The sequence below is a fragment of the Odocoileus virginianus genome, chromosome 6 (assembly GCF_023699985.2).
Source record: "Odocoileus virginianus isolate 20LAN1187 ecotype Illinois chromosome 6, Ovbor_1.2, whole genome shotgun sequence".
NCBI classification, from domain to species: Eukaryota; Metazoa; Chordata; class Mammalia; order Artiodactyla; family Cervidae; genus Odocoileus; species Odocoileus virginianus.
The window spans coordinates 23615532-23738200 of NC_069679.1; the positions used below are offsets into that span (position 1 = coordinate 23615532).

General features: G+C 37.0%; 1 protein-coding gene and 1 non-coding gene across 2 annotated transcripts; one reads left to right on the forward strand and one right to left on the reverse strand.

Moving 5' to 3' along the window:
• Nucleotides 1–8333: 8333 nt before the first annotated feature.
• On the forward strand, nt 8334–121191 carry SPRED1 (sprouty related EVH1 domain containing 1). The gene is made up of 7 exons (XM_070468982.1): nt 8334–8417; nt 68000–68174; nt 89903–90071; nt 92370–92419; nt 109557–109709; nt 115576–115677; nt 118169–121191. Exons 1-7 carry the CDS (start codon nt 8386–8388, stop codon nt 118817–118819), a joined length of 1332 nt encoding a protein of 443 aa, XP_070325083.1. The 5' UTR covers nt 8334–8385; the 3' UTR covers nt 118820–121191.
• LOC139035782 (small nucleolar RNA SNORA70) lies at nt 28387–28519 on the reverse strand. Its single transcript, XR_011488495.1, has one exon. It is a non-coding gene; the product is annotated as a small nucleolar RNA SNORA70 (small nucleolar RNA).
• Nucleotides 121192–122669: the final 1478 nt, after the last annotated feature.

The window sequence follows — 122669 nt, forward strand, 5'->3', positions numbered from 1 at the left end:
ATAACATTTTGTATTTTCTAGATGCTTCCTTTTGATTTTCCATGTCTCCCTAGTTAGAATGCAAGTTTATGGTGGGGGGGAGGGAAGATTCACTCCCAGAACCTAAAGTAGTCCTGAATATTCTGTTACTTACAGGTATCGGGTTGGGCTAAAATATTCATTAGGGTTTTTGAATGCCATTATGGGAAAACCCCAATGAACTTTTTGGCCAACCCAATATTTGTATCCATTCTCTTCTCTCTAGCCCCTGACCAGTACCCTAATTTTTCTTATGTAGACCATTGCAATGACCTTTTTATTGCTCTCCAAAATCCTCAGATATATCTAGGAAGACATGGAAAACCAAAAGGAAGTATTTAGATAACAGAAGATATTATACAAAGCAGATAATAAAAATACTATCTTTTCCCTCTAATACTGACATGTCATCTATAGCTTTCCTTCTGTCACTATCACCTAACCTTCTATAGTCTATGAATCATAACTAGTAAACTATCTATTATACACACACACACACACACACACACACACGGAGGCACATTGCCAACACAGGTTGGGGGCTGGAAGGGCCAATGTTATATGTAAACATAGGATCTTAAGTTTGTTCTTACATTATAGTAGAGCAAGCAAAAGTTAGGACAAATTACAAAGTTTGAAGACTCCCTGAGTGGGTTGTGTAAAACTACCAGGGTTCACACATGCCTAGTAAAGTGTGACAAATTCCAATTAAAGTGCAATGTTGCAGAGTGAGAAGAGAAGGGAAACTTCAGCTTAGAGTTGAAAAAAAAGAATTTTTTTAGGAAAATAGGAAGATTTGAGAGAAGAGGGAAACAAGGATGCAGAAGGAAAAGAGTAGCTCTCAAGGGCATAATCCTCTATCACAGAGTCCCAGCACTGCAAGGAGCTCAGAGTTCATGGTAGGCTTAATCCAGAGAGAAACAGAGATAAGGTGCTGAGTGGTCTAAATCCTAGACCAGAAGGAAGAGGCTAAAAGGAATCAAGAACAAAAATCCTCTTTGGGGGACCAGGTAAATGGGTTGGAAATAATGGGGGGAATATTTGACTTTTATATAAAAGTCTGAAAAACAACAGATCTATTCAAGGTTAGGAAGGACCATTTTTAGCAAGAAATCTATAGCAGGACTTAAGCTTCAGTGTGCAGGTGAATACTGGGGGATCTTGTTAAAATGCAGATTAGAATTCAGCAGGGCTGGGGTGGAGCCCAAGAGTCTACATTTCTAATGAGTTCCCAAGTGGATCTATGCAGCTTTGAGTGGCAAGGATTTATCTGGTATTAAATAAGGGCATTTAAAACATTTTTTAAAAAAGAAACAAATCAATGAATTAGTGCTTCCCAATATAGAGAGCTTCAGTGGGTTTATCAAAGACTTTAATTATGAATTATCCTCCCTTTAACCCTTAGTTGAGGGCAATGAAAACATATTTAAGATCAAAAGAGGGAATACAGTGCCCCAGTTCAAACCAAAGATAACATTTGAGAACGTAATTATTGTTAAATGTCTACCTTATTAAGAAGATAACTGTGTTGTTTACAGCTACACATCTTCATGTTCAAGTGCCCCCAAAGAACTTCCTGTGATGAAAGAAATGTTCTATATCTGAACTGTCCAATATGGTAGCCACTAACCATCTGTGGCTACTGAGCACTTGAAATAAAGCTAGTATAACTGAGAAGTAAATTTTTAATCTTACTGAATTTCATTAATTTAAACTGAAACAGCCACAGGTGGCTAGAAGCTGTTGTTCACTCAGTCATATCTGATTCTTTGCGATTCCACGGACTGCAGCATGCCACGCTTCCCTGTCCTTCACTGTATCCCAGAGTTTGCCCAAACCTGTGTCCCTTGAGTGAGAAGGGGATGACAGGGGATGAGATGGTTGGATGGCATCACTGACTCAAAGTATCTAGTAGCTTCCATAATCATTAAAGCTGCTGGCATCACCAAAAGACAATCAGATTTTGCCTTCAGATGGAAGTAGTTTTCCTATCAAGGCTCTAGAATTAGCTACCAATCTGCAAAAGAGACCCCAGAAGTGTTCAGATCACATTCAGAGCACTGATAGTATAAAGGAATACATGTGCCTGACACCCACAGAACACAGCTGAGAACAGCTAGGGAATTCAATCCTCCTTTTATCAAAAGCAGAGTTCTCCTACCAAGTCATCATCTATAGTAATGCTAACTTGAAATAGAAAGAATATTCCACCAAGGACCCTTTCTTTGATAATAATATAACATTGATCTAATATATTATGTTTTATAATAACATAATACACAGACACAAAGACACACACACACACACAGGCTTTCAAAGGAGAAAATTTGAGTTTCACCTCTAGCTACATTCTCACCAGTGTATGGCCTTTGGCAAGCCACCTAACCTTGCTAATCTTCAGTACTAATTCTCTCTGTAAATTGGAGTTGGTAAAATGCCTAGTGGATAAGAGTGTTAGGAAAGTAACTTCCTGAAGGGCCTTGTAAGTTTTAAAATTCTATGCAATGGCTAATTATTTATTACTCACTAAAAGGGAAGTGATATGCCATATTTAAAACAGAATTCAAGGAACTGCCCAGATTTCTTTTGTTGTATTGAACTTGTATAGCATGCACGTGGCCTTGGAAATGTTATGTAACGGATATTTCAATCTTTCATTTTTGTTGAAATGGGATATAACCTTCAAGGAATGAGCATTCCAAAGCCATTTGGGAGAATGATGGTTTAAGGGAGGAGTGCTTTATTTAGTAGCATGGGGCCTGGTAAGCATCCTCCCTGCTAAGATTATACTGAAAAGAAAGGAAATCACAGACTGCTCATTTCCCTTGTACTGCTTGTAATCTCGTGGAAACTTCCTGTAAAAGGCAGTTATAGCATTACATGTAAACTGATTTCACACTTACCGGATACTACCAGACCAACAATTGCAGTCCTTTGGGAGAAAAATAAAATAGCATACTTATTCTTTATACTTTGTATTAGTTTGGAAGAACATGGAAACCCTAGTGATGGAGAAACAGACTCATGCCAGAGGCAAGGAAACTATTTAGAAACATGGTTACCATTTAGTAATTCCACTGAGAGGCCAAGCTCATTAGCCAAGAGACTGGTTACACTTAAAGAAAAAATTATTCATTAAACAAAGTACAGCATGAAGAAAGAGTTCCCTTTGATCTAGGTACATATTAACTACAGTTTTAAAATACAAAAGTTTAATAACATCTGCTAGGAAGTAATGTTAAGAGTAATTTTAGAAATGGAAATGTGTACATATATTTTATGTACTGTTAGAACTTCAAATGTTGGCATGGCTGTCTCCTTTTGGCTTTCCAAGAATACAAGTACCTGCTGAGAGCTTATTAGTGCAAGGGACAGTGTGTGAAATGCTGAAGTGCAGAAGTGTTGAAGTCACAGTAGGAAGCCAGAAGGGGCTCCTGATTTCCATTGCAGTGTCAGTCAATACAGCTTCATTTTTATACATGCATAAGGCCCTTGCATGATATCTGACAAGCCTCCATTACTGAAAGTCAGTGCTAAAGAGAATGCCCCAAAACATGAAATGCAGCCTCTGCCTTCAAGCCTTTAAAATAAACATGAAGTCACAAAAGTTGATTAGGAAAGGGGCGGTGGTTATCAATACAAGTATAAAACAGCAAAGGAAAAAAAAAGAGAATTTGTGAAAACAAAATCTGAGTACATGAGAAAGATAATCACTATGGATCAAGTGGTCTGGAAAGACGGAGAAAGCATTGGAGTGCTACCTGCCATCTATCAGTGCCTCCATGCCTCCACAGACCCTTTTCCTGAGCTTGTGAACCCTGGTCTGACACCGGCATGGAATCCAGAACCCACTTGTACTTTGATGATGCTCTATACTGGCAACTAGGTGGCAACTGTGCTGTTGGTTCATGGATGCTCTCAACAATTAATCATCTCTGGTCACAAAGAGTCGAGCACAACTGAGGGCCTTAGCACACATACACACAACAGGGTAAGTGGCTGTGGCTAATAGTCCTGAGAGCCACCTGTGAGCACCAGCTATTGTTACTGGCCTCTTTCCAAAGATCCACCGGAGGAAACACAGCCGAGCAAACATGTGTCCCCTGCCCTGCTGACCCCTGACTTGGCCATAGAATCCTTCTTGGCTAGTGTTCTCTGGAAGCTATACCATCTGAATGGAGTTGGGACTTAGGTGAAACTGTGGTCTACATCTATCTTCTCATGTGGCTTGTCAAGTCTTATTGGATCCACCTTCCCTGCTGCACCAGCCCTCCAGCCTTGATCAATATATGCTTCAGCCTGTGATATACCTTGGACTACCCTTTTTTTGTGTTCTGCTGCAATGAAGTCTCAGCAAGCGATGTGTTCAGAGATGGGGTGACACAAGGACTTGCAAGGAAAGCGGGAGAAGACAGTGAAGAGCTAAGAAGGACCAGGCACCTGGTATGCTTCTGAAAAAGCAGATTTCTCTGTCCCACTGCTGATCACAATCACTGAAGTGGGGCCTAGGAATCTGCATTAAAGCAGTGCTTGCAGTGTACTTAAAAAACGTTTTATTATGGAAACTTTCAAATATACAAAATAATACCGAGTAACCAATCTTGTTTCATTTAAACCCCTGAATATGGCTCTCCACTCCTGACCCCACTGGCTTATCCTGAAGCCAATCTCAGATATCACGTCATTTCATCTGTACATATTTCTGAAATATAAGGATGTAAAAAGCATGACCACAACACCAATTCTTTATAATCATCAGTCTCCACTGAAGTGTCCTGAGAAAGACCTGGGAAACTCTAAAAGCAGTGACCAGATTGGTGACTGTGTCTTAGTTATGTGATTGAGAACAATTTGGAAAGCATTAATTCAAGCTGTTGATCATATCTTGCCCCTTAGGTAAGGAGCATGTGTATAAGTGGCCAGCACAGTGCCTTGCACATGACAGCCAACATGGTTTACATATCTTTTCTCAAAACCTGTAATTGATACATTGCCTGATGCACTTGAACCTCAAACAGATACAAATCTTCTTCAAAAGAAAAGGAGGCCTTTGCAAGTGACCCAACTTTTCTTGTACTCACCCATAATAACCCCAAGAGCTATGATTTATTGATGGTTTATTAGGGACCAGGTCATGTGTTGAGCAAGCGTGGTACATGGAAGAAAACCGATGGTTTTTTGTTAAAGGAATCAACTGGTTACTGAACACTTTACATTGAACTTTCAGAGCAACTGCTACCACCTTGTCATGGAGTTTATTATCTTTGTTTTACAAACTCATGGTAAGAGTGAAACTTACTGAGTTCTAGGTCTGTTCTAAGTGCTTTCTGTATATTATCGCCTCATTAATCGGTACAGCTACTCTAAGAGTTAGATACTATTAGCCGGATTGACAGAGGCACAGAGTTTAAGGAACTTGCCTGGGACACAAACTGTTTAGAACACAAATTAAAACTGATGGGACTTGATTCAAATCAGAGCTGCCAAAGTGGTGAGCAGTAGCGCTGGAAGGAGAGCGGGGTAGTACCAATACCCGCAGTTACAAGTTCCCTGCAGAAACAAGACCAAAAACGCAGGTTCAGCGGTAAAGGAGGTAACCTCTGACTATGCAGGATCTCCTTATCTCTCCCTGTAATCAACACAGCCCCTTCCCCGCTCTGAGAAAGGGCAATTCTGCTTTGAGGCTGGAAGCAAGAGTTACATAAAGAAACCGTAGAAATCAGTAGGGTAGTTTTCTGGGCAGACTGACTAAACTCCTTTATTCCCCAAACGTTTACTAAACACCTACTATGTCCAAACAGGCTTCGCTGGTGGCTCGCAGTAAAGCGCCCGCCTGCCACGACAGGAGATTGGGATTCCACCCCTGAGTCACGAAGATCCCCTGGAGAAGGAAACGGCAACCCACTCCAGTATTCTTGCCTGGGAAATCCCATGGACAGAGGAGTCTGGTGGATTCCAGCCCATGGGGTCGCAGAGTCGGACACGACTTTGTCACTAAAATAACAACGTCCAAAACACTGTTAGTATGCTAGTGTGGGGCTCCTGAGAACAGCGACCGCTGACACTTTCTGGAGATAGCACAAGCAGCACTGGTTTGTTGAGGAGTTCTCCCACTTTCTTCTTCCTCAGGAACTGTCCTACCCTGCAAGGTGGCAAGAGCAGCGACCTCCGTTCTCAGGTTGCACAAACCTCAGAATGACAGACAAGCACTGCGTACACAGCTGGACTAATACCTAGGGAGATGCGTCAGAAACTTGGGACTCAGTCCCCCAGGCCGGATCATGTATAGGCTGGCTTTCTAGGTAGAGGAGGGATAATAGAATTTGCAGAGACAGGAACTCGGCGTCCTCCGGTCCCGCAGACCTCGACTCCAGCCCGCAACCCCAGCAGGTTTCTGTGCAAAAACCTTTTGAACTGAATGCACACACTGTCCTCTAACAATGCAAACGTGACAGCTGCCTATTGAATAATCGTTCCGCCTCCGTTTAAGCAGTTCGTGCGTGCCACAGAGGCATCTTCTGCGCTATAGTTATGCAACCTCACTCGCAGCGGGAGTTATTTCCTGTGCTTCTGGCTGCGCCAGATTCTTGTAACACGCCTACCCAGGGCTTCAATGGGAGTCGTTCTCCATTAACAACCAGTCTAGCTTTCAGAGATGAATGCCCCGCGCAGCATACCCCTTGCGCAGTAAGAATCCAAGATATTAAAACTCTTTCTCTTCTCGCTGTTTCTCTCTTATGCACACACACTCCGGGCATGCAGCTCGGAGACCGCAGCAGTGCAACCAGAGGGACAGCAGGCGGAGCTCTCTTTGTACAGTCCCTCTCTCCAACCCCCACCAACTAAAGATGAACTCCTGCCAGTTCCATTCTTTGCAAGGAAAACACACACACACACACACACACACACACACACAAACATAGAGCAGAACAGAGCGGCCTCCAGTCTCCTCCCGGAGCACACTGTCACTCTAGCTTTTCTGTTCAAACCACCAGGCTATTCGAAAGCAAGTAACGGGGAGCAGCGCGCCGCAACAATGCAACCTCCGGAGCGGCTCCCCGTGCAGCTCCCACCCCCGCCCCCTTTCGCGGCGTGCCAAGAGTTTGGAGCGCGCGCACGCACACGAGCACGGTGCCTGCGTATCCCTCCGCCTCCCTCCTCCTCTCCCCGCTCGGAGGCTCGACAACGATTTGGGAAATGAAGGGAGGAGGGAACTACTTTCCTGAAACTTGCTATGCTGCACACGACTTCCAGTTGCAGTGATTCGTCCGGAGGTCGCAGCCTTTAGTCCTCCTACCTACACGCCCTCTCAGTCCGGGCACTCCGCGCGGCAACCCCGCCCCGTGCCCGCTCTGGCCCTCCGGGAAGCCGGCGGCCTGCAGAAATCGCCAGGGACTACTTCGCCTCCTTCTCCCGCGGGCGCCCCCGGTTCGGGCAGCGGCGGCGGCGGAAGGAGCGGGCGGCGTGAGCGCTTCCGCCGCCCCCCTCGCGGCTCCCCTCTGGCGAGCGTGAGGAGCTGGCCCGCGGAGCTGCTGGTGGGCACCGTCTGGTGGGGGACCCGCGGCCGGTCTCCTCACTCTCCCGCCTCTTCTCGGGACCCTGCCCCTCGAGCGTGCTGCTCTTCTCCGACCCGGGTGAGGACGATACGTTCGCCCGCCCCTGCCTCACACGCGCCCCGCCGCCCCCTCCTCCCCCTTCTGGAGTCGTCCTGGCCGGAGCGTGTCTGGAGGAATCCGCCGCCGTGAGGCCCCTCGCCCGCTTCTGCTCGTTCGGAAGGACCGGCCCGGTCGCCGCCCGGGGCTGAGCGGGCAGCCGGCGGCGAGGCGGGAGATGGTGGGGTGGGCTCCGGCAGGACCGCGTCGCCGCCGCCCGGAGCTTGGGCTCGGCACCCCCCCGCCGGCCCCCACCAAGCGGATCCTTGCTTCCTCCTCGCCGCATCCCTGAGGGAAGCGCCGCCTTTGCTCCTGGGTTCTCAGCCCGCCTGCCTGCTCCTTGCTGGCCGGACCCCGCCGCGCTCCACCAGTGGCCCGAGGAACCGGTCTCCAGTCAACCTTCGCAGCCCCCCTTCCTTTTTTGCTTGGCTCCCACCCTCCCCGGCCTCCTCGGATCCTTTGGCTGGACGCTGAGGCGGGGGAAGAGGCTGGGGTCGCCACGGTGGAGGTTGTCGCCGCCACCCCCCTGCGGGGGTGGCCGGGGTTCCCGGCTGGGGGGGCACCGTTCCGGGTGAGGCATCCACCATGGTGAGGCCCCTGAGCCGCTGCCCCCGCGCCCCCCCGGCCGCCGCTGCCTCCTGCCCCTCAGTGCTGCTGCTGCTCCTCTGCCTGCTGTTGCTCCTCCATCTCCAGATCGGATCGCGGTGAGGGAAAGATGAGCGAGGAGACGGCGACTTCTGACAACGAGTAAGCACCTCACTGATCTTGATTACTAAGCCCCCCCCCCCCCCCCCCATTTTTCCTCGACACCTCCCCAGACCTCCTCGGGGAGTTGGGTGCTTGCAACCGTGGAGAGTTTGAGTGCATCTTGTTCTGGAGAAAACATTTGATTTCTTTAACCATTTTATTTAATGGCAGGACCCCCGGACCCCCACCCCCAGCATGTAGTTGCTTTCTTCTGGGAGAAGGTATTGAATTTGGGCTGGGATGGCAATTGTTTGTCCATGAGATGGAATAATATGGATGGATGGAGGAGGGGTAGCAATTATCCCACCCAGTGCCTGGAAGACCTCTGGCCTGTCCTTTTTCACTTTAGCACACCAATCAACACACCTTAAATATCCATTTTGCCTCCTTTATAGCTGTTTCACTTGGAAACTAATGTGTGGGAGCACCTCCTGCATCAAACTGCACTTGAATCTTAATTCGATGAGTCAGTGTTTCTTAAATACCGATTAAGCCTCCCCCCGCCCCTCACCCTTTTTAAACTTATGACCTGTAAAATTTTTGTAAAAAATGGAGCTAGGGAAGCATTTTTATAATTTCTGTAGCTTTGGGGACACCTGGAGTGTGGGCGATGTTGAACTATTCTATTTTGCTTTGCGAACGCTGGACTTATCTTTATGAGGAGCATAAGAAAATTTTGAAAGCTAAATTTTATCTTTCAGCTACATTGAAACACACCGTTCACGTCGATTTAACAGTGTTTACATTGTTGAACATGTTGATGACTTCATTCATTAACTTGCAGAGCATCTCAGCTTAAGTTTTTGTTTATTTGGGCTGTCGTTATGTTTTCCAAGCAAAATACTTTGCCTTTTAAATATTTTGCTGTAACATAATAGCTGCCTGGAGGAATAATGAGGCTGCAACAGTTTTCTGTTGAGACGGAACTTAATTCCATGCGAATATTAGTGTCCGTTTTCTTGTTATTAAATTCCAAGTTTTGTTTATCTTCGGAGGGTTGGAAAGAGTTAAAGTGAGTTAGGACTAGTCCTAGGACGCATTCCTTTAAGTAAAGAGCATTCCTCGAGTCAGACCTTTCTGAGAGCTTTCAAGTCCGAAGCCTAGGCTTGTTTAACATAAAATAGCTTGAGAAATGCCGAGCAGCGTCCACCCTCCACCCCCACCCCCCGCCCCACCACAGGCTCCTCTGACGAGCGGGGTGTGGGAGAAGGTGGATTGCTGCAGTGTCAGTGCAGTCTAGAAGCAGAAGTGGCCGCCATGTTCTCTCTCTTTTTGTGAATCGCCCTCATTTGCATAGCACACTTTTCATTCATAAAAAAATAATTAAACATCCATCACCTTGGACATCTTGAAAGGATTTCCCAGGAAGAAATTGGAAGCTCAACTGCCAGTCTTCATGTAAAGTTTTGAGGTCAGAAAGTAAGGAGCAATCGAAGTTATAGGTTAAATTCAAAAATATACGCCCACACAAACAACTACCCCTGTTCTCAGAATGTTGACACAGTTATGTGGGAAATATCAGTTCGGGGAGGTGCTGGGATCACGTGATCGCCTCCATTCATAAAATACCTGGCTGGCCATTCACAGTGCTGTACACTGTCTCACAGCCTTCCGCAGATTAGACCTACTTTGAGAGAGATCAAGACGTATCTCAGATAACGCTTAGTTAGGAGAAAAGCTGCTAAAACCCGTGAACAGAATGACGGTACTTTTTGCTGATAACCTTCTTTTAAGAAAGTAGCCTGGATCAAAATGCTAGGTTCTATTTGGGGGATGGGGGAAGACTAATTACCATATTTAAAGTAAAATATTGAATACCTCCTTTTATGGATGCAGCTAATAGAAACGCTAATATGGAAATGTGAATTGACACACGTGTAAAATACAGTTTTTAAGTGGACTCTTCTAATACTTACCATGGACAAATTGAGAGTACAAGTTTTTTGTTGTGATTATCAGTGAATGATAACTTTTTACACTAAAAATGAATAAATATTCCCGGTGGTTTAATCTCAAAGATTTTGATATTTGAAGCACCTAATGACAATATTTATTAATGGTAAAATTGCCTTTAAAATAATTAATGGACTTAGTATGGGACAATTTGGATATTATCTCACTCAGACTTAAGAATTCTGTTTTCACTAATTTATCCTGGTTTGTTGTTAAATTTTTTCCTGCTAGGGGCTTTGTTAATGTTAATTTTGATAGGTCGAGAATAATATGTTTTAACATACAATTTTTGCCATGAGATGTTAACTCTTCGTGGGGACAACCTCTTGTGGATTTTACTTTTATTTTTTTGTTTTAGAAAGTGATGTGTTCATCTGATAATCAGTTTTATTAGAGCCTGCATTGTTTGTGCAATAGGTAAACCAGAAAGAGTGAACTTTTTTGGAATGTAGACATTATCCTGATAATTTAGATATCTGCTCTTTAATATATAATGTTTTCAAATGGAAATTCCTTATTTATAATTACATGTATTAGGAAGAAACAAATGTTATGGTAGATGTCCTTAAAGCCTTAGCATAGTTTAAAACTGCCCTAATATATGGTTTTTATTGGAGCCTTATGTGTATTTTTTCCTTTTTCTTTTCTCTCTTTTTTTAAAATCCATAATTAATAGGTAATTAGAGACTATTCTTAACATTTGTATGTTTTTCACGTGATTTTGACTTTTAAAAAGAGTGCAAATTACCAGTGTCTTAGAAAACCATTAACCTTTTCTAGATAGCCATTGTGGTAAAATCAAGTAAGGCTTTTAGAGGCCTCATTTTGAAACCCTCTAGTACATGCTTATTTGAAATTAGAGTTATGTGTAGAGAGAGAAATAGTTCTCAGAGGTTGATTGTGGGTATATATTTAATTAAGTAATATATTTAAACTAAGTAAGTAATTCTGTAAGTCTGTAACACTTCCTCTTATACAATGCCAGACTTGGGGAGGGTTGGTGAAAGTCTGCTTTTCTTCTCCAGCCTTCAGTAGGAACTGTAAGTGCATTAAAAGTGTTATTAAAAACAAAAAAAAAAAAGCAAAACCCTCCATGCAAGAGTGATAGTTTATTTCAAATGATGCACAAACTGGTCTTTAAAGTGAATAAGTAATGTATTTGCATTTCTACCATTCACATAACAGTATTTAAACATTTGATACGTAGTCAAACTCTCCCTTTCCTGTGATGTTGATAATGAATCATATTCATTTATCTGATTTTTACTATGTGCCAAGAGTAAAAATCTGTGATAAATGCTTTACACATGTATTATATAATTTATATATACACATGTAGTTTCAGCAAAGTAGAGTTGCATAGTAGGGTACTGTCATACCTTAATATATGTGAATATTTTCTGGTATCATTAAATATTTCCTAAAACATAATTCTTAACACCTGTATTATGTTCAGTGTATAACATATTTTAATTGATCTACTATTTTTCTGTTATTTCTGAACAGTGATGCCTTTGATCCTAAGTTGTGTCTTCATCCAAATCTTTTTCTCCTTGAAATAGTCTAGAGATTGAATAAAATACACAAATTTTAAGTTGTCTTACTCTTTCTGCTAAATTGCTCTCTAGAAAAGAAGACTCATGTATGAGAGTGCTTACGCCTTTTTCTCTTTGAAAAAAAATTTTTGCCCACTTTGAAGGTGGAAATGAGATTGTATTCCTATTTTTTAAATGTCTGGATAATAAAATAAAATTGATTTTTTAGAAAATAGAAAACTTGTTAGTTGGTTGTGGGGCAACTGCACTGTTTTTAAACATAAGGAGAATTAAGATGATCAGGTAAAAGGCATTTACTAATAATTTATGTAACTCTCACCAACTTTTATGTGGGGCTTCCCTAGTGGCTCAGATGGTAAAGAATCTGCCTGCAATGTGGGAGACCCAGGTGCAATCCCTGGGTTGGAAAGATCCTCTAGAGAAAGGCATGGCAACCCACTTCATTATTCTTGCCTGGAGAATTCCATGAATGGAGGAGCCTGGTGGGCTGCTCTCTTTGGGATCACAGAGTCAGACGCCACTAAAATGTAAAGAATGTTGGACTTGGACTTGGGAGTTGAGTTTCTGTCCTAACTGTACCTAATTTATTCTCTGATTCTGGGCAAGTGACAGCCTTTGGGGTACTCAGTTTGCTAACTTGTAAAATCAAGGAATTTGAACTAATCATCATTATGAGCTCTTCCTGTTCTAAATTATCCTAAAGTAATACTGATATACACGCTGTAAGTCTAATGCATTAGACTCCATAGTCTGATACACAGTAACATATGTGTTTGTTAATTGGTCAGTTTGATTAGATTGTTGATTTTGATATGTTTAAGCAAATGAAAAACTTCTAGTAGATCTCATAGGATGATGAAGTAGAAGCATGAATTTTGAAGAACCAAGATACATTTGGAAACAGTTGGTGCATTACTAATCTCTAAAGGCTTCCTCATTTTGAGCTTAAATTAATAGCCATGTGTCTTTGATAATATTTATAATATTCATTACCGATAGAAAACTTTTGTTTTTCCAATAAATATGGTCTTTAGATGAATAAGTGAACAAAAGGCTTTGGGGATAGGTCTTAAGAGGAATATATTAAGATACCAGCTCTCATGCTTTACTTCCTGGCCTAGACGTGTCAAAAGTCAGTCTTTTCATTTGGTTATTCACACAAATGTTAATCTAACACTAGAGAATAATTTCACATTTATTCAGTTTAAGAAATTAACTCAGATAATGAATTGTTTTGTTCTTTTAAGTTTAATTTGCTGTTTATTTCAAGTTTCGTGTGATAGTGTTATTTCATTTTAGAGTCTAGAACCAAAGTCTTAACAGACCCATAAGGTGGTGTTTTTGTGGCACGCAGAATGGTTTGTAATGGGAAGGAAAGAAAAATTGTTGGTATATTTTTGTTTAAACATAGTTCATTATTTTTGCTAAAACATAGTTAATGAGTACTGGATCTCAGACTGAGGTGGTAATTGATTTAGACATAAGGGCTTAGAACTCAGAGTGCTTTTACTAATCTGTAGCTGAAATGTGTCTGCATTCATAATTGAAGAAAATACCAGCAACCATAGCAGAGTTAGAGGTACTTGTGACAGCAACTATGTTAGCTTCACAGGGCTGGTCTAACAAAGTACTGCATGTGTCTTATGGCCATCTTCTCATAAGGACACTAGTCATAATGGATTAGGAGCCCACTCGACTCCACTACGACCGTCTCTTAATTAATTACATCTGTGGTGACCTTCTTTCCAAATAAGGTCGCTTTCTGTGGTGCTGGTGTTAGGACCTAACATCTTTTTGGAGAGATTCAGTTCAATGCATAACACCAATAGACTCATATTTTTTCCCCATACAGTACATTTCCTGTTTAGTTGTTTCAGATATCTTGAAATAGCACTTACTACCATCACTAGTTTGCAATTATTATAGTTATTAAGCCATTGGTAGAGCTTGTATTTTAATATGTTAATACAGGAACATTACTACTCTACCAAAATTAAAAATATTTTAGTATACGTGCTGCCGAAGCAAGCACCAAAATTTAAAATATTTTGATAATTATTTCAATATAATTGATTTATTTTGTAATCTTATGTATTTTGTTTAAAGTCTTTAATATTCTGAGAAAGGGGGCCATTGACTTCACTAGAACTGCCAAAGAGATCCATGGCACAAAAGGTTAAAATCTTCCTGCTATGACTAAGGTCCTAAAGACTGAACCCAAAGGTAGAGATACAAAATAGGAAGGTTAAGAAATGTGAATGATAAGATGAACCAGTCCAAGATGCAGCTAACAGTTCCAAAAGAAGAAATAATGGGGGAGAGGAAATACTGAGAGATACTGGCAGAGAATTTTCAAAAAGTAGCAAATTAAACACAATTCAGTGAACTAAAAACAACAAAGCCTCACAGTCAAACTGGATTTATTGTGAGATTGCAATAATGTCAACATGAGAAAATCAATATAGTTTGTCACATTTGAAGAATAAGGAAAAGAAATGATACAATCTTAAAAAAAAAAAAAAAAGAAAAAAAGAAGAAATGATACAATCTTAAATGCCAGATTGTCATTTGGTCTCTGCTTGTAGTATGGAAGTGAATGTCCATACTTTATAGATTTATGATATAAATGTTCATAAATATGGATTTATATTATTTTTCTGCTTCCTAGAATTTTACTTTTTCTGATTAAAATGAGTATTGTATTTGATCACCTTTTTAGGATTGCTTCTAGTTCAAGAATCCTGAGTGACTGTCTTTGTACTTTGGAAATCCACATTTAATAGATCATCCATGTTGCTTGTAAATGTAGGATTGAACAGTAGAAATTACCTAGCAAATGAAATTTTAAAATTACTTTGGAAGGCATCTTCTTTCTATATTTAGAGTGTGAAGAATAAGCATTTCTAAATTTAAGAGTAATTGGAAATTAGATTTTAATATCAGTTTTATCATTTTATTTCTAAATGTTATCTGTGAAACAGGTATTATAGTTTCGATAAAGGCCATTATGACTTGGAATGCAGAATTTGTCTGTTGGTAGTATATAATGATACTATACTTATGATTAGACACATTTTGTTTGTCTCTTCACTTGGTTAGAGATTACTTTCACAAATATGCAGTATTTGTTAATGTTTTAGTATCCAGTAGTTGGATTACCAAACTTTAGAAGGAATTTGGTGAACTTTGACTTTTTTGATGCTACTTTTTCAAAGTTATAACTTTTACCACGTCAGAATGTTAATGATTAACTTTGGCATAAAATCACCAAACTACTTTCACTGTTCTGTTGTGAATTACACTGATATTTTGAGATTGGAATTTGGGATCAGTTCTGGGTTTGTCCCTTTAATAATATGTAAAAGCATTTCAGAATTTTAGTTGCTGAGTTATATATATGGATACAAAGATAAGTAAAACCTGATAACTGCTTTCAGTATCCAGCAAGGAAACTAGATCTCTCTGAAATGTGCTGAGTGTTCTGGTTATGAAGTCTTCAAGGCTTAAGAAGAAAGTAATTTTACCTTTCGTGAACTGCAGAGTGGAAGTTGTGTGTGAAGGAGGCCTTCAAAAAAGAGATGGTGTTTAGAAGTCAGCCAGAGATGAGGGCAATGGGAAGAGGGGGGGTGTTCCAAGAAGAGAGGCTTGGTGGGAGGTGAGGGGTGACTGAAAAACAAGCATAGAAGATATTTCAGTTATCTGAAACTGAACTACAATATCTGCAAAGTATACCTGTAGTTGATGCCAGTGAAAAATTGCCCAAGGATAATGTTAAATAGTAATAGAAAATGAATAGTGAGAATCAGGAGTGTTTTTAAGGGAGAGGGAGAAGGGACAATAAAAGACAGAAAAGTCTTGAGAGGTAGGAGAGAAATTAGGCAAAATGGGAAGTGATGAAGTGGAGACAGCAAAAAGTAAGATTACATAAATTTAGGGGGAAGTTTAGAGTTGAGATTATTTATTGAATGAGGTGATGTTGATAATGGAGAAGAGGAAAACAAAAAATAAGGAAAGGTGGTTAATTGGGAGAGCACGGCCCAGGAAAGAGGAGTCTCGCAAACTGTTTTATTGCTTGGATCAGATACTGTGCTAGATTTAATCCTTCTAATGACCACGTGAACTAAGTATCCATAGTTTACAATTGAGATAACCAAGACTTAAAAGAGGTTTAGTAACTTGCTTGTAGCCACGCAAGGGAGTGAGTGGTAGAACTGAGATTCAGATTGCACTATATTTATACCACACTGTACTATCATATCGGAGAAGGCAATGGCACCCCACTCCAGTACTCTTGCCTGGAAAATCCCATGGACGGAAGAGCCTGGTGGGCTACAGTCCATGGGGTCGCTATGAGTTGAACGCGGCTGAGCGACTTTACTTTCATGCATTGGAGAAGGAAATGGCAACCCTCTCCAGTATTCTTGCCTGGAGAATCCCAGAGACAGGGGAGCCTGGTGGGCTGCTGTCTATGGGGTCGCACAGAGTCAGACACGACTGAAGCGACTTAGCAGCAGCAGTACCTCATATATTTCATGGCCAGACTAGATTTTGAAGAAAAAAAATAAGCTTGAAGTGATAGGTAGACAAGTAGAAGTGATAACTGTTTTGAGAGACTGTAAGTTTTGATAAAGTTAAAGAACCGGTAGAGCACAAGTGGGGAAATCAAAAGATAGATTTTGATCAAAGAACACAGACTCCAGAGTGGTAGATGGTATGATGGAAGATTAAAGTAGAAACAGATTGTTGGAGTAGAGGAACCAGGATTTGTTGGGATATTTTAAAAGTTCACCAGTATGGCTGTTCAGTTTCCTAGGTTGGTATCAGAAGTTGAGGAATCCTGAGCCAGGGCCATTGTATTTGGGATGAGCTGCTTAAAATGGGAGTATGAATATTGACATCTGCCACTGAAATTTTAAGAAACAGGAGTAAGGGTTTTGGAATTGGAAATTGAAAAGGAGGGTGTCATAGAGGATAAGAAAAGGGAAGGGCTTATCCTGGAGGAGTTGGGAGTATTAGAAATGATAGGATCTTATGTAATAATGGTGTTGGGAATTAGGAAATAGAAAGGAAGCTTAGACATGTGAGTAAATTACCCAGGGTTGGAACTTACCATGAACTTAAAGATTTTTCTGAGAGACTGACCAAAATGTTGACTGGTACTGTAGGACTTTATCCAAATAAATTATATTGTCTTTGACAGAACATTTTGTATTTTGGGGATACTTTAATCCTAATGTGGTTAGAAAGATTTTTTTGAAACAAAATTCACTAAATTTCTATAATTGACTTGGTATTCATAATTAACACAATCCTGTGCTTACTACTGACTGTCCCATTAACACTTTGGCAAATCATGTAACCTGCCTTTGTGCTTGATTTTCCATCTGTAAAACCAGGATAACATGTCCCTACTTCAGAGGGATGTTAAAAGATAAAACATAACCTTCTCTCCTCCCCCCATAACATTTTTTGACTAGAGATAAGAGAATATTAAAAAGAACTTTCAGTTCTTGAGAAGAAAGGTACTATGTTCATGAAATAATCAGTACACATTTTCATTTAGCCTGAAGGTATGGTTACTTTTGAAAAAGATTATGGACCTGATGGAAAAATTGTATTTGAGTTTAAATGTTAAAAAGCTGCTTTTCAGAAAAACTTAAAATTTAAACATTCCAACATGCAAAAAATAATATAAATCTCTATTGTGTATATTTTTTAAAGCAGTTTTAGTATCTGAGCACATTTTGGAAATACATATAAGTAGATTTGATATCTCTCCGTCACAATTGGCTTCCCTGATAGCTTAGTTGGTAAAGAATCTGCCTGCAGTGTAGGAGACCTGGGTTTGATTCCTGGGTCGGGAAGATCCACTGGAGAAGGGATAGGCTACCCACTCCAGTATCCTTGGGCCCTTGTGGCTCAGCTGGTTAAGAACATGCCTGAAATGTGGGAGACCTGGGTTCGATCCCTGGGTTGGGAAGATCCCCTGGAAAAGAGAAAGGCTACCCGCTCCAGTATTCTGAACCGGAGAATTTCATGGACTATAGTCCCGTGTGGTCATGAAGAGTTGGATATGACTGAACAGCTTTCACATTCATCAAAATTAGCTAATTTCAGTGGGAAAAAGCCATTTTTTGCGGAGTTGAATGAAGGAACTTTCAAACTATATGGTGGGGGAAAGAAACTACTTTCATGGGAGATGGGAGGAGGAGTATTTTTTTCAGGTTATTAAAGATTTAGATTTTTAATTTTTTGCCTGTATAATCAACTAGGAACTCATAATAGGTGACATGAGCTAGATCTAGGTAGAAGTTTATTGCTGTGGTTTACTGCTGACTTTGATTTGGACAGCTAAAGGTCTGTAAGCTTATGTTTAGTTCATTTTATAATCATCAACAACTAAAGCAAAAATTTGTATATATTTTGATTTAACCTGATGTTTAACATTATTATTCTAATACTGTGTCATTTGTTATTTCAAAAATAGTAGCCTTAGATATGTAATTACTAAAACTTGGTTTAGGAATGTGTTTGAAGTTAGCTGTGAATCAAAGTCCTAAATGAACATAAATTAGGAGCTTAAAAATATGATGAAAAATGTGTATGCTTTTTCTCTTGAGAGTTATTTTATTGGATCCAAAAAACTTAATCAACTCAGTAAGAGTTAAAAAAATACAACAAGTAACTTTAGTAAGTAGTCTATCAAATTAAGATATTTTTCAACTCTGTATTATAATTTTTTCAAAAAGGATGGGGAGAGAAGTAGATGAATGAGTGGACAAGCTGGCCTCTCTTTAATCATCTGAGTTTTCCTTTGCAGTTTTTCCTCATCTTGATACTTCTGGAGAGAGCAAACTTAGCTTCTAAGTTTTATCAGTTCAGCTCAGTCATGTCCAACTCTTCGTGACCCCATGGACTGCAGCACACCAGGCTTCCCTGCCCATCACCAGCTTCTGGAGCTTGCTCAAATTCTTGTCTGTCGAGTCAATGATGACATCCAACCATCTCATCCTCTGTCATCCCCTTCTCCTCCTGCCTTCAATCTTTCCCAATATCAGGGTCTTTTCTAATGAGTCAGTTCTTTGCATCAGGTGGCCATAGTATTGGAGTTTCAGCTTCAGTATCAGTCCTTCCAAAGAATATTCAGGACTGATTTCCTTCAGGATTGACTGGTTTGATCTCCTTGCAGTCCAAAGGATTCTGAGGAGTTTTCTCCAACATCACAGTTCAAAAGCATCAATTCTTCAGCGCTCAGCTTTCTTTATGGTCCAATCATATCCATACACGACCTCTGGAAAAACCATAGCTTTGACTCGATGGACCTTTGTTGGCAAAGTATGTCTCTGCTTTTTTTTTTTTTTTTTTTGTAGTGATTTATAACCTTTTATTAGTGAGGGTGTCTTTAAGTACAGTCAGTGCATATAAAACAGTGTGAATTTCCTGCTCTTAGCCTTTGCGCAGCGTCTCCTTTGTAACTCACGTGACTACAGAAGGCACTTCGTCTCAGTGAACTGTGTGCGTCTGACGTGTGGGAACCGGAGGGAAGAGGAATTCTCAAACCGGCCCCCGCCCCCAGCCGAGGACGATGGAAGGGTCCACAGGGCAGGAAAGTTGGGGAGTAGGGGCAGGGGCACCCACCTTGGTGGTGACTTTCTCCCCGTTTCATGTAAATTAAGTTGCCAGTGATTAGTTACTGTGGATATATTTTTCTAAAAATTCAAAAAATCTCTGCACAGTTCTTGGCAGAGAGGATGGGTGTGTCTGTGTCACCTGTTGGATTTTTCGCCTTTGATACCTCGTTCCAAACTTAAGATGATGCCCTGAATGCAGGGCGGTGTTTATATTCATCGTGAGGGGTGTCTGTGATGTTTGGAAGTATGTCTCTGCTTTTTAATATGCTGCCTAGGTTGGTCATAGCTTTTATTTCAAGGAGCAGTTGTCTTTTAATTTCATGATTGTAGTCACCATCTGCAATGATTTTGGAGCCCAAGAAAATAAAGCCTGTCCCTGTTTTTTGACCCCCCCCCCCATCTCTTCGCCATGATCTTAGTTTTTTGAATGTTGAGTTTTAAGTTATATAGGTCCTGTTGAGTCTGAATCTGTACTGTGTACTCGGTCCCAGCATACATCATACAAAAATAGTTTGACTTAAATAATTACTGGCTAATGTCTAGTCATTTTTGCATTTTACACTATTTCAACTAGGTTCTTAGTAGGAAGAAAACTGAGTTGAATCCTTTTAACTGACTTCTGATGTCTGAATGTCCCCACCAAACTTGTATGTTGATTTCCTAACCCCCAAAGACAATGGTATAATGGTGTGGGGCCTTTAGAGGGTGCCTAAATCATGAGGATGGAGGTCCCACAGCGTCCCTTGCACCATGTGGAAAGTCCCTAGCTGTGAACCAGGAAGAAGGCCTTTATCCAACCATACTGGCATCTCTATCTTGAACTTCTCAGCCTCCAGAGTTGTGAAGAATAAATTTCTGTTAGCTACCTGCCTCCATTCTGTTGTATTTTGTTATTGCAAGCTGATGGACTAAGACACTGACTTTGTTTTGAGGAGGACAAAAAAAATACCAAAATCAAAACTCAGCATAGTTTTCAGTTGCTTCTAGTCCCATACAAATATGTTTTTATTTGTTTTAATAGTGTATATATGAATATTATTTATTTTCATCAAATATACTTAATTTCTATACTTATACATAGCTTTTTTAGTAGTCATTATTTTAGCATCTATAATAGTTCATCAAGTTGTACCATAAGTTTACATAGGTATTTTCTTGTTAGTGAACATTTTGGTGTCCAGCTCTTGGCTTATCAATAAAATTGAAATGAGCATCTTTTCTGCATACATTTGTTTTTTTTCTGTTCAACTAATTTCTTAGGATGCATTTACGGGAGTGAAATACTTAATGTCCAAGAACATAAGTGGCCTTTAAAAAAATTCTAATTATGAAGTGTTGCTTCCAAACAATTGTATTTTTTGCCTGTTGTGGATTATTTATAAATGTGTTCTCATATTTCTTAGATTTCATTTTTATTCTTTAGTACCTTGTGGGTTTTTTACATAGCTCCCAATATGTAATTAAGTGACAGCTAGTGTTTGAATGACTACCAGTATTGTCTTAAAATCATTTGATAGATTTAGTCTTGATAACAGCTACTTGAAATGTTATTACTATTATTACCTGCAGTTACAAAGGTGAGAAAACTGGGACTTAGGAAAGTTGAATAGCTGGTGAAGACTCCAAGGCCCATGCCCTAAAACAATAGCTTTTAAACTCTTGACTGTAACAGTAACAAATACTTTATACTTTTTAACAAAGTATGCATACATACATGCATGCATTCATACACACACACACACACAAAACCTTCTGTAAAACAACTTGGACTTACTTATGATACAAGCCGATTTCTGTATTCTATGGATTAGAATTATAGAATATTTTATTCTGTGTAAAAATAATGCTGCTTAAGACACTTGTAGTTAAAAGTTCCAGGTTCTGAACTACAGTGCAATTTATGGAATATTGTCCTTTAAGGATGTGTTTTCTTATTGGTACTAAAGATTTACATTTGTGTTCAGCTTATTATTTCATGAAAATAGATAATATGAAAAGGTATAGGATTCTCAGGGCAGTACATTTCAGGGTTGAGTTGTGAGGCATTGTAGGGGAATTGAGGTTTGAATCACTAAAGCTAGGTTATAGATAATAAGCATTACATCATTGCGTCTCAGATTTCTTTAACTGAAGTGCCCCGAATTTATCATTCCTGAATTTGGAAATGTATCCCAAAGCAGCTTGTAAAAAGTATATAATTATTTTGAAATCTGATAAACAATTTCAAAGATACTAAGAATATTGCATTTTAGTCAATAATTGAGTTGTGTTTTCAATATGAAATGTTTTAAATCATTTATATTAGGAAAAAAGGAAAACTTTTAACTGTTTGTGAAGTCTTTGTGTATTTATATCCTATGGCATTATATGCCTCTAACTTGTGTGGCACATTTCTGGGAGGAAGTGTACTCTGGTTAGAGGCAGCATTTAGGGTATATTAGGGTGTTCCTCAAGGTCAAGTCATGATTGTGCACTGTAATTACAGCAGCTGCCATTTTCAAACTAAAAGTAAGAACGGAAAAATCCAGCAAAGATTAATAGAAACTTTTTGAAGTACAAAAAGAATGCAATCACATTGTAGGAAACTTGGAACGTAGCAGGAAATTACCCATAGAAGAAGTTTTCTTCTTTGCGCTCATGTTAAATGGCTCAGAGGTTAAAGCGTCTGCCTCCAATGCGGGAGACCCAGGTTTGATCCCTGGGTTGGGAAGATCCCTGGAGAAGGAAATGGCACCCCACTCCAGTACTCTTGCCTGGAGAATCCCGTGGACGGAGGAGCCTGGTAGGCTACAGTCCACGGGGTCGCAAAGAGTCGGACACGACTGAGAGACTTCACTTTCACCGTCTTTCACTTTAAAAGTTTTATAAAGGCAAAAAATATATAGAAAGGATTTTAAGATTTGTTCCTCTAAAAATGTCACATAGGTCATATGATTTATATAGATAGTGAGTTACCTGTATCAGAAAGAACAGAATTATGCCAATTAGCACATTATAAAGTCTGGAAATCTATATAGAAAAGAAAAGAAACTCAGATTCTCGTCTCAGTTTTGCCATTTAGAGCAAGTCTTTTAGTGTCTGAGCATCTGTGCTTATGATGTCAGTATTCTTTTCTTACCCACAAATTATTTTTTGCATGAAAATTATATAAAAATGGATTTATGTATGTATGAGTTTTGATTTACCAATGGGGAAAAGAAGTGTTTTTTAGACGATCGAGGAAAAAAAAGAGGTAAGCAGAGAAGGCAGAAAAAGGGAAGGTTTTAGAAGAATTTAGGAAGAAGAGGAAAGCCTAGGAATTAGAATCGAAATATCCCGGCCTGTTTGGGGAACTAAATGGTATCGGTACATATAAAGAGTATAGTAAGTTAAAGATTATTTGTTGTTGTTCAGCTGCTAAGTTGTGTCCAACTCTTTGTGACCCCTGTGGACTGTAGCACGCCTGCTTCTGTCTTTTTTAGACTGGGTTTCCACTTTAGGAAACGGGAAAGAGGTTAGTTTAGTGTGAGAAGAGATTTTAAATCTTGAAATGTGTTTTATTCTATAAATCATAGGATTTTATTCTGCGATTTATTCTATGCATCATATGAATTTTATCCTGATACATTGTTCCATTTTGGATAATATTAATAGTTGAAGTGTATTAAGTATTTTGCTGTATGTCAAACATGAATTATCTCATTTACCTTTCATTCCAAAGCAGATTATGATTAACTCTCAATTCTTTTTTTAAAAACCTTTGGTGCACAGAATTAGACTAATTATTATCTTGGTTCATACTGTCATCATTGGCCTATGTATGGACCTCTGTAGTCTATTATTTTTACTTTTTTATTTACTTGACAAGTATTCACTCAGTATAATCCAAGAATCAGGACATTGATGATAACTAAAATCTACCTAACATACTGCTGTTATATTCCTTTGACCTCTTCCTAGAGGTTACTTTATCCCGTGTTGTGTATCTTATCATTTTGTTGCTGTTGTTCAGTCACGAAGTTGTCCATGGGGTCAACTTTGCCATCCCACAGACTGTAGCATGCCAGGCTTCTCTGTATCCACTATATCCAGGAGTTTGCCCACATTCATGTCCATTGAGTCAGCAATGCTGTCTGTCTTATCTTCTGCCACCTGCTTCTCCTTTTGCCTTCAATCCTTCCCAGAATCAGGGTCTTTTCCAGTGAGTCAGCTCTTCACATCAAGTATTGGCCAAAATATTGGAGTTTGAGTGTTAGCAACAGTCCTTCCAATGAACATTCAGGGTTGATTTCCTTTACTTCCTGTTAAAAAAACCTTTATCATATATATGTACACCTAACAGTGTCTCATTATTTTTGAAATCTGTAAAGGGAATATGGGCTTCCCTGGTGGCTCAGTGGTAAAGAATCTGCCTGCCAATGCAGGAGACAGGTTCGGTCCCTGGATTCAGAAGATCTCCTGGAAGGAAATGGCAATGCACTCCAGTTTTCTTGCCTGGAAAATCCCATGGACAGAGGAGCCTGACAGCTACAATCCATACGACTAAACAACAACAACAACAACAGAAATATACTTATGTATATATCAACTCCTGAACTGATTTTTTTATGCTCAGTAATGTATTAAGATGTCTCCATTCTTTTTGTTATAGTTTTTAATTCATTTGCCCTGCCATATAATATTCCATTGTGTTATATTACCACAATATAGACAGTCTGTTGTCTAAGAATATTTGAGTTATTTTTAGGTATTTGCTATCATGAGTGTTACCACTGTGAACATTTTTGCAATATTCTAATGCGTGTATGCTAAAGGTTCTCTTTAATGTATTTAGGGTTAAAATAGTTGGATTTAAGTTATGTTGTAAGTTTTTTAAGTTTACAAGGTAATACAAAACTGTCCCCATGTAGTTCCAATTTGTACTCCCACTGGCAGTGTAAGAGAATGGGTATAAAAACTGAATTTTTGTAACAGATGATATTTGCTAACATGTTTTTTGCTTACTATGTGGCAGACATTGTTCTAAGTGCTTAAATGATTAATAAATTTTTAAATTCCCACATCCATCCTATTGGGTACTGTTACATCTGTTTTATAGATGAGGAAACTGAGGCATGAGAGGACTAACCTATTAGTAAGTGATAGGATTCAAAGTTCGTTAGGTCAGGCTTCAGCGGCCAGCCTCCGAACTGTTGTGATATCTTAGCTTTCCAAATGGCTGTTTATGGGTTCACCTTCTCTTTTCCTTTTCCTCTGTCCCCGTTGGTTTCTTGGCCTTTATTTGCTTTCGATAGTGAGTTTTGGTTATTGTTTCCTTATATTATTTTGTGTTAGCATAGTCCATTGTGTAGTCTTCCTTTAAAAAGCAATTTCTTAAAGAAACAAAGTTTTCTTATTTATAGAATGAGTAAGATGGTTCAGATGGTACCTAGCATTTTTGTCTCTGGGATTTTGTAACTTGACATAATCTATATAGTTCATAATTAATTTCAGAATAGTTACTCACATTTTCTCTTTCTTAAATACTAAGATGTGGAACAGCTGAGTATGCTTTATTTCATTGTAAAATTTGATCTGAAGTTAATGATTTATTTTTAGCAGAATATTGTCAGCTTCCCTGGTGGCTCAGACAGTAAAGAGCCTGCAGGCAGCACAGGAGACCTGGGTCGGGAAGATCCTCTGGAGAAGGGAAAGGCTATCTCCTCCAATATTCTGGCCTGGAGAGTTCCATGGGCAGAGGAGCCTGGGGGGCTACCGTCCACGCCCCGCAGAGTCACACACGACTGAGCGACTGTCTGTACATCAGGAAGCTGTTAAGTAGCTAATGAAATTCTGGCATGGACGTGAATGTATACTGATTTCAACAGAGGCTTTTGTGTATACATCTGTTGAGCTGAATGAAATTTTTTCCTTTAGCGTTTGCAGGTATTGTTCTTGAGGTTTGTTTTGTTTTGTTTTTTTAAGCCAGTCATCTTTGTAATCTGCTGCCAGTTGCTCGGTAAATGTTTTGTTTTTTGTTTTACCCTTTAGGTACTGAATTAAGATAAAATATTATTTTAAAATTCTGATTCTAGTGATAGATGACAGTTTATTTGGTTAATATTGAATGACAAAGTTCTAGACCCAGTTATATATACTTAATTATCCGTATATCTTGCCAAAGTAGGATATTATCTCAGCCTCAGATCTTGAAGTGTTTAGGTACTGTAAAAATAGTACATAGAGCTGTTTCAGTAAAGGAAAGTCTTAATTCAAATTCATCATGTGTGTGCTGCACATTTAGTAGTAGTTAAATGTCTCAGTGCAGTGCGCCCTATAAGGATCAGTCATACATGTGTGTTGAAGTGGTAGGCTGATAGAAACAGCCAAACAGATGGAGATCAGGATGTTGCAGCATTTCTTACTAGTCAAATTTAGTCCTTCTTCTGGTTTTTACATTGCTGTTAGCTTTGGCACAATCATTAATATTGATTCTGAGTGAAATAGATTAAAACAAATATTAGTTGAGCATTTATTATAGGCTGGAGAAAGGAACTAAAAGTTTTTGTTTTCTGGTGTTAAGCCAATAAGCTTTGGGGATACAGATGAGTAAAATCTGAGTCTTTGCCTTCACAGAGTTCTCAGTCTGCTACTGGATATACATGATTGGTTCTTCGGTAATGAAGGACTTGATTCCCTGCTATTGGAAAAGAGAAGTCCCAGGCGAGTGAGGAAATACATTGGAAGTAAAAATTACTTCATTTGGAAAGACATGTTTACATGTTATACATATAACTTTGTGTGTAGTTCAGTAATCTGGTGATTAAAGTAGCTACAGTCTTGTCTTTCAATTCACTTTGAAATTTTTACGGTAGGGTAGATTGTGTGTAAATGTGGCACTGTTAGTCACTTAGTCGTGTCTGACTCTTTGCGACCCAGTGGACTGTCGCTTCTCAGGCTCCTCTGTCCATGGGATTCTCCAGGCAAGAATACTGGAGTGGGTTGCCAGTCCCTTCTCCAGGAGATGTTCCCCACCCAGGGATTGAACCCAGATCTCCTGTATTGCAGGCAAATGCTTTACCATCTGAGCCCGCAGGGAAGCTGTGAATTTCTCCAGGCAAGAATACTGGAGTGGGTAGCCATACCCTTCTCCAGGGGATCTTTTCAACCCAGGAATGGAACTCAGGTCTCTGGCACTGCAGGCAGATTCTTCACTGTGTAAGAAAGGTAAAAGATTTAAGGACTTCCCTGGTGGTCCAGTGACTAAGACTCCAAGCTCCCAACACAAGAGCCCTGAGTTCGATTCCTGGTGAGGGAACTAGATCCCAGATGATGCAACTAAGTTCATGTGCTGGAACTAAAGATATAACATCTGCAATTTAAAAAGATCCCGTATGCCATGGTGAAGGTAGAAATCCTACATGCTGCAACTAAGACCTGGAGGAGCCAAATAAATAAAAATAAATTTTTATAACAAAGGTAAAAGATTTAATGTCTTATCAACATAGAGCTGAGAGTAGATGATTGTTGTGAACTTAGTCTTTTTATGACTTTAGACTATGTATTATAAATAGTTATATTTATTGATGTTAACTTAAAAGATGTGAAATCTTTTATATATAAATCTAATATGTATATCTGATATATATAAATCTAGTATATATAAATAAAATTATATTAATGTTTACTTAAAAAGACTTTAATCCTTTCTTTTTTAAAAATCATTTCTTTGATTATCTAGAGCTTTGAAATGAGTAATTTGTAATATTTTAGTCCACCTGGGTCAAGTTTTAGTGTAAGAACATGATCTGTGTTATTCAAAGATAGATAAATGGTGCAAATAGCCTAAATTTGATAGGGAGATAAAGGGGGCATTTTACGTGAAGTACGTTGTTCTGGTTCCAAACTCCTCAAGTAACTTGCCATGAACTTAATGAACCTACTGTAATTTTTCTGTTTCTTAATTATTGTATTAAAAACTATAGATTTTATGGGCAGAGAGGTCAAGGGAGAAGCACTGGAGGGTTTACATACACATGTTGTTTTGTTGTTGTCTCCCATCAGCCTACATAATCTTGAGAATTTTTCTCTGTTGTATACTGAAGAGCTTTCAAAAGTTTGTGGCAGATACTGGTAAAGCAAGCATAAGGTAGTTCTCATATTGCTGTGTTTCCTCAGAAATTTCGTGTGTGTATACAGTCTTACTTGGAAATAATTTTAGACCTACAAAAAGATAAGAAAAAAAATGTACCAAGACTATTCATGTATTCTTTGACTGGCTTTCTAAAATGTTGGTATCTTAAATAGCCAAACAGGAAATTAACATTGATAATAATATTATCTACAGACCTTATTTCAAGTTTTATCAGTTGTTCTACTAATGTCCTTTGTTCTAGTTCAGGATCCAATCCAGCATTGCGTGTCGTATCAGGTATTCACGTTTCTTTGTTTCCTGTAATCTGGAATAGTTCTTCAGTCTTTCTTTCATAATTGTGAAACTATTTTGAAGAATCCTGATCAAGTATTTTGTAGAATGTTCTTCAGTTTGCATTTATCTGATGCCCAGTCTTGATTATTGAAGTCAAACACTTTGGGCGATGATACTATAGAGCGAAGGCGTGGTCTTGCTTCAGGAGGTCGATGATGGTGACACATCCTGTGCTGATGGTATGAGCTTTGACCATTTGGGTCACATGATGGCTGCCAGGTTCTCAGTCCGGGCGTCAGTCAGTAGCTTGGCACACATGGACATCTTGACTTAAGCAGTGTGGATCCTTGCCGGTGTGCCCTTAGGCTCTCCAAAGGCATTGGCATACCTGTCTGGGGCCTGGACTGGGGACACTGTGCCAGTCCTGAGTGTCCGCTGGAAGGGGCTGTCTCCAGGGTCCCTTAGAGCAGCCCAGACAGGCAGCATGCTGCATGCATGCCAAGAGGCTGTTGTTTGCAGCCGTGGTACACCAGGCCCCCTCAGGGAAAAGAGCACAGTCAGCTTAACTGACTGCAAACGAGCACTTCCATTTTGTCTTCACAATATGTTCTGCGTTCATTTGGTATTTTCCCTGCCACAGCTTTAGAGTCATTGTGTTTATCCAAGAAACTCTAGTTTCTTTTGCTGGAGAATTATATTGAGAAACTGTTACCTGAATAGTAGGTGTGCTTGTGGGCTTGCCACATGGCGCAGGGGTGAAGAATCCGCCTGCCAGTGCAGCAGATGCAAGAGACGCAGGCTTGATCCCTGGGCCAGGAAAGGTCCCCTGGAGTAGGAAATAGCAACCCACTCCAGTATTCTTGCTTGGAAAATTCCATGCAACAAAGAGCCTGGTGGGCTGCAGTCCAGGGAGTTGCAAAGAGTTGGACACGACTGAACACATGCGTACACACAGATGTGCTTATTGGCATTGGGGTGAAGCTGGTGGTACAGACCCGATTTTACAGATGAGGAAAGCTAAGCTGAAGGTTAAAAGTCTTGTTCATAATGGTCAGATAAAAGTGATTGAGTTGGGACATAAACTCAGGCCTTTTCAGTCCAGAGTCTAGATTCTTTCCACTTGCTCTCCTGTATCACTGTAGTTCCTTCCTTAAATGCTTGTCATTTCCATTAACTCTACTATTTGCCTTTTCTGGCACAAATAGGTACACTCTAGTTGTTAATATTCAAGAAAATTATTAAATAGTATAATATTTCAAAACAGAAAGCTTTTCAAAACAAAATAGTCTTTACAGTTCGAAAAATATTATATGCTTACTGTGGTTAAGGCAGTATGGTGGACGTTGGTAGTATTTGAGTATGTGCTTATATGTTTTGAGAGGACATCATGCTGAGAATTTTTTGTTTGTTTACAATGGTATTTTTTTCCCCTCAATAGATAGCTGAGGGGTTGAGGTAGATGAGGTGTTGGGGCTGTTGTGAACTGATTCATTGTCCAAGAATCTAAATGACTTAGAGATTTATATATTATATAGAAATCATGCTAAATAAATATATAGTATTTAGGTTAATATATATTTATATGTGCCTCTTTTTAATATACTACCACTTAATAATTTTAGTAATATTATGCAACCATTAAACAATATCTGTTGGCTGAGCACACTTAAATAAACACTTTGTTGTTGCTTCTAATTCTTGCATTAACTTCTTGAGTTGATACTATTTTTCCCATATTCCATGTGAGCAAAGAGAAGTGACTTGCCTAAGATCATAAAATTTAATAAATATCATAAAGTGGTTTTAATCCAAGTTTTATGCTGCCTACTGTGTAAAGCACCATTTATGTTATATATGTATTCACACTTTCAGAGTGTCCCTTGGTTCTCATGTTGAGGGTGTGATGAAAAAGTTTATTCTGTATACCTACTTATGGGATTTTGAGTTCATTCTGCCAAGGTTGGAAGCCCAGTTCTGTCACCTATCAGTTTTGTGATCTTGGAGTTTTTTTAAATCATGTCTGTAAAATGAGGGTAATAATTATATCTGCTTTGGAGGGTTATCTTGAGGATTAAATATAACACATGGAAAGCATTGAACTGTGCAAATAGCAAGTACTGAAGTGTTAGCTGCCTGTTAATAATAGTAGGGGTAATAGTAGAAGTAACTAATAGATTGCAAAGAAACATCAAAAGTTCAACAGTAGAATAAACACTAGTAATTGACAGATATCATGATGGACTACTTGGGATAATTTTGTGACTATTGGATATTCATAGAATCAAAGAAATTGGGAATGAGAAAGGGATTTGATTAAATATCATCTTTATCTCTGATTTTTTTGAAAGAGGGTACTAAGGCCATAATGATAAAGTAACTTGCCCAAACTGTTGAAGTTGCATTGTATCACTCAGTGGAAACTTTGACTTTATGGCTGTTAATTCAGTGTTCTTTCCACTACAGATTTTTTCCCCTAATCTCTGTTAAGGGAAATAATTTATGTGGGATATCATTCTCTTCTTTATTTTTAGGAGTCCTTGATACTGACTGGTATCAAACAGTAATTCCTAAAATATAGCCAATTAAGTTGGAAGATAATATATGATTTGCCTCTTTAGAGGGGTTTGATAGCATAGTAATACTTTTACTCAGAATCCCTTCATTGATAGGAACAATGGTAAGTAAAAAAGCATCTCTGAAAGCATGGTTTAGTTCCTCTTGCTGGGCAGCAGAATGTTGGCATGAAATAGTTTATTTTTAGCTTTAGGGTGAGTTCTTTATTAATTTTTAGAAAAGTAAAAAGCAGATGCAAAGAAGATAATGATCATCTATATTCTTATCCAGAATTAATTGCTAACTTGGTGTATTAAAAGCAGAGACATCACTTTGCCAACAAAGGTCCATACAGTCAAGGCTATGGTTTTTCTAGTAGTCATGTTCTATTGGATGTGAGAGTTGAGTGATAAAGAAGGCCAACCGCCTCAGAATTGATGCTTTCAAACTATGGTCCTGAAGAAGACTCTTAAGAGTCCCTTGGACTGGAAGCAGATCAAACCAGTCAATCCTAAAGGAAATCAGCCCTGAATATTCATTGGAAAGACTGATGATGCTGAAGCTGAAACTCCAGTACTTTGGCCACCTGATGTGAAGAACTGACTCATTGGAAAAGACTCTGATGTTGGGGAAAGATTAGAGGCAGGAGAAGAAGGGGACGACAGGATGAGATGGTTGGATGGCATCACCAACTTGACGGGCATGAGTTTGAGCAAGCTCCGGGAGTTGGTGATGGACAGAGAAGCCTGGTGTGCTGCAGTCCATGGGGTCTCGAAGAGTCGGACATGACTGAACTGAACTGTACTGAACTGATGCCTGTTTCCTAATATCAATGAGAAATGTATTCTTTACAAACCTTAGCTGTAATCTTTTAAAATAAAAGCTTGTAGATTATAATTTGTCTGATGATTAAAACTTGTTTGGTGATGGCTGTTTTCATTTTAACATTACCTGTTTTTAATTTCACTGAGGACCATGCTTAATAGCACGCTCTTTTGGTTTTCAAAACATTGTATGAGAACCATGATGCTGATTCAAATCCAGTATTGCTCATAATTTAAAAATGTCTCCTCTTAAGTTTTAGTGTGTTTCCATGAGGTATGAACATTTTGCTGAACATCTTAGGGGGGAGGGGCATGGAATGGTATTAGGCTTTGTATAAACGTGTTGTCAAGGTGGATATGTTTACTTTGTGAAATTACGATTACAGATTTGAAACTTGTTTCTTTTTCTGCAGAAGGGGAAGTCAAGATCATGAAATCTTTTTTTTTTTTAAATCATTTTTTTAAGTAGCTGCTATACGCCTACATTTCGACTGATAAAACTGTAGAAAAATGAAAAATATAATTGATAAAGAATATTCCAAATACTATTCTTTCTTTTACATAAATTAAGCTGGGGATAAAGAGTGGCTTTTTTCTTTACTTTCTAGTCACAGCTTTTTAAATTGCAGAGAAGAACTACAACAGCATGAATTTTAAATTCTTGCTCAGTCACTTATAAATAAGTCATTTATGCTTACTTAACCTCTTGAATAGCATATTAAAAAGCAGAGACATTACTTTGCCAACAGAGGTCTGTCTAGTCAAGGCTATGGTTTTTCCAGTGGTCATGTATGGATGTGAGAGTTGGACTGTGAAGAAAGCTGAGCTCAAAAGAATTGATGCTTTTGAAATGTGTTGGAGAAGACTCTTGAGAGGCCCTTGGACTGCAAGGAGATCCAACCAGTCCATCCTAAAGGAGATCCGTCCTGGGTGTTCATTGGAAGGACTGATGGTGAAGCTGAAACTCCAACACTTTGGCCACCTCGTGCAAAGAGTTGACTCATGGAAAAGACCCTAATGCTGGGAGGGATTGGGGGCAGGAGGAGAAGGGGACGACAGAGAATGAGATGGCTGGATGGCATTGGCTGGATGGCATCACCGACTTGATAGACATGAGTTTGGGTAAACTCTGGGAGTTGGTGATAGACGGGGAGACCTGGTGTGCTGCAATTCATGGGGTTGCAAAGAGTTGGACACGACTGAGGGACTGAACTGAACTGAACCTCTTGAAACTTCAGTTTCCATATCTGTTATATAGGACTAACACCATTTTGCAGGGTTATTGTTGGAATTAAAAATAATAACTTTACCCCCAATAGATTGGGTATATAGTAAAAGCTACATAAATTTTGCTGTTAAGTGTTGTTAGACCTTGGATTGCTTTGTTTCATTTTGGTACTTTGTTTTTGTGATTATAAAAGAAGAGAATAAAGGTAACCTCTAACTCTGCTACTAAAGAATAGCCATGATGACATCCAGCATGTTGTGAATTTTTCTAGAATTTTTTTAAGGTATATTATGCACATTTTATCTTACTATTTCTTTAAAACTGGGTCTTCAGGATTTGGCCTCTTACCATGAGTGAAATATATAGCTCTTGCAGAGTTTTCAGCAAGAGTCATATGACCTGACTTGTTTTTGTTTTTATTTTTTTGACCACACCGCACATCATGTATGAGATCTTAGTTCTCCAACCCGGGATCAAACCTGCACCCCTTGCCTTAGAGGTGTGGAGTCTTAACCACTGGGAAGTCCCTTAAGTTTTTTAAAGATCACTCAAATGTTATTGGCTTCTAAATATACTAAAGACACTTTTTTAAGTTACCTTCTTCCTCAAAAAAGTCCATTGATATTTTAAACTGAATTTCCAGTAGATAAACAGAATTTAGACAGAATTGTCATCTTTGTAATATTGAGTTTTGCTTTTAGAAAACATAAAATGTGCATTTATCTGTTCACGTCATTTATGCTCTTCCATGAACATGAATTTTAAAGATTTCTTTATATTGATCCTGCACATTTCATTTTCGTACTTTTATGTCTGATTGTTGTGAATTGGCTCTTTTTATAATCTTAACTCACTGGTAAAGAAGAAAGCCAGTTAATTTTGATGTATTTTTTATATCCAACTGCTACACTATGCTTTCTGTTTTTTTTTTTTTTTAATAGACCTTATTTTTTAGAGAAGTTTGAGGTTCACAGCAAAACTGAGGGGGAGGTACAGATTTGCCACACACTCCCTGCCCAAACAGGTACCTAACTGCTGAGTTGTCAACATTCCCCACTAGAATGGAACATTTGTTACAATTTATGAACCTACACGTCAATCATCATTATCACCCAGAGTCCATAGTTAACATTTAGGGTTTATTCTTGGTGTTGTAGCATAGTAATCACAGTTGTTTTAAATTCTTGGTTTGGTAATTCCAACATCTCTACCATGTCTGAGTCTGGTTCTGATCTTTTGTTTCTTTAGATTGTGTTTGTTAGCTTTTATTGTGATATGCCTTATAATTTTTTCTTGATAGCCAGACATGATGTGTTGGCTGAAAAGAGCTGCTATAAATAGGCCTTTAGTAATGTGGTAATGTGTGTGTGTGTGTGTAGGGGATGGGTAGGAAAGTGTTTTATAGCTCTGTTACTCTGTGTGTGTGTGTGTGTGTGTGTGTGTGTGTGTGTGTAGGGGATGGGTAGGAAAGTGTTTTATAGCTCTGTTACTCTGTGTGTGCGTGTGTGTGTAGGGGATGGGTAGGAAAGTATTTTATAGCTCTGTTACTCTGTCTGTGTGTGTGTGTGTGTGTGTAGGGGATGGGTAGGAAAGTGTTTTATAGCTCTGTTACTCTGTGTGTGTGTGTGTGTGCGTGCGTGCGCATGCATGTGCACCCATGCACTCAGTTGTGTCTGACTCTTTGTGACCACATGGACTGTAGCCTGCCAGGCTCCTCTGCCCATAGGATTTTCCAGGCAAGAATACAGGAGCAGGTTGCCATTTCCTTCTCCAGGGGATCTTCCCCACCCAGGGATTGAACCCACGTCTTCTGCATCTCTTGCATTGGCAGGCAGGTTCTTTACCTGTTGAGCCACAGGGGAAGCCCCCCAGTTCTGTTATTAAGTTTCAGTCTTTTTTTGCTCCAGCTTTATTGAATTATAACTGACAAATTCTTTATACTTAAGATGTACATCTTAGTGTTTTGACATCTGTATACAGTATAAAATAATCACAGCAGTCAGTGTAATTTACATATCTATCACAGCATATAGGTACCTTTTTTCTTTTTTCTGTTAAGAACATTTAAGATGTACAGTTAGCAAACTTCAAGTATATAATTAAGTATTGTTAATTATAATCACATTGCTGAATATTTGGTCCCCAGAACTTAGCTTTTTGTGATCCTGTGTGAACTTCTTAAATGTGTGAACTTCTTAAATGCTGTTTGTCCCTCACCCCTCTTAAGGAGGACAAGATGGCTGAATTGGGCTGAGGTTGGATATTTATTTACCTTCCCTTAGGTCATTTAGGTTCTGATACAACTTTAGGTGGTTATTGTTGTTTTAGTCAACAAGTTGTGTCTGACTCTTTTGTGACCTGATGGACTGTAACCCACCAGGCTCCTCTGTCTCATGGGATTTCCCAGGCAAGAATACTGGAGTCGGTTGCCATTTCCTTCTCCAGGGGATCCTCCTGACCCAGGGATTGAACCTTTGTCTCCTGTATTGGCAGGTGGATTCTTTACTTCTGAGCCACCAGGAAAACCCATTTAGGAGGTTAAACTCTGGTTAAATAATTTCTCCTGAAGTCAAGCTTTGTTAAGAAGAGCAGTGTGCTCCAGTGTATTTCAAAATGCTTTCTTTCCCTCTTCTGGAAATATGAGGGAATTTTCCCTGATATTCACTGTGAGGACTTGTTAGAGTGCCAAGAGGGAAAACTAACAAAAGTGGGTGGAGGGGCATTTTGATGACTGAATTTTTAATCTCAGAACTGTTCGCTCTCAGTCTCCAGCAGCTCATCAGTACCCCTGGTTCCCTACCCCAGCACTGTTTCCCAAAGAGCTCTCTGCTCTCAGGTTTCTGATCTATAAGCTGTCATTATCCATAATCTCTGCCTCTTCAAGTTTGGGGGAGGTAGTTTGCCCTGTGACCTCACTATTATTACTCATCCCAAGAAGTGTTGATTTTTCAGTTTGTTAAGCTTTTTACTTGTTGTTAGCATAGATTGGTGGCTTCCAAGCTTACTATGGGTTGGATTGGAAACAGAATGTCCTTATTTTTCTAATAAAAATTTTGTTTTAGAAGCGATCATATAGTTTTAAATAAGGATAATGTTAAAATCTGTACTTCATTTCTTTTCTTCCCTCACTCCTCTTTAATCATATTACTGTAATATTAGTTTTTTAACTTCCTCAGAAATATTGTCCTATAGCTGGCTGTAATAGAAGTGCCTTAGATATTTTCACTTGGAGGTGTGTAGTAATTATGGGGCTTTTAATAGCCTTTACATGTTAGGTAAATATTTTTCTGTATTACTTTGTCGACAAAAGTCCATCTAGTCAAAGCTTTGGTTTTTCTAGTAGTCATGTAAGAGTTGAACTATAAAGAAAGCTGAGTGCTGAAGAATTGATGCTTTTGAACTGTGGTGTTGGAGAAGACTCTTGAGGGTCCCTGGGACTGCAAAGGGATCCAACCAGGCCATCCTAAAGGAGATCAGTCCTCAGTGTTCATTGGAAGGACTGATGCTGAGGCTGAAACTCCCAATACTTTGGCCACCTGATGGGAAGAACTGACTCACTGGATGCTAGGAAAGACCCTGATGCTGGGAAAGGTTGAAGGCAGGAGGAGAAGGGGACAACAGAGGATGAGATGGCTGGATGGCATCACTGACTCAATGGACATGAGTTTGGGCAAGCTCCAGGAGTTGGTGATGAACAGGGAGGCCTGGCGTGCTGCAGTCCATGGGGTCACAAAGAGTCAGACAAGACTGAGGAACTGAACTGATTTCTGTATTTCTTTAGCAATATATATTCTTGCAAGAATATTTTCAAGAGTTACTGTTGAATTTTTTTTTAGCATCATTTAAGGTAGTAAAGTCTTTCTGAAACAGTGTGTCTTCATTCCCAGGTTAGTTCCTTTTTCAGCATTTGAATCTGGGGCTACAAGCTATGTAAAATAGTGTTTCCCTACTTTATTGCATTTATATTTTAAACTCTGCTCACGTTTCTATGTGTTTTTATTTATAGTACACATTATTATGTTGCTATCTGTATTGTCTATTGTGCTCTTTAATAATGCATTTTAGATGGTGAACTCCTTGAAGAAAGTGGTGTCTTTTACAGAAAGTAGTCTTCAATAAGAAAAAGCACTATCCCTTCCTTCATGTTTCCTCTTCTTTCTAATTTACCTCCATTCATCCTTAAGCTCTTATAAGGTCCAGACTGCACTTATTTCCTAGGAAGACAAATCACTCTGAGATCCTCGGTAATCTTCCCTGAATGACACGTAGTTGAAACAAGTTTTAATTTATATCTTTTGGGTTTTGCTTGGATTGTAAGAATGTACTCTGCTTGCAACTCTCAATGTTGTTAGAGTTGGTTTTGGAGGCTCTTATGCTTACCTGTCCCAGGTTAAAATTACTTGACCACAAGGGTGCAGGGGAATGACTGCTTCTGGAGGAAGGGGCTCGAGGAGAAAGGTAGAGGAAGCTAGAGAACGAAATTTTCCCGTTTTAATCTTGCTTAGTACTAAGAGTTGTATAAAACAAATATTGTCTTCACAGAGGCTTATCAGCGTGGCAAATTTAGAAGTAAGATGGCATTGTATGTTTTTCTGTTCCTTGACTCAACAATTACATACGTATTGATCACTAATTGTATCTCTAATTACATTCTACTCAGTACAGTAGTAAATGAGGAAAACAACATCCCTGCTCACATGGAACATAAGTTCTATTAATAGGAGACAGACAATAAATACCTAAAGAAATAAGTAAATAAGATAATTTCAGATAGTCATAAGCATTATGAGGAAAATAATACCAAGAAAAGAAATAGAGTGGAGGGAAGCTGGATGTTGGAACTAGTTTAGATTGGGTGAGTCTAATTTGAGGAGGATTCATGTTATCTAACACTTAAGGAGGAAACCAATAGAATATCTCAGAGGAGTCTCCGAGTAAGTGCAGGGGATCTGGGGTAGAGGGAAACCATTTAAAGAGTGGAAAGGATGCTGTTGTGGCTGGAGCTAGTAAGTGAGCTAGGAGAGGCAGTCAGAGAAGTGCCGTTTTGTGTCTTTTATAAGTCATGGTAATGAGCTGTTAAAAGATTTTAGATTGCCAAGCTATTTTAAATCAGTCGTTTAGTTATGTATATTGAATTCTTGAGTTAGTGCTTTCTTTTGGAACTTAATTTTTAAGGTTATCTAAAGCCAAATACAAGAGTGACCTGACTATGTTGCCTGAAATGATAGGCAATAAAGTATTCTGAATAGAATTTATGTGACAGATTTTAGTCAGTGTATTCAAATTGAAGATTAGTTTTATAGTTTATTAATATTCTGAGTAAGTAATTATTCCCCAATACAGCTACAAATCAGAACTCCTTCAGAAAAGTTTAAAATACAGCATTCCTAAGCCTCATTTCGGAATCAAGGCTGTAGACCAGTAGGCTTTGGGAGTCTGTTTTTTGAAAAGTTCTCCATGTAATACTTAGAGAATGAACATGAGTTTTGGAACCTCTGAACCAGTGGATTTTTTTTAATAGCAACTTTATGGATGTATCATCCATATAGCATACAATTCACTGATTTAAAGTGTAAAATTTAGTGGGTTTTGGTATATTTGCAGAGCTGTACAGTCGTCATTGCAATTAATTGTAGAGCATTCCCAGCACACCAAAGGAAATCCCATCCCTATCTGCCATCTCACCCTTTCCCCTCAACTCTCTCCCCAGCTCTAGACAACCACCATTCATACTTTGTGCATTTGCCTGTTTGGATATTTCATATAAATGGAATCATATAATACATGGTACTTCTATGACTAGCTTCTTCATTAGCATAATGGATTTTTTTGTTTGATTCTTTTTAGATGAAAATTTTTATTATACAATGATTTTTTCAAGAGATAAATATGATTATCAGAAAAAAGCAACTGAAAAAACTGCTAAAATTAGTATTTAATATCTCAAGATTTCTAAAATTAGTTAAGTAAATTATAGCAAAATACCATGTAACAACAGTTGCTAAGTCCTGTTCGACTTCTTTAACCTCATGGACTGAATGAAGCATGCCAGGCTTCCCTGTCCTTCACTGTCTTCCAGAGTTTGCTCAAACTCATATCCATTGACTCCGTGAAGTTATCCAACCATCTCATCCTCTGTCGCCCCCTTTTCCTCCTGCCCTCAGTCTTTCCTAGCATCAGGATCTTTTCCAGTGAGTCGGCTTTTTGCATCAGGTCGCCAAAGTATTGGAGCTTCATTTTAGCATCAGTCCTTCCAGTATATAATCGGTATTGATTGCCTTTAGGATTGACTGGTTTGATTTTCTTGCTGTCCAAGGGATGCTCAAGAGTTTTCTCCAGCACCGAACCAGTGAAATTTTCGTTTGGAGCAGGTTTGCCCATTAATTCATGGTCACTCATGTGGTCATTATTAAAGAATTTGTTGGATTTTGCACTTCTTGTGTTTCATGTTTAAGACCAAAGTGTATTCAGCGCTTTGAAATGAAAATATATTAAAGTGACATTTAGTTTAGGGAATTAAAGTACTAATTGGTTACTTGATCTTTCTTATTTCTTGCAGTGTGTTGGAGATCCCAAATGCTGTGTTTATTTGCCTAGTTATTCAGTTAAAAAGAAGTACAGCTTTTCATTCACAGTAAAGCTTTTCATTTCTGTTCAACTAAAGATTCACTATTTAAGACAGAAGATGAAAACTGCAGGTGAAACCAGTCCGCATAGAAATGAACCAGTATTTAAGAAATCAAGGGACTTGATAGAGGCAGGATTTCCAGCTTCTCTGAAAAGATCAAAACATTCTCATAATACTGAATTGCATTCCTGCAAGGCAGCTACTAGAATGGAGTGTTATATATTCCTTTTAGATGGCCATAGTTCCCACCACTACAAGTATTATAAGCACTTAAAGTAGTAGTCTTCATTCATTTGTTTTTGACCTTTACTTTAAGACCTAAGATACTATTAGAGGTGTCTTTATAGGCTGAATCTTGGGTCTTAAGTGAAATGAGAAGAGAGAAAATTCAAACATTTATAGTTAGTAATTCCTTTCTAACAGTCTTGAAATGATTTAACAAAAAGATATTAACAGAATCTGAATCATTGCTTTAATTCTCTATTCCTAGAGAAATGAGTATTCTACATTTAGTGTGGCAGTCCATTAGTACTTTTGCATTCAGATCATGTTTCCAGTAAACTAGGCTTCTCTTTGGCATTTTAAGACAAAACCATTGTCTTGGTTTTCATTACAGTGTATTCCTCAAATTTTCCTACCTATCTTGGTACTCTGACCCATATCACTGACTCCTTTCTTCTTCCTTAAAAGGAGTATTTCTCCCAGAGTTTAGTCTCAGTATAGTCTGCTTTTCTTTTTTACAGGCTTTTAATTCACTTTTGAAGCTTCCATTACCAGAATTAGTGGTAATTAAAAAGTTATTGCTCTTATTACTTATTCAAGTTAGTTGTATTGTGATTTCTTTGAGAACAGGGACCGTGTCATACTCATTTTTTGGATACTTTTTGTTTAATATATTTGCTTGTAAAAGACATCCAGTCATTCTTCCTTATTTCTGATTTTTAATCAGACATCTATTATATGCTTGGAACTGTTGAATAACTTATGTTCTCCATGGCCTTTTAGTTATTTCCTTTGAGTGTTCTCACTATGGTTGATGACAACTCTTATTCTAGGTTGATGGCAGATTCTTTTCTGCATCCTTTACACTCTGTACCACCATTGGACTGAATCTTTACAAGCTTACAGTCTTGGAGGTTATTTTTGACTCCTGTATCTTCTGTATCCTTTCCTTATTTTCATGAAATTTGTTCTGTTTAAAAGAATAAATTGAAGATTCTACCTTGAACTTCTATCTGTAAAGACACTGTTGTGTTCCCAGGTTTCATTATTGAAATAGCATTTGGATTCAAATAACATCTTCCTAGCTGCCTTTCTCTCTCTGCTTTCTGAATCTTCCAAAGTTTCCTGGTCTATTTTTCCATATAATTACTCTTAGATATCAATTTAATTGGCTTCTCAGGTGATGCTAGTGGTAAAGAATCTGCCTGAAATGCAGGAGAGGCAAAAATCACAGGTTTGATCCCTGGGTCAGGCAGATCACCTGGAGGAGGAAATGGAAACCCACTCCAATATTCTTGTCTGGAAAATTCCATGGAGCAAGGAGCCTGTTGGGCTACAGCCCATGAGGTCCCAAAGTGTTGTACATCTGAACATGTACATACACACACCAATTTAATTATATCCTCCCTGCACAGAAGCCTAGAATAGCTCCCTTTTGAATATGCAAGGCCTTCAGTAGGATTACTGTTTAATCTAATTCATTTTTGTTGTCTTCAGTAATCTTCCAACTCAAGCAAGAAGAAGTTATATTGCATACTCTTATGGCCTGTTTTATGACATGCAGCCCATTTTGAATAATATTTTATCTTATCTTGAGTCTAAGACCATGTTACCTTCTTCAATATTGTAGTGGTCATCAGTTGTTTTATTATGTCAAGTATACCTCAGTTCCTGTTCTGTTAAGAGCTCTCTATTTTTGGCAGGCGGAAATCATCCCTTCAAGTTTATTTTAGGCCTTTAGGTTTGAGTGGGCTCGTGGATGTGATTGGTTTAAGGCAGACAAATGAGTGACAGTGAGACTCCATTCTAGGGCTTTTGGACGCTGAGAAGAGGCATTCTCTGCTGCAGCTATAAAAATTTTGCATTTCTAGAACTAATTGGGTTGGTGGAGATACATAAGGAAACTTAACCAGAGCCAGCTTTACAATGAAGTCAGTTTTATTTAAAATTAAAACCCTTCTGGTTTGAAGCATTATCAGCATACTTCAGACAGCTCAATAGCAGGGATCCTGTTAAATTCCCATATTAACATTTGCATATTATGTCCACATGCAGCTAGTTGTGTGTGTGTGCGCACATGTGCACATATGTACACATGCAAGAGAAATTACTTAATCTACGGGAATCCAACAGCTTTTTGGAACTGTGAAAAATGAGATTAAAAAATTATTTTTGAGTAAATGAATATGTATAAATGTGAATATCATTTTTTATCAGTGAGCTATATCAACTGTGCATTTTCTTGGTTGTAACAGTGATAAAAAGCATAGGATTTCTATTCAGACCTTCAAATCCTTGCTCTATCACTATCTATGTAATTGGATTTGGAAAAATTGAGGAGCGAAAAAACTTCACTACAAGGTAAGAAAAAGTAGTTTGGAAATTGAATCTTAGTTATTTTAGTCTAACTAGAGAAATATTATTGAGAATGTCTTTGTTTTCATCCCCAAGGGGATCCCTGTTTCTTTCGCTAATTGGCAGGTGCCAGACTTTCTCCTCAGAAGGCTTGATTCGGAGGAGTATATGTCCTGTCTTCCCACTTTTAAATTCTACTCTGCCAACACAAGTTATCTGGCACTTATAAACTTTCTCACCTGTTCTCTGTCCCCACAACTCCAGATACATATCAGATGGTTATTTCTAAATGTTTCCTCACAGTCCACTTTCTGAATAAGGTTTTGCTAGAGTTTTTTTGCCCCATCAGTGACATTTCAGTTGAGATGTTGTTGGAAGATAGTTTGCTTGTTGAAAATGGCAGTGTTCTCACATTCAGAACTTATACTATTAAAAATACATGTGTAAGAAACTTTAGTCTTAAACAGTTAGAATATTATTATAATTTAAGTTACATATAATTAGGTAATACCCATTTTCTAATCAGTGATACCAGTAAAGTGAATTACATTGAGCAGGCACTTCCTTCTGTAAGTGTGTGCCCATCTACTTATCAGTTTCTCTTGTTTTGCATAATAAAGACCTCACCAAATCTTTTCTCCTTTATTAAAACTGACTCTGGGGTAGGCTCTGGTCCTCAGGAACTCCGGTGAAGCGAGAATGTCAGTGTGTTAGTGGGTGACGTTGCATGTTGTATGTGCATGTGTGCTCAGTTGTATCCCGCTCTTCTCTGTGCGTGGAATTCACCAGGCAAGAACACTGGAGTAGGTTGCCGTTCCCTGCTTCCTCCAGGGGATCTTCCCAACGCAGGGACTGAACCCATGTCCCTGTGTCTGCTCCATTGGCAAGTGGATTCTTTACCACTGGTGCCAGCTGGGAAGCTCACAAGGCAACATTGCTGATTGGTAAATGGCATTTGCCTTGGGAGGATTGTGAATGAACTAAATGCATACACCTGGTGGGAAGTCAGAACTTTGATTTGTCTTGAGTGTGGCATATTTGTTTACCTTGCCAGGACTTCAGGAAGCTATGTACATGGAGTGTAATGACCTATTTTGGTTCTTGTTTAGGATGTGGGGCTTATGAGCTAAGAGTGTTTCCATACATTCATGATTGTATACCCATGGAATTTCATTCCGTTGTAACTGAACTGAGGATGTTGCAGTTGTCCTTTTGGTATCATCATTACCTGCATGTGAAATACTGTTTATTAGTCGTAGTAGGGGAGAGAGTAATCATAAAATAGGAAAATGTTGACTGTTAAGTGCTTGCTGTATACAAGGCCTGTTGGTGGTACAGGGAAGTTTAAGATGTGATAAATGGGAGGAATAGAAGATAATCTTAGAGGAGTCATAAAATTAATAAGTGCCTGGGGAATGATATGTAAAGAATACATTGAGTTCATCAGAAGGAGCTTTTATAGTCTCTAAAAGACAATAGGAGAGCTAAGTGATGATCTTTTACCAAGCTATAAAGACAATTTCAGGGAGATAACCCTATATGCAAAACAGAAAAAGAGACACAGATGTACAGAACAGACTTTTGGACTCTGTGGGAGAAGGTGAGGGTGGAATGTTCTGAGAGAATAGCATTGAAACAAGTATACTATCAAGGGTGAAACAGATCACCAGCCCAGGTTGGATGCATGAGACAAGTGCTCAGGGCTGGTGCACTGGGAAGACCCAAAGGGATGGGATGGGGAGCGAGGCGGGAGGGGGTGTCGGGATGGGGAACACATGTAAATCCATGGCTGATTCATGTCAATGTATGGCAAAAACCACTACAATATTGTAATTAGCCTCCAACTAATAAAAATAAATGAAAAAAAAGAAAATATGATTGAAGGTAGGATTATACATAAATTTGTTTCATGGCTACTTATATTTGTAAAAAAGAAAGTACTAGAGATTACCCACAACTGTTGTAAGATAGAAAGTGAGTATTCCTAATTTTAAGAATGTCTTCTTTCAATAGATGCTCACCTGAAACCTTACTTTTGTAATCTTTTTAATAAGATTCTCTGGCCAGTAAGGTAGCTGTTGGCTGCATATGACTATTGAGCACTAGTCAGAATTGACATATGCTATATGTGTTTGTAAAATGTGCACCAAATTTCAAAGACTTGGTATGAAAAAAAATGTAAAATACCTCATTGATTATTTTGTATTACCTATTTTAATGATATGTTGGGATATAATGGATTAAAGTATACTATTAACATTAAGGAGAAGGAAATGGCAATCCACCCTTGGACAGAGGAGCCTGGTGGGATACAGTTCACGGGGTCAGAGAGTTAGACACGACTGAGCGACTGACACATTAACATTACTTCTACCTGCTTTTACTTTTTTTGAACAGAGCTGAAATTCACATACAACATAAATTTAACCATTTAAAATGTACAGTTTAGTGGCATTTAGTACATTCATGTTGTGTGCAACCACCATCTCTGTGTAGTTCCAACCCATTCATCACCTTTAAAAAAAACACAGATTCCCTGGGAATTCCCTGACGGTCCAGGGGTTAAGATTTCACTTTCACTGCTGAGGGCCCAGGTTCAGTCCCTGGTTGGGATGGGAAACTAAGATCTTGCAAGCTGCAAGGCCAGAAACAAAACAAAACAGCTACCAAGCCCATTTCCATTTAGCAGTTATTCTCCTTTACCCCCTCTTGTAATCCCCTGGCAACCATCGGTCTGTTTGCTGTCTGTAGATTTGCCTCTTCTGGATGTTTCATATAAATGAAATCATACAATATGTGATCTTTTTTCGTTTACAATATTTGTGAGATACCATTTTGCAGCATATCAATACTTTATTCTTTTTTATTAGATGATGTTATGTTCATTATTAAAAGTATGGTAAACATTAAGGTCTCCAGCTATTATTGTAGGTCTGTTTCTCCCTTCAATTTTGTTGGTGTTTTCTTCATATAGTTTGAGATGCAGTTGTTTGATGCACATATGTTTATAAGTGTTACATCTTCTTAATGAATTTACTTTTTTATCACTATATGATGACTTCTTTGTCTCATAATAATATAGCCACCTCAGCTCCCTTGGTTCATGAAATATCTGTTTTCATATTTCCATTTTTAACCTATTTGTAGTTTTGGATGTAAATTCAGTGTCTTATAAACAGTATACAGGCAGTATACATGTTAATATAGTTTAAATTGATACTAACTTAGCTTTAATAGCCTGTAACAGCTTTGCTCCTGTTCATCTCCACTACCTTTTATGTTGTTATTGTCACAATTTACATCTTTGTACATTAATGGGCCCCTTATGTTATATAGATTAATAATTATTGGAGCAAAAAGAGAAGTTACAGTCCAAAAAGTGATAGTTTTATGTATACCTATGTAATAACCCTTACCAGAGTTCTTTATTTTTTCATATGGCTTTGAGTTACTACCTGGTATCTTTTCTTTTTTTTTTTTTCCATTTATTTTTATTAGTTGGAGGCTAATTACTTTACATCATTGCAGTGGTTTTTGTTATACATTGAAATGAATTAGCCATGGATTTACATGTATTCCCCATCCCGGTCCCCCCTCCCACCTCCCTCTCCACCCAATCCCTCTGGGTCTTCCCAGTGCACCAGGTCTGTGCACTTGTCTCATGCACCCAACCTGGGCTGGTGATCTGTTTCACTACCTGGTATCTTTTCATTAAGGATAGTTGCAAACTCCCTCAACCCTTGAGTTATCTGAGAATGCCCTAATTTACCCTTCATTTTTGAAGGATAGTTTTGCTGTATATAGATTGGTTGACATTGTTTTTTCTTTCAACACTTTAGATATGTCATCCCACTGCCTCTGGCCTCCATTGTTTGCAGTGAGAAGGCAGCTGTTAATCTTATTGAGATTCCCTTGTATATGATTAGTAGCTTGTCTGTCACAGCTTTTAAGATTCTTTGACTTTCAGCAACTCGTTTCTCTCCTTGTATCCATTTTTGAGTTTAATTTCTTGGATGTGTAGATTTGTGTCCTTATCTAATGTGGAAAGTTTTTGGAGACTTCAGATATTCTTTTTAAGATTTTTAATTAGAAGATAATTACTTACCAGTGTTGTGTTGGTTTCTGCTGTACAGCAGTGCAAGTCAGCTGTAACTTCCCTTCCCTTCTTTTCTGCTGGCCTCCCCGTTACAATGATACACATACAGCATCCCACAGACTTCTTAGCCTCCCCATTACATACACATACAGCATCCTATAGACGTCTTAGGCTCTTTTCATTTTTCTTTCTGCACCTCAGACTGGGTCATTTCAGTTGGCCTATCTTTAAGCTCACTGATTCTTTAGCTTGCACGGATCTGCTATGAAACTTTCTAATGAAGTTTTCATTTCAGTTACTGTACTTATCAGCTCCCAAATTTCTTTTTGGCTGTTTTTCATAATTCCTGTTTCTTTAATAATGTTTTCTACTTGCTACTATGTTGTTTTCCTGGTTTCCTTTGCCTCTTTGAGTATAGTGAAGACAGTTGACTTAAAGTGTTTGTGTAGTAAGTCCAATATCTGTGTGTCCTTATGGACAGTTTTTGTTAATTTCATTTTTGAATGGCCATACTCTCATTATTCCTTTTCATAGACTTCATAAATTTTTGTTAAAAATTGAACAGTTTGAATATTATAATGTGACAACTCTGGAACTTGTATTCTTCCCATTTCAGTGTTTATTTTATTGCTGGCTATAGGCTGTGGGTTTTTTGTTTCATTGTTTTTCTAAACTGTTTTTGTTAAGTTTTTATCCTTTGCTATATGATTCCTGAAGTCTCTGTTCCTTTTGTGTTTTGATGAAGATTTTCTTAAACACCAGGAGTTTAAAAAGAGAGACAGGGAGTGAAGGAACTCTGCTATTCTCTGCAGATTATCTCTGTATCTTGGCACTCCTTTAATGCTTAGCCAAGCGATTTACAACTCTGCCTTCCCCATTGCTTCCTGCTGTGCTGAGCCTGGATGAAAACTTTGGTTTTTCACACATCTTTTCTGAACATGTGTTCTTCCCTGGGTATGCACATGGTTTTCTTAATTTCCTAAAAACAAAAAAAAGAAAGACTGTCTCTCCACGCTTTCTCCCCTAGGCTCTTGGTGTCTCAGTTGCTGGCCCCCTCTGTGACATTGCCCCAGCAGAGGCTGGCCGTCTGCTGCCTTGCCGTGTGTTTGAGGAACACAAGTGCCTTAGGTCCTCTCTTCACGCGTCTGCAGATGGGGTTCTCTCAGACTAAGGCCTGCTGTGCTCTTTGGAACCAGGGAGCAGGATTCCATGCTGAGAATGCAGACTGACGTCTTTAAGAGCACTGCTGAGGCACAGGTGGGAAGTGGGGTTAGGCCACTGGCAAGTAAAAGGGCCACAAAGCCTTCCTACCATTTTAAACTTGCCTTTTGATTTACCATTTGCTTCATCACTGTTAACCTTTGATTATTTTCTAGAGTTCTGACAAAGTTGCCTGACAATTTTTTTTGTTTGTTTTAGTATTTGTGTTGTGGGATATGCTCTTTGAACTACTTTTTCTGCCATTTCACTGCCATCCTCCTCTTTACTTTGTATTCTCAACTACCATAAGGTTGAAGACTACATATATGGCTTCAGTTGTATTTTGATTGGACTACGCTGCTGTAGGATGCCAAATTTTCAGTAAAAATTGAATCTATTCATGTTGAATTTGGAAGGAAGAAAATGTTCAAAGGCCCCACAATTGCACAATTAGGATTAGCTATTCCTAGATTAGTGTGACATTTTCAGAGGAACTCCCCTCTGTAGGATAGTGTTATTAACATTCTGTATCTGTGTACCTCCTTCACTGAAGGCTCCTAAATTTTTACTCAGTTAGCATTTGATTAAGTGTTTAAGCTACCTTGTGCTGTCTGCTTCTCTCCAAATGCACTGTTGATCGGAAGAGCTGAGAATTCTTCATGCTTCTTCATTGGATTTTGTTTTTTTATTTTTGGATTCAATTATACACACATTTGCTAAATGTCTATTTTATGCAGGTACTCATTCGACTTACTTTCACGTGTTAGCCATATCCCACACTCTGAGATGTTGGTGGTTTTTAATACTGAATGTGGAGATACTTATTTTCTTCAGGATATTATTCTAGTGGTTAATTTGGGTCCGTGCCACTGATTCCATATCTTTGGTGTCCTCAGCTTGTTGCTTGACCCCTGAAGAATTGACATTCTAGATTTACGGGGTTGGTGGCTAACCCTTGTTACTCCTCTATTCCTTGCTGTTAAATGCCAAAGTGCTGTGTGCATTCTTAGTATGTGCAAAGGTGCTACCTAAATACTTGCCTCTAGGTGCATTTGAAAAGTGAGTGCTCTTCCCCGCTAATAAAAGTAAGGTAAGATGAACAGAACCATATCTCTGGCACCATATTCAGAAGTTGTGGATACTAAATGTAAGGGAATCTTGTGGCTTCCTTAGGGAAGGCTATCTTTTGTTGACAGTGAAAGAATTCCCTCTTCAGAAGTGTCAGTTGAATTTCCCTGAGTCTATTACCCGACCAGAGAGAGCAGTGATCTCTCACTGAATGTTCTTGCTATTGCCCCAATGCAGTCAAAAGATTGTTACTTCATCTCAGGCATAAACAAACAAGGTTTTTGTTAGTATCTTTGGTAGCACAGTTGAGATCAGACAGGAGGAATTTACTGGAAACCCTAAGAAACTACAGTAATAAATTACTTTGCCTTCTTCCTACTTGGTAAAAAGGAGCTTCTCATGTAACTACATCAGTTAGTCAGTTCAGTTGCTCAGTCGTGTCCGACTCTTTGCGACCCCGTGAACTGCAGCACGCCAGGCTCCCCTGTCCATCACCAACTCCCAGAGATTGTTCAATCTCACATCCATTGAGTCAGTGATGCCATCGAACCATCTCATCCTCTCTCTTCCCCTTTTCCTCTTGCCTCCAATCTTTCCCAGCACCAGGGTCTTTTCCAGTGAGTCAGCTCTTCACATCAGGTGGCCATAGTATTGGAGCTTCAGCTTCAGCATCATTCCTTCCAATGAATATTCAGGACTGATTTCCTTTAGTATTAACTGGTTTGGCCTCCTTGCAGTCCAAGGGACTCTGAAGAGTCTTCTCCAACACCACAATTCAAAAGCATCAATTCTTTGGCATTCAGCTTTCTTTATAGTCCAACTCTCACGTCCATACGTGACTACTGGAAAAACCATATCTTTGAAAACTAGATGGACCTTTGTCAGGAAAGTAATGTCTCTGCTTTTTAGTATGCTCTTTAGGGTTGGTCATAACTTTTCTTCCAAGGAGCAAGTGTCTTGTAATTTCATGGCTGCAGTCACCATCCAGGGTGATTTTGGAGCCTCCCAAAATGAAGTCTGTCACTGTTTTCATTGTTTCCCCATCTATTTGCCATGAAGTGATGGGACCAGATGCCATGATCTTAGTTTTCTGAATGTTGACCTTTACGCCAACTCTTTCACTTTCATCATGAGGCTCTTTAGTTCTTCGCCTCCTGCTTCTGTGTATCTGAAGTTATTGATATTTCTCCTGGCAGTCTGGATTCCACCTTGTGCTTCATCCAGCCAGACATTTCACATGATGTACTCTGCATGTAAGTTAAATAAACAGGGTGGCAATGTACAGCCTTGACATACTCTTTTCCCAATTTGGAACCAGTCCTTTGTTCCATGTCTGGTTCTAACTGTTCTTGACCTGCTTCTTGACCTGCATACAGATTTCTCAGGATGCAGATAAGGTGGTCTGATGCTCCCATCTCTTTAAGAATTTTTCATTTTGTTGTGATCCACACAGTCAAAGGCTTTGGCATAGTCAGTGAAGCAGAAGTAGATGTTTTCCTGGAACTCTCTTGCTTTTTCGATGATCCAGTGGATCTTGGCAATTTGATCTCTGGTTCCTCTGTCTTTTCTAAATCCAAGTTGAACATCTGGAAGTTCGCATTCACGTACTGTTGAAGCCCAGCTTGGAGAATTTTGAGCATTACTTTGCAGCATGTGCGATGAATGCAGTTGTGCAGTAGTTTGAATGTTTTTTGGCATTCCCTTTCTTTGGGATTGGAATTGAAAAGTGACCTTTTCCAGTCCTGTGGCTACTGCTGAGTTTTCCAAATTTGCTGGCATATTGAATGCAGCACTTTCACAGCATCATATTTTAGGTTTTGAAATGGCTCACCTGAAATTCCATCACCTCCACTAGCTTTGTTCGTAGTGATGCTTCCTAAGGCCTACTTGACTTTGCATTCTATGATGTTTGGCTCTAGGTGAGTGATCACACCATCATGGATATCTGAGTCATGAAGATCTTTTTTGTATAGTTCTTCTGTGTATTCTTGCCTCCTCTTCTTAATATCTTCTGCTTCTGTTAGTTGTCAGTTGAATTTCCAAACTGACCTATATAGACCTAACATGCAACTACATAGTATACACATAAGCATATACTGTACCTAATCTAAATCAGAAAAGTGGAACAGCATTTCCTTTTTGCTTTAAGTAAGAATTATCAACCACAACTGACTCTCAAATATCAATTGAGTCCCTATTCACACTTTATCTGGGGGAAACATTTACAAAAGAGATTTAGTCCAAATGGTAGATATCAGGAAAGACTTTCTGGAGAGTAATAAATAGAGCTTTATAATTTAGTGATTGTCCATGTTCACCTGGGCATCCGTATTACCATGTTCAGCAGGGCATACTGCTCTGCTAAACCTATGTCTGCTTTCAGAGGGTAGAAATAATTTTTCTCTTACCACCAAGGGACCCCCTCTTAAGCATATCTTTCCTTCGCAAAACCTTGTTCTAAGGTGGAAGAGTAGTCTGAAGTCTTTTCTCCTGTCTCTCCACCTTCTGAGTTTGTTTCTCCTCTCTTAGGACATGTCCAATATGAGAATATCCAGTTTTCTTCAGGCAAGACCTTATTTGCTATTTACCCTTCTACAACTTCTTTAAGTTTAGTAAAATGAGCCCAGCATCTTTAGAAAGAAATACATGCATATGAGATGATTTGTGGGATATTCAGCAGAAATATGTGAAGAGAGCTGGGATTACAGTCCTTATGTTTGAACAGGTGTCTGTGACTGAAGAGAACTGTAAATTGTAAATAAGTGGGAACAGAGCAGAGTCATTTCTTCTGTCAGGTGGATGGGAGGAGTATAGCGTACAGCAGGTTTTGACAGGGAGGGGGACAAGGCAATTCAGATTAATCTGTGTTCCGTGAAAAAGCTTTCATTTTACTCTTAATGGCAAGTTCTAACTCCTGTTAGAGAGACAAATACTGTTTTGAGATCATAGCCCTTCAAGGTGGGGTGGGGGGAGAATATGTGTTGTGTGTGTGTGGGTGTGTGTGTGTGTGCGTGTACATGCGTAAGAGTTTGGTAAGTGTGTTTTTGAATGGGTTATATGTATACATGGTACAAAATTCAAAAAATATAAAAGGCTTTAATGGAAAGAAAATTACCCTTGTACTTCTCTTATTTCCCCTCACTAGAGAGATAGTTGCTGGTTTTATTATGTAAAGTGAAAGTGAAGTCTCTTTGTGACCCCATGGACTATAGCCTACCAGGCTCCTCCATCCATGGGATTTTCCAGGCAAGAGGTGGAATAGGTTGCCATTTCCTTCTCCAGGTGATCTTCCCAACCCAGGGATCAAACTTGGGTCTCCTACATTGCAGGCAGACACTTCACCATCTGAGCCACCAAGGAAGATTCTATTCATATACAAGTGTATGTGTGAATTTGTTTTCTCCCACAAATGGTGGTGTATTAAATATACATATGTGCCTTTTAAAAAGTTTAATAGAACTTAGAGAGATGAGCCCACTTTAGTAATATAAAGAGCTTGCTTATTTTTGTCATGGCTGCATAATATTGCATTGAATAGGTTTTCCATAATTTAATTTCCTGTTGCATCTTATTTAGATTGCTTTCATATTTTTTATGCCAAAACAGTATTTTTCTTTAAACTTTGCTTATAAAGGTATAATTTCATACATATAAAAAAGTGGGTAGAAGTAGTGTTTGCTAAGTCATAAAATATATACATTTTAAGTTTTGATAGGTATTTCCAAATAACCTTACAAACAGATCATACTTCTGTACTACTCACTAACTTTTGTGTTAACTTATTTCTTGGTATCTGCCAATCCGATAAGTGAAAAATGGCCTTTAATTTGCCCTCTTATTTCGAACAAAGTTAGGGGTTTTTAATATATGTATTTCATGGCACCTATATTTTTCTTCCCTAAATTTTATTCATGAACTTTGCCTATTTTATTCTGGATTGTTGGTTTTTCTCTTACTGATTTTGAAGTTATTTTTAAGGAAATAAATACTGTGCTTTATTATCTGTTGTTTGTGTTAGACAGAATAATGTGCTGATCCTCCCCTCACACCCCTAGCCCCCATACTTCAAAGATGTCCTCACCCTAATCCTTAGAACCTGTAAATGTGTTAGGACTTTGCAGATGTGATTAAGGTTATGAACTTTGATATGGGGTGATTATCCTGGATTATCTGGACGGGTTCAGTCTAATCACACAAATCCTTAAAAGTAGAGAACCTTTCCTGTCTGTGGGACTGCAGTCAGAGAAAGATGTGATTTTAGAAGAAGATTCAAAGAGAAAAATGTTCCTGGCATTAAGGATTGAAGAAGGCCACAAATCGGGAAATGTGGATGACTTGTAGGATTTGGAAATGACGAGGAAACCCATTCTCTTCCATGGCTTCCTAAAAGGAGTGCAACAGTGCCAGCACCTTGATTTTAGCCTTGTGAAGTCCTTTCGACTTCAGCTTATAGAAGTGCATACATTTGTGTTGTTTTAAGTCTCTGAGTTTTCGGTAATTTGTTACAGCAGCAATAGAAGACTAATAACATATTGTTGTACATTTTCCCCCGCAATTTGTTACCCTTTTTTCAAAAATAAATTTTATGGTATTTTTACTGTGCAGGAATGTTTGTATAGTTGAATTTATCTTTTTAATGGCCTCTGAATCTTAAGTCTTTTCTACTACAAGATTATTTTATTCTAATGCTTTTATCTCTTTATGAACTCTGGTATTAATGTTGTTCCCTGCCTTCTACATTCTGATTTCTGACAGTGAATACTTTTATTTATAGTTCAACTCTTCTGACATAGACAACTTCCAAAGATGAAATTATAGCATCAGTGCTAGTAATCAAGGAGTCAGAGGAATGAATAGTAGTCTTGCCAGAACAGAAGGCAGGGACATACTAAGTGTTGGAGTTTTAAACTGCTTTGGCAGGTTGATGATAACTGTTTAGGAGAACCTAGAATGGTTGATTTTAAGAGTATTGTGTGAATACCTCTATGTATATCCTTCAGATTTTAGTTTTATTTTTCATTCTTGTGGAAGGCTTCCCAGATTCCTATGACTTAGTTAGATGTAAATGCTTCCATTATGTAAGCAGTACGTGGAAGATTTAGATATCTGATACTTAGGTGTTTTTACTAAAAGAAAAAAGTTCTGATGGGGGCTGTCTCCTGGGTTTGTTATATAACACTACAGAATGAAACAAAATGGAGACCATTTCAGAACACAGATATTGGAACATCATGAAGTCAGTTTTAATATGCCAAGTCGTTATAAAAGTGACATTGACTGAGCATCTAACTGTGGACTTCCCTGGGGTCTCAGACAGTAAAGCCTCTGCCTACAATGTGGGAGACCCGGGTTCGATCCCTGGGTTGGGAAGATCCCCTGGAGAAGGAAATGGCAACCTACTCCAGTAATCTTGCCTGGAGAATCCCATGGACTGAGGAGCCTGGTAGGCTACAGTCCACGGGGTCACAAAGAGTCGGACACGACTGAGCGACTTCACTTCACTTCAACTATGAGCCAGGCACAGCGCGAACTAAGCACTTTGCACACATTTCCTCATTTAGTTCTCAAACCCTGCCATAGATGCAGTTTACAGACCAGGAAAAAGAAGGTACAGAAAGTTAAGTGATTTGTTCAAGATTATGACTTTTAAATGGCACAACTGTCTTAGGAATTTAGGAAATCTGACTTGCTATTAAAGCACAGTGTTATTAACTGCCGTGTGGTCCTTTTAGATTGATGATTACTATGTGGGAAATTATAACTTAAGATTTTTTAAAGTTGCCGATACAAAAGGAGTGTTTTAAGGCCTTGTCTTTTTAATGTGATTCCTTAATTTCCATATCTGTAAAATGAAGAAATAACCCATCTCATTAAAGTTGATGCAATAAAAGTTCTGCTAAAAACACAAATCAGAGTATTCTACTCCATTGCTATTTTCACCCTGTGGTCTCTTCATTGTGTACTAACTTTGTGCATGATGTGCAAGGCTTGATACAGTAAGGTGCGGTAAGTTAGTTCAGTTCAGTTCAGTCGCTCAGTCGTGTCAGCTTTTTGCGACCCCATGAACTGCAGCACACCAGGCCTCCCTGTCCGTCACCAACTCCCAGAGTCCACCCAAACCCATGTCCATTGAGTCGGTGATGCCATCCAACCATCTCATCCTCTGTCGTCCCCTTCTCCTCCTGCCTTCAGTCTTTCCCAGCATCAGGGTCTTTTCCAGTGAGTCAGCTCTTCGCATCAGGTAGCCAAAGTATTGGAGTTTCAGCTTCAACATCAGTCCTTCTAATGGACACCCAGGACTGATCTCCTTTAGGATGGACTGGTTGGATCTCCTTGCAGTCCAAGGGACTCTCAAGAGTCTTCTCCAACACCACATTTCAAAAGCATCAATTCTTCGGCGCTCAGTTTTCTTTATAGTCCAACTGTCACATCCACATGTGACTACTGGAAAAACCATAGCCTTGACTAGACGGACCTTTCTTGGCAAAGTAATGTCTCTGCTTTTTAATATACTGTATAGGTTGGTCATAACTTTTCTTCCAAGGAGTAAGCGTCTTTTAATTTCATGGCTGCAATCACTATCCGCAGTGATTTTGGAGCCCAGAAAAATAAAGTCTGACACTGTTTCCGCTGTTTCCCCATCTATTTGCCATGAAGTGATGGGACTGGATGCCATGATCTTAGTTTTCTGAATGTTGAGCTTTATGCCAACTTTTCCACTCTCCTCTTTCACTTTCATCAAGAGGCTCTTTAGTTCTTCACTTTCTGCCATAAGGGTGGTGTCATCTGCATATCTGAGGTTATTGATATTTCTCCCAGCAATCTTGACTCCAGCTTGTGCTTCCTCCAGCCCAGGGTTTCTCATGATGTACTCTGCATATAAGTTAAATAAGCAGGGTGACAATATACAGCCTTGATGTACTCCTTTTCCTATTTGGAACCACTCTGTTGTTCCATGTCCAGTTCTAACTGTTGCTTCCTGACCTGCATACAGATTTCTCAAGAGGCAGGTCAAGTGGTCTGGTATTCCCATCTCTTTCAGAATTTTCCACAGTTTATTGTGATCCACACAGTCAAAGGCTTTGATATAGTCAATAAAGCAGAAATAGATGTTTTTCTGGAACTCTCTTGCTTTTTTGATGATCCAGTGGATGTTGGCATTTTGATCTCTGGTTCCTCTGCCTTTTCTAAAACCAGCTTGAACATCTGGAAGTTCATGGTTCATATATTGCTGAAGCCTGGCTTGAAAAATTTTGAGCATTACTTTACTAGCGTGTGAGATGAGTGCAATTGTGCAGTAGTTTGAGCATTCTTTGGCATTGCCTGTCTTTGGGATTGCATTTATTTTATTTCTTACCTTTCTTTTGTTCATGCCTGCCATCCTCTTTTGAACTTAATATTGGTCCTTAAATATGACGTTACTCAGGTCATGCTCTCCATGCCTTCCATGGTGTGTACTTTGCTTTTTCTACCTGCTGATACTGCTATTCAAAATCCACATTGGATATGAAAAGTAATCATTTCTTAACCATGTACTCACATCTTTGCTAACATATCTTTGTCTGATAACTTAGGAGTTTCTATAAGGAAAGAAGCATAACTTTAAATTGTGTTTATGTGTGAAACATATAAATAAATGCTCGCTGGATAAGTGAATAGATGAATGAGTACTAATGTGGTTAACTTCTGAATATCATCTGTTTTATATTTAGCTAAGAAAGGAAGTTATTGACTACCCTGTGAAGTGCTGTATGATAAAATACTTTTATTAAATGCTTCTTTTTTCTCTTGTACCCAGCTATGTAATAATATTTAATATTTGGATGATAATGTTTACTTAAAATATACAGTGGGGAACATAGGATATTGATATTTGTCACTGCAAATATCCCTCTAAACTCTTACTGTGCTGAACAAATCTTAAGGAATCCTAAGTATCTTCTCTATTTTGTTGTTGTTCTTTGTGGAGTTTCTTGGCCATTTTGTTTTGGTACAGTTATAGTTAGAGATGGAAAAGAATTATCTTTGCCTCCTGCGTATGGATTGCTTTATCCTCAAGATTTTTCCCTCACCTTTCTATTGTTTCTTATTGGTTCTGTAACAAATCAGCACAAACTTAGTGACTTAAAATAACACAAGTTTATTATGTTGTAGTCTGAAGGTCAGAAATCCAACTGGATCTCACTGGGCTAAAATCAAGATATTGACAGGGCTGCATTCATTTTGGAAAATCCAGGGAAGAATTAAGCTTCAGAAAAATCTAGGGCAGAATTCATTTCCTTGCCATTTCCAGCTTTTCGAGGCCTGTATTCTTGTCTCATGACCCCTCTTCCATCTTCAAAGCCAAGCAGTGTAGCATTTTCAAATCTGTGATTCTGACTTTCTCTCCTGCCTCTCTTTTTTACTTCAGTCACTTTTACGTTTGTTTCATTTTCATTTTCTGAATACTGCTTAACATGTTTTGTTCCCTTGGAAGTATAATTTTGTGGTTTACTTAAGAGAATGAGATATAACCCTACATAACCAGCATTCAGATAACACATTTGAAAGGAAATATCATCTTCATAAATCTGCAAATTACAGGATCTTAAAAACCTATTGCAGAGCAACTTTGTCCTAGAGATTAAGTATTCTTAATCTCAGGTTTGTAAATCTCCTGGAAGGAACTGTGAATCACCAAAATTGTGTGCAAATGTGAGTGTTTAGCCATTTGTGTATTTTCTTCATGGGAATTATTATGTAGCTTTAATCACAATTTCAGTAGCATCATTAATTACTCTGGTCTCCTAATTTAAGAACCGTTACTATGCAGAACAAAAAGACATAGAGCTCTGGCTTTTTCTCAGACCTTGTTACTAAATTTGTATACATTTCTAATTGCCTATTGTTCATTTATAATGTTATAGCTGACTGTTCTGAAGCTTAAAACATTTCTGCAGTACCTTTCTTTCCTTTTCCTCTTTCCTTTCTTCCTCTCTCCTGTCCCATCCAACCACCTCTGGACTATGTTGAGAGCAGTTTGATTCTAAGATTTTCAGTCTTTATTTGTTTTTGTTTCTTTTATTTTCTGCCAGAGATTGCTAAGTATGCCTTTATATATTTAGTAATATTGTCCCCAGTTTTTAGATGGGTCCATTCAGTTCAGTTCAGTCACTAGTCGTGTCCAACTCTTTGTGACCCCATGGACTGCAGCATACCAGACTTTCCCGTCTTTCACCAGCTCCCGGAGCTTGCTCAAGCTCATGTCCATCGGTGATGCCATCCAGCCATCTCATCCTCTGTCGTCCCCTTCTCCTGCCTTCAGTCTTTCCCAGCATCAGGGTCTTTTTCAGTGACTCAGTTCTTCACATCAGGTGGCCAGAGTATTGGAGTTTCAGCTTCAACATCAGTCCTTCTAATGAACTTTCAGGACTGATTTCCTTTAGGATGGACTGGTTGGATCTCCTTGCAGTCCAAGGGACTCTCAAAAGTCTTCTCCAACACCACATTTCAAAAGCATCAATTCTTTGGTGCTCAGCTTTCTTTATAGTCAAACTCTCACATCCATACATGACTACTGGAAAAACCATAGGTTTGACTAGAAAGACCTTTGTTGGCAATGGAATGTCTCTACCTTTTAATATTCTGTCTAGGTTGGTCATAACTTTTCTTCCAAGGAGCAAGCATCTTTTACTTTCATGGCCGCAGTCACCATCTGCAGTGATTTTTGAAGCCGCCAAAAAGTAAAGTCTGTCACTTTGCATTGTTTCCCCATGTATTTGCCATGAAGTGTTGGGACTGGATGGATGCCATGATCTTCGTGGGGTTTTGAATGTTGAGTTTTAAGCCAGGTTTTCCACTCTCCTTTTTCACGTTTATCAGAAGGCTCTTTAGTTCCTCTTCGCTTTCTCACATAATGGTGCTATCATCTGAGTGTCTGAGGTTACTGATGTTTCTCCCAGCAATTTGAATTCCATCTTGTGCTTCAGCCAGCCAGGTATTTCACATGATGTACTCTGCATATAAAAGCAGGGTGGCAACATACAGCCTTGGCATAACTCCTTTCCCAGTTTGGAACCAGTCTGTTGTTTCATGTCCGGTTCTAATTATTGCTTCTTGATCTGCATACAGATTTCTCAGGAGGCAGGTAAGGTGGTCTGGTATTCCCATCTCTTTAAGAATTTTCCAGTTTGTTGTGACCCACACAGTCAAAGGCTTTGGCATAGTCAGTGAAGCAGAAGTAGATGTTTTTCTGATATTCTCTTGCTTTTTCGATGATCCAGTGGATGTTGGCAATTTGATCTCTGATTCCTCTGCCTTTTCCAGCTTGAACATCTGTAATCTCACAGTTCACATACTGTTGAAGCCTAGCTTGGAGAATTTTGAGCATTACTTTGCTAGTGTGTGAGATGAGTGCAATTGTGTGGTAGCTTGAACATTCGTTGGCTTTCCCTTTCTTTGGGATCGGAATGAAAAGTGACCTTTTCCAGTCCTGTGGCCACTGCTGAGTTTTCCAAATTTGCTGGCATACTGAGTACAGCACTTTCACAGCATCATCTTTTAGATGATAGGTCCATAGTGGACTGGAATGCTACCTTTCTTAGCTTCCCTTACAGGTGGGTGTGCGTTGTGACTGTAATATAAACAGATAATGTCATATAAATATTTATATTTATTAAGATACTTTATTATATAAAGTTCATTATAATAACTTCCTAGGTATTTTCTCTACCCATAGTCTCTCTTTGCTATATTTTTTTCCTGCATTTTGAAGCTGTGTAAATGTTTATTGAACACCCTCCTTCCTCCTTTGGTAGGAAGCTTCTTAGGTCAGGGTGTAAATGATGTGTATTGGCAACATTGTTGTAATAAGTGGTCAGTTTTTTTGGTGAAGGTATAATTGAAAACTGTTTAAAGTAATGTTAAATATATCAGTGAAATTTTTTTAAAAATGTGCACTTAGAAGTTTTAAAGCATGAAAAGGTAGGAAGTTGAGTTAAGCTTATGGAAATTTGGGATGGAGAAATTATCTGGAACAAATCCACACTAAACCAGGATGGCCCCTATATACAAAAAGAAACTAATGAAAATAGATTGCAATTCACCAACCCTGTACAGCAGCTATGAAGACCTGGTAGCTGTTCCTAGTGGAAACAAGGTCATATGTAGCTGAGAAACAAAAACCAATTTGGATTTAACTTCTGGATAGTGGAAAAGAATGTGTGCTCTAATTTAGTAAATAACAGAAATACTTGCTCTTCCAGACATGGGTGATTTTAGGGACTTTCTTACTTTCACAGAAAATAGAATATTCTGTTTGTTAAAATTACTTTAAAAAGAAAACAAAGTTTTATCTCTTCATTGGATGTAAAAAGCTTTAAAATAGGTATGTATGAGATCTTGGAAAAAGTTGACAGCACAAATCATAAAGGAAAGAAATGTTTGACCATGGTAAGATAAAAGTTTCATTCTTCAAAGGACATTAAAAAATAAAAGAAGCCATAGTTTGGAAGAAGATATATGTAATTCACATAACTGGCAAATGATTAGTATGTATAATATGAAGCATTTATGCAAATCAACAGAAAAGGACAACCGAGTTGACAGTTGGGATAATATAGAAGGAATGAAGAGAGCGAGAGGGGGTAGTTGAGTGAATATATCACATAATCAGCTTGGTAAACAGAAAGCTAGAGGATTCTCTGAGGGGGAAAAGAAACTGAAAAGGTCATCTTGTGTATTAGACTGTTGTTTAGTCACCAAGTCGTGTCTGACTCTTTGCCACCCCATGGACAGTTGCCCGCCAGGGTCCTCTGTCCATGGGATTTTCCAGGCAAGAATACTGGAGTGGGTTGCCATTTCCTTCTCCAGGGCATCTTCCTGAACCGTGGCTAGAACCTGGGTCTCTTGCACTGGCAGGTGCGTTCCCGGGTGGGAGCCATGAGGGAAGCTGTTTCAGACTTAATTTCCTATAGCTGTACTCTTAATTTGATTTAAAAAATTGCCAATTTGCATTTGAAAATTCAGTCATAATATGTATTTATTCACAAAATTTAATAAAGTATAACAGGAGTTATTCTGGATCGTATATAATATGGTACTGCTATTTCAAAAGAAACTACATGGATCAATACAACTGAAGCAAAGTTTATCTTTGTGTTTGATCATCTTTCGCTCTATTGAAATAATAAATTCTAGATAAGCTGGTGACTGTTAAGAATTATAGATAGTTATCTAATTAGAGATAGTTTAGAATAGTTGCTTTGTAGTTATAACCACATCAACAGATCTCCTTGGCTTTTCTTCCAAAGTAGAGCCCCCCCCTCCCCACATCAGTCCATTTCTCTTGTGTCTGTTATCCTCTTAGTTCAGTTCAACATTACCTCTCACCTAGACTTCTGCATCAATTGTCCAATTCCCCTCCTGTGAGTGAAGGATATATTTGATGTAGTTATTCAAATAAGATAAGAAATTAATGGTTGAGATACAGTTTAGATTTTGCAGAAAATAAGGGAAACCAAGCTATTTATTACAAGAGCATCTTCATTTCATTAGAATGAAAACTTGACTTGAAAAGTGGTTATTATGTAGTCCAGTACCAAAGGAACAAATAGAGCTTTAGTTTTTAGCCATTTTGGAAAATAATATTAAATAGTTGTCATATTTGACTTTTTATTTATTTGTTTTTGAAACAGAAAGCTTTTTTAAAATTGACATGTTTTTGTTTTGGGATTTTTTGTTTGTTTATATTTGTATTTTCTGCTAAGCCACGTGGCATGTGGGATCTTAGTTCCCCAACCAGGGATCAGACCCATGCCCCTTTTGGTGCAAGTGTGGCATCTTAATTACTGGACCACTAGGGAAGTTCCTAATTGACGTGTAGTTGAGTTATAATGCTGTCTTAGTTTCAGATATACAGTGTAGTGATTCAGTGTTTTTGTAGATTATATTTCATATAAGTTATTGCATGATAATGTGTATAAGTCCCTGCACTATTCAGGATATCCTTGTTGCTTATCTGTTTTACATATAGTAGTTTGTATCTGTTAATCCCATACCCTAATTTTTCCTTACCTCTCCCCTTTGATGACCTCAAGTTTGCTTTCTGTGTCTGTGAGTCTGTTTCTGTTTTGCTGCAGAAGGCATTATTTTACTATTTTATGACTGAGTTATATTCTTTTTTATTTATAATGTGTGTGTGCATGAACACTCAATTGCTCAGTGGTGTCCTATTCCCATGGACCCCATGGACTGCCATCAGGCTTCTCTGCCCATGGAATTTTCTAGGCAAGAATACTGGAGTGAGTTGCATTTCCTACTCCAGGAACTCTTTCTGACCTTGGGATCAAATCCATCACTCTTGTGTCTCCTGCATTGGCAGGCTGATTTTTTACCACTGTGCCACCTGGGAAGTGTTTGTATATAATATATGTTATACATATTATATACACACACTGTCTCTTCTTAATCTAGTCATATTGTTGATGGGCACACTTGGGTTGCTTCTGTGTCTTGGCTATTGTAAATACAGCTGCTGTAATCATTGGGGTACATGTATTTTTTCAAATTAGTGTCTTCATTTTTTCCAGGTAAATATCCAGGAATGGATTATATGGTAGTTCTATTTTTAGTTTTTTGAGGAACCTCCATACTAGTTTCTATAGTGGCTGCACCAGTTTACATCCCTACCAGCAGTATACAAGAGTTCCTTTTCTCCACATCCTCTTCAACTTTTTAGATAAATCAGTGGGAACAAATGCCTTTCAACTGTTTTAAAGCAGCTCCAGAATGAAATTCCAAGATTTTGACAATAAGAGTATATTGTCAAGTAGCAGCTGTTGTCTCCGAGACTAACAGATTGCAAATATGATACCAGAGAGAGTAAAAATCCAACAAATGCTAGAATTTTAATTGCATGATGGCAAATACTATTTTTCTTTATTTTCCACATTTACTAGAGTTGGCATCTATTGTTTACGTGACCAGAAAAAAGAAAAACATTTATCGTTATTTTAAATAGGAGACTATGATTTCGTTCCTTGCTCTTAAGTCACATTTATCTAAGGAGTGGACTACAAACAGATTTTTATATGCTACAAGGCAGAGTATGATAAAGTTTGTAAGAGCTACCACTAATGTCTTTGGGAGTGGTTGCATATTTGAAACAAGAGTTAGTGATTTTATGTGGGAAAAGAAGATGACATTTGAAAGCAAGGAGGTTATGCGATTAAAAGCACAGGTGAAAAGATTTAACTGTGGCACTCGGGAAGGTCTGTCAACTACCCCCCCTCCCTCCCCCCGCCCCCCGCCCCCTGCCCCCCGCCCCAACATTTACTAAACAGATTGAAAATTTTTGTGTTAAGTATTCTAGTCTTAGGTCTTAAACTTGAAAGATGAGTTGTTAAATTATAAGCTGATGAAGGTTGTTTATATAGGAAATACAAATTTATTTACATAAGCTTCTGGAGTACTTTAAAGCTTGAATGGATTAATAAGGGAAACAGTTATTTATTTGGTATGGTTGAAAACATGAGATTCAAAAACAAGTTTATGTAAGTTATTAGCCAGCTTTAAAACCTTTTTGTTGTATTAAGGTGAACTGTGAATCAGGCAGCCCTATTCTTCCAGTAATGAAATCTTTATTTTATCCAACTTTACTAGAAAGGGCAACACATCTCTTTTAGGTGGCACTTTGATAAAACAAAAGCAAATTGGGAATAGTGAGGGGAATTATGTTAGGGATTCTTTTGTTTAAAACATATCCTTACACTTATAAGTAACATTCTAAAAGTTTACAGTATTTTCAGTAAAGCCAAGATAAAGCTAAAATGTGAGTTTTTAATTAAATTACTTTTATCAATATTAATTATAAGATTTAAGGGACTAGATCTGATAGAGTGCCAGATGAACTATGGATGGAGGTTCATGACATTGTACAGGAAACAGGGATCAAGACCATCCCCAAGAAAAAGAAATGCAAAAAAGCAAAATGGCTGTCTGAGGAGGCCCTACAAATAGCTGTGAAAAGAGGAGAAGCAAAAAGCAAAGCAGAAAAAGAAAGTTATACCCATTTGAATGCAGAGTTCCACAGAATAGCAAGGAGAGATAAGAAAGCCTTCCTCAGCGATCAATGCAAAGAAACAGAGAAAAACAATAGAATGGGAAAGACTGGAGATCTCTCAAGAAAATTGGAGATACCAAGGGAACATTTCATGCAAAGATGGGCTCAATAAAGGACAGAAATGGTATGGACCTGACAGATGCAGAAGCTATTAAGAAGAGGTGGCAAGAATACCTAGAAGAACTACAAAAAAGATCTTCATGACCCAGATAGCCATAATGGTGTGATCACTCACCTAGAGCCAGACATCCTGGAATGTGAAGTCAAGTGGGCCTTAGGAAGCATCACTACGAACAAAGCTAGTGGAGGTGATGGAATTCCAGTTGAGCTATTTCAAACCCTAAAAGATGATGCTGTGAAAGTGCTGCACTCAATATGCCAGCAAATTTGGAAAACTCAACAGTGGCCACAGGACTGGAAAAGGTCAGTTTTCATTCCACTGCCAAAGAAAAGCAATGCCAAAGAATGCTCAAACTAGCACACATTTGCACTTACCTCACACACTAATAAAGTAGTGCTCAAAATTCTCCAAGTCAGGCTTCAGCAATACGTGAACTGTGAACTTCCAGATGTTCAAGCTGGTTTTAGAAAAGGCAGAGGAACCAGAGATCAAATTGCCAACATCCACTGGATCATCAAAAAAGCAAGAGAGTTCCAGAAAATCATCTATTTCTGCTTTATTGACTATGCCAAAGCCTTTGACTGTGTCGATCACAATAAACTGTGGAAAATTCTGAAAGAGATGGGAATACCAGACCACCTGACCTGCCTCTTGAGAAACCTGTATGCAGGTCAGGAAGCAACAGTTAGAACTGGACATGGAACAACAGAGTGGTTCCAAATAGGAAAAGGAGTACGTCAAGGCTGTATATGGTCACCCTGCTTATTTAACTTCTATGCAGAGTACATCATGAGAAACCCTGGGCTGGAAGAAGCACAAGCTGGAATCAAGATTGCTGGGAGAAATATCAATAACCTCAGATATGCAGATGACACCACCCTTTCAACAGAAAATGAAGAACTGAAGAGCCTCTTGATGAAAGTGAAAGAGGAGAGTGAAAACGTTGGCTTAAAGCACAACATTCAGAAAACTAAGATCATGGCATCCAGTCCCATCACTTCATGGCAAATAGATGGGGAAACAGTGGCTGACTTTATTTTTGGGGGCTCCAAAATCACTGCAGATGGTGATTGCAGCCATGAAATTAAAAGACGCTTACTCCTTGGAAGAAAAGTTATGACCAACCTATACAGTATATTAAAAAGCAGAGACATTACTTTGCCAAGAAAGGTCCATCTAGTCAAGGCTATGGTTTTTCTAGTGGTCATGTATGGATTTGAGAGTTGGACTATAAAGAAAACTGAGCACTGAAGAATTGATACTTTTGAACTGTGGTGTTGGAGAAGACTCTTGAGAGTCCCTTGGACTGCAAGGAGATCCAACCAGTCCGTCCTAAAGGAGATCCGTCCTGAATATTCATTGGAAGGACTGATGTTGAAGCTGAAACTCCAATACTTTGGCTACCTGATGTGAAGAACTGACTCATTGGAAAAGACCCTGATGCTGGGAAAGACTTGAAGGCAGGAGAAGGGGACAACAGAGGATGAGATGGTTGGATGGCATCACCGACTCAATGGACATGGGTTTGGGTGGACTCTGGGAGTTGGTGATGGACAGGGAGGCCTGGCGTGCTGCTGTTCATGGGGTTGCAAAGAGTCTGACATGACTGAGTGACTGAACTGAATTAAATGATAACTTTTGGAGAAAATGAGAAATGAAAGGGAAATACTTAATTTTACCATCCTAAAATAACTGGTAGTATGTTTATGTATTTTCTAATAGTCCTACAGTTTAATATTTTTAAAATATAAAATATGCTAAGAAGCATTTTAGAGACTGTAAATGAGAATTAGTAATAATCACAGATGATAAAATAAGAGTCTGTGCTCTGAAGAGGATAAGTGCTTCTGGCCTTCTGAAGATGAAATATACTCTGCTCTTCTAATTTGGGTTATTTTGCTCCTTAGGTTTCTCCAGTCTTGCAGAATCTAGTATAAAATTCTCAAGTTTCCAGTTTACTACATAATCATTTGAGAAGAGTCAGGATCCTCTAGTGAAATAAACACTTAAATGATTATTGGGAACTTGAATTTTGGTTTTGATCCAAGTTCCACCTTGTGACTTTGTAACTTCACTGAACCTCAAATGTGTTGAACTTTAAATGCATGAGTTCAATTCACAAATATTTTATTTGAACCAAATACGTCGAAGTTTATGTGCTGTGTTTCTGGGATATCCTTAGGTTAAATTCTTGGTTAACCAAATAGCCTTCATTTACTATTACTTTTATCCCACCAAACTTCTTGGGGTGGTACTTGTCCCAGCTCAGCCCATGAGGAGGATTACAATTAGATACCTAATTCAGTCTGGTCTTCATATACCCATACCTCCTCTGGCCAGTTCTCTGATTGTTAACAGTTGAGCCCAGATAGGAATCAGAGCCTGTAAATAACTGAATCATAAAAAGTTTAGAATGGTCATCTGTAAATTTAAAGAATTTTAGAACTTCTTTGCAAAGAATTATTTTGACCCTAGTTAATTAATAGAGAGTTATGTTTGAATTTGCAATTTTTTTCCCCTCAGATCCTACCTGGCTTTGAATTACCAGTATGACAAATACTTCAATTTTAAAATCTTTGTTGTAGTGCTAGTAATTAACTTAAAACAATACACAGAGTTGCACACGACTGAGCGACTACGCACAATAATACATAGTGTTTATTAGGTGTTAGGCTGTGTTTAATTTATTGAAGGTGGGTGTTGTAACTCTCTCAAGGACATGTAGGTAAGATGCTGAGCTAGGATCTAACTTTATAATAAAGTTTGACTTTAGACTTCTTACTATACCCCCAACACTGTGCAACTTTAAAAGAGTACAACTCTCTGACGGAAAACTACTTGTGTTATGAAATATGAAGAACTTCTAAAAATCAGTAATAAAAGGCAACACAATACAAAACAAATGACTTGAAGGCATAGAGATGGCCAGCCAGCATATGAAAAAAATGCACGACGTCATGCTTTCATCATGGAAAATAGATATTAAAATCATAGTGGGTTACCACTTTATACTTACTACAGTGAGTACAGTTTAAAAAGTTGAAAACACCAAATGTTGGCACAGATGTGGAGTAACTGAAACTGTCATACATTGTTGGTAGGAATGTAACGGTCCAGTCACCTTGGAAAACAATTTCTTATATAGTTAAATATACTCCCCTATGACTCATCAGTTCCATTCCTAGGTAATTATTCAAGAGAAATGAAAGCATGTCTACAAAAAAACATATAAGAATGTTTATAAAAGCCTTATTCATAATAGCCAACACCTCGGAACATTTCAAATGCCTATCAGCATAAGAAAGAATACATGAATTGTGATGCATATTTATTTATTCAGTGAGAGGACTGACTACTTAGTGCTAACAGAGAATGAAGCCCTAATATGACAGCACAGTAAGTGAAAGAAGTCAGATAGAAAGGGAGGGTACAAGTGGTGATTCTGTTTGATTCCATATATAAGAAGGCCCAGAGCAGGCACAACTAATGTATATATTGGAAACCATGTGTAGCAGTGGTTACCTTTGGTTACCTATTTGATGGGCAGGAGGCCTCAGGGAATTTTCTGGAGTCATGAAAATGTTCTGTGTCTTGATGTTGGTTGTGTAGATATGTGTGTTTGTCAAAATTTGTGGAATTTTATATTTAATATCAATATATGTGATTATATGTAGAGTATACACCTCAGTCAAATAAATGTCAATATATAAAGTAGAAAAAAAAGCAAGGAGTGGGTCTCAGACAGGCACTCTGACAACAGAATGACAACTGGCAAAGAGCATTCAGAGATACTAAGTAGCACAGAATTATTATGTTGAGCCTCAGTTGATAGTTGTAATAACCAAGACCTGTTTAATCTTCAGTGTAATTTTCTAAGAAATTGGCAAGATATTTGACTTTTGGAAAGAATATAATGATTATTATATTAGAAGTTTTACAACTAAAATGCTTAGATGTCAGTTATCTAGAACATTACTATATGAAACATTTCTTAGATTTTCTGTAAAAAGTAGTTGTGGAATATTGGGAAATAATTCTGAATGGAACTGGAATGTGGTGTACCTCAAGAATAGTTCGCCAAAAAGAGAGCATGAAAAGACCAATTTGCCTGATATGTTACTAAAACAAAACATTTCTTTATATGTGGTTTAGATTTCTAATTGTTATAAAAAAATTGAAAATGTATCTGAGCTAAGCATGTTTGTTTCAGCATTTTCTTTGTAGTATATTTCAGAAATGTTAGAAGCATAGAGGTATCACAATTAAATGTGCTAGAATACAACAGTATTTTGTCTGGTGAGATGCTAGGAGATGGACATACACAGACAACTGATGGGAGCCTCTGTAGTTTGTCTTTAGGATCCTGCGTTACTTGTTCCATGGCAGTGAAATGTGCTTGAACTACTCAAGTGGTGGAATAAGGGATCTGTCATCTTTTATTGTGAGATTGGTCTTCAAAATAAAAGTCAGCCTCTAAGTTAGTTACTCTGGGTTTTGACCTTTTTCAATTAGGCTGCTTTCTCTGGACTGTCATGGAAGTAGTAAACACTTAGGTACCACACATTAAGCGATGTGGTCTTTGATTTCTCAAAGAAGACTGACATATTGGCTGGGTTTTTGTTTATGGAAAAGCTAATTTCTAATCTTTGCATCTGTTCTAGTAATAGTTATGCACGAGTGCGAGCTGTGGTGATGACCCGGGATGACTCAAGTGGTGGATGGTTACCACTTGGAGGGAGTGGACTAAGCTGCGTCACTGTCTTCAAAGTCCCTCACCAGGAAGAGAATGGCTGTGCTGACTTTTTTATCCGTGGAGAGCGACTCAGGGACAAAATGGTAAGAATAATGCATATTCTGCTATAATTTTAAGTCGTACAGAATGAGCTCTCTATGTAAAATTATGATTAGTATGCTGTTATTTATGGAAATTGTTTTTGTCCGGGATTGATGATTGGTTCTGTAACTCTTTTAAAGTTAAAGACAGCGCAATGCCTGTTTTCTTTGCGCCTGGACCGGTATTAATGTACACATGTTAAAGGGGAACTGCTTTTCTGATTAGGTTTAATGCAAGAACATTCATGAATAGTCCCCCTAGTTTTTAAACCAGGTGCACCTTCCTCGCCTTTTCCCCACTGTTACTTAAATTGGAGATTGGCACTGTAGTCCACAGGCCAAATCCAGGCCTGTCATGTATTTTTGTACAGCCCATGAGTTAAGAATGGATTTTGCATGTTTAAATGACTGAAAAAAATCAGTAATGATTTTATGAACATGAAATTCAAATTTCAGTGTCCATAAAAAATTTATTGGAATATAGCCAAGCTCATTTGTTTACATTTTGTCTGTGGCTGCTTTCACACTGCAGTGATAGAGTTGAGTAGCTGTAGATATCTGGCCCCTACTCTAGATTGTTGTGTTCTCAGATTCTTGCTCCCTTCATCCCCTGTCAACCTAGGCTCATCATGTGACTAGTAGGGGGCCATCCTAGGTTATAGCTCTACTAACGTCCACACAGATAAGTGTTTCCTTACATTCATATGTTTTAAATTTTGAATCCAACCTTTGGTAATGTTATGCATCTACTCTTTTAATTAATGTAGAAAACTGTTTCTCCTTTATTTCATTTATGAGCCAAAAAATAATCATATCTGAGAAGCTGAGATATGTTAATGTTGTTCCTGTATTAAGCAGAACTTAGAAAATGAGAATAAAGTGCTCAAAATTTCCAAGGCTCTCGAAAATAGCTAGAATTCCCTTTAACTATTTTGTGAGCTCATTCAGCATCTATAATATTATTTCTATTGAAAATGTGTTTTAAGTTTTGAATAATTTTCATATATAAATATTTTGAATAAACCTACTTTTAATTTTGATTCTTGGTTTCTGCATATTTTTTATTCCTGAATTATTTCAGTAATTTAAAAGGTTAGCTAACTTGTCTGTGCTCCAGTTTCTGTCTCAGTTAAATCTGATTTAATGACTTCCCTAAATCATCTTGAAAGACTTTTAACTCTTAATTTTTTACGAATTTAGGATTCCCTTCTGACGGTATATCTCAGTTAATCAGAATGTGGTTTTAGGCTTATAAAAAACCCCAGTTGAAGTCAGAAGTATATATAATAAAGTTAACATGTCGCCTCTAAAAGTGTAAATATTTAAATGTGGTTCTGACCTTGGATAACACAGTGGCCAGCATATACTGATGCTTATTTAAAATATAGCCTGTGGACTTCTAAGAAAGAGCCCATGGTGACCTGTACTTAACATGTAATGCTTTTTGTCCAAGCTGTTGATGACTGGGAAGTGTTGTTGGAGAAGAAGTTGTAGATTTTAGAAACTGAGTAAAACAGTCACAGTCTAAGTGGTTATATAGTCCACTTGCCAGTGCAGGAGACATAAGAGATGTGGGTTCGATCCCTGGGTCAGAAAGATCCTCTGGACGAAGGCATGACAACCCACTCCAGTATTCTTGTCTGGAGAACCCCATGGAGAGAGGAGTCTGATGGGCTACAGTTCATAGAGTATTGAAGAGTCAGACATGACTAAAGTGACTTAGCACACAGCACACAAAGGCATTTCTTAATAGTAAAGATGGAAAAAGAGAAGAAAGGTATCAAAGGTGGAGAAAGAATTGGAGAAAAACATCTTGCTGAGAAAGTATAAGAACATGGAATAGATATGAAATAAAGAAAAAAATCAAAATGAAACAGAACCCAGTCAGCCCTACATATCCATAGGTTTCACATCTGTGGATTCAAACAACCACAGGTGGAAAATATTTGGAAAAAAAATTACATAAGATTCCAAAAAGTGAAACCTGAATTTGCCTTGTGCTGCCAACTATTTACATAGCATTTACTTTGTATTTGGTATTATCAATAATTTGGAGAATCATTTAAAATATATGGGAGAGGGGATGCATATGGATATATGCAAATTCAGTGCCATTATATGAAAGAACTTCAGCATCTGCAGATTTTGGTATCATCAGGGGCCAAACAGACAAGGCAGATACTGAATCCAGTCCCCTATGGATACCAAGGGACTACTGTATTGGCCATATTAATAAATGTGGACAGTTTACTTGAAGATAATTAAATAAGAAACCAAATTTGCATCACTAGGAGTGAAGGCTAGTCAGAGAATAAGCTCAGATTGATGTTTCAGGTGGTTGCTTAGAGTATGATTTTTGACATAAAGCTTAGTGAGAATAAGCCTGGGATTCAGACATAATCCAAACTTACTTCCTGTGATGAGACATAAAAAAGTGCCTTTAACGTAATCCTAAGGTGTAAAATAATTAACTAACAAGAAAATATGTCCTTTTGATGGAAACACTAACCTAGGAATCAGAACTGTTGTTTCAGTTAGTCGTTTCTCCTTGAGAAAGCTTACTATTTGTGAAATAGGAACAATAAATATATCTCTGTGTAGGATTGCCTTATTTCTGTAGGGAATAGCTATAATAAAGCATTTGAATTGTATGTTCAAATCGTATGATCAAAGGCAGAGCAATAATACATGGCTCTAAATTGAAAATAGCAGTTTTGTGACGTCTCAAGACAAATGGGACAGTGACATTGAAATAAGCAGATTAATTGGCCTCCTCTGCTTCATAATACACTTCTAAGATACTTCTGAAGCAGTTATAGAATTGAAGTATGAATTGGTTTTCACTGCATTTTGGGGTCATTAATGTCCATTTCTATAGATATTTTTACTGATTGGTTTTATTTTAATCCATTTTTCTGGGTTCTAGTACTATAAAAAAGATGTTCACTGTGATGGTTGAATCCATAAGTTTGCAAAGTTCTTCCCAAGTTAATGATAGTTTTCTTTAAAATCCTTCTTGATGATAAACTGCATTTTAATACTGTTCCTATGTAATAATCATTTAAAAGATACTGCTAAAAAAACTCTGTTCTCTGTTCATTTTGTCTGTTGGTGACATCTTAGAATCCTCTACCTTGGATGAATTCTAGAAATAAAGTGAGATACCTGCCCCTCATACCTCAGGAAAAAACTTAGGCCCTTTAAGAAAGAATAGATAATTATTAATGAGGTGCCTATAGCCACTGGCATAGCTAATAAACACTAGATATTTTAAAGAGGGCTTATAATAGTCAAAACACTGGTAACAGTGGTGAAGGTGAAAGATGACTTTTTTGAAGAGTGAAAGAGGCATTTGGTAGAAGGTTTTTCCAGTCTTAGGTTTACACTACTTGTTCTAAAAGTGTCCTGTTACGCTTCCCAGAGGGTTATGTTTCACTCTTTTTTGTTTGTTTGTTTGTTATTAATAAGAAAAGGACCACAAATCAAGAGAAGGCTGATGAGGATTTTTTCAGAAAGGTGACATTTTGTATAGTTGGCTTGGTGCTAATTCATTCATTTATTCAGAGTGAACTGAAATTATTTCCTATGATGCTTGCCTATAACTTGCTTGTTTTTGTGAGTTTATTTTCAAGTTGACCTTCTGCTGATCTACTTTAGAGCTTCCCAAGCTGTATGCCATGAATAGGTAGATATAAGTGGCAGGAGCAGCCGAGGCTGGTAACCTCTTAACCACGAGGCTCCTCCTCTTTCCCGATTGTCTTATAATCGTTATTTTTCTGAGTAGGCCTGAGGAAAAAGTTGGAAAGCACTGCTTTATGTAATTGGCTTTCCTACTTTGTTGATAATTCAGAGAAATTTAAAAAAACACTAGGCTTTGGTGGTGTAGCCCAAGATAATCAAAGTACTATCTTTCTCCCAGACACTTGGAGATATATAGAATGGTCTCTGACAAGCACAGATTCTCAGAACCCTTTTCTTGATACGTATCAGTTGTATCCTCTGTTTCCTTCTAAATCTTTATAGCCTTGATTTCTCCCTTAAATGCCAACTAAAACTTAACTGTTAATTTGTATAGATAATCTTTACTATAGAGCTTTAGATTCCCCATGATAGAAACTCATTTGTATTCATTTTTATATAGTTGCTATTCTCTATTAGTGTGACATTTTTATTTTATAGGCAGGCATTTTATCAACTTACTATATATAGGTTAAATTGTTTGACCATTTTTAGTTGAATTGTATGTGATTAGAAAATTTAAAGCATTAAATTATAGCACATTTTAAAGTCTTTATAAGTACTTGAATAAACTTTCAGTAATATCAAAATTTTGCTAAAATAGTTCCTGCCAAACAAAGTTTTAAATAACTTTGGGATCTAAATTAGCCATTCTTAAGCTTCTGTAGTAGGACAATAAAATACTATATTCACTACTTAATGTTATTGTGCTTTTTAAAGCATACTGTGCCAAGAGATGACAAAAGTGAAGTAGGCTATGTAGAAAGATACAGTCAGACTCTACAATCCCTGGATTACTTACTTAAGATGTTCTGTGGAAAACAGAAGAATTCACTGTGCAATGTTAAAGTAAACTTAGAAGATAGCTATCATTATAAACTTAGAATTTATAATAAGTTAATACTTGAAGAAAGAAAAAATAGGAAACATCAAGTTTAGAAAGTTGCCAAGGAGATTAAGTAATTTTTTTGATTAATAATTAGCTTGTGGATAAAAAGTGGTTTATAAAAATTAAAATGCCTATGAGATGTGGCACTAGTGGTAAAGAACCTGCCTGCTGATGCAGGAGATGTAAGAGTCGCCTGGGTCAGGAACCTCCCCTGGTGAAGGGAATGACAACTCACTCCAGTATTCTTGACTGGAGAATCCCATGGACAGAGGGTCCCATGGGCAGTCTGCAGTCCATAGGGTCGCAAAAAGTGGGCACAACTGAAGTGATTTAACACACAACACACGCATATGAGATAATAATTACATTGTTTAAAATGGTACATTTTAAAAATATTTTTGTTGTTGTTGCACTGGGTCTTTGTTGCTGTGCATGGGCTTTCTCCAGTTGCAAGGTGCAGGGGCTACTCTTTAATTACCACATGCAGGCTTATCATTGCGGTGGCCTCTCTTATTGCAGAGTGTGGGCTCAAGGGTTTGCGGCTCACGGCCTGTAGAACTCAGGCTCAATAGTTGTGGTGTCTGAGCTTAGTTGCCCTGTGGCACATAGAATCTTCCCCAACCAGGGATCAAACCAATGTCCCCTGCACTGGCAGGCAGATTCTTAACCACTGGACCACCAGGGAAGTCCAAAACTTTCTAGCTTTTTAAAAATGGAGTTTCTTTACAGTTATTAGAGCCTACAGCAAAATTAGAGTATTTGTTTTTTTAGAAAGAGGCTAGAGTGATTATAACATAGCAGTAGCTTTATTAAAAATGAGACTCATTCTCCTTACCACCATGGAAAGCCCCAAAAGAACAGGAAAACATCTTTGTACCTTGGATTGAACTTCATAAAAGTACAGAATAACAGTTTTCTACTTAGCTTTTTCCACTGTGCCAACTGTGAATTTTTCCATTGTGAAACTTCAGTCCTTCACAGCACTCTTCCCCCTCTAAAAACCAATTCCATTAATTGGCTTCCCCTTAGGACTCAGCAGCCCTCTCTCAAAAGAGACTGGTTCTCCTATTCACCATAATACTGGAGAGTTAGGGAAATGAGTGGACTGGGAGTAGAGGTAATGTCAGCATTTTGTTCTTATTCTTCTCACAGAAAGTTCTATATAACCCACACACTTAAATTTTTTATTGATACTCTTTGTACCATTCAGAACACCATCCTTTAGCTTTTGTTTTCATCTATTGATCTTAGAAATTCCCTCTCAATGCCAGCTTTTCCACACCAGACCCTCAACATCATTTGTTGGCTATTTTACTTTTCTTCTGGTATTTATTTCAGCAGGTTACTCTTCTGGATCTGCTTGTACCAGAATTTTTCCATATGAGGAATTTTGTGGTTTCATGTCATTTCTGTTTTATTTCCCATCCCTTTCTGTACAATTTCATGCTTACTATATTATCTGTGTGTCCCATTTCACTAGATTTCTTCTGACTTTAGTATCTTTTGTTTCTTTTTTTAATCCAATCAATTTTCCTTGTGAGTCATTTAAACCACCCATTTATACATATTTCAGTGGACAATATATTGCTGAGTTTTAATATTACCTTACACTAAAGGAATATCACTGAATCTACATTATAGAAGGGAAAGTTCAGTATTTAAAGATGAGTCTTTCATGTAATAAATATTTATTGAGCATCTATTTGCTAGATATCACTTTTCTAGGCACTGGGGATATGTAAATGAATGAAGACAGAAACCTCAGTTCAGAAAAGGCTTCTAATACTTTTTCAAAGCACAGTTTTACCTCTTTCTAACTTTTATATTGCTTACAATACTGAACTTTCTAAAGCTTGTGTCAGTTAATTCCTTTAGTAGTTCCCCCAGTTTCCTAGAGACATTTCATCTCCTTAATTTCACCACAATAAACTTGTGTAATCTGACCCTTACTTCCTTGAATCTACCTGCTTATTTCCCAAAAGCAACATTTCTGTGATATTGTCTTACTGAATTACTCATAGTTCACTAAAAGCATACATTGAGCGTAGGGAAAATGTTACCCCCTCTTTCCATTAACTAAATAACTATGACAGATAGCATATTGCAGGTTTTATCTGGAATGGCGAATGTGGATATCCATTTTGCTACTGCTAAGTCGCCTGAGTCGTGTCCGACTCTGTGCAACCCCATAGGTGGCAGTCCACCAGGCTCCTCTGTCCCTGGGATTCTCCAGGCAAGAACATTGGAGTGGGTTGTCATTTCCTTCTCCTTCCATCTTGCTAGTCTTGAGGAAATAATAATGCCAGGAACAATTTCCGTTTTATTGTCACAGGTGAATCACAGATGGACAAATGGGAAAGTTGAGTTGGAGGAAGCTCCTTGGGCAAACCAGTTTTGCTGTGAAGGGTTGTAATGGAAAGAAATGCTAATAATAACATTCATTTAGTTTAGAATAACCTGTTCATTTTAGGGTCAGTCCATTGAAAAAGATAATAAATTGTACGGCTAACTTTTTGTACAATGATGAATTTTGTGATCTCACTGCAGTTTGATAATGGTTCATTCTTGTGTATTATTGATATTCTTTGAAGAGGAAGAAATGTGCCTGCTGTATTTCTCTTCTCTTTGGGAGCAAAAAAAAATAATACACACTCTGTATGGTTTCCTGAAAATTTAAGTTTTAGAATATTCTCATATTACCTTCCTAGTTGCTTTTATTTCCTCTTTTTAGAAAACATCAGCTTAGCACTTCAGTACTCTCTTTACAGATGACACTACACTTCCTCTTAATTTTTTTCATATTTTATTTTTTTAATTATGAAAGTATGATAACACATTTACCAGAGACTTGGAAAATACAGAACAGTTATTAATGCATACGATTCTACAATATACTACAGTTCTTTTTTTAAGTAGATAAAATAGCATTTTCAGTTGAAGTTTCAATATCAAACTCTCAAAAGTTAGTAGAGTGAATAGACAGAATAGTAGAAGGATATAGTAGATCTAAAAAACACTATGAACCAATTCAACGTAATTAAGATTTATAAAATATTCATATAACAGGATGCAAATTCTATTCAAGTTCCCATAGACTATAAAGCAGAAGATATTGGAACATATCCAGGGATGTAAAACAAGGTGCAAAAATTACATGGTCAAGAGATCATACAGAGTCTGTTCTCTTATCACTGTGGAATTATGTTAGAAATCAGTATTAAAAATATTAAATATTTTATTTAATAAAATAAAAATGTTAAAATAAATAAATTTTAAATAAATTTTAATAATAATAAATTTTAAAATAATTTTAAAATAATAAATTTTAAATAAAATAAAAATATTAAAAATAACCTGCATATTGTTGTTGTTCAGTCTCAGTCATGTTCAGTTCTTTGCAATCCCATGGACTGCAGCACACCAGGCATCCCTGTCCTTCATTGTCTCCTGGAATTTGCTCAAACTTACGTCAGTTGAATCAGTGACACCATTTTGTCATTTACTTCCTCTTTATTTGTTTTGAATTAACATCATTTCACTCTTTAGTTATTGATTTATATTGGTTGATATAGTTAGTGAGGTTCATGATTATCTTGGCTTCATCTTTTCCTTTTATACCTGATTGTAATATATTTCACATTCTTTCCATTACATTCTCATTGCCATTAAGCTGTTATAATGGCTAATGTGTACATATGAATGTGCACTCACCCGTGTTCAACAATCATGTTTTATGTAGTCAGTGTTTTTCAGTTGTGTTGATAGGTGCATAGTGGTAGCTCATTGTAGTTTTAATTTACATTTCCATAATGGGTAGGGTTGAATATCTTTCTGTGTGCTATTTGTATCTTCTTTGGTGAAATATCTCTTTGTGTCCTTTTCCTGTTTTCTTATTGGATTGTTTGTTTTTTTGCTGCTGTGTTTCAAAAGTTTCTCTTTTTATTTTCCAGATACTAGTCCTTTATCAGGATATATGATTTGCAAATATTTTCTCCCAGTCTGTAGATTGTCTTTTTAACCTTCATGGAATATTTTGTAGAGTGAAGTTTAAATTGATAAAGTCTGAATTTGGCAATAAGGAGTTCATGATCTGAGCCACAGTCAGCTCCCAGTCTTCTTTTTGCTGACTGTATAGAGCTTCTCTATACAGCTGCTTTTGAGCTGTGGTGTTGGAGAAGACTCTTGAGAGTACCTTGGACTGCAAGGACATCAAACCAGTCAATCCTAGTAGAAATTGACCCTGAACATTCGTAGGAAGGACTGATGCTAAAGCTGAAGCTCCAATACTTTGGCCATCTGATGCAAAAAACTGACTCATTAGAAAAGACCCTGATGCTGGGAAGATTGAAGGCAGGAGGGGAAGGGGATGACAGAGGATGAGATGGTTGAATGGCATCACCAACTCATTGAGCATGAGTTTGAGTAAATGGTGGGAGATGGTGAAGGAAGCCTGTCCTGGTGTCTGTGCCTTTCCATATAAATTTTAGAATGAAATTGTCATTGTCTACAAAATTGTTTACTGGATTTTGATAGGAATTGTATTAAACCTGTTGGTCAGTTTTGGGAGAACTGACATCTTTATTGTGTTGAATCTTCCAATCTATGAGTGTGATTTGTCTCCAGCTTAGGTCTTTCAGTTTCATTAGCATTTTGTAATTTTCAGTGTATAGATCCTAAAGATACATTTTGTTAAGTATATACCTAAGTGTTTGGTTTTCCATGGAGCAATTTTATATACTGTTGTGTTTGTAATTTTGGTTAGTGCATGCTCATTTTGTGTGAACAGAAATTCATTTCATCAGTCTTGTTGAACTATGAGGTTTTTTGGTAGATTCCTTGGGATTTTCTAACATAGGCCATTGTTGTCATCTACAAGTATGAGCAGCTTTATTTCTTCCTTTTCCATCTGTATGCCTTTTATTTTTTTTTCTTTCCTTGTTACAGTGGCTAGAACTTTAAATTCTGTGTTGAATAAGAATGATCATAGTGGACATTCTTGCCTCTTTCAGATCTTAGCAGAAACAATTAACTCTTTGACTCTTGAATATAGATATTAGCTATAAAGTTTGTTACGGATGATTTTTATTGAGTTGCTGATAATTTTTATTATGAATGGATTTTTAAATTAGATTAATTTTCTGTGTCAATTGATTATGTTCACATCTTCAGCTTGTTGATACCATACATTACACTCTTTTTTTTTTTTTCCAGTGTTGACTCAGCCTTGTATTTCTGGAATAAGTCCCACTAGATCATGGTATATAATCTTTTTATATGTTGCTGGGTTTGATTTGCTGCCATTTTTTGGAGGAGTTTTGTATTTGAGTTCTTGAGAGGTACTGGTCTGTAATTTTCTTTCTTTTGGTATTAAATTACTATCTTTGTGTGGTGTTGGTATCAAGGTACTGGTGGCCTCATAAAATGAATAGTGTAGTATTCCCTCCTCTTTTGTTTACTGAAAGAGTTTGTGTAAAATGGATGTTAGTTCCTCTAAAAATATTTGGTAGAATTCTCCACTGAAACTGTCTCAGTGTATAGAGATCTCTCTTCTCTCTCCCTCTTTGGGCCACTCTCTGCAAGTCTTGGGATCTTAGTTCCTCAATCAGGAATTGAACCTAGGCCCTTGGCAGTGAATGTATGAAATCCTATTAACTGAATGGCCAGGGAATTCCTAAGAAAAGTCTCTTTGCAAGCTTTTAAATTACAAGTTCAATTTCTTTAATGCCTATAGGACTATTTAGGTTCATCTGTTTTATCTTGGTTGAGTTTTGATAATAATGTGACTTTCAAATAATTGGTCCACTTCCAAGCTGTCTAATTTGAGTGTAAAGGTGTTTTTAGCATCTCAAGTACTCTTTTTTTTTTTTTCTTTTTTGAGGCAAGGAATACAGCTAGTCGGAAAGCTAGCTGACAGAGAAGATGGCAGACTAATGTCTCACAATAACCATCTTCTCAAGTGCTCTTTGACAGGCTACAGGATCTTAGCAACAACCCATATTTCATTCCTAAAATTGGTGATTTGTATCTTTATTTTTAGCTTGTCAATCTTACTAAAGATTTATTAGTTTTGCTTTTTCTTTTCTTGTTCTTTTTTTAGATCAGCTTTTTGTTTCTTTTTTTTTTTCCTCCCATCTATTTTCAGTTTCTATTTCTGTTGATTTCTTTTCTTTGGTATTTTCTTCCTTCAGCTTGCTTTGGATTTATTTTACTCTTCCTTTTCAAGTTTCTTGAGGTAGAAACTTCAGTTATTGATTTGATACCTTTCCTCATTCCAATATCTATAGCTTTTGGAAAGACTTCAATTTACTGTAATATAAAAGTTTCACTTTATAAAATTTAATCTCACTTATTAAATTAATCAAATATTACATATCCTTTGTGTGTGTGTGTGTGTGCGCTTCAATTTAAAGATTAAAAATCTACAGTTGTCATTATGTATTTGGATATTCTTGTGTTTCAAAATGGCTTTTGTGTTACATGCATATTGCTGTGTAAGTCAGTTAACAAAGGCTCATGGCTGTTAAATTCTTAAGTCACTGAGATTGATTTCATCAGAATTGTATGGACCTCTCTCCAAATTATGCAGACCCAGTTGAGGGTGAAGAGAATTGTTTAAGCTTATTTAGTTTTATTCTTTCAATTCAGAGTTCTGACATCCTGTGGGGACTTGGGAAAACATCAGGTAAAGAAGCTGGGTCATATTGACTGTGCCCAAGAATTTGCCTCTAGGAGTCAGAGTAGTAACCTAATTGTGACAAGTTCACTTCTCTGTTTTGTATCTCATCTCCTCTTCCCTCATAACACCCCATTTCAGTATTATTTTCTACCGATCTAGTTTCTTTAATAGTTACAGGTTTCTAATGGTTTTCTATTTTTTTCCAGTCAGTTTTGATAAGTTATAATTTTTCTAGGAAATTGCTGTTTCACTTAGGTTTTCAAATTTTAGATCTTAAAACCTTACACTGAATTCTTTATTAACTTTCTAAATCTTTGCTCTGCCTTCCATTTTAATTACATAGTCACAGTATAATTATCATATTTAGGAAATTTAACATAAATATAGGGCTTTAATTTTGCCAACTCTTCTGATAATTGTTCTTAAAGCATTTTTGTTCTCTCAGTACAAGTAGCATTTAGCTGTCATGTGTCTTTATTCTCCTTTAATCTGGAGCAGTTCCTCAAGGTTTTTTTCATGATATCAGTTGAGTTCAGTCGCTGAGTCGTGTCCAACTCTTTGCGACCCCATGGACTGCAGAACGCTGGGCTTCCCTGTCCCATCACTGACTCCCGGAGCTTGTTCAAACTCATGTCCATCGAGTTGGTGATGCCATCCAACCATCTCATCCTCTGTCTTCCCTTCTCCTCCTGCTTTCAATGTTTCCCAGCATCTGGTTCTTTTCTAATGAGTCAGTTTTTTGCATCAGGTGGCCAGAGTATTGAAGTTTCAACTTCAGCTTCAGTCCTTCTGATGAATATTTAGGACTGATTTCCTTTAGGATGGACTGGTTGGATCTCCTTGCAGTCCAAGGGACTCTTGAGTCTTCTCCACCACCACAGTTCAAAAGTGTCAATTCTTCGGCACTCAGCTTTCTTTATAGTCAGACTCTCACATCTGTACATGACTACTGGAAAAACTATAGCTTTGACTAGATAGACCTTTGTTGGCAAGGTAATGTCTCTGCTTTTTAATATGCTGTCTAGGTAGGTCATAACTTTTCTTCCAAGGAGCAAGTGTCTTTTAAAATTTCATGGCTGCAGTCACCATCCGGGGTGATTTTGAAGCCCCCCAAAATAAAGTCTGTCACTGTTTCCATTGTTTCAGCGTCTATTTGCCATTAAATGATAGGACTGGATTCCATGATCTTAGTTTTTTGAATGTTGAGTTTTAAGCCAGCTTTTTCACTCTCCCCTTTCACTTTCCTCAAGAGGCTCTTTAGTTCCTCTTCACTTTCTGCCATGAGGGTGGTGTCATCTGAGTATCTGAGGTTATTGATATTTCTCCCAGCAATCTGGATTCCAGCTTGTGCTTCACCCAGCCAGGCATTTGGCATGATGTACTCTGCATGTAAGTTGAATAAGCAGGGTGACAATATACTGACTTGATACACTCCTTTCCCAATTTGGAACCAGTCCATTGTTCCATGTCCAGTTCTAACTGTTGCTTCTTGACCTGCATTCAGATTTCTCAGGAGGCAAGTAAGGTGGTCTGGAATTTCCATCTCTTTAAGAATTTTTCCATGGGTTGTTGTGATCCACACAATCAAAGGCTTTGGCGTAGTCAATAAAGCAGAACTCTGTGATGTTTTTCTGGAACTGTTACTTTTTGATGATCCAACAGATGTTGGCTATTTGATCTCTGGTTCTTCTGCCTTTTCTAAATCCAGTTTGAACAGTTGTAAGTTCACGATTCACGTACTGTTGAAGCCTCGCTTGGAGAATTTGCAGCATAACTTCGCTATTGTGTGAGATGAGTGCAATTGTGTGGTTGTTTGAACATTCTTTGGCATTCCCTTTCTTTGGAATTGAAATGAAAGCTTACCTTTTCCACTCCTGTGGCCACTGCTGTGTTTTCTAAGCTTGCTGGCATATTGAGTGCAGCACTTTCACGGCATCATCTTTTAGGATTTGAAATAGCTCACCTGGAATTCCATCACCTCCACTAGCTTTGTTCGTAGTGATGCTTCCTAAAGCCCACTGGACTTCGCATTTCAGGATGTACTTGGGTGTAATCTCAAAAATGACAGAATGATCTCTTTGTTTCCAAGGCAAACCATTCAGTATCACATTAATCCAAGTTTCTGCCCCAACCAATTATGCTGAAGAAACTGAAGTTGAATGATTCTATGAAGACCTTCAAGATCTTCTGGAACTAACACCCAAAAAAGATGTCCTTTAAATCATATGGGACTAGAATGCAAAAGTAGGAAGTCAAGAGATACCTGGAGTAACAGGCAAATTTAGCCTTGGATTAGAAAATGAAGCAGGGCAAAGGCTAACAGACTTTTCATGAAATTGACATATTTTAAAAATCCTGGCTCCTGCCCTTCTTTTTGTGGTAGCTGAACTGTTACTATTTGTGAAGAAACACTATCATTTTGCCTTCTGTTACTTTTTAGATTTTTCCTAAAGTCCCATTCATCTCAGAACCCAACTTTAAACACAAATTTCTATTAGTAGATAATTAGTAAAAATTATTTGATAACAATATAGTTTCATATTTCATAGAATGCCTTGGTGTCCTTTATAAAGGGTTTTATATCATCCAGGTACAAAGTTTTTTATATCATCCAAAAAACTAAAGGTCATAATAGGAGGCAGCTATTTAAGTTACCAGTTATTGATTTTATTTATCAAGTAATTTAACTTGAAAATACGGTTTTTATTTCAGAAATGAAATGTTTTTCTTTGATTCAAAGATACTTCTTAAAGTTACCAAAATAATTTTTTTGTCTAGTTACCAACTGTACTACATCTTAGATAATGCTTTCTGTAAACATGTAATTATTTACTTGTAAGTTAGCATATGTAATAAAGTTACATAGTAGTTTGAAAGTACATATTTATTTTTACTCTGCTTTCCCAAATTATTACTTGTTATTAGTGAGACAGAAATGTACTTATATCTATTTTTGGCTTGGTCTATTTTAAATGCTTCTGGCAAATAGTCCAGTAATTTGCTCTGTATTTCCCAAAATAACTTGAAATATATCTTCAGAAGTTTTAGTTATTTAATGACTGTCAAACCCACCCAGCCACCCTTTTTTTTCTCTATAATATATCCTAGAATTTCTTTCAGAGAAAGGAAGAATGTTTGAGATTGTAATGTTTTCACTGTCTGTAGAATCAGTCTGTTAACAAGCTCTTTAAGGTCCTGAGCACCTTTATTTATCATTCAAACTCCTCCTCATCCTGTACTCAAAAAAGTAAATACTGACCTCTCAACCTTTGTGGCAACTTTTCTATTATGGGCTGGTGGCATCACCTTGTGACTAATGACTGATGTCACCCTTGCTGCTAATATGTATTGAAGATCTGTGTGTCAGACGCTATTTGAATACTTCGTGTATATTACCTCATTTAATTCTTAAGTCAGATGGGTAATGAAGGGTGGAAACTGGAGGGGACCTAGTTACTGTAAGCTTCAGAGCCCATGAGCTTAAAATTAATTTATATACCGACATCCCTCTTATGCTTTAATAGCATTTTTCTTCTTCGGAAGTATGTGTGGATTGTTCTGTTTCTTCTGTAATTCATATTTTAATCATTTTACTTTGGAAATGTTTTGCTCATGTGAAGAATATCCATTGTCATTAACCATCTTTCTTCTTTTCCTTTCCCTTTTAACTCTGAGCCTGCTACTGTAAGAAAACCACTTCTCTTCCTTCTCTCTCTTCATCTATAATAGATTTTGATATATTTATGCTTACAGTAGGTTTGCTTTTCTTAAATTCAGAGTTCACCTATGCATCTGGTTGTTTTTTTAATAATACCTATTTAACCTTTTTAATAATACCTATTTAACCTTTCTAGAAGAAATAGAGTATTTGTTCTTTTTGTTATCAGTAGCTCAAAAGACCTTAAGATCTTATTAAAACAGTCATGTCCCAAAAGTATTTAGCTTAGAAAAGACTTGTATATCTTAGCCAACTTAGATCTATTCAGATCTGTATTAAAAATGCAAAGCTGTTATACCAAATACCCCTGTTTTTCTTCCTTCCTTAAAGTCCCTTTCCTAAAGCTGATCCAGTCAGTCTATTTGCAGTAATTAAGTTCTACTCAAACCTGATCGGGTCTATTCATATGTAAGAGTCTGAAATTTTCTCTCTTTTTTTTTTGGAGGTGATCAGCATAAAAGCATTTAAGTGCTTTTGAATTTGTTGCTCTTTCTAGTTAAATTTTTTTCATCATGCTTTTTTATAGTTTATAGTAAATAATGATTTTTTCCGAATTCCAATAAACTTATAGATGGTCAAGAGTTCAAAAGTTATAGTGTTGATTTTAAAACTCTTTAATTTCTTCTTTGTTAACTAGCCACATTCTTGGTGGATCCATTAGGGGTTATTGATAACGAGTTACTTTCCATATTCTTTTATAGTTATTCTTGTAAGTTACTCTTATATTTAATATTCACTTTGCAGTTGTTTATACTCAGTATATTTTCTGCTTGTTATTTAATATATAATCTGTCTTTATGGTAGAAACAAGGGCAGGGCCAGTGATCTTCTTTCAGATTTGTCTTATTAATACTTTCTAATTTATAAATCAAGCTCTGGGAGTTGGTGATGGTTAGGGAAGCCCGGCGTGCGTCAGTCCATGGGGTTGTAAACAGTCGAACACGACTGAGCAGCTGAACTGGATGGAATTTATGAATGTCCTTCATGGCTACTGTGGAGGTCTGATGAAAGTCATACACTTCTAGAATGCCTTAACCCCAGAAAGAAGCACATTCAACTAAGAAGTAGCAAAGCTGTATTAACAATTTTAACAACTTGTTTATAGAGTATTTTATGGTTGTACTTTTAATGACTTCTGGTAGTTGCTTTTTGGGTACTGTTCTTAAAACTATTCATTTCATTTTGTGTTAACTCTTCACGTAGAAAAAAACAAAAAGTTCTAAGAGTGAGTATAGGCCATGTATTCTGGGAGAGCTGTAACCACTTCAGGCCAGTAGGACGCTTGTTCCTTTACTGGATGAGTAATTAATAGATATGGAGCTTCCCTGGTGGCTCAGCAATAAAGAATCCTCCTGCCAATGCAGGAGACACAAGTTCAGTCCCTGGGTCAGGAAGAACCGTTTGGAGAAGGAAATGGTAACCCACTCCCATAGTCTTGCCTGGGAAATCTCATGGGACAGAGGAGCCTGGTGGGCTACAGCCCATGAGGTTGTAGAAGAGTTGGACACGACTTAGCTACTAAACAACAGTAACAATTAATAGATATAACTCTCTATTGACCAGAAATAATTTATCTGGTCAGCTTATTTTTCCTGCAGCATAAATAATTCACCTGGCACCTTTGGATTGGTTGATTGTCATCCCTTGGCAAAATGTAGTTGCCATTTTCTACAGTTTCTACAGTTCCAAAAGCAAATGTGGTAAACATTGAACTCTGCTTCCTGTATGCCTATTACTGTTAATAATAATATGGTGATCTTACAATAAAGAATTAATATAGTGAAAACTGCAATGAAGTAAAGGCAGAACACATTGTTCTGATGAAGTTGAGAAGTGGAAGTAGAAGATGGGAAGAATTCACTAATTTTTAAGAATCCTTTCAGCCCTTAAAATTATTTTTGTTTTTCAAGAATGGAGATTTAGTATTGATGGTGGGTAAAAGCCTTTTGGGACATTCTTAACTACTTTCTCTTTTATACCTTTTTAATCTCATTGATCTTTTTTAAAAATTTGAGACAGATGGTTTCTATCCCTTTTATTTAATAAAACTATTATTTATATTGTCCTTAATGTTATGAGTGCATTTATTTGTTAAATGCTAAAGTCATAAGCAAAACAATTTTTTAATATCTTGCATGACAAGAAATTTTTATACTTCGGATATGGAGGCTTTGATAATTATGTAAATGCTGAGTGATGCAGAATGTTCTAGGAAGCATATTTTTTAAATTACTTCCAAAAATCATGAGTCAATTGTTGTATCAATAGATTACCTGCATTTTTCTTTTCTATATTCCTAAATTCATAGTAGCAGCTACACTGTAGTAGCCTTTCCCTGTTTTTCATTTGCTGAATCCTGTCCAACTCTGCCACCCCATGGAGTGCAGCATGCCAGGCTTCTCTGTCCTTCTCTATCTCCTAGAGTTTGCTTGTCCTAAATAATCGTTATTTTTATGGTATGCTAAATATATACTATGAACAGTATGATATATTTATATCCTAATGTTACTTGGTAGGTAAAAATTAATGACATAGATTGACATCTACTTCAGAATTAGTTGGCATTTTGTTTTTGTACCCAGTTGGTGTGGTGTGTAACCTCAATATTTATATGACTTTCAGGTGGAACACATTTTTGCATAAGTACTTGTATGAGTCAAAGAGCTAGTTCATTATCCTTAACTATTTCCTGAGTGTATTTTAAAACTCATTTTAAAAACTTCTTTTTCTGTGTGTTTTGGGACGCTGTAAAAAATAGATGCTGTTTGTAAACAAGTGGTATAGGTGAGTATAGATCATGTTGAAAATTTTCTAGCAGATAGTAGTTGGAAAAGAACTTTGTGAAGTTTTGGGAAAGAGTTAACAGCATTTTCATGTATTAAAAATTAATTCAGTGACATTTTCATGTAATAAAGACTATAGCACCACACTTAGGGTTTTATGTCCTTCTCTTTTTTGACAATTGCAGTTGAGCAGTTTTCCAAAATATATATCTCTTTTCCACTATTTATGAATTAATATGCTATTTTATGAATTAATATAAATTAACTTATGAAGTAATAAATTAAGTAAATACGTTACAGTAATCCATAATACCAATTTTAACTTATTGAACTCCAGAACTTAATTTAATTATGAATTTTATAATTATTATTATTGCAAAATAGTTTTTGTGACAGTTTGTAGCAAGTGCTAACACACTTTGCCTGTAAGCAAGCAGGACATTATTTTGTTTTATTTGTCATTTCTTCCAGAATTAACAAAATTACTATCAGAGATGATGTTTTCAGTGATATGCTGGTAAAAGTTTAACAATAAGCTTTTAGTGGGGGAATTGGTAGAGAGAGGCAGTGGTTTTTAGCTTAACATCAATATGGGATATAATAGAATCAATATAACATCACATCATTGCATATGGAGTTGTGAAGAAGTGATTAGGACTATACCAGTGTTTTTTCTTTTATTACCTGTGCTTTTAATGTCATGTCCAAGAAAATGTTGCCAAATCCAAAGTCATGGAGTTTTTGTCCTGTTTTCTTTTAAGAGTTCTGTTGTTTTAGGTCTTCTTTAGGTCCTTAATCCATTATGAGTTAATTTTTGCATGTGGTGTTAGATAAGTATGAAACTCCATTCTTCTGCATGTTAATATCCAGTTTCCTAGGCCCATTTGTTGAAAAGACTTTTACTTTCTTCCATTGAACAGTCTTGTCACTGTTGTCAGATATTTTTATGTAGTTTCCTTTTTTTTATTTTTGTCTTGAAAAGATGTTCAGTTCAGTTCAGTCACTCAGTTGTGTCCAACTCTTTGTGACCCCATGAACTGCAGCACGCCAGACTTCCCTGTCCATCACCAACTCCCGGAGCTTGCTCAAACTCAGATCCATCAAGTTGGTGATACCATCCAACCATCTCATCCTCTGCCGTCTCCTTCTCCTCCTGCCTTCAGTATTTCCCAGCATCAAGGTCTTTTCCAGTGAGTCAGTTCTTCACATCAGGTGGCCAGAGTATTGTAGTTTCAGCTTCAGCATCAGTCCTTACAATGAACATTCAGGACTGATTTCCTTTAGGATTGACTGGTTTGATCTCCTTGCAGTCCAAGGGACCCTCAAGAGTCTTCTTCAACACCACAGTTCAAAAGCACCAGTTTTTCAGTGTTCAGCTTTCTTTATAGTCAGGCTCTCACATCCATACTTGACTACTGGAAAAACCATAGCTTTGACTACATGGACCTTTGTCGGCAAAGTAATGTCTTTGCTTTTTAACATGCTGTCTAGGTTGGTCATAGCTTTTCTTCCAAGTAGCAGGCATCTTTTAATTTCATGGCTGCAGTTACCATCAGCAGTGGTTTTGGAGCCCCCCCCCAAAATAAAGTCAGCCACTGTTTCCCCATCTATTTGCCATGAAGTGATGGGACTGGCTGCCATGATCTTAGTTTTCTGAATGTTGCGTTTTAAGCCAACTTTTCACTCTCCCCTTTGACTTTCATCATGAGGCCCTTTAGTTGTTCTTCGCTTTCTGCCATAAGGGTGGTGTCATCTGTGTATCTGAGGTTATTGATATTTCTTCCAGCACTCTTGATTCCAGCTTGTGCTTCATCCAGTCCAGCATTTCACATTATGTACTTTGCATGTAAGTTAAATAAGCACGATGACAATATATAGCCTTGACGTACTCATTTCGCAATTTGGAACCAGTCTGTTGTTCCATGTCCATTTCTAACTGTTGCTTCTTGATCTGCCTACAGATTTCTCAGGAGGTCAGGTCAGGTGGTCTGGTATTCCCATCTCTTGAAGAACTTTCCACAGTTTGTTGTGATCTACACAGTCAAAGACTTTGGTGTAATCAATAAAGCAGATGTAGATATTTTTCTGGAATTCTCTTGGTTTTTCTATGATTCAATGGATGTTGGCAGTTTGCTCTCTTAAATTTTGTTCAGTGCTATTTCTGGTTTTTCAGTTGAGAGCATATGGACTTTTTCCCTTCATTCTGTTCACATAGGATATTACTTTGATCAATTTTTATGTGTTTAACTGTCCTTGCATTTCAAGAATAAATCCAGTTTGGTCATAGTGTGTATCGTCCTTCTTATATACTGCTGAGTTTGGTTTGCAAATGTTGAGGATTTTTTCATCAAGGATCTTTGCATCAAGGATTTTTGCCTCCTTTATATTCATAAAGGATGTTGGTACATAGTTGTCTTGTAGTGTCTTTGTTATCAGGATAATGCTGTCCTCATCGAATGAATTAGGAAGATTTTACTCCAATCTTTTGATAAAGTTTGAGGTGCTGGTATTAGTTCTTTAATTGTTTGATATAATTCACCAGTGACATTAGGCCCAGGGTTTTTCTTTGTCACGAGATGTTTGATTACTGATTCAGTCTTCTTACTGGTTATGTATTTATTAAGATTTTCTTTTTGTTTCTTACTCGACCTGTCTTATTTTTCTAGTAATTTGTCCATTAAATCTAGGTTATCTGACTTGTTGGTGTAAGTTGTTCACAGTACTCTCATAGTTCTTTGTATTTATGTAGAATTGATGTAATAATGTCTCCATTTTGACTCTGATTTCTCTTTCTTCTTAGTCCTTCTAGCTCAAGATTTGTCCATTATTAAAATCATTTTGAAGAGCCAACTTTTGGTTTCATTGATTTTTCTCTATTATTTTTCTGGTCTCTACTTTGTCTCTCCTCTCATCTTCATTATTTCCTTTATTCTTTTTGCTAGGTTTGGTTTAGTTTGTTCCTTAAATTTTAAAGTTATATTGTTGATTTAAGATTTTTCTTTTTTTTTTAAATGCAGTTGTTTACACCTATACATTTTCCCGTTAGTACTGCTTTGTTTGTTTCCTATAAGTTTTGGTTTGTTGTATCATTGTTTTCGTCCTCTTTAAGTGTCTTATAACTTCCCTTATAGCTTCTTCTTTGATAAGTTGGTGGTTTAATTCCCAGAATATTTTGAATTTTCCAATTTTCCTTTTGTTATTGATTTTTAACTGTATCTTAATTTGGTCAGAAATACTTTGTATGATATCCATATTCTTTAATACAGTGAGATTAATTTGTGGCCTAACATATGGTGTATCCTGAAAAATGTCACATGTGCATTTCAGAAAAACATGTGTTCTGTTACTGAATAGAGTGTTTCATATGTCTGTGTTTCGTATGTCTGTTTGGTCTAGTTGATTACTGTGTTAAATTCTCTATTTCTTGAAGGATAAGGTCCTTTCTACTCACCTTGGCTTTTGTAATTTGTATGCAAGCTCTGCCAGGAACATGTGCACAGCTGTCTGCTCTATGGCTGGAAGTGGGTATGAGGGTTGGTGCTGCTACTATGCATAGCTGAAATTGACCAAAATTAACTGCAGTTTACTGTCCATGTCTTTTCCTGAAAATTAAAAGCTTTCAACAGACTCTAAAGTTCCAACATAGTTACATCCGATAGATACTGCCAGCCGGTTTTGTCTACGTAGGGAGACAGATACCTGGGGCTTCTTAAGAATTCTGCCATCTTTCCACAATCTTCTTTAATCCCATATTAATTTCTGTATCAAGTGACTTTGTGAGTAGATTAAGTAACAAGACCTCACATTAATGGAGGGATGCTTTTATTAAAATATAACAGCCCTTTTCTCAGCTAACTTTGTATTTAAGAGCTATGTTAGATTCATTTGATATATGTATAGTAATTTTTGGCATTTAACTTTTGGCAGGTGGTTTTGGAATGTATGCTTAAAAAAGACCTTATTTACAATAAGGTCACTCCAACATTTCACCACTGGAAGATTGATGACAAGAAATTTGGCCTTACCTTTCAAAGTCCTGCTGATGCTAGGGCTTTTGATAGAGGCATTCGGAGAGCTATAGAGGATATTTCTCAAGGTAGGTTGTTTTGACTGTTTCCTTAATTTATTAGTTACTTATAGTAGAAGTGACTTCAAGCAAGTCAGCTTTTATGAGATGAGGATCAGGTTTTAAAAGCTGATTGTAGGTGAAGATAAAATAATGGGCTCCTTAATCTGCTTTATATTTGTCATATCACAGTATATACATCAACAGCACACATCAGATAATTCTAAAGTTTTAAAATAAGGGCTCAAAAAGAGAGGAGCAGTCAAAACGTTCAAAATCCCGCATGTGTGTGTTACTCATATCCTTGTTTTGGTAATTATAAGCAGAAAATATATAATAATTAAATACATGTTGATTCTAGTTACTCTATGACAAAACCTTTCTCAAGTCTTCACCTGATTTCATTAATAAGGATTGGAGGAGACAGCAGTGTACTCCCTTTGTGTCTTACGAGTCTGTTAGATTATAAACTCTAAAGCTTAAAAGGGAGGAAGAATATTTACATGTAACACTGGCTTTTGCTTAATTAAACAAAAGGAAATCACATTAAAAATCATTTCTTTCCCCCAAAGAAGTCATAACTAAGATTTAATTTGTTTTTTTAATTAAGAAAGAAAATATCTCTGTTAGTAGAAATAACCTTCTTATACAAAGCAACTGAATGAAAACGTGTTGACAGCATTGTGACTTGTATATTTTGAAGATGGGACTTTAGTAAAAAAATTAGAAAACATGAACTAATTATGAGACAAGCCAGAAGCAAGAACATCAAAAAACTTAGCACAAATATGTGTTGTTAGTGAGTGAAGCTGTAGTTAAATAATATTTTAGCTACTTTAAAAGACTAGAATTTGGTAAACAATTTTTGATTTCTGATTCAGAAAAAAATTCCATGAAACGATGGCAGTCATCTTATCCTTAGTACCAGAACCCATAAATTCTCCCTATATCAGTGTTCTTATTGTTGACTGAACATGTGAATCAACCTGGAAGGCTTTTGAAAAATAGAATAACTGGTCCTCACTCAAGACCACTTGAATCAAACTACTTGGGGAATAGAGCTGAGGCATTCCTTTTTTCTTTAAAGTTTCTGTGCATTTCAAATGTTATGAGGAATTATCAAATTATATATCATGAAGTCAGGCAGGAGATGGGGGAGGTGAACATGAATCGTTAGCTTCTCCTGTAGTGGTTATGGTTCTTAACCTATTGCAGATGCCTCATCCAGCAGAGATTCTGACATTCGTTTGAGATTGTACCCTGGCATCAGGTTTTTTTTTTCTTTTTTTTTTTTAAGTTTCCCAGTTCTGATATTTAGCTAGTGTGGAAGAAGCAGTACTTTAAAAAGAAAATTGTTATCCATGGCTGCTGGAATTCTGTATTTTGAATTAATTTTATCCCCGCACTCATACTCCCATAAGAGCATACTTCTTTCCCTAGGGTCAGATAGAATGGTTTATCTTTTTAAAAAAGTAATTAATAAGGAGACCTCATAAACGCCTTGCCAAATAGAGTAGATTACCCTACTGTGTGAGTAGATTACAGTACTCAGCCTGTCTCATTGTTTTTGAACTTTTAAAAAAAATACACTTGGTAGCATTATTACCAGCCACTATCACAGATTTTAAAAATCACACTAAATATTTCTTACTTAGCCTTTTATGATAGTAAGAATAAACTATGCAGCCCTTTCCATAGGTCAACTTTCTCTTCAAGGGTAGCATATAAACTCAGGATACTTTGCTAAAATAAATTCTTCTTATTAATTTGTTGAAACTAGAGGCACTCTTGAATGCCGTGAAAAGTTTTATAGCATCATTGGTGCTCAAAAGTCAGTAACAACAAATGGCTATTGATTATCAATAGCGGATTCAGGCTCATTTGTTTTCGTTCTTACTAAAGCAGCTAAAATCCTAGCTTGAGGTACTGAATACTGTTTCGTAGGTCAGAGTATTTAGAAAAATTGAGTAAATCATGTGGGTATCTCCTAAATAGCAGAGGAATGTGATGCATGTACTCTTCCTAGCAGTTTGATATTTCAGAGAAATCAAGGGAGGAGGGCATAGTAGAGACTGCACTTTCACAGGACGCACCTCCTTAATAAGGAACTGGAGATTTACCTGTAGCAGAGGAAAGCAGTCGCTTTATTCTCTGTTCTTCTAACAGAGGGGCAAGTATGAGTGGCCACCATCTGACTAGTTGCCAGGCAGTCCAGAATGATCTCTGATCAATCTTCTATAGTCTCTTAGTGATATTATCAATTAGTCAGCAACTCTAAAATCCAAGACAAAAATTCTATGCTTAATCAACTTTTACTTGTTTTCTTAGGATGCCCATCATTTAAAAATGAAGCTGAAGGTACAGAAGACAATTTACAAGTAAGTAGTTTGACTTAAAAGGAATTTCAAAACCTGAAGGATGTGGTGGAAATCACTAGCCTTAATAAATAAACAATTCATATAAATTCTTAAGAAATTTTTAGATGCCATATTTGTCAGGAAATGTGTGTGTGTGTGTGTGTATGTATATATATATATATATATATATATATATACATTTTATATTTAGAGCGAGAGGTTGATTTTGTTCAATTTTTTTATAATAGCATCAAAAAGTATAAAGTTCCTAGCAGTAAATCTAATGAAAGACGTGAAAGAAAAAAACTTGTTGGGAAAGCCTAATTATAAAGACTGAAATTTTCACAATTAGAAGATTCAATTTTGTTTAAATTGCAATTTCCCCCAAAATTGATTTGTATGCAAACCCATTCAAAATCACAAAAATTTTTGTATAGAAATTTATGATGTGATTCTAAAATTTTTTTCTTTTTTTTGTAAATTAATTTATTGATTTTAATTGGAGGCCAATTACTTTACAGTATTGTAGTGGTTTTTGCCATACATTCACGTGAATCAGCTATGGGTGTACATGTGTCCCCCATCCTGAACTCCGCTCCCACCTCCCTCCTCATCCCATCCCTCAGGGTTGTCCCAGTGCACTGGCCCTGAGCGCCCTGTCTTGTGCATCGAACCTGTACTGGTGATCTGTTTCACATATGGTAATACACGTGTTTCAGTGCTATTCTCTCAAATCATCTCACCCTCACTTTCTCCCACAGAGTCCAAAAGTCTGTTCTTTACATCTGTGTCTCTTGCTGTGATTTTGTTCAGTTTTATAAGGAATTGGCTCATTGGATTGTGGGAGCTGGCAAGTCCAAAATCTACAGGGTAGGCAGGTAGGCAGGTAGGCAGATAGGCAGATAGGCAGGCATCTTGGAAGTTCTGGCAAGAGCTGATGTTTTGATCTTGAGTCTGAAGGCAGTCTCAAGGCAGATTTCCTTCCTCTTTGTGGAACCTCAGTCTACAAGTCTTTTCATAATAGGTCCCACCCACTTTTTGGAGTATAATCTCCTTTACTGAGTCTACTAGATTTAGATGTTTGTCACGTAAGAAAATTACCTTCACAATATTTAGGCTGATGTTTGCCCAAACCACTTGACACCATGGCTTAGTCAAGCTTACAAATAACATTAGCCATCACAGATATCCTGTTCCATACGTAAGGTACTTGTATTAAAAATTCATAGAAAAATAAGTGTGAAATGTTAATAAACTTGGACACCCTTTATTTCAATAGGCAGTATAAATTAACGTTCTTTAGTTACCAAATTATCGAAGATTTTAAAAGTTAATTTTACCCCTGACTGTGTCTTTCCATGAGGTTGACAGACTGACCCTCTGCTAGAGAAAATGTAGATTGGTAGATTGTTTTTAGAAAGCAGTTTGGTAATACATATTTAAAAGCCATAAAAATAGAAACATTCATGCCTGTTGATCAAGTGAATGAATTTAAAGGGATAGAGATACACAGAAAAATTTTATAAACAGATTTTTGAGCGTGTGTGAAATATTGATAATAAAAAATTATCTAAATAGAATGGAAGTTGAATTAATTAAGGTATCTGTCATAAAACCTGTAAAAAATTTTATTATTTGTAATTTACTTGCAATGTATTGAGTAGTAAAAAACATAATTATATGGTGTTGTGATCCATTGTTACTCGACTAAAATGATAAATAATTTTGTTGGTTGCTTTTGGGATTCTGAGCTGTATGGTTTTCTTTTTAGTACTTTTAATATCCTAAAGTACTAGTACTTTTAGAATAATAGAGAAAAAAATTTATATGTATACCTTATATAAACAATTTTTCATATAATTATAAAAATAGAAATCACCTAAAGATGTGACAGACTGTTTTATGTACATTTACTATCAGAAAATAAGAATGGTTTTCATTTTGAAAATGGGAGAAGTATAGCAAAGTTCAAAAAATAAAACATAAGTATGCTGCCATTCATGATAACCATCATACATATTTTTAAATATAGCCTTTGAGTGTTTTTCTGTACAAGTCAGTGGGTACACATGTGTTACTATGATATCATTGTACTATAGATTTTTTCCAAAACTTCACTTAAATAGAGAATATTTTTATATACCCTTAGTGTTTCAAGTTTACTATTTTCAATCTTTTTGTGTCTGTAATTTGCTTTCAGTGGATGTATCCTAACACATTATATTTATTATACATTTAAGAGTTCTTATTTGTGTTTTAATATATGAATCTATTTATTTTATTGATAGCTAGTTATTTTTATAGAACAGTGAATTTCAGTTAATTAGGTGTAAGTAATAAAATACAAAATAAATATATTTTTTAGTTAATTGTTTTCCAAAGTTCTGTTTTGATCTGGTATCAACGAAAATAATGCTGGACTGGATGAAAGTTAGAACCAGACATGAAACAACAGACTGGTTCAAAATGGGGAAAGGAGTACATCATGCCGAATGCCAGGCTGGATGAATCACAACCTGGAATCTCAATTGCCAGTAGAAATATCTGCAGCCTCTGATATGCAGATGATACCAATTAATGGCTGAAAGTGAAAGGAACTAAAGAGCCTCTTGATGGAGGTGAAAGAGGAGAAATGTAAAAGCTGGCTTAAAACTCTACATTCAAAAAACTAAGATCATGGCATCCAGTCCTGTCACTTCTTGGCAAATAGATGGGGAAAACGTGCAAAACAGTGTCAGATTTCATTTGCTTATGATCCAAAATCAATGTGGACAGTGACTGCAGCCATGAAATTAAAAGACAGTTGCTCCTTGGAAGAAAAGCTATGACCAACTTAGCATATTAAAAAGCAGAGACATCGCTTTGCTGACAAAGGTCTGTGTAGTCAAAGCTGTGGTTTTTCCAGTAGTCATGTATGGATGTTGAACCATAAAGAAGGCTGAGTGCTGAAGAATTGATGCTTTCGAACTGTGGTGCTAGAGAAGATTCTTGAGAGTCCCTTGGACTACACGGAGATCGATCAGTCAGTCTTGAAGGAAATCAGTCTGAATATTCATTGGAAGGACTGAAGCCCCAATACTTTGGCCACCTGATGAGAAAAACTGACTCATTGAGAAGATCCTGATGCTGGGGAAAATTGAGGGCAAGAGGAGAAGGGGATGACAGAGGATGATGTGGTTGGATGGCATCACTGACTCAATGGACATGAGTTTACACAGACTTGGAGACAGTGATGGATAGAGAAGCCTGGTGTGCTGCAGTTCATGGGGTCACAAAGAATTGGACACGAGTTAGCAACTGAACAACAGCCACAGCAATCAAAGAAAATATGGGGCTGGAAATGGGGAAGCATTTTCTGAATTGCTCCCTATGAAGAGAGTGAATTTAATTAAAATTCATCTATTAAAGGAGGTTTTTTTTTAACATTCTGCTTTGGTTTTGCTTCATTTCTACATATGACATTGTATAGAGGAATAACTTCTGCAGGATTTATTTGCAGACTTTGCACATATCACAGTCAATGGTTTTGTAAAAACCATTGTCTTATTTTCATAATCATTTCCTTCTAGTGCCACATATGTCAAGTCTTTGGTATGGAGTAGTAAAATGGGCAAGATATGAATGAAGAATAATAAATTTATCACAGAGGCAAAAAAAAAAAAAAAGTGAAAATTTAGAAATAGAAAGGGATCCAGGGGATCTTCTCGACCCAGGGATGGAACTCAGGTCTCTTAAATTGTAGGCAGACACTTTACCCCCTGAGCCACCAGGGAAGCCCAGAAATAGAAAGGAGGAGCCTAGTGAAGAGAATTAACTGTATAACCAAAGCAAGAAGAGTAGTTATTCTGTTGCTGGCTTCTTGGAGTCTCTGCTTCATAGTAGAGTCTCTTGATTGCCCCCAGTGCAGCAGGTTACACAGGCACCCCTGAAGCAGTTATTTATATTTTATCTTCATTAGACCCCTAAGCACTTGCTTGGTTTTTATTTTCATAATAAAGTAGAAAATTTGCATTGTCACTAGAGACTGTAAAATAGGCTTCCACTTAAATGTAGTTTTACAAAGAGCAATTTTTATGTCAAATTTTAATTCTTGGTTTTTACTTACTTTGATGTTTTTAAAATAGATTCTTAAATTATATTCCTTTTGGTGGAATCTGATTCTTCTCCCTTTGAGAAGGTGCTATACTTGGTGGGTTGTTACTTAACAGAAAACATATGGTAAGAATGACAAGAGGATGATTTCCAGAGGTAGGCAACCTGAAGCTTTGTGACAATAAACATGTTCATGAGCCATCTTGGATGCAGGTCATTCACCCCCAAATGAGACTTCAGATGACTGCAGTCATAGGTAATGTCTTAACCGTAACTTCTGTAGGGAATGTGAGTCAGAACCACCTAGTTAAACTGTTCATTAATTCATGACCTAGAGAAACTAAAATAATAAATGTCATTTTAAGACTTTAGGTTTTGGGATAATCTGTTCCTGATACAGATTTTGCTATCCATAATGGAATGTTGCCATAACAAGCACTTTAAAATGTGGCATATAATTTGAACTTGAGGACAGTAGATAGAAGCTTAATGTTAGGCCTTTGAAGAGACTGCTGAGGAGGACTGAAGTGAAAATGAAGAAAACCATATTGGAAACTAAGAAAGGAAATCACTGTTATATAGTAGCAGAAAGTGGAGCAATACTGTCACCTATACTGACACGTGAAATAGAAAATGTTCTGCTTATTGATAAAAGAGAAGTTGGCAGAAACAGGCTTAGGAAGGACTCCTAAGCAAACAGACAAAAAAAGAAGCAGGACTTGCTGGTTTTGAAAATTCTCATCCTCTCAATATGTTGAACTATGCTAAAATTAAGACTTGGCTTCCAGGCAGAGATAAGTCTAGAGCACTCAGATAAGTTTGTCTAAAGATAAAGCCAGTGTTTTGACTATAAAATCCTTTGTTAACATCTTTTCTATATAATCAGAAAGATGTAAGGTGAGCCACAGAGAACCTTTTAATCAAAGTAAGAGGGGTTACAGCAGATTAAGGGTGATCTTAGCAGAAATTTGAAGTAGAGAAGAGTTTAAGTCAGATTTATGACTATGCTTTTTGTCTTAACAGAGTGAAGCTTGGTAAGATTCACAAGAGACCTACAAAGTTTTCAAAAGAGTTAATTAGCAAAAATATCACCAACCTAAGGAGTGGCCCCTTAGATCCCCAAAATTCTGCTGGCAGAAAGCAGGTTTAAAAATGTGTTGTACATGTAAAATTTGACTGCCTTTCATAAAATGGGAAGATAACTCAGACATGGAACCAAAATCTCAAAGGGCTGAGCCAAGGGCTTTGGAGAATTATTCCCATATTCAAGGAACTTCTAACATATTCCCAACTTGATTAGAGAATTACTTTGGATCAGCAACTCCATTTTCTCTTACTTTGAATCAGAAGGTTTTATAGCAGTTATCCTCTGCCTGTCCTGCTATTGTATTTTAGTTGTATGTGGGGCAGATAATTTCTCTCTTTATTTCACAGGTCCTCAGAATGAGAGAGAGGAAATGTACTTATTCCTGTTAGTGAACAGCTAAGTTGCTCCCAAATTTCTCACTTAAAGAAGCTATCAGATAGTAAATGTTCTTTGTGGTAATTTATTATGCAGCCATAGCTAACCAGTGCATAAGCAGAAAAGGAAGATGATTAGAATGAAAGCTAACATTTATAGTCAAGTTCATTTTATCTTACTCCCATACTTCTTTAGGTATACATCTACCTTAGGCTAAATTCCATCTTTCAAAAGAAGATTGTATTACATCTTGGTTTGATAATGCCTTTATAACTAAAAGTATGTTCGGGTAGGAAAAACATCACTTCGTATTAGTTTAAAAAAAATTCTGAGTCTGATGATGTATATGTGATATATTAACTTTAATTTATACCAAAAGGATTTGAAGGATACTGAGAGGCTAGTGAAATGTGAAATTTTTGAAAAGAATCAACTTCCGGAATTAAACTGACGAAAGTCTTAAGTTTACTGTCATGCCAGTTTTCAAGTACCTCATTCTTACTTTGCAATGTATTGAATGTTATAAAGTATTCTAACTAAGTTAGCCACCTTATTAGGAATAAAGTTTCATAATTCTCCAATGGACTTGACATACATAAACATTTTGAATTTATTTTGAGTGCAGGTTAACTGTAGTTTATGATAGTGGTTATGTTAGGTTTACTTTATTAGTAATTATTTGCAAAGGTAACTAATAATGGCATTAATGGCATCAAAAGAATAACCCACTATCTTTTTAACCCCAAGAAAATAACTGTTACAGTTATATCATAAATGTTGTTAAGACTTGAAATATCAGAGTGGGAATCCTCTCCATTTTGAATATTTATTAATTTGCTCTATAAAGATTTGGGTAGCTGTTTTGTTCTAATAACTACACTAAACATTTGATTATTTACAGTAGACAACTTTGAGCTTTCAGCAGTTATCTTCATCAATATTGTAAATCACTGCAAAGGTATTTACCTTTCTCTTTTGTATATGTCTTTAAGGGTGTCAGAGCATCATTATTTGGATTTAAAATCATGTCTTGCTCATCTTTTATCCCTAATGTTTAGTACAGTGTTGACCATATACATGGCTGGCACTTAGGAAAAGTTTATTGAAGAAAAGTCTTCAAAACTAAGGTGTTTTTAAAAAAACAAAAAACCCCAAGCAGTAGTAAGGTATGAGTGTTCTTTCTTTTCATTTGGTTTCTTTCACTATTTTAATAAGCCAGTTAAGGTGGGACTTTTTTTTGTTTTAATGCTAGCTTACATTTGCCTTAAGATAATTTTAAATTGTTTTTCCAACCAGAGTTATTAGTTGTAACAGCTCTTACTGTTCAGACATGCTAGGTTGGTAACGGCCCATAAAACTTGCCTCATTAAGGAGCATATGAATTGTTCATGCATCCATTTTCAAAGGTGGTAGCACTTTAACATGGCTCTATATCTGAAAGTAAGTGTTAGTCGCTCAGTCGTGCCCAACTCTTTGCGACCCCATGGACTGCAGCCCAGCAGGCTCCTCTTGTCCATGAGATTTTCCAGGCAAGGATACTGGAGTGGGTTGTGATTTCCTTCTCCAGAGGATCTTCCCAATCCAGGGATCGAACCCGGGTTTCCAGCACTGCAGGCAGATTCTTTACCAACTGAGCTACAAGGGAAGCCCCTTGTATATCTGAAAATTAAGTTAATTATTAGAACTAGCAAAATGGATTTTATATTACTGTGACCCCCTCACCATCTTACTTGAAGTACCTGTAACCTTTGTGTATTTTAGACTGAGTTTTATTTAATTACTAACAAGGGGGAAAAACTGTATATAATCTTTTTGCATAATGTTTGTCTTGATTTTTTTCTTGACTCTTAAACTTCATGTAGAATATTTGGATAGTTAGAAAACTATAAAGAAGAAATCAGAAATCATTTATCCCTACCCCAGAGGTAATTGCTGTTTTAAAGATTTTGGGTAATTCTGCCTAAGTTTTTCTGTTGTATTCAAATACCAAGTAGGGAAAACCGCTAGACCGTTCAGGTATGACATAAATCAAATCCGTTACAGTTATACAGTGGAAGTGACAAGTAGATTCAAGGGATTAGATCTGATAGAGTGCCTGAAGAACTATGGATGGAGGTTTGTGACATTGTATAGGAAGCAGTGATCAAGACCATCCCCAAGAAAACAAAATGCAAAAAGGCAAAATAGTTGTCTGAGGAGGCCTTACAGATAGCTGAAGAAAGAAAAGCTAAAGGCAAAGGAGAAAAGGAAAGATACACCCGTTTGAATGCAGAGTTCCAAAGAATACCAAGGAGAGATAAGAAAGCCTTCCTTAGCGATCAGTGCAAAAAAATAGAGGAAAACAATAGAATGGGAAAAACTAGAGATCTCTTCAAAAAAATTAGAGAAACCAAAGGAACATTTCACATAAAGGTGGGCACAATAAAGGACAGAAATGGTATGGACCTGACAGAAACGGAAGATATTAAGAGATGGCAAGAATATACAGAAGAACTATACAAAAAAGATCTTTATGACCTAGATAACCACGATGGTGTGATCACTCACCTAGAGCCAGACATCCTGGAATACGAAGTCAGGTGGGCCTTAGGAAGCATCACTACGAACAAAGCTAGTGGAGGTGATGGAATTCCAGTTGAGCTATTTCAAATCCTAAAAGATGATGCTGTGAAAGTGCTGCACTCAATATGCCAGCAAGTTTTGAAAACTCAGGAGTGACCACAGGCCTAGAAAAGGTCAGTTTTCCTTCCAGTCTCAAAGAAAGACAATGCCAAAGAATGTTTAAACTACTACTGTACAATTGCACTCATCTTACATGCTAGCAAAGTGATGCTCAAAATTCTCCCAGCTGGGCTTCAACAGTATGTGAACCGTGAACTTCCAGATGTTCAAGCTAGATTTAGAAAAGGCAGAGGAACCAGAGATCAAAGTGCCAACATCCATTGGATCTAGAAAAAGCAAGAGAATTCTAGAAAAACATCTGCTTCATTGACTACAGTAAAGCCTTTGACTGTGTGGACACCAAACTGTGGAAAAATTCTTAAAGAGATGGGAATACCAGACCACCTTACCTGCCCTCTGAGAAATCTGTATGCAGAATTAGAAGCAACAGTTAAAACTGGACATGAAACAACAGACTGGTTCCAAATTGGGAAAGGAGTATGTCAAGGTTGTATATTGTCATCCTACTTATTTAACTTATATGCAGAGTGAAGTGAAGTGAAAGTCACTCAGCTGTGTCCAAATCTTTGCGACCCCGTGAACTATACAGTCCATGGAATTCTCCAGGCCAGAATACTGGAGTGGGTAGCCTCCAGGGTATCTTCCCTACCCAGGGATTGAACCCAGGTCTCCAGCATAGCAGGCGAATTTTTTACCAGCTGAGCCACAGAGTACCTCATGCGAAATGCCAGGCTGGATGAAGCACAAGCTGGAATCAGTGTTGCCGCCAGAAATATGAATACCATTAGTTGTGCAGATGAGACCACCCTTATGGCAGAATGTGAAGAGGAACTAAAGAACCTCTTGATGAAAGTGCAAGAGGAGAATGAAAACACTGGCTTAAAACTCAACATTGAGAAAACGAAGATCATGGCATCCAGTCCCATCACTGTCTGGCAAATAGATGGGGAAAAAATGGAAACAGTGACAGACTTTATTTTCTTGGCCTCCAAAATCACCCTGGATGGTGACTGCAGCCATGAAGCTAAAAGACGCTTGCTCCTCGGAAGAAAAGTTATAAGAAACCTAGACAGCATATTAAAAAGCAGAGACATTACATTACTGACAAAGGCCCGTCTAGTTAAATCTATGTTTTTTCCCAGTTCAAGTATGGGTGTGAGAGTTGGACCGTAAAGAAAACTGAGCACCAAAGAATTGATGCTTTTGAACTGTGGTGTTGGAAAAGACTTGAGAGTTCCTTGTACTGCAAGGGTATCAAACCAGTCAATCCTAAAGGAGATCAGTCCTGGATATTCATTGGAAGGACAGATGCTGAAGCTGAAGCCACCTGATGTGAAGAACTGACTGATTGGAGAAGATCCTGATGCTGGGGAAGTTTGAAGGCAGGAGGAAAAGGGGACAGCAGAGAATGAGATGGTAGGATGACATCATTGACTTAATGGAGATGAGTTTGAGCAAGCTCTAGGAGTTGGTTATGGACAGGGAAACCTCATATTCTACAGTCCATGGGGTCGCAAAGAGTCGGACAAGACTGAGTGACTGAACTGAACTAACTGAAAATCACCATTAGAATCAATCTCTTCTCCATTTTGATTGTGTCTTTGATCAGATTTTGGTTTCTATTGGTAACAGTAGAGAGTGTGGTGATTGGAATTTAAGTAGTAAAAAATCATAGAATTTGAACCCACACAGTCTGATTTCAGAGACCTTGAATTTAGCCATTATATTATGTAACTATACTACAGTTTGTTTAACCATTCATGTTTCTTTGAACATTTACTTAGTTTCCATGGTCATATAGATTAATTTTTGTTGGTATTTCTGAGTGTGACCTTAGGATAAAATCCTAAAAATATATTCAGCAACTAAAGGATTGTCTAAAAATTTTTATAGTTTGTGGGAACTGTGCAACTACAGCCTACCTATTAACTAAGAAACAGATTTACAGACAATGAACAATCGCTGAACACTTAATACTACTTTTAAGCCAAACCTAACTTTTTTCGTACACCTATGGCTGATTCATATTGATGTTTGACAAGAAACAACAAAGTTCTGTAACGCAATTATCCTTCAATTTAAAAATAGACAAATTTTTTAAAAAATAAAAAGAAAAGATAGTTTAGTATTTCAGTTGATTAATCTAGGTTGAACTTGTTTTTCTTGTTTTTGCTGGACATTGTATCTTGGTACTTTTCTCATATTCCTTCCATATTATTTCATCACTGATAACTGTTCAGATTGCCTAAACAAAATACTATATATGCTATTAATGTTTTAAGACAAAGCTCATAGGCTTGTAAAATTAAAAATTCAAGGTTAGTTTATCCCTTAAACTAATGAAAAATAATTAAAAGAAATCTAGGGAACAGGAGACATTTGTGGTCAAATCTAAAATGCATTGCTACTGGGTACTACATCAAGTATAAATAGTAATTTTATCGGGCTTGTAGAATTATTAGTAATTTATTCCCCGTCTCTCTGCTTTCTAAGTTTGCATGTGCTCAGTGCTCAATTGCTAAGTTGTGTCCTGGTCTTTGTGACCCTGAGGACTATAACCAGCCAGGCTTCTCTGTCCATGAGATTTCACCCGTCAAGAGCACTGGAGTGGGTTGTCACGCCCTTCTCCAGGTAATCTTCTGGATCCAGTGATCAAACCCTTGTCTCTTCTGTCTCCTGCATTGGCAGTTGGCCAACTAGTGCCACCTGGGAAGCCCAAAATGAAAGATTTCTTTATCAAAGAACATTTCTATTTTTTTCCATCATGCTAAAATAAACTAGTAGTATAATTATTTAAAACTTCTCTTAGATATGACCCAGACACACACTCAGACCTGTGATTTGTGATATATAATAATTAAAGTTTGGAGCAGTTGATAGACTGTAATAATCATTTAACCACCTTTCTTCACACTAGATTATTTATTGGGAACAATACATTTTAAAAAGTTTGCAGAACAACGCTGTTTTCTCTGCCTCAGAATTAATTTAGGGAGATAGGACAAAAGGAAGAAAAAGGCAAAATCTGTATTTATTTTCTCTACAACTGTCTTCTAGACTTATGTTCTAATTGAGAGCTACAGCTGAAATTATTAATTTATACTGCATCCTTTTGCCTCTGCACACAAAAATTGCTATATTAGTCTTAGAGAAAGAAAAAGCTAAATGATCTGTGAGCAACCATAAAGTAATTACTATACAAGCCTCTGAGAGTGAAGAGGTCTCCATTGTACGTTAAATATTGGCATAGTTTGCTTTTTAGATAATACAGAGGAGCCAATGTACTAAAAGCATTGGATGTATGTTACTGCTATAGACAACTTTTTAAAAGATGAAGATTGTGCAAATGTATGTACATTTTTTGTGGCTTTCATATATTAAATTTTCTGCTCTTGTGGAAGATTTTCCACCACCTAACTTGAGGTTATAGCCCTATTCCTGTAGTTAATTGCTACTTCTAAAGAGTTATAATCCAATTAAAAAATTCAAAAGTTAGCCAGAATACTTTTTACTTTTCTACTCTTATCCAAATTTTTAAAAATGTTTTGGCTTTTATTAATTTTAATAAAAAATAGTACAAATCTTTTTATAAAATGACAATCTTTTTCTTATGAGTTTGACAAAAAATTAAGTGTTTTATCTTAAGCAAGTTATGTAATCTCTTTAATTAGTTAGTTCTTCTTGGGGAGTAGAGACAAAATAATGCCAAGTACTTTGAAGGGTTGTTGAAAGGATTAAATGAATTAAATCATGGGTTAACAGACATATATCCATTCTTTTTTTAGATTCATTTCCCATATAGGTGATTATAGAATATTGACTAGAGTTCCCTGTGCTATGTAGTACGTCCTTGTTGTTTATCTCTTTTATATATAGTAGTGTATATATGTTAATCCCAAACTCTGAAAAGGAGTTTTTCTAGTAGAAAATAGAATATAGTCTTTGTGGGCAGAGGAAATGACATGTACAGAGAATCAGAATTGTGAAATGTCAGATTGTCCTGGAGAGAAACAGGGTAGTAAGTAATCTTAAACAGAAAGTGATTGTAAAACCATGGAGTAGGAACCATGGTAAAGTGACAAATCTATACTTACATTTGTTAGTGCTTTTGTTCATTCTCAAAATTTCTTGTTCATGTAAAGAAAACACTAAGTTTTAGTGGGGCCTAGTTCATTATTATAGAAATTAAATAGCATATCTATAAATAAGAAAGTTGTGATAATGCCTAGTCTTAGAATGTAGAACATTGTTTGTGGATATGTAAATTGTTAAAATCACCTTGGAAAATAATTTTTATTTTATAAATCAGAGCATACATGAGTCTTATAATTCTAGCATCTCTACCTATGGTATAGGTACCAGAAAAATTCTTTTAAATGTGTATCATGAGGCCTGTAGAAGAATGTTCTTAGCACTGTTGTTTGAAATAGCAAAAAATTAAGTGTTTTATCTTAGGCAAGTTACATAATCTCTTTAAGCTTTAATTTCTTCTTGTGGAGTAGAGACAAAATAATGCCAACTACCTTGAAGGGTTGTTTTGAGGATTAAATGAATTAAATCATGTAAAGTACTTGAGACAATGTCTGATACATAGAAAATGCTTAATATATGTTAGCTGTCAACACTCCAAGTAAAAATGAGTGAGCTATTGCTACATATGTCAACATGAATAAATTTCGTGCAAAAAAGTTGAGCAACAAAAGCAGGTTCCATAATGTCCCAAGTAGCATGGTATCAGTCAAAATCCAGAAACATCTGTAACTAAATATTGTTTAGAAATAGTATTTGTGTGTTAAAACTGTACAGAAGCATAAGAAATTGGACAATAAACAACTACTTCAAGATAATATTTTCCTATCTAAGTGGTATAGATAGGGGATGCTATTGTTGTATTAATGTTTTTATGTTATTTTGTCTATAGGTTGTCTTTATGTTATTATGTCTGTAGCCCTTTATATAAAATATTTCCTAAAAGAAATGTCAGTGGTTTGGTGTATATCCTTCCTTATACTGATAAAATTTTAAAATATCTATTTATCCTTTCAACTTGACAAATAGGATCATGTCATATTAACAATTGTATACCTAGCTTTTTTTCATTTAGCAATTCTTGTGAGTACTGCATACAAATCTTTTTAATGGCTTTTAGAATTTATCATATATAGATCATAAATTTTTAATCAGTCCCATGGTCATACAGCCATAGAATATTTTCTTTTTTCTTATCTTTTTTTGTTAAAAAAGAGTGCTAAGATGATTATTTGTTTATGTATGTATCTGTATAAAAGTTTCTCAAAGAAGAATTGCACTCTCACCAACAGTACAAAATATTGTTTCTCTATACCCTTCCCAGTATCGAGTATTATTATGTATATTTTCCATCCTTTCTAGTCTGTATAAAAGATTGGCATCATAGTTTTAAATCTTTAATTGAAGTCCACCATCTTTTCATGTATTTATTATGTTTCTTTTTCCTATGAAATAAACTGGACTTTATCTTGTATCTCAGTGCTGCTAGGGTGAGAGAGCCCATTTCTATGGATTGCATAAATTGTTTATCTTATGATAGCATTCCTCAGACAATAATGATTCTCTGCCCTCTATTTTCCAGTGTGTATAGGGCTCCCCAATAGAACTTTGATAATTGGATACCTTATAAGGATTCTGAGTAGGAAAACCAACAAATTTGCATGCCTAAACTTTCACGAGGCAATCATTTAGAAACCTGCTAAAATAAGAGAGGCAAAGAAGATAATGAGAGCTTGCATTAAGAGAGCAGCTAAGTGGGTATGGAGAAGAGAAAATGGATTTGAAAAACAATCAGAATTTTAGCTCGTTTTTGAAGATTGATTATTTTATTGACCAAAAGAGATGTTCTGCCTGAATCTGAAGGGTATGAAACAAGGCTTGAACAATGTCTCAGTATTATTTCAGATACAGAGTGGCGGGGGTGGAGGGGGAGGGAATCTACTTAGACTGGTTCATTAGTTAATTGAATTACTTGAATATTTTGATAGAATACAATTGTGTTATATTTTAAAATACTGTGATTTTACATTAAAATAAAGGGAGAAGTATATACTTAGATTTTAAAAGAAACCCACCTTATAAAAAGTGAACAAGCTCTTGAAAATTAGAAAAGTGTTCATAATCATACTCAGAAATAGAATTAGCATTCATTTTATATCCTTTAAATCTTTTATCTTTTCACACTTAAAACAGTATAAATAAAATTTTATATACGGACTTTTTAGCATTAAGTAATTCTCCACAATGTAGATACTATTCATAAGTCTGACTTCAAATGAGCACTCATTATGTTAAGTGGACATACCATAATTTACATAACCATCCCCTTAATTTGGGACATTAAAGTTGTTTCTTCATTTTTACTATTAAAAAATTTTCTGAGAATATTTTATGCCTAAAGCTCTTTCCATTTAATACATTTTTTTTCTTTACTAGATCGAGTAAATGGTCAAAATGTATGCATGTTTTTAAAGCTTTTGATATATTTTATTAAAATTGCTTTTCAGAAATGGTTGGCCCAGATTTTACTCCTATGTATGGAATTAGCAGTGAATGAGAATGACCATTCTCCTATCACCACTTTTTTTTTTAAACTTTGTCAGCTTAACATATATCTAAATTTAAACTTAATGAAAGAGATACAGTTGAGTAATAGAAAAATGCCCTTTTTCTGTTAAAGTTTCTCTACAAATGTTAGTTTCTCACAATTCACAGATAGTATATCCCTTATTGTAGATTGTGGACTGTACATTTTCAAACAGTGATGGTTTATTTGTTTTATCAGACTCCTGAAAGATGTTTTAGTTATTTTATTAACTGAAACACATTTAGGTGTATAGCTGTAAGTTTACTGTGTAGTATGAAATAATTCTAATAGGTTAATTACATGTATTTTGGTAAGCATTTAATAGTTGAACTAAATCATTTATTACCCAACTATCACTCACATTTTTGTTTGATAATGAAATAATGCCTTTTATGTTTCCCTTTAAAAATGTTTTTAATCAAAAAGAAATTATTTACTGTTTAATGTACAGAATATAAGTATAATTAACCTAAGTCATACAGTAAAACACTGGGTCATGAAACCATTTTACATTTGTTCAGATACATATTTTTAAGTAAGTTTTAATTTACAATACAATTGTTAAATGACTTATTAGATTAGAATGCAGTAAAGATGACCTGATCCAAATAGTTGTCACCATAAAAAGCGTAATTACTTTATGACCATTCCTATCCTACGACTAACACCACAGTTTGTGATTATTTATAGTTTTTAATCTCTTTGAGTATCTCAGCTGACCCTGAGATTTTTAATACAAATATTGTACCCAGTTTATAATAAAAAGGAATTGTGATTTAGAAAAGTCAGCTGCTTAAATTTTATACCCTAGATGGATAAGACAGGGTTTCAACCTAGGCCCTTTCTCCAAACCTTTTTGTTGTTCTTGTTTTCTTCTGTTCAAGTTGTTTATGATTTTTGACAGTTACTTGGGTCATTTATTTTGAAAACTCTATGGAACAAATACATTTCCTGAATTTTTTTTTATTATTCTCAACTTTTATCATGCATTTTGAAAGAATGTTTGCTGGATACCATTATCTAGCCAACTCCTTTGGAGTAACTGAGCATTGTCATAACACAGGGGACAACTATTAGGAAAACTATATAAAAATAGCAATTAACTGGGTTTGACACAGTTAGTTTTCAGTAGACAGTAGATCCTCAGAAACATTTTTAAAGTTTAATTGACTACTTCCTGATAAAATAGCAGCTTTTAGTTTTCAGAGCATTTTCATATATATTATCTCCCTAAATCCTTACAATACTCCATGTAATAAAACTGTATAGGAATTGTAATTATTTAATAATTGAAAAACTGAGTTCCAGAGAAATAAAATGTCACAGAACTACTTTGTTTCAGAGCAAGGGCCATTATGTGCATTTATAAATTTATAATATCTTGCCATTTAATGAGTTTTATTGTTTAATTTTAAAATAAGCCAAATTTTAATGTTTTTTATTTTTATAAAATAGATTGTAAAGGTTTCTCCTTTTAAAAATATTAGCCCTTTATGATTACTATAAATATTTTATGAGGCAGTAAAAGTATTACTGTCATTTTACTTGGTTGTCACTGTTTCTTCCCAGATAACTGTATACTAATGGGAAAAATAATGGCAAGTAGTTATCTCGTTTCTTAAAAGAAAAGAAACCTTCTCAGGACTTTATGTTTTCTAATGTGCTAAGTTTCACTTATTCAGTATTTATTTCACAGAAATATTGTTTATGAAATTTCAAAGCATTTCATTCGTGACTGTCATTGATTGACATATCTCCTTCCCTAAGTCTTGTATATGATTTTAATCCTTCTAAGTAATCCATAAATTCAGGCTAATTAATTCATTCCCTTACTGAACAAGATCATAGACTACTATCTTCCTTCTTTGATCCCTCGTATCATACAGTACAGTCCTTGGTACTGTGTACAAAACAGTTTTTACAGAAAATTTTCAAAGTAACAATTTTACTGATTTGCATTTTCTTCCTCATAATTTCTTCACTTTCTGTGTACATATTACTTTTAGTTAACAGCTTTACTATAATCAGATATATCTCTCACATGGCATGGTTAGCCTTCTGATTCATCCTATATTGTTTTCTGTAAGATGGTCCATTTTAATCATAAAGTTGAGTGTTTTTTTTTTAATTCATATTCTTTTATTTTGACATGGCTTCATAATGTACATTTGATTTTGGGGAACTGCTATACAGAGTGATGGTGCTACGTATTGACCAACTTGCTGAATTCTTGCTAATGAAGGTATTTTATTTTGTTGTTGTTTTCATATTCTGGCAACTAATGAGTTGGGGATTGTTCCCATTAGGCAGCTGAAGAAGATACTTCCAGTTCTCTAGTGAAAGATCATCTTTTCCATCAAGATACCGTGGTTACCAGTGAGCCTTACAGAAGCTCAAGACCTTCTCCCTTTGAAGGTCTGAATGCCAGAAGTGTCTACCTGCGAAGCCAAGCAAATCAGGTGAGAAAATAATCTTATCCAGCATCAGGGTCTTTTCCAATAAATCTGACTAGAAACCTGATTAGAAGCTTACCACTTTTGTGGATCTTGTTAAAAGAACTCGTTTTTGGTTTCATCAATATTCTCCGTTAATTTCCTGCTTTCAATTTCATTGATTTCTACACTAATTCTTATTGTTTCTTTTCTTTACCTTGCTTTGATTGAATCTTCTATTTCTCATTTCCCAAGGTGCAGTTCAGTTCAGTCCAGTCTCTCAGTCGTGTCTGACTCTTTGTGACCCCATGGACTATAGCATCCAGGCTTCCCTCTCCATCACCAACTCCTGGAGCTTATTCAAACTAATATCCATCGAGTTGGTGATGCCATCTAACTATTTCATCCTCTATTGTCCCCTTCTCCTCCCGCCTTCAATCTTTCCCAGCACCAGGGTCGTTTCCAATGAGTAAGTTCTTTGCATCAGGTAGCCAAAGTATTGAAGTTTCAGCTTCAGCATCAGTCCTTCCAGTGAATATTCAGGACTGATTTCCTTTAGGATGGACTGGTTGGATTTCCTTATAGTCCAAGGGGCTCTGGAGAGTCTTCTCCACCACCACAGTTCAAAAGCATTAATTCTCTGGTGCTCAGCTTTCTCTATAGTCCAACTGTCAATCCGTACATGACTACTGAAAAAACCATAGCTTTGACTAGATGGACCTTTGTTGGCAAAGTAATGTCTCTGCTTTTTGTTATGCTGTCTAGGTTGGTCATAAGCTTTTCTTCCAGGGAGCAAGCATCTTTTAATTTCATGGCTGCAGTCACCATCTGCAGTGATTCTGGAGCCCAGAAAAATTGTCTGTCACTGTTTCCCCATCTATTTGCCATGAAGTGATGGGACCAGATGCCATGATCTTAGTTTTCTCAATGTTGAGTTTTAAGTTAACGTTTTCACTCACTCACTTTCATCAAGAAACTCTTTACTTTGCTTTCTGCGATAAGGATGGTGTCATCTGCATATCTGAGATTATTGATATTTCTCCTAGCAATCTTGATTCCAGTTTGTGCTTCATCCAGCCGAGCATTTCTCATGATGTACTCTGCATATAAGTTAAATAAGTAGGGTGACAATATACAGCCTTGATGTACTCCTTTCCCAATTTGGAACCAGTTTGGTGTTCCATGTCCAGTTCTAACTGTTGCTTCTTGACCTGCATACAGATTTCTCAGAAGACAGGTCAGGTGGTCTGGTATTCCCATCTCTTGAAGAATTTTCCACAGTTTGTTGTGTTCCACACAGTCAAAGGCTTTAACATAGTGAACAAAGCAGAAGTAGATGTTTTTCTGGAACTCTCTTGCTTTTTTGATGATCCAGCAGATGTTGGCAGTTTGATCTCTGGTTCCTCTGCCTTTTCCGAATCCAGCTTAAATATCTGGAAGTTCATGGTTCATGTACCATTGAAGCCTGGCTTAGAGAATTTTGAGCATTACTTTGCTAGTGTGTGAGATGAATGTGATTGTGTGGTAGTTTGAACAATTAAGGTAGAAACTTTGATTATTAATTTTAGATCTTCTTTGCTAAAAATATATTCAATGCTATAAATTTCCTTCTGTGCACTACTATCATTGTATCCCACAACATTTGATAAGTTGTGTTTCATTTCTTTTTAGTTCAAAATACTTTTGATTTCTCTTGAGATTTCTTCTTTGACCCTTGTGTTTAGAACTGTGTTGTTTAACTGCTACTCATTTGGGGATTTTCCAGGTATCCTCTTGTTGAATTCTAGTTTAATTCCTCTGTGGTCTGAGAACACACACTGTATGATTTCTACTCTTTTAAGTTTTTTAAGGTCTGTTTTATGTCCCAGACTGGTCTGTCTTGGTTAATGTTTCATGTAAGCTTGAGAAAATACGTATTCTGCTCTTGTTAGATGAAGTTTTCTTTAGATGTCATTGTATCCACTTGTTTGAAAGTGTTGTTTAGTTCAACTCTTTGCTTACTGATTTTCTGCTTGCTGAGTCTGTCCATTTCTGGGAGAGGGATATTGAAGTTTCCAGCTATGGTAAGTGGTATATCCATTTCCTCGCAGTTTTACCAGTTGTTGCCTCATGTAACTTGATGTTGTGTTGTTAAGCACGTACACATTAAAGATTGTTATGTCTTCTTGGGGAATTTAACCCCTGTATTATATAATGCACCCCCCCCTTTTTTTTTTAATAATGCCCTTCTTTATCACTGGTAATTTTCCTTGCTTTGAAGCTCCCCCTGTCTGTACTTGTATTTTCTTTTCACAAGTGGTAGCATGGTATATTCGGAGAAGGCAGTGGCAGCCCACTCCAGTACTCTTGCCTGGAAAATCCCATGGACGGAGAAGCCTGGTAGGTGGCAGTCCATGGGGTCGCTAAGAGTCGGACATGACTGAGCGACTTCACTTTCACTTTTCACTTTCATGCATTGGAGAAGGAAATGGCAACCCACTCCAGTGTTCTTGCCTGGAGAATCCCAGGGATGGGGAAGCCTACTGGGCTGCTGTCTATGGGGTCGCATAGAGTTGGACACGACTGAAGCAACTTGGCAGCAGCAGCAGCATGGTATAGTATACTTCATTCATTTACTTTTCCTTTAACAACACTAAACTGCTTTACAGATAGTGGGTGAACTCTATATTAGCAGTAATCCTTATTCCTCCTTCTATCTCTTCGATCATTGCTGTCACCATTTCACTTTATATACGTATACCTGTATATGTATAGGTATGTAAATATATGCTGATTTTTGAGCAAACCTCTCTCTTAGCTCAATTAAGAATAAGAAAATTAAAAGTTTATATTATTTTCGCATGTTTCTCCTAAAATGCTCTTCCATTGTCATATAGATCCAAGTTTCTGACCTATGTTATTTTCCTTCTCTCTAAGGAAACCTCTGTTAACATTTCTTATAAGGCAGGTCTGCCAGCAAGAAATTTCCTCAAATTTTTGTTGCCTAAGTCTTTCTCTCTCACTTTTTAAAAACTGATCTTTTTTTCATTTAAGGTGTTTTTACATAATAGCTTATACCTCTTAATCCCCTTCCCACATGTTTCCCACCCCTTCCCTGTCCCCACTGATAGCCACTCATTTGTTTTCTGTATCTGTGAGTCTGTTTATTTTCTGTTATATGCAATATTGTGTTAAATTTTTTAGATTCCACATATAAGTGATGTCATATAGTATTTGTTTTTCTCTGCCTGACTTATTTTACTTAGTGAAATAACCCTCCAAGTTTATCTATATTGGTGCACATGTCAAATTTTTATTCTTTTTTTCATGACTGAGTAGTATTCCTGTGTGTGTGTGTGTGTGCGCGCGTGCACACACCACATCTTATCCATTTGTCTGTTGATGGACACTTAAGTTGTTTTCATATCTTGGCAATTGTAAATAATGCTGCTATGACCATTCCCTCGTGGCTCAGCTTGTAAAGAATCCGCCTCCAATGAGGGAGACCTGGGTGCAGTCCCTGGGCCGGGAAGATCCCTTGGAGAAGGGAAGGGCTACCCACTCCAGTGTTCTGGCCTCAGAATTCCATGGACTGTGTAGTCCATGAGATTTCAAAGAGTTGGACACAACTGAGCAACTTTAACTTTCACATGAATATTGGGGTGTGTCTATCTTTTTGAGTTAGTGGTTTTGTTTCTTTCAGATATTTACTCAGAAGTGGAATTGTTGGATCATATGGTGGCTCTATTTTTAGTTATTTGAGAAACCTTCATACTCTTTTCCACAGTGGTTGCACCAATACATTGCCACCAGTTTCCTTCACTTTTGAAGGATAATTTTATAGGATACAGAATTCTAGGTTGGAAGATTTTTTCTCTTTACCACTTTAACTATTTCACTTTACTCTTCTTATTTACATGGTTTCTGCAAAGAAGTCCAATGTAATTATTCTTTAAAAGCAAATTATTTTTCCTCTGGCATCTTTCAGAATTTTTTTATCTTTTATTTTTTTTATAGTTTGAAAATTATATGCTTAGATGCTTTTCTTTTCTTTGTCATTTTCCTGCTTGATATTTCCTGAGCTTCTTGGATCTGTGACTTGACATCTGACATTAGTTTGGGTAAATTCTTAGTCATTATTATTTCATATATTTCTTTGTTATTTTCATTTTTTTCTTCTTCTGATCATTCTATCTTGTGTATATGTACAAAATTACACATTTTATAGTTCTTCCACCATTCTTAAATATTCTGTTCTTTTTTTCCCCACTTTTTGTTCTCTTTCCTTTCAATTTGGAAATTGCTATATTCACATACTCAGAGGTTTTTTACTCAGTCATGTCCAGTCTACTAGGCTCATCAAAGGTATTCTTCATTCTCTTAGTGCTTTTGATCTCTAGCTTTGGGGCAGGGCGGGTGGTCGTATTCTTTATTAGGATTTCTGTCTCTCTGTTTGCATTGCTCATTTGTTTTTGCATTCTATCTTGCTTTATATATTAGAGTGCTTAGCATATTGATCATAGTTGTTTTATTTTATTTTATTTTATTTTATTTTAGATTTTTGTCTTTTTATTTATTTTTTATTTTTTATTTTTATTTTATTTTATTTTTTTCATTTTCCATTTATTTTTATTAGTTGGAGGCTAATTACTTTACATCATTACAGTAGTTTTTGTCATACATTGAAATGAATTAGCCATGGATTTACATGTATTCCCCATCCCGGTCCCCCCTCCCACCTCCCTCTCCACCCGATCCCTCTGGGTCTTCCCAGTGCACCAGGCCCGAGCACTTGTCTCATGCACCCAACCTGGGCTGGTGATCTGTTTCACCCTAGATAATATACATGTTTCAAAAGAACAGCATAGTTGTTTTAAATTCCTAGTCTCCTGTTTCCAATATCCCTGTCATATCTGGTTCTGATGCTTGTTGTGACATTTCAGAAAATATATTTGCCTTTTGGTTTGTTTTTTAATACTTTTTTGATTGCTAGACATAATGTGCTGGGTAAAGGAACTGCTGTAAATAAGCCTTTAGTGATACAGTGGTAAAGTGTGTGAGAAAAGAAAGCATTCTATGTTTGTGATTAGGTCTCAGTCTTTAAGTCTAAGGCTTTCCCTCTGGATTGTGCATTTCAATTATATATATATATTTTTCCCCCTTTAGGTGGATCATGTGGTTTGAAATGACGAGGGTTGGGTATATGGCCCCTCCTGACTCTGATGATACCATAGTAGGTCAAGCTGTGGTTCATTGTGTTTCCTGAGGACAAGCCTTGTCTCAGAGAGTGCTCCAGCACACCTCATAATGGTTCTTCCCCCCTCCGTGCTGGGAGCATGCAGGGATTTTTCTGGTATTTACTGTGGGAACTTCGTTGAGCTGTTAGAGGTAGCCTGACAGAAGCTTGGGGACGTCCCTAGGAGTGTTAAACTCCCAGTTGTCTATCCTGAGCCTCCAGCAGTTTGTCAATTACAGTTGAGATTCCCTCCCCCGACCCTGACACTGGTTTCCATGGTGATCTCTACTCTTGAGTCTCTGCAGTCTTAGGGGTGGGGTTTGTCCTGTCTTCCTCTCTCATGGATCTAAGAAGAGTTGTTGATGTTTTTTGTTGTTATTCTGCTTTTTTTTTTTACTTGTAACTGCAGCCGAATGGAAACTTCAAGCTCCTTACACGCTGAAACTGAAACCAGAAGTGAAGTGTGTGCTACTTTTAAATTTCATTTTAAATGTGTTGAGAAAGATTTGAGTTTAAAAAAAACAGGATGACTCAAATAATGCTTTTTATTAAAACCATTTTGAAAAACCTTACTACTAATAGATTATGGAGTTTTGAAATACACATATATAGTTTCATTAAAAACAAAATAAGAAATGTGTTCTTTTGTCACTTAACTAGGAATTGTTTGTATTTTAGATAATGTTCAGTCATCCAGGCCTAGACATTCAGGACAGAAGTATAGAATATGGACAGCGGCAAATGCCCAAGGAATGTGGAGGCCTGAAGTCCCAAAATAAGGTAAGAAATCTTAGTTTTATCCTCTGATTTGGCATGTAACTAATTAACATATAAGTGAAATTTCCAGTCTTTCTAATTCTCCATGTAGTTGAATTGTACTAGAATTATTTTTTAGTGTTATAAATTTACTTATTTTTTATATATACTTCTAAACCTCATTACTTAAATTTCCTCCAGATTTCTGGTTTGAGTCTGGGAGATTGTCACAGTATGTTTATCACCAATAGGAATTGTTGTAACTTTCTGCATCCATCACTCCATCTTTAGTCCACACATGGAATTTTTTTAGCCACAATTCCAAATATCTGGACAATGAAAGTTTGGAAGCCTGGTCTAAATCATAGGCTTACTTACAAACTAGTCACTGTGTCTTGTCACACTAGTCACTTGTATGGATGAAGGGAACGGTCATTTTGATTTATGCCCGGAAGATGTACTTTCCCCCCCAGCCTGAAACAGCCTACCAGAAAGGTGGGAGAGTATGGTGTGCTTTTCAGTCATTTTCAGAGACTTGTATAGCCAAACCATGAATACATATACTTTGTGTTAGTTTTTTAGGGCTGTCATAACAAAATAACACAGACAGAGGGCCTTGAGCAACAAAAATATATTTGCTCACAGTTCTAGAAACTGGAAGTCCAAGATCAAGGTGTGGATACATTTGGGTTCTTTCATGGCCTTTCTCCTTGGCTCGTCAATGGTCACCTTCTGATTGTGTTCCTTTTTTTCTCTTTAACACACATTTCTGGTGTCTCGCTCTCTGTGTGTCCAAATATCCTTTTCTTATAAGGACACCAGTCAAACTGGATTAAGGCCTGCCCCAAGGGCCTTAGTTTAATCACTTTTTTAAAGGCTCTATTTCCAAATGTAGTCACATTCTGAGATACTGGGGGTTGGGGCCTCAACATATGAAATTGGAAGAACACAATTCAGCTCATAGTGTTCTACCCTCTGGTCCCTCTTCTCACATGCAAAATATATTCACTTCATCATAACATTCTGAAAGACTTAAGCCATTCTGGTACCATCTCTAGGTCCAGTGTGTGCATACTAAGTCACTTCAGTCTTGTCCAACCCTATGGACTAGAGCCTACCAGTCTTCTCTGTCCATGGAATTCTCCAGGCAAGAATACTGGAGTGGGTTGCCATGCCCTATTCCAGCGATTCTTCCAACCCAGAGATTGAACCCACATCTTATGTCTTCTGCATTGGCAGGTGGGTTCTTTATCAGTAGCACCACCAAGATCTCATCTAAATACCATCTAAGTCAAGTGTGAGTGAGACTCAGTTTGATTCATCCTGAGGCAAAATTCCCCTGGGCCCTTGAGGGAAGTGGCCCTACTCCCTTGGTGATAGTGTCATTCCTGAGAATTTTCCAGGGCTTCAAGTTCTGGTTCTATTTTGTTTTTAAAGTTACACTTCAGTCTGTCCCTTTCCTCTCATATTTTACTATAAACAGCAAAGAGGAACCAGGCTGTATCCTTAGCACTTTTCTTAGAAATTTCTGCTAAATACCCAAGTCCATCACTCACAAATTCTGCCTTCCATGAAACACTAGAATACAACTCACCTGCATTCTTTGCCAGTTTATAACAAGGGTCATCTATCCACCAGCGTCCAACAGTGTATTCATCGTTTCCATCCAGGATCCTCACCAGAAATGCCTTTAACATTTGTGTTTCTACCAAGCTTCTCTTCACGATTACCTAGGCTTTTTATAACACACACCTCAAAACTCATTCAGCCTCTACCCATTATCCAGTTCCAAAGGCATTGCCACACTTCTATTAGCACAGCATCCCACTCCTTGCTACTGAAATCTGTATGAGTCAGGGTACTCCAGAACCACAATATGTTTATATATAAAGAGAAAGACATTTGCTTTAAGGAATGGCTTATGTGATGTTGTTTAGTCTCTAAGTCATGTCCAACTCCTTTGCAATCCCATGGACCGTAGCCCACCAGGCCCTTCTGTCCAGGGGGTTTCCCGGGCAAGAATACTAGAGTGGGTTGCCGTTTCCTTCTCCAGGGGATCTTCCCAACCCATGGCTCAAACCCACTTCTCCTGCTTGGCAGGTGGGTTCTTTCCCACTGAGCCACCTGGGAAGCCCTCTCTATCTGGGAGGCCCTACTCATATGATGGCATGGGTACATATTCAAAATCTTCAGAGTAGGCTGTCATGCTTGAAACCCGAGCAAGAGCTGTAGTCTGTATCCAAAGGCAGTCTGCTGGCAGAATTCTTTCCTGCTCTTTCTTGGTCAGTCTTTGTATTATTAAAGCCTTGAACTGGTTGGATGAGGGCCACCTATGTCATGGAGGATAATCTGCTATGCTTATATAGTCCACCCATTGAAATGTTAATCCTAGAAACATCTTCACTTAAACTTGCAAACGAATTGACCAAATATCTGGGCACTGTGGCCCAGGCAAGTAGGCAGTAAAATTAATCTTCACTGTTATTATTGCAATTTTCATTTCTTTCATTTTTAGGTCCCTTTGAAATCAATTCGACATGTCAGCTTTCAAGATGAGGATGAGATTGTCAGAATAAACCCTCGCGATATCTTAATACGTCGCTATGCAGACTATAGACATCCCGACATGTGGAAAAATGACCTGGAGAGAGATGATACTGACTCCAGTGTTCAGTTTTCTAAACCAGACAGTAAAAAATCAGACTATCTGTACTCTTGTGGGGATGAAACTAAGTTAAGTTCACTCAAAGACTCTGTGGTATTTAAGACACAGCCTTCCTCATTAAAATTTAAGAAGTCAAAACGAAGAAAAGAAGATGGTGAACGTTCTCGCTGCGTATACTGCCAGGAAAGGTTTAATCATGAAGAAAATGGCAGGGGAAAATGTCAGGATGCTCCAGACCCTATTAAGAGATGCATATATCAAGTTAGTTGCATGCTCTGTGCAGAGAGCATGTTGTATCATTGTATGTCAGACTCAGAGGGAGATTTCTCTGACCCCTGTTCATGTGACACTAGCGATGACAAGTTCTGCTTGCGATGGTTAGCCCTAGTAGCTTTGTCTTTCATTGTACCATGTATGTGCTGCTACGTCCCTTTGAGAATGTGCCATCGTTGTGGTGAGGCGTGTGGGTGCTGTGGTGGGAAACATAAAGCTGCTGGATGAAAGCATCCAGTGCCGAAATGAGCTTAAAATCTTCGTGTCCAGGAATTAGCTAACTTGGATTTGTGGAAGCTTTTGGCAAGCATTATGCAGTCTTGCCTGGTATCCTTGGGGCCACACGTGGAGGAAGCAGAACTCATCGGTTCTTGGCATTTCACAAATGCTCGCCATGCCCTTTTCCCTGGAGTGCATGGCATGTTTTGTTACAGGTTGTCAAGAATATTTGCAAAAGGAAACCATTTCTGGTCATTGGCAATATAAAGTGAACATAAAATATGATCCAACTAAAAGGGATTAAATTTTTTTGGCATTTTTGTATATTTATGCATTAGGTGATGGGACCTTTAAAGGTTTGAATTCATTAAGATATAAACTAAAAGTGCACTAGGGGACAGTTGGATTTCAATCTAAGAAAAGTTAACACTTGGGAATTGTAAGAAGTAAAACAAGTGCAACTAAATCATTTATTAGTTGTTTTTTGAAAGCAGTTTTATGTATAAATAACAAATGTTTATATTTAACTAAATAAAAGGTACGAATTATTACATATAAAGCTTTTCTTCCCCTTCCTAGTTCTGAAGTAGATGTACATATATCTACAGTCACATTCCATATATTTTGAATATTTTACTCATCTAGTTAATAACGTTTTTATTCCATGTGAATGATTTTATATTTTCATTGTCATTTCCCTTTGGCTACAGTTTATATTGAGTTATATCTGTACATTCTGGTAATCTAAAATCCTTATAAAATATTCTAATAGCCTTGAGTGACCAACTTTTTTTTTTTTAAGCACAGATGTAATTGTCTAATGTTATGATGGGAACATAACACTTATTTTTATATAAAAAGAGACTGAGTAAACATTATAGAAAAAGTGAGGTTTTGGGTTGTTTTGTTTTGTTTGTGGTATTCAACCAGCAAGTTGTTTTCTTTCAGAATTTCCTCCTTTCAAAAAAGTATATTGCATTTACAAATGTTTTACAAGGTGAAAAGTGCAACTGGATAGTTAAGAGTCAAACAGTTTCCTCCTGAGATTTCCACTTATCATTCTGCTAATCCAGAATATGTTCAGCTGTGTTAATAATATTTTAGCTTAATCCTCAGTGCTTATTATCACATAACAATAATAACTTTTCTCATTTTTATTTTATTTAAACTGACCAGAAGCAAAATTATGCTAAAGAGTGTTTTAAACTACCCCAGAAAACTATTTAATCCAATATCCTGAATGAAATATCTTGTATGTTTAAATTTATTTTTTCTTGCAGAGCATTGTCCTACTGGATGTTTTATTTGCAAAGTAGTTGCATAAATGTTCCAGCAAGCTGTTTGAAGTACTTTGGGGTCAAATTGTCTTTTTTTTTTGAAGTGTTACATTGAAACTCGGTTAACCAAGTAAGGGGTTCCTAAAGAACATTCCCTTAAAGGGATAAAGTTGAGAAGTGTGCCTTTTTTTTAATGGCTTGAAGTTTCAGAAATGATCAAAATTAAAATCACACTACTGTTTGAAGCTCATTTTCTATGCAGGTTTTAAAATGTCATTTACATAATCATCTTTTTACATATCACACTTAAAAGCTTGTGTTAGCTTTTTTCTTTTGCCCCAGATCAAACTGAACAATGTACATAACACTATCTGTCTGTAAAATACTTTTTTTTAAGAAAGCATTTATATTTATATGACAGCTTGAACTGACAACATTGTGTATATAGATCATCTTGAAGTATTATTTCACATTGAAAAGAAGAAAAATATATTGATAACTATAGATGTTATGAAGAAGAGGTTATTTCTAGTTTTGTACTAAAAATCAATTGGTTGAACTAAGTCCAAAACATGACACTGTAGCAGCAGTTTTAAGTCTTATTTTTACTGTTTATATATTTGGATGCTGCTACACCAGATGATCTTCATCCCTGAAGTTTTCAGCTAAACTTGCTTTCCTAGAATAGACTGTTAACTTTCAAAATTACTTTTTATTGATAAAATGGAAATACTGATTTTCCTTGTGACTGAATTTTCATATTTGTAAGTGCTGAGGTTATAATTCAGGTTTGAGCAGGTGTGAATAACTGAAGAAAATAACTTGCTGGCTACATAGGAAAATGCTGTGGAAATGAACTGTGTATATACTTCTGGGAAGAACAAATTTAATCATTTCTTCTGTTGAGCACTAATCAGTATAGTGCAACTCCTGGTTCTGTACTGTATTTTATATGCAACATATATGCTTTAATATTTTAATGTTTGTGCATTAATATTTTCAGTGTGTTTAACCACTTTGCTGCTAAGATCTTTCCGTCCCATACCCAATTTTTCCTTTACAATTTTTAAACAAGTTTCTTCATTAAAAACTATGGTGATGAAATGGTTTTCATTTTACCTTGAATCTTTATAGTTTAACACACCAAGGTTCCAAAGCAGTCTACAAGGCTAACTCATAATGTTACCTGAATCCCTTATGTGGAAATTTTCTCATCAGTAAATTAGAATTATTATGTGAAAACAAATGAATAGGTTAAATTTCTCATTCTTAAACATGTGTATAGATATGTTTGGGAGCATTTTCTCAGTCTGCATACAGATTTGACACTGCCAATTGGCTTGTCCTCTAAAGTCTTTCTTTTCAGTTTTAATCTGATAGTAGAAGCAAATGGCTAAGCAAAACTGTTTAAGTAATAGTAAATACTAAAAGTGAAAACATGAAGGCTTTGATCTGATGGCTTATTCAGAATTAATAATTCTTAAATGATTTTCCTCTGACTTGACAGGGGAATCACTTGATTTCTGAAGAAATACGAGGTATGTAACTTCAGCACCACCTACTGGATGATTTATAGACCATACGTGAGGTGGCAGTTGGGATCTGACAGGATTCATCATTATTGCCAGTAAAGGGCTATTTAAGGGGCAGCCACTTCCAAATGGAGAAAGTAGGAATAAGAAATATCTCAAAAGAACTGTAAAACAAGTCTTTTCCCTAATGTGTCTTATTGGTCCTGAAAGATTTTAAGCACTTTTTTTCTTACGTATCCTGTTTTAAATATTTACCAATATTTGGAACTGGCAATCAAACTTAATGGATGTGCCGAAGCATTTATAGAACCAATTCTTTTAACTTGTAAAAGCCATTGCTAAAATGGTATTCTTTTCCTCCCATTACCAGTCAGGGAGAACTTTTTAGAAAAAATAAATGTCACTGTATTTCATCATGACAACTTCAGAGAGTGTGTGTGTCTCTGGGATGATAATTGGGCAAGGGTTAGAATTTAAAGGGGAAAACTTAAAACTACCTATTTTCATTGGTTACTCAGCAGTGCCTAAAATGAACTTTTAAAGTAATACAAATGCACTTTCAATTCATATGTATAGTGCCACCTGATATCTTGGGTAAGTCTTGCTTTTTCTTTTTCTCTCCCCAGCCCTTCTTAAGTGAACACCACAGAGATGATTCTTACTATCTATATGTCTCCAAAATGCAGGAAACATGTACTTCCCTCCAGATTCAGAGAAGCTTAAGGATGTTTGTTTTATGGAAATTTACTTTAGGTTTTGTGATACACTTTGGAATATGTGTTTTAAGATTGGGTTTTTTAGTTTAGCCCAAAGAGACATTAAATAAATATAACATTTTACTACATAAAATTTTGAAAGCTTGTTACCTGGAAAGCATAAATTCTTAACTAAATATTCTCATTCTTGATTTCCAGGATCACATATCTAAGTATATGGGGAAGCACTAGAAACTTGCATCATTGTTGCACTAAAAAAAAAAAAGATTGGTCTATATGCCGCAATAATAGCACCATAAGGTGTTTTTCAGTGAGTCAAAACATCTAAAAAGAA

Excerpts from the sequence above, each read along its gene's own strand:
- SPRED1 (XM_070468982.1), top strand. The coding sequence starts at position 8,386 with ATGAGCGAGGAGACGGCGACTTCTGACAACGA. Across the intron at positions 90,072-92,369 it reads TATAGAGGATATTTCTCAAG|GATGCCCATCATTTAAAAAT; the intron begins GTAGGTTGTTTT and ends TTGTTTTCTTAG. Across the intron at positions 109,710-115,575 it reads TGCGAAGCCAAGCAAATCAG|ATAATGTTCAGTCATCCAGG; the intron begins GTGAGAAAATAA and ends TTTGTATTTTAG.